Source organism: Netta rufina (assembly GCF_964035555.1).
Source record: "Netta rufina genome assembly, chromosome: 1".
Classification (NCBI taxonomy): Eukaryota; Metazoa; Chordata; class Aves; order Anseriformes; family Anatidae; genus Netta; species Netta rufina.
Window position 1 is genome coordinate 54,840,090 of NC_140123.1, and position 112,986 is coordinate 54,953,075.

At 41.3% G+C, this 112,986-nt stretch overlaps 1 protein-coding gene across 5 annotated transcripts; it reads left to right on the forward strand.

Annotated features, from left to right (window-relative positions):
* The first annotated feature begins 2,031 nt into the window (after positions 1-2,031).
* On the forward strand, positions 2,032-110,676 carry MBNL2 (muscleblind like splicing regulator 2). Of its 5 annotated transcripts, XM_084282596.1 has the most exons (9): positions 2,032-2,187; positions 39,749-40,561; positions 76,330-76,494; positions 79,536-79,736; positions 80,633-80,896; positions 87,110-87,163; positions 87,818-87,971; positions 92,647-92,741; positions 107,719-110,676. In XM_084282596.1, the coding sequence occupies exons 2-9, from the start codon at positions 40,388-40,390 to the stop codon at positions 107,731-107,733; spliced, it is 1,122 nt and encodes a 373-aa protein (XP_084138722.1). In that variant the 5' UTR covers positions 2,032-2,187; positions 39,749-40,387; the 3' UTR covers positions 107,734-110,676. The 5 variants fall into 5 exon arrangements, with proteins under 5 accessions (XP_084138722.1, XP_084138720.1, XP_084138724.1 ...); XM_084282594.1 differs by lacking the exon at positions 92,647-92,741; XM_084282598.1 differs by lacking the exon at positions 87,110-87,163.
* The last annotated feature ends 2,310 nt before the right edge of the window (positions 110,677-112,986 follow it).

A 112,986-nucleotide genomic window follows, 5' to 3' on the forward strand; every position in this document is an offset into this window, starting at 1 on the left:
AGAATGTACATTGTTAAACTATTGCTACTAAAAGATACTCTCAATTGGTGGAGGGATGATTCAAAATTAGCAAGATAAGGGCAAGCGCTAGGCAAGTGCTTAGAATGGCATGAAATTTATACAGGGAGTAGCTGGTTGAGAAAGGCTGCTATTGATGCTCACCCTGTGCAGAAAGAGTCAACGTGAAGTTGTCATCACCACAATGAAATGTCATTGAGGGATTATTAGCAAATACACTGTTCGTAACACACAGGTAATTGTTCTACTTTTTTCATTACTGATGAGGCTCAGATGATCCACAACGTCTATTGTGGGCATCATATCCAAGTGTCTTGAGGAGACCAAAAAGAATGATAAATATTTGCAAAACATGAACGTTTACTTCATCATACCTTTAGATGTATATGCAAAACAGTGTTGTAAACAGGATAATATCAGTTGTCCTCCACAAGAGGAAGACAAAATTTAATTGGGTTAATTTGCAGAAAGAGAGGCCTAGGCAAAAACAGTTAATGGGCACAACAGGTTGCCTGGAGATAATATGCTCTTCAGTTGAGGTTTTTAAAAGCATGGCAAAATAAAACATGTTAGACCTGACCTGAAATACGTCTAATACTGCTTCACTCTGAGTAGATGCTTAATAGAAGGCCTCTTGAGATCCTGCATTTTATGATGTCAGCTGTGTACTAAAATGTTATTGATGGAACATCCTGTTGAGGCTTTTTGCATATTTAACAATGTCTTTCCCGGTTCTCTCTTCTCTCATGTGAGGAAGATTAAGAAGAAGAAAAAAAAAAGTGCCATGAAAATGTTTTATAACCTTGGTTATTTTCCTCTGCAGAAGTGCCATTCACCAAGGCCAAAATTGTTCAAATGGAGGTAAAAAATGGGTAGAAGTTTTGCTGGTGCTGCTCCTGGGCACCTGAGGATGGCAATCCTCAGCGGTGGGATGAGCTGGAGCAGCAGCAGCAGATTTTTTTTAATTATTTTATTTTATTTTATTTTATTTTATTTTATTTTATTTTATTTTATTTTATTTTATTTTATTTTATTTTATTTTATTTTATTTTATTTTAATTGTTTTCCCCTTTTCAAAGCCATTCTCCCTCCTACCAACTAGGGCAGGGTGCATGTTGTACTGGGTTCTTCCCGGTGGCATCCCCAGCTCTGGCTGACCTTTGTATTTATTCTATGCATTGTATTTCCCTTTCAAAGCAGAGTGATATTAACATACTTTTCCTAATTGGTTTTACTCAAACACCTTTATTCACGGGGTCACCTTGAACAAACTGGTTAGAGCTGATCTCCAATTAGCCTTAAAATATTAATTCATCACTCTGCTCATTACTTTAAAAACAAAATACAATCTTTTTATTCCCTTTTCAGCCTCTGGAAAAAAAGGAGGTGGATGAATCTAAAGGTTTACTGACTTTCTTTCTCAAAATGTAACACATTGTGTATGAACAGAAGCCTGAAAGTTCAATAACCGATCCTTGCAAAAGAGCCCGGGGGTAGATTAAAGGAATTTAGTTGAAATGGAGTGCAGATGCTTTCTGATTTTTTTTTTTTTTCGTTGTGATGCTACAACAGTTTAAATTCATCTAGAGAGGGGTTTCTGGCGGTGTATGACTATCCCCTTCTTGTCTGATTTTCCTGAGAGCCTCCTCAGCGACTGTGTAGGAACAGATCATGGGTCTCATGTGAGGCTCCCATCTGGAGCAGGGGGCAGTTGAGACAGCAGGGTAGTGCGTGGATCCCTAAACACCATGCTGCCATGGGAGGCTGTGGGATCTCCTCCTTGGGGATCTGCAGACACCACCTAGAAACGGGCCTAGGCAGCCCTGCCGGAGCAGGGGTTGACCAGGCGGCCGCGGAGCCCACACAGCCCCGGTCACCCTGCCCCGGGCGGCCCGTCCGGAGCAACGGGTTGACCAGGCGGCCGGGGAGCCCGTTCCTTGCCCGTTCCTTCTCCGCACCGCCCCGCTCGGCCCGGGGGGGAAGCGCTGGGGCCGGGGGGCGGCGCGGGGCGGGCCGGGGCGGGCCGGGGCCGCCCCTCCGCCAGCAGCCGCCGCCGCCGCCGCGGCGGGAGAGGCGAGGAGAGGAGAGGAGAGGAGCGGAGCGGAGCCGCTGCAAGGAGGCGCCGCCGCCCGGCTGGGAGAAGCGGCCGCTCCCCGGCCCCGCTCCGAGGTAAGGCGGCCCCGCACCCCGCGGGTTTTCTCCCCCCACCCCGGAGCCTCCTGCACCGGGGACGTCGCCGGTGTCCCCGGGAGCGCTCGGCTCGGCCGCTGTCCGGCCTCTCTTTCTCCTTTTCCTTCTCCTCCTCTTCCTCTCCTTCCCCTCCCACGCCCGCAGTTTCCCCCCTGGCTCGTGTTCCTCGTGGGACCTGGCGCTCGGCAGCAAGTTTGGGGGACTTTGCAAAAGGGGGAGGGGGGCTCGGAGCCCCCTTCCCCGAGCGGCACCCACCGCACACACACGCTCCCTTCCCCTCCAGGGTGCTGGGGTACGCACCCCAAACCTCCCACGCACCCACTCGTGTCGGTGAAGGAGACAGGGCGAGAGGCCAGCGTGCACCCCAAGGAGCTTGGCACGCATGCTGGATGTCCTCCCCGCAGCCAGCGACATGCAGAAAGCTCGCACACGCAAGGAACGGGCACGTATAGGCACACACGGCACCTATACGCGCACACGTATGTTTTCCGAGCCGTGACAACGTCGCCTACGGGCTTCTGTTTCCAGACGCTTTCCTTTCTGTTTCCCTCAGGCTGATTTGCATTTCTGCTCAGAGGTGAGCCCGGCAGCAGAAATGCGGGCTTCAAACAGGAGCAAGGAGCAACTCGGTCGCCTTTAATGCCCCCACGGAGGACGGCCACGTGGGGTTTGCGCGCTGTGAAGCGAGTGTGTCGTGCCGGTGTACCTTGTTCAGGCTTGTAGGTTTTTAAAGCAGTGTGGACTTGCAGGCAGGAGCAGAAGTGCGATTAATTTTAAGCATGTGACTTGGCCCAGTGCTTATCATTTTAACGTGGCGTTCGTACCTTGGTAAATATGCATAGATTTAGCCATCTGTCCTGCCTTTTCCCTTCTTGTGTGCACATACCAGTGTGTGCGTGCACACAAGTGAAAAATGTGCCTGTAGTAGGCTTTAGGGCCAAATACATGCTTTGACTCTTCTGGGAAATACTCTAAAGTTACTGTGGAGGACTGATGGGAAGCTTCTTTGATACAGTCCTTCGACTGTGTGTTTGTTTTTATTTTAAAATTGCTTCAGCAATGCCAGTTTGTAACTTGCAATGCACTGGGTGTTAAGGCTGTTTGCATACACACACTACAGCTGGTACTGCTGCTGGAAAGCATGCCGTTCTTCCCACTGTGGACAAGGCCCTTTTGTGTAGTGTCAGCTTAGTAGGCTCTTATAGGGTATGTGAAGCCGGGGAAGAGCCCTGTAGCCTCTCCCTTCTGTGACAAGGAGGTTTGGGGGTGCCAACCATTGCTGCTCATCAGATGCTGGCTGGAGCCCCGAGTTGGGATGTGCCAGTCTTTGGGTCTTGCCAGTGTTGCTGGCCTATGCTATGGCTCATCTATGTGCAGGTGAAATTCGGAATGTTTCCCTGTGTCACCAGAGGAGTGGTCCCTCTGCAGATACATGGGTGGGCCACATGGTTTGTGTCACCCCAACATGCTTTCCCTCTGAAACTTATCTCCATTATCATTTATGGGCCTCTCTGAAGGAACGGCCTATTTTTAGACCTCGGTAGACCTGCCAAAATCTCAAATCTTTGGCATTGGTCTGTTTGGGATTGTGATGCTGAAATCTTCATTTGAGCATCATTTTCTTAAATTTGGCTTTTGCAGAATAACAGTTGTCGTAAGAAGATTAAAAATAAAGTCTACTTGCTGTTAACACTTGGTGGGTGAAATTTTCATCTTGTCTACTACATCTGGTCTGTAGCTTCTCTGCTAGTTGCATAGTCTCTAGAATTGTAGTGTGCAGTACCAAATAGGCTGCCTGTTCTTCTAGCCTAGGGATTCTCAAACCGTAGTACATGTACCGTAGCAAAAGTGGTATGTGAGGTGGACCAGTGATGTGTGACTGCTCTGGGTTTGGGAACCTTCCTGGTCTTGCTTTTTCTTAGCTTGAAAGCTCAATTACAAGGCAGTGGAAAAAATTCTGTTAACAATTTATGGCAGGAAGAAGGAAAAGCATACAAAATTGGTATTCCTTTTGCTGCGTGATGGTGTTGGATGTTTTTGCATCCTCTGGGTAGCTCTTGGAATCTCAGCAATGCTTTATGATTATTTTTACTCCTTACGCTGATGAGTAAAATTATAGAGCCTAATTTATTTAGGTTTGACATGTTCTTACTGAAACTGATGCTATGCTAGGTGAATGAACAGTCTGCTTGTTTATACTACCTTCTATTTTTTTTTCCATTTTTAATAGGCCCCCATAGGTCTTACTGTGGTATTAGTAGAAGGTTTCAGAATTTGATTTAACCTGCCAACAAAAACAGAAACAAAGATCCACGAACCGTATTAAACTTGTTATTGAATAAGGTATTTTAATACTGTCCGTTATCAGGGTAGAAACCTCACTTCAAATTGCTCCATCCAGTGCTACAATCACAGTTACTGCTCTCTTACATATTTTTGTTTTGTTTTGTTTTGGCCATTTATTCTTAGCTCTGTGGTGTTGGATTGAGTGCTCAAGACAGATGTGAACACGCTACCTTCATCTTTGAAGAGTTGTAAAGTAACCTAACTGGATTCCAGATCTCAGTGTATTTTTCCTCATGCCCCTCTATCATATTTCAAACTCTTTCTGTCTAGTCATGACTCCTTTCCAGATGTCTTTTACTTATCAGATCTTTGCTGGGTCACTTTTCCTCACATGAGTTACTATTCATTTTTACAGGCAGCCGATAAATTGAAATGACTGATGAAGTTTTCTTTCTTTTTTCTTTTTCTGTTCTTTTTCTCTATTACCTTTCATCAGTACTCTCCCACGTTCATTTGTAACTTTATGTAAGTAGAGGTAGCTAGAAAGTGTTCATTAAAATGTCACTGAAGTGAAAGTCAGGAAAAGTGTTGATCAAAATACTTTTCATTTTCTAGTCACTCATTTCTTGTGAATAATCCTTTAAAAACAAAAATAATCCCCCGTTTAGACTATTGATATTTCCCCTGTGCTTTTTGCACAGTCTTGATCATTATGGATGGATTATTTGTGATAACTGGGTTTGACACCTTCAAAGCTTCAGAGAAACGTGATACTGAAACACAACTAAATTTGGAATAGAAACGCAGTTGGGTATGGCTCAAACAAATACAGGTACGAGGGAAGAGCAGGCATCTTCAAAGAGCTGCAGGTAGTGGATAATGCAACAGTTTATCCCTGCCTTGCAGTTGCAGATCAACATTTTTAGCTCATGATTAGTGACTGAGGGAAATTATTGTCAGGGATTGTTTTTCTGTGGAACCTGAGGTAGCCCTTTTGCTGTCCAGGGCCTAGGCCACAGAGTGCTTGAAGACTACAAGGCTGTTTTTGGTGCAGTTTGGAAGGTGGGAGGATGTGGTGGTCTGCAGCTGTATTCCTGGAGAAAGACACAGCATGTTCTGGAGTAATAAAATTTCCTAGAGTGGAAGGCTTCATGGCCTGCTACAGTGTATTGCAGGCACAGGTCACTCTTTGCCTAGATAGAGCTGAGACAGCAATGCTGTCGTTGAGTAATGTTTCAGTATGAAAGTATAATGTCAGTGTAAAGTCCAGAAATACTTCTGACCTATGACCAGTTGGGATCATGTATCTTAAAGCAACAAAACCAGAGCCTGTAGGTGGCTGCAGCCTCTCAAGTGTTTTCCTTTGCTCGCTGGTGAATTCCAGGTTTAGATTTAACTTCAATTCAATTTAACTTCAACCGCTCCTCAGCAGCAGGTCGTTTTGACAGTGCCGCAGCTGTTTGTGCTGAAGGATAAATAGGTCTTGTTGTCTCCATATTGGAAGAATTAGAGACTGTTTCTGACCTGTTCACTTGCTGGTTTGATGCTGATGTTGGAAAGCAGCATGGAGAGAACTGAGCTTTGTAGGTCTCTACCAGGGAAGGCCGAAGGCTGGTGGAGCAGCTTCCCACTGCTACCGAATTATATTGCTGCTTGTTTTCAATTGCTCCTAGCTTACTTAGGAAGGACCCAAGCTTTATCATATTTTGTGGGCTCTCGTGAGGTGTTCCCCCCCCCATTCCCGGTGACAAGTATTTCATGCCTGATGGAATCCAAAGGAGGTCTGGGAGGCTGAGTATATACGAACCTGTATCTCCTGTGATAGGAACTCATTAGATGTGCAGGAAGGTCCGTGCCCTCTCTTTAGTTTGGTGTCCCTGGTCCATAGCCTTAGGCCCAATTAGGTGAGCTGATAGTTGGCTTTGGTACTGACCTTTCTCAGGAAAGGGAGATTTGGCACTAGCGAAGGAGAGTGGCAAGTTTTTTACATTTTCAAGGAGGAAGGCAACTTCTGAGTATTTTGTTAATGGTTTAAGTCTGGAAAGAGTGTGGGTTGAATTCACAGGTCTTGGAAGAAAACATGTTTTGAAGAAGAGGGATGTCAAAATGTACTCAGCTTGGTTTGTGAGTGAGCTGTTAGTGGGTATGGGTGAAGTGTGTTCTTGTTAGCTGAAAGGGATTTCAAAGCATGCACAAGGTTTTTATGAAGTAGGACGTTTCTCTGCAGTGCTCTAAGTTTATATGGACATTATAAGCTCTGAGCATCAATGGCCTTAGCATAAGCTTTGAGGAATTGGTTACTTGGCCATTGTTTGCTGTCCTAAAATCTGGAACTTCTGTCCTATGTGTGTAATTGATGAATAGCCTAAAAATATCAAGGCAATTTTTGATTTCTGTGTGTGTTACTGAAGCAGTGGTTATTGAGTTTTGACTGTATTTATGATCAGTGCTAGTGGCACCAGTTAGCAGGTCCCTGAGCTCTCAGGCCCTTGCCATGCTTGCCTCCTGTGAACTGTACAAGATTTTGGAGTTTCCCAGCCTTTGCTCTACTATGGCTTTCTGTAGCTCCTGATTAACTGGGAGTTCTCCCACTTGCTTGAACGAGGAGGTGCTTTTTCCAAAACGGCAATAATGTTGTGACATCCTTAATCTCTGACTTCTCTGTCGGGTCCGCAATACAGCCAGCTCTGCTGGTTGGACCAGAGGTGACCTGTGAAGGTGCCAAGGGAACTATGAGGAAACTGGCTTTTCATACAAAACATGAAAAGATGAATATTGGAGTCTTAACATGTTTAGCCTTGTCAATATACTTGCTGAAATTCCCTAGATTTATCATTCTGGTACATTTTGCTACCTTCTATTACAAGGTATTAGCGTTAGCCTTCCTAAATCTGTTCTATTCCTTTAAGTGAATAAATGTTAACTTTAGCTTTCCAGGTTAGCGAAATATAATAAAAATGCCTTACTAGAAACACCTTAGATTTCATATTTGCAGAACAGGTGAGTAAAGTTCTTCCTGCCATCTGCTTGTGCCTGAGTCTTTGACTTAGCATCATGAGGGAGGAAGAAAAAGACGTAGGATTTAGATCTCCTGTAGACAGCTTTGGGTGATGCAATTCCGATCAGGTATTTCACTCCCGAGAATCTGTATTGCCTGTTGGCAGTTAGAGATAGGTCTCATGTTACTCAATTCATTCACTTAATTTCATAATGCTTTATGCTCTTTGCTTCCTGTTTGTGGTGGACTGTATTTCTCGTGCTACTTACAGCTTTTAGAAGATATCTGATTTCTCTGGCTCTTTTCCAAATTTCTTGAACTGTCTATTCCAGTTTATACTTTGGTAGTCCATGGTAGTGGACTCTGTCATATGGATTGCTAGATGCCCCAGGAGAAGCATGGTTACCCTGGTATTCCTTCTGGAGGTACAAGCTGTTGAATCTTGGACATGGTTAGACCTGGCAATGCATCCTGTGCAAGCAGTGGTGAGCATGGACGTGAAAGGTGAGGGCTTAATATCTGTGGTGGTATGATTAGGACACAATTGAGCAGAGCCGAGGTATTGTGAGTGGCTTCAGTCCGACATTTTCTTGACATAACCTGTCCTTACTGCCATGAATTAGAGGAAGAAAAATCAATATGCTTTCTGAGCTGTAAAGCAACCTCTTGACTAATAGCGTGGCAATAACTGGAGGCCAGAGCTGGGTGGAGCTCAGTACTCCTCCCTTGTGAGGCAGCAGGGTGGTTTGGTAGTCTGAATTGTGGTGATGGCCTGAGGGCTGACAGGAGGATTAGCATGGCATTGTCCTCGCTTTCTAGAGAGCTTACCTCATGCTTCTTTAAAAATTTCAGAGATGATTGAAGCCCTTTTTCTTGCAGTGCTACCAGCAGTGCCAATCCTGCTAGGGCTGGTCCCTGCTGCTGCTGAGTCCCCAGTGGAGGAAGTCTGGAAACAAACTGGAAACGGGGATGATGTCAGTCTGTGGGATGCTGTGCACAAGGCTTTGGGGATTGAGACAAAGAGTTTTCTGAACTGGAGGAATGATTAAAACTGCTGTAGTTCTGCTTTGTTTACATCAGCAGAATTTTGTCAAGGGGTTATAATTATTTGTTGCTTTCCGCATAAAAGACTGAAAAAAGGAGTAGACTGAAAAAATGGGATATTCTAAAAGGATTTTTTTAGAGCTGTCAATACACTTCAGGTTGTGTTGCCTCAGAAAGAAATGTTTGGACATGGCCATTACTGGCAATGTCTGCATCAAATCTTGGTTTCTGAAGGATGAATAAAGAATTCATCTAGAAAGTAAGCACTAATAACTTCATTTCTTTGTTGTTCAGTTGTCTTTCAATAGCTGGAAGGGTTTCGATGAGGTAGTGTGGCTTCGTGATAGATATTTTGTAAAATCGAAGTGCACTCAATACTTAAAATATCTGAGAGGACAGAAATAGCAGGGCCCAAAATCCTGTGGACCTTTCTGTGCAGGATCCAGGGCTTTTAACCCATCCTTCTGCCAGCAGTTCAAAGAAGAATCAAAGAAGCAGACGCAAAAAACATTTGAGTGGTATTCCCTTGTATATGCTGCCAAGAGTAAAGGACCAGATGATCTTGAAGGTCTTTTCCAACCTTAATGATCCGATGACAGAGATAAAGCTAACATTTCTCTTGTTCACCCACTGGGAACTGAGCATACCTTCACTGCTTTTATCCGAGGTGCTACATCCAGCTCAGATGAAGAGCTGTTGCCGTGTCTAGATCCAGTATGAAGCTACCACTGTGAACAGGGGCCTGGGCTGAGGGAGTTGGGGGTTTTGAGTTGGATGACAAAGCTCAAGCACAACTCGGTAGCTGCTTACACCTACTCAAGGATATGATTATAAAGATATTAAAGCCAAACTCTCCTAAGCAGTGCCTGATGGCAGCGATGGGCAATGGCAACACGTTTTAGCTTTGGAGATTCAGGCTGGACATGGGGAGGGTAGTTCAGCACTGTGGCAGGTCTCCAGAGAGGCCAGTACCTGTCCCCAGAGCTTCTCAGGACTCATTGAGACAGTGCAACAGCTGAACTGGTCTGCTGTTGGTGATGGTTTTGTTTCCAGTTGGAGGCTGGAGTAGGGAACCTCTGTCAACAGGCTTCTTTTTGTCTCACCCAGCCCAGATAGGAGGGTAGAAATCCTTGTGTGGTTAATACTCCCCGAACAGTCAAACCCCAAGTCGTGGGCCTGCTAAAGCTGGCTTCACAGGATGAGGTGCCATCGTGATCACCGAGAAGGCAGGTGGACTGTGCTGAAACTGGCCTTAAGATCTTAAGTTCGTAAGACTGTATACCAACTGCAGCAAAGGATCTACATAATCTTCATCCTGCACTCTTCCTCTGCAGTCCCCTTTGCTTAGTACTCCCTCTAAGCCGAAGGTAGCAGACAGGATACCTTCTAATCTTATTTTGCTTCTACTAATATGCATTAGTGCTAATATTCAATCGTTATTCGAGTTGGTACTAGGGGGAATAGCCAAATGAATGGCTCTGTCAATTTTTTTATCTTATTTTATATGAGAGTGGAAGAAGAGAAGAGAGTCAGAGTCAAATGCTGAAGCAGTAAAGTGCACAGTGTTAGAAAGCTGGATGCTATCCACTTACAGAGTTTTCCCTACAAATAAACTCTCCTTTCTGTTTGTGGACCTCTAGTGAATGACACAGTGTGTGAATTTTGATTTTGAGGCATTCTTTCTGCAATTTACTTCATTTTTGAGGTGGTGGGATTAAATCTGCAAGTATGCTGCTGGAGCCATACTGTCATCAGAGATTAGGCTTTTGGATGCCATTTTATCCCACACCTAGTGCTTCTGCTAGAGGACCTTGTTTCTCGCCCTTCATTACTCCTTGTTTGCTTATTTTTCCTGAGTGAAAGCAATTCTTGTTTCTTCCTCTGTATACAGCTATTTATTTTCTTGGTTTCTGTTAGCCTAATGTGACATCAGAAAAAATGAAGGTCCATGATCATGTATATTTATATAGTGTTATGTGGCAGAATAACCGGGCAAAGAACCACATAGGATGTTTTAAAACATTACACAAATGAAAGCATTCTTGGTGCTTCACAGTAACCATACAGCAAGCTGAAACAAATCAACCTTTTTTTTGAGGTGAAAATTGAAATCTGGTGTAAAACCCATGACTGTTTGAACGCATGTAATTCTGATGTTTAAAGAAAAGCTTGCCTATGTGAACACAAACTCATAGCCTTCACAAAACAGAGCTGCCTGCTAACCAAAAGACTAGTTGCTTGCCAACAGTTCGCTTGGCATAGCTTTCTCCTACCTGTCATCCGTACTTCGCAGAAAGAAATAAAACCCTGTACTTACATACTCCAGGCCTATCCTCCTTGCCAAAGTAATGCTTTGTTAATTACATGGAGTCCTCTACTCTTACTTGTGCGGGTCATTAATTGCTGTAAACGGGTGAGGGATTCAATCCTGCTCTTACTGATTTTATAAAACAAAAATTATTCAATTGCTGCTCATTTTCTCTGAAGTCTCCCGGAGCTTATTTTCTCTGCTTACAGTGGAGATTGCTTGCTGATTTTGCTGCATGCCCCTGAGCATCTATCCTACGGGCTCATGCTGTTAAGTGGCAGCTTGTAGGGAAATGGCAGCTAGCGTCACCTGCTAAATAGCAATGGGATATTTTGCACCTACGTCTCAGCAGGGTGCAAAAACAATAGAATAATTTTAACCAATTAGAGTGAGTTGAATTATTTTTGTGCTAATTGAAGATGGGGATAATCAAAATGCAGCTTAGTTTCGGTGGCATCTTTTTCCCCTTGGGTTTATAATGGAGTAATAAAATAGAGCTCTTGGATTTAAGGGATAATTAAAGAGTCCTCATTACATCACCGGTCAGAAAATTTATCATTTGCAGCCATTGCTTGAATTATATGCAGGATCTGGGTTATGTTAGAGGCTGATAACTGAAGCTTCACAGAAGATTAAAAAATATTTGGTTTACCTGCAGAAAATGTAATCATAATAATATTTTTTTTCAGGCAATTATATGAAATATTATTTGTGTTAATTAGGAACTTTTCAGAGGACAAGTCTTGTTCCTGTTTTAACAGCCTGGTAGGTTGGCTGTTACAGGAAGCCAGCAAATTCTAGCTTCTCAGGGTAAGAGGCAGAAGTTTAGTATGTGTGTCCTCCACCTATGCTCCCTGAAGCACAAGGGGTTTTTCCTATGCCCATGTGACTTTGGGATGAGGTTAGCAGGTTCTCTGACAAGGTGATTTATCAACTGGTTTCCTCCTGTTGTAGGTTTGAACGGGAGCTACTCCAAATCTGAGGCCAGAACAATAGCTGTGGAGGAAATTAGTCATGGAAGGATCTGAGGAGGAAGAGGCATGTTTTTATCAGCAATGGAAGAACTTCCCAATACCCAGTGGTCCCAGTAAAGATAATTTAGGTAGTACTGAACAGCGGTTTACACCTTTGCATTGTTTCCAGCTGGATACTGAAGACTTACAGGAACAATGTTTTCTTTCTTCTTAACTAGATAATTTGCTAAAAGTGTTGGAAGGTTGTGTTCTGATGTGTATTGAGGATACTGCGTACATTTTTGGATGGGTTTAGATAGCTAAATATATGGCATCTAAAATGACACAGGACAATTTTATATCTGAGATACCTGCATAGGGCTGGCAGATACAACCCAGGCCACACCAATGGCTCGATCTTTCAGCAGTTGCCACTGGAGCCCAACGGGAACTCCCTAGGAAGTCTAAGAAGGCACTTGATATCAGAGTTTGGGTGACTACAATTTTGATGTTGCTGTTTTAATGCTTCTGTGATTTGGTGTTTTGGATAACTGCAAACAGCTTTTTTAGCTGTCATGAATGTTTCTGATGAAACTTTTGTGTAATTCTGCATTCTAAGAGCTAGTTAATGAAGGTCATTAGACAGTTTATTTTACCTGATTTATTATTTTGCCAGTGTGTATTTCCTAGCTTATACAGACAAAGCCAGCAAAAAATTGGCTGTTTTACCAATCTTCCCTCTCCTAAAATCCTCCCCTGAAAACCAAAGAGAAAATCAGAAAGAAGAACCTAGTCTGACTCCTCTTAGGTTAATTTGGTGTCAGTCCATTGTTCAGAGGAAGAAAGCATGAGGGTGTTCAAGGACTGATGTTCAGTCAGGGAAAAAAAAAAAAAACATGCTGGAACATATTCAGCATAGCTTAGAGAACAGGCTTATGTAGCTTATATAGCAACATAACTGGAACATGCTTATAGCAAGCTGAGGATTTACACCAAAGCTGTAACTGTGCATTGTGAAAATATACATGTACGTCGTCTTAAGCTATATGCTTATGTCTTTAGTTACTCTAACTTAAACTGAAAATGAAAAGTACTATCCAGCAATGTAACTAAAGAGACTAAATTTGTAAGTTCCTAATAAAGATTCTTCTATAGTAAGGTCTCATCTTTTATGTGTTTAACAACGGACTTAATAGAAGGGTGGCCATCTCAGGTAATCAATAGAAAGACATTTTTTAGGATATGGAAGAATCTCTTAGAATATCTACTTTGGGATAAGATGAATCACAGCCTACAAATGCCTATTTCTCTCTAGTGACTATAAGGAGAGAGGGGGAGTAGGGTGACTCATGGAGATGTGGTTGTTTATATTTGGCCACATATATTTCAAGCTAAGCACATAAGGCTACATCCAGAGGCAGCTCGGCTCTGCGGTGCACACAGGATACATGTCTCAAATGTTCAGCTATAAAACCTGGTTGGAGTGTGCTGCAGCTTCTTCTGGCTGGTGTGTTCGTTACCCGTCCCAACTGCAACCACCGTGAGAAGGAAGGGTGCATGCATACTCAGTTTGCTTCCTGATGGGGATGTGTTGTCATCCCAAAAAAGTCAGGATGCAGGCAGGGTGCGAGCCTGAACCCATGCATTTGGATCTCATGATTTAGACATGGCTTAAATTCCCTGTGCAACCAGCGGGTGGAGAGAGGAGATTTAGAAGGCCTCCAGAAGCCACCTCAGGTTTGGTAAGGTGAATCCTAACTTCTGGCTTTGAATAAGTGCTTGCTTCTGTCTTTTTGTTTCATATTTCTCTCAGCATAGATAGTGAAACTAGAACAGTCTGTTTTCTTGTCTGTGTATGATCAATTTCAAGGTTTTCTAGGTTAGGAGGAAGTTGGGATGTCTAGGTACTAGAAAGTTAAAGCATTTGAAATCCTGGACTTACAGTTCTTATAAGCATATTTAAAAAGAAACAAATCGGATCTAGCAGCATCCTTTCAGAACATCATGCCTAATTCTGGTCAGTAACTTGAATTTTGGCAGTGCTGGAGATCTTATTTTTGTAACTTAATACGATTTCTACCATCGCTTCAGCCCCATTATCTCAGAAATAGTGAGATATTTTGCAAAGACTGGCATCAGTAGCACTGTGCATGAATAGGTCTAGGTGTCTAGATTTAAACTCTTGGCAGCTGCCTTGAATGTTCTTTCTGCTGTCATTCAGACCATAGCTACTGAGGTTGAATTTTGCTGGTAGTAGCAGCTGTGGGAAGTTACTAGGGGAAGAGTCTATCACTGACACGAGGAATAGTTCTGAAGTTCTTTTCCCCATTGCTGAACTTACTGAAATGTCACTGTTGCCATAGGTCATTTATGCAGGGCTGAAAATCATCTTTCTGCTGCACTCAATATCAAGTAAGTTGCTTGGCACTTTAAATGCTAGTGATATCTATAGCCCATACTTGTGTAGCTCTGTTTAAATCAAGAAGTTTTGTTGTTTCCGGGATTAGATCTAATAGCTATCATTCAAGAGCAAAGAAGGCAAAAAGAAAAACATACGTTCTGCACATTCCAGTTTACTGCTACTTTATTACTTGCAAAATCATCCAATTTTCTCCAAAAGTTATATCTACAACCTTCAGAAAATTGTGTGCAAGAATCACCTTCAGCAGTGTTTTTACCTTGAATCATTAATTACAGGAAGCTCTCAAGCAGAGCAGATGGCATTTCTGTGTTCAGAATGTACCTTTATTTGTTTTTCTTCCCTCAGTTTGACATCTGAGTTTCTCTGTGTCTGTAAGATTTTGTCATACTGCAATTAAATATATAATAGAATGCATAAGTAGGCCTGAAAAATGAAATCCTGTCCTTTTTTTTTTTTTTTTTTTTTTTTTGTAACTAACGTAAAAGATGCATGATTGGATGGGCACATCTCAACTTCAGATCAGTCACTCTGGAACTCCTTGCTCAATGTACAGAACAGGTATTTTTAAATATATTTTTTTCCTTCAGTCTGTGAACTCATGCCTTACTTGCTGCATGCTACTCAAACACCTTTTTTTTTTTTTTTTTTTTTTCCCAGAAAGATTATGTATTTTCTCTTGAGCTTTTTGATGGGACTTAGCTGAGGGGCTGACACATCTGACCATTTATTTTCAGCACACCTTAGTGATTTGAGAGGATTCTGATAATTTGACAAGGGAGGAACTAAAATGTAATCATACATACAAGGCACTGGGTGAGAACGTAGCTGCTAATTTTGCTTACATAATTTAAGAGGATCATCATAGATTGGTTTGGGTTGGAAACGATCTTAAAGACCATCTAGTCCCAACCGCCCTACCATGGGCAGGGACGCCTCCTACCAGCCCAGGCTGCCCAAAGCCCCATCCAGCCTGGCCTTGAGCACCTCAAGGGCTGGGGCATCCACAGCTCCTCTGGGCAGCCTGTGCCAGGGCCTCACCACCCACACGGTGAAGAATTTCTTCTGAAATCTAATCTAAATCTACCTTCTTTCAGTTTAAAGCCGTTACCCCTTGACCCATCGCCAGACTTCCTGACAAAGAGTCCCTCCCCAGCTTTCCTGCAGGCCCCCTTTAGGTACCCAAGGCCACTATGAGGTCTCCCCAGAGCCCTCTCTTCTCCAGGCTGAACAACCCCAACTCCCTCAGCCTGTCTCTTGCTCAGAGCTGTTGCTCAGTGTGGGCCTGGTTTGTTCCTACAATGCACCTGGAAACTGTGGCACAGTCAACATGTGCGCTGTGGAGCAGTGCCACCGAAATAAAGCTGTGGAGGCAGTGGTGAATCCCAGTGCTTCTGGGCTTTGTGCTGGTAACTTGTCTGGATTTAGTTATTTCTTTTAAACTTTTTGAAGTAACTTGGAAGTTTCCTTCTCAGAAGCAAACTAACGAACCACTAAAGCTCTTGATGCGTGTTGCCATGTTGGTTCACTGAGAAAGGGGGACTGTGGCTGTGGGTCCTGCTGGACAGGAGAGGGCAGGGGACAGGGTGCTGGCACCAAGCTGAGGGACACGGCTGGCCTGCCTTTCCACAGCACAGGGCAAGCCCCTCTGTGGGCAAAATGGTGGTGTCTGCGCTGCACATCCTCATGCTTGGACCCTGTGTGGTGCTGTGGGGCCATCGGGCTTCATCAGTCTTTTGTCCTTCCCTTGGTAACATCTCTCAGCTCCTGGCCATGCTGGACCCAGTGGTTCCCCGTGCTGGCTGCTCTCTCCAGCTCCTCATCCAGCTGAAACACTCTCTGCTTCCTTGCTTTAACCTTTTGCTCAACCAGACCCAGGATTCCCAGATTCTGGCTCTTGCTTCTCTTCCTCCCCTTCCTCTAATTGCGACCTCTCCTCTCCTGCCCAGCTTCGTGCCATGTTTTGGTCCCCTTGACCTTTTCTCACACCCTGCTGTGGTGCTGTATGAAGAGTCTGTCTCCTGCACATCCGTGGGGCATCAGCCGAAGGGTCACGAAAGCAACAGGCGAGGTTGTCTTCCTGCTGTCACTTCCAATGTCTGGTCTTTGGCAGATGGGAGCAGCAGTTACAGGGGAAATCCTGCTAATCTCCTGTAACTTGAGCCCATTACATGCTCAGTCGCACTGTGGGGTTGGTGCCTTTCCAGCCACATTCGGAGGAGGTGGTGGATGCTTGCTGCAGAACATTTTCCGTGATTTACGTTGCAGGGCTCAAAAAGAAAAATAGGAAGGTGTATCAGCTGGATTCTGGTAGGTGCTAGAGCTTTGTCTGACACAAAGATGTTTTCATAAGCATAGCAAAAGGCATAGCCTTTAAAAATTAAAGTAAATAAATAATAAATAATAAACTGAGGGATCAGTGCTGTGCCAAATTTCAAGCCTGCCCTGTCAAGGGGGAGCGGGGGGAGCAGAGTTCCCCAGTTGAGTCGGTTGTGAGAACGGCAGAGTAACATGTTTTTGTCTAGCCTGTCTCAGAAATGGGCAAACTGCGTTTTGGCAGGCAAATAAATAAATCCTGCAGCAGATGTCCAGCATGGAAAATTTTAACACGGGCAGTTTGAGTTTGACAGAATCAGAGGAATGTGGAAAATACCAACGAGATGCGCCGGGCCACCTCGATAATAGATGGAGCAGGCCAGCCGTGTGACCCGTCTCTGGGGTTCTGAGACTCTTCAGTACCAGTTATTTAGTTTTTTGTTGTTGTTGATGTTAAAAGCAGAGAATGGAGGGGGTGATTGAGCAGAGAGGGAGGGCTGCCTTGTAGGAGCCAGCAGAAACTTGAACTTGAAGGAGGGGGAGCTGCGAAGGGATGGAGGAGAGGAGTGCGTCATGGTCAGATGGTGGGGACACCGGTGGCAGCGGGCCAGAGGGCTGGTGGTGCCAAGGAGGGGGGGGAGACCTTAATAAATCAGATGGGAGATGATGAAGCCCAAAGGAGAGTGTTTGCTTGCAGGATGGCAGGGTGATGGGTTTTGGAAAGCGTCATTTCTAATATGCAAAACAGGCGATAGGAAACAATGGGGCCTTGGGACGGAACTGCCGGTTGAATGAGGGCTTTGTTTTCCTCTTGTCTATTCACATTTTTAAAGTTTTAGTGGAATTTAAATAGATTTTACACATTTTTATGTAATGGATTGAATTGCATAAACTGCTGTCTAAAGTAGTATTGCACTGCAATCTTTATCCCCTTCTGGATAAAGATTGACTTTCTGGTTAAGCTCATTTTTGTATTTTTTCTTAATTGCAACTCTTGTTCAATAATCCTTTGCTGCCTTGCTCTCTTATTTAAAACTCCAGCAAAAATTGTGAGCAAATTGACCGACACCAGACCTTGTGTAACGAGTGTATCGATCTGCCCACGGTTTGGCTTGAAAATGGCAACTGGTTTCGTAGTCCTTACGCCTGAACCTCGATGCTAACGAAGATCAGTTGTGAGCATGTACCACAGTTTGGGGGCCGCTTACGTGTTTTTTTCTGCCAAGGGTATTAAAACGTCATCAGATGGATCATGTCTTTGTCGAGGAGCATCCCGTACCTGTGGTGCATGACAATTGGTCTCAAATGTTATGAAAGTGATGGTGTATGTGTGGCTGTTAAATGCAAACACTGCACAGTAGGGTTGTGCAGTATTAAAATGAGAACATCAAGGTCTGAATCGGAGTGCGTGTTGGCTGCACGTTAAAATAAGGGGCGGATTATTTGCCTTGAGATGCACGGCAAACCTTTACAAACAAAACAGCATTGCTGCAGTTCTACGATTTCACCAGTGCTGTTTGTGCACGCGTTTATGCCCAGCAAAAGCTCCTAAAACCCTTCTGCAAAAACATCGCCGAGCTGTCGCGGCGATGGAGGGGAAGGGAGTTGTTTGCGTTTGCCGCATGTGGGATTTCATGGAGGGGGATCGCTTTGCCTCCTCGCCAGCAAAACTCCTTTCCTGGGCGAGGGAAATTCCCGGTTCATCAGTATGGACGCATTGTTTTTACACGTTGGAAGCGCTGTGTTGCTGTGTCAATCACCCCAATACAGTCGGTGCGAGAGCGGCAGGGCTGACGATGCGGGGTGTGATTGGCTGCCATATGCTGGGAGGGCTCTGGGAGAAGGAAGGGCTGCAGTCCTTCAGCAACAGAGTTTAGGCTGTGTCTTTGCTTCATCATCTGAGGGAAAAATCCCCCGATAAGGGATAAGGCACAGGGCTTCCCGAGCACCAAAAAAAAAAAAAAAAAAAAAACAAGGAGGGGGACTGCTGATCATTTTGGGTGAAAATTATTCATCGCAATGATGGAACAGGAAAGGTGCGGCTGTTTGTTGATAGCAGAGGTTTCTGTTCCCGCTGGAAATGTGCCGAATAGACAGAGCTGAACAAGGTAGGAGGATCATTGTCTTTTATTGAATGTTTAAAGAGTTTGCTGCAGTGTGCTGCATACCGTATGTGTTGCCTGGGGGAGTCGGGGAAACAAGATTTCTCCGGTGATTACCTGCTGTCGGGGCGCAGTATGCGGATTTTATGCTAACTTGTTTTTCTAGGGGAGTTCAGTCACAACATAAGCAGCTCTTTTCAGAAATAGACCGTGAGTATATGCACATTAAAAATAACGCGAGCAAAAATAAAGAAATAGGTCAGTGTGTTTCAGAAGTACGGCATCCTAATTGGATTTTTAGCTGGGCTGCCGCCTGGCAGTGCTTCCTAGCTTTAATAAAGAGAATGAGTCAACCTGGAAATCTGTGAAGTTTCTAGCAGATATGTCTGAAGATTTACGTGAATTAGGATGGCTCTTATAAATAATTCCCTATCGGAGGCTTTAACTAAAGCCAGGACGGTCTGCCTGGGGCTTGAAGGAGCTGCACGGTGAGATTACAGTATTTTACTCCATTACAAAAGTCTAGGCATTTTAGACTGCGCAGTGATTCCTTGTGTTCCTGAAGGCAAGCTGTTAGAGTTTTTCGTATTGTAGTTCAGTCGAGCATTTCCCCTGCCATTTCCAGGTCTTTGTCTCGGCAACAAAACAGGACCTTTACGTGAAAACAAGGATAACAAGGTTAATAATACGTACTGCAATTATCTGATCCTTCTGCATTTTTAATGAGAGAACACACAGCTAGCAGAATAATTTAATGAGCAGGCTGGCTTTTGCAGCAATGATTTCACTGCTGAGACGCATCAACTTTCTTGCCGAGGAGGAGCCTCAGGAAGCAATGGAGAAGATTTATGTTAAGTGCTCTGGAGAGAAGGAAAAGGATTATTTAAACAGAAGACTGTAAAATTTTGGAGGGATAGAATTATTATTCATTATTATTACTTGTTAGGTGTTGGAAGCAAACTTTGCCACTGTATTGCTGGAAGGGTCTGAGGACATTGCCTCATCCTGTGACGTGCTAAAGCCTCTTCAACTTTCTCAGGCTGCCATATGCGCTGATGGTGCTCAGTACCAGTCAGGATCCCACCTAATTAGCTACCCAAATTACCATGCTGTCTTCAGCTGCATTGATAGTGATATCATCATAATACATAACAAAGTTTAAAAAATAAAATAAAAACTTCTTCATGAAGATTAACAGTTGGTGAAGCCATAATACCCTTGAACACTATGTATAAATATTTGTATTCAGATAAGATGTGGGTGGAAAAAAAATCAAGTGTGTGAGCTAAGGAGGACTGAAGATCAATGTCTCCAAGAAGGAATAAGGTAAACGAACCTTTTACTGACTAGAAGACTTTAAATGGTGTTAAAGAAAAAAGAAACCTTTCAATTTAAGCCAATTTAAAAGGGTTTCATTAAATAGGTCCTGCTAGACCAAGCGTCCCCCTTGTCCCACCCCATTCATCCCTCACCTTTTCAGGGAGAGGTACAGGACATGGGCTCAAAACTTCTGATGTCATCACCCAGCTCCTCACAGCTGACTTTTTTCTGCGGAGGTTGATTCAAATTCCTCGTTACCTGGCTACGTGCTCGCTGAAGACCTGGAGCTGGGATGTTGACACATCTTCAGTTTATGAATCAGTAATTTACAAACACCGAGCTCTTCGAAGTTATAGCAACCTCATGTGTCTTCTGAGGATTTCAAGCTGCTAACAAGAGAAACATATGTCAGGATGTAGAACATTATTATTAATGGAGTATGAGTATGTACATTTTGCTGTTGCTGTTCAAATGTAGTGTTTGTGTGCAAAGTATGCTAAGCATGTGCAGCAAAGATTGATAATTAGAAGTCAATCTTATTCATGTTATGAAGTGTGAGGTTTTTTTTTTTTACTTTTGCAAATAAAACTATTTTCATGCACAGCTTTTACACAGAAAAATTTTCAGCCTCGTTTTTCAAGACTGGCTTTTTCAGATGATTTAAGTGGCTGGTTGTTTTTTTTTATCTTTGAGATGGCACTATAGAGAATTATCATTCTTATGTCTAACTGCCCAAGTGAAAACTTGCATTCCTCACTCGATCATATAGCTTGTAACAGCAGACCAGGTGGAATACACAATCAGTCAACAAAGGGATTTAAAGAAAAATCTTGCCTGCTCAAGGTACGCTTTTTTATGGTGGGTTTTCATCTTGGAGGGCAGAGATAGTAACAAATACTCTGAATTATCTTTTTATGTAACTAGTTGGTAATAAAATTATTTTGGGCCAGATTCTGGTACCTCTTTTCATTTAATAATATCTTTCCTGCTCAATTTCTCTATGGACTCTATCACAGCTATTTGTACAGTAATATCTTACTGTGTTCAGTCTGTCTTTTTTTCAGGGAATAAATTACTCCGTATTGAATTAGTTTCTTCGTTTTCCTAAGGTAGTATTTACTAGTGAGTTACTAGTCCTGAAGTATAGTGTTGCGACTACAGATTGTTTATAAAGGAAGATCAAGTTCTTCATTTGTAAGCATGTATTTTACAAAACTCTAAAATAACCATATGCTAAAAATATATATATTTTTTCTTGAGTAAGAGAAGTAGCTACTAATATTATATAGGATTTCAGGCACTCAGGTCTGGTAAGTCATCTCAGCTGTGGATGAATGTTCTTCTCTGTTGCTCGCAAGTATGTCAGGAATAAGCTGCACTGTGTTTATTTGTAAAAAGCTCTGTAAAATGTTCACTTTTTATAGTATTGAGAGATGAGAAAAAGACTTAGTGTTCAAATGAAATTCCTCATTAGTAATTACACATATGGTTTGATTTCTTAAATCGTTAGTGAGACACATTGCTAAGGTTTAAATTTCAAATAACAGCTATTGATGATATCTTGCTCTCCAGAGTTACTGGAAATTTCTTTGACTTTAAGGAGTCTTTTTATCTTTCAGAGAAGAAATGCTTTTTTTTTAAGCTCAATGACTTTCTACTTTCTTTGTGAGTAAAAACACATAGCTCTTTACAAAAGAGAATATAATCTCTTGCAAGAATTTATTGGTATGTTTGCTTTTTAAAACCATTTTCCAGCCTTTGGTTGTGAAGCTAATTTGATATGTTGTGTTTAGCATAATGCGTTATGGTTAACTAGTGTGAACTAGTGCTATGTAACTTGTCTGTAAAGGCTGAAATTATAGCCTGAGGAAATTAAAACTCATTTTAAGAGGGTGTCAGTGGTGAAAACTAGTTCAAATCATGGTAGTATTATCTGTTTGACTAATTAAACTAATCTTCTTATAGAAGATTCTTATATTCTTATAGATTATGCAGTGACAGTTGTTGGTTATTGATGTGTGGAGCCCAAAGTCTCCTTTTAAAAACAAACTTTTCAGCTCTGTTTGGGGCAGAAGACGCTTGAGGAGAAAGAAATGACGCATCATCTTCCTAAAATTTGCCAATGTCTTAATCTCCCTGTGTATGTGTGTGTATCTATATCTATTATAAGGTATATAAAATTATTAGTTCAGTATTTTGGGCACACTAAAAAAGGAAAGTTTGGGACTGTGAAAATTTAAGAGTGTACCCACCAGGAGATTAAATGTGAAATTCATTGTAACCAGTGCAAAGAAATACAAAGTACGCAGAGAGCTTTTTGTGCTAGTGCTCGTTTCTAACACTGTTGAGAGATGCCAGTGTTCAGCTGGCTGCTGTTACGGAACACCTGTAGGATTCCTGGAGGTGTAAGTCTGGCAAAGGGTCTGGTGGGCTTGTGATATCGTCAACATGACAATTTAGAGCTCAGCTGTACTTCTGGTAAATGAAGGAGACACACACGCTTTTTTTCCTTTCCTCCTATTTTTATATGTAGATGTATGCAAACAAACGTGTAATACACATAAAATTATCATCTTCCATTGTTGTGATTTTTGAAACACAAAGAAATACATAATGAGACAGGAGGGTTTTACTGGTGTGGTTCTTGGATGAAGAAATCAATCAAGTAGGAACAGATGGCTTATATCAGAGTCTATTACTCTTTTATCTAGGTTAGATCAATAATTTTTAGACATTTCTGAGTGGATGATGCATGCCATTTGAAGAATGTCTGGGTAGTGCACATTTTTGAACTTGTAAGCAGAGACATGAGCGGTAGCAAGGTTCATATGGTGGTAAAATCTTTCCTCCTGCAGAGAGTACAGCACTTTGAACAATAGGGAGAATTAGAGAATACAGGTAAGGAAAAATACGGACATGTTTTCCCTCTAGAGTTTTATGTAAGGAAGCTTGGACTTTGAAGTGCCTATTATTTTTTTTCCTCTTTCTGAGGATTCTGAAGGCAAATTTTCAATGCTTTTTGGGTGTGATCACTTTTAAGAGATAGGCCTAGGAAATATTCTTTTCACCTCCATCTAAGATTCTCTCCTATCCAGGCTGAATTATTATTATTTTTTTTTCAGAAACTGAGGATTTTTATCCGTTTTCAATCTTCAGGTGTGTATACCAAAAGGCTTGAAATCTCACCCCCCCACACCCACTTCCTGAATCTGTAGTGATTTTTTATTTTACGGCAAGTATTTTATAAGCATTTATTTTTGGGTAGTGTCTGGAACTTAGTCTAAAACTAACCTTAAATTGGAAAGAGACAAGATAAGATTTCCACTTACTTTCAAGAGCTTGGAATATGATTTTCAATAAATGAATTGAAGTGTGTTGGTTTTCTGCTTTTAACGCATTCAGCTGGCAGCAATCAGTCGGAGACTCTGCTTGACGTTGAGGTGGGGGAAGTGACTGCCCTGTAGAATATCAAAGACTAGTTTTAGTCCATTTTTTGTTTCCTTATTCATTCTCCCTTTTTAGGTGTTTTTTTTTTTGGTGCCGTTATCATACATAAATATTTCACTCCTACAACTGTGCTGGTTTGTAAACAGACACCTATGGCTATCCTTCCTTTCCCACATCGGTAGCTGGCACATGTGTATGTGGGTGCCCAGTTAATGATTTAGGACTTCAGCAGAGCCTTGCGTTTTATTTATTTAAAAGGTTGCCATTACAATTATGGGATTTCCCTGGCAGCTGCATTCACTGGTAGCACATTTTCCCTGCCTCTTGTTGCTCTGCAAAGAGCAATATTGATTTTCCTACCTCACCTTCCTCCACCCACAGCCCAAAAGGAGGGTCCGGGGCCCCAAGGCAGGAGGTCCCCAAGCTGGTGAAGGTGGGCTGCTGGCCAGACACCATCGCAAAGCGGGGACGAAGAAATGCTCTCTGCGGCCCGAGGAGCGAGGCGGGGAGCTGCAAGGCGAACAGGAGCTCGGCGGTGACGGTGGTTTTGAGCAGACCTTTCTCTGTCGCGAGGTTTCTGTGCCAGAGGACACTTGTGTGTGGGCCGCTTGTGCTACCGCTTGCAGTGCTGCAGTCCTTATTGAGATGCTAAACATGCGCTGGCAGCACGGTGCGCCGCTGTCCTGGAGCGGTAGAACATGCATTTAAAAACTTTTTTTTTTTTTTTTTTTGCTTCACGGGCATTTTTTCAGGTCCCTTGTGTATTTCAGTTCCCCTCTGCTAATCCTGGGGCATGCTTCCAGTCTGGATTGCTTTATTTCTATAATTTTGAAGGATAAGGAAATGCCAAAAAAAAAAAAAAAAAATTTCTTTGCCACAGTGAGCAAGGCATGAAAGCCTTTGAAAGTAGCTACACTGAAGTGTTTAGAAAGGCAGCATTTTTTCTTTTTACCTTGTTGTGTTTTTTGTTTTTTTTTTTAAAGACCTCATTTAATGCTCAGGACTTTGTGCGGTGAGGCCACTTTCAAAGGTTTTGCAATCCACAGCCGCAGCTCTTTGAAGTGGAAACACCGGCAGGGGACACGCCAGCAGCTTAATCCTCAGTATAAAACGTCCGAAGTGGTAAAAAGCCCCAGCATCCATCTCATGGGGGGAAGCTTCGGAGTGATACCTGGAATTAAATCCATCTCACAGACCTGGACTTCACCCATGGAGCTGGAAGTGGTTGGACTCTTGTAGACCATGAGGCGTTTGAGGCATCCAGCCCCCATTCTCTCTCTCCCATTGTTTTTCCACTCTCTCTCTGTCCTCCCTTCTCTCCCCAGTCTCTTGAGGAGCAAGGCCCAACAGCTGAAGGGTGAAGGAGCGTGGCCTGAGAACAAATGCCCACTTCTGCCCGTTTTTTACCTTCCCAAGCTGCTAGATGCTTCCTATGCAGAGCAGAGCACGTGGCCCACGCTGCCATTCTCTGTGGAGATTTTTCTGCGAAGGATGGTCTGTAGCTTTGTGGTACCTCCAGGAGGTAAAGCCGTGCCTTTATGCTCCGAATCATTCTTTGGAGGTACCCACCTCTCCATTGGCACCGAGGGTGATTAAGGATATTGTGTTTTTCAGTGAGCGGTGCCGCGTTTATGTGCCTGAAGATAGGTGGCATGAGTCCACGGTCTCTGAAATCTGTGTTTGAAATAAGAGATGAGAGTGTTGACTTTCTCATGGGAGGGCTCAAGGATCAGCATGTCCCCACAGGTCTGTTGCCAGCCCTAGTTGCAGAACTAGGCTGCTTGTAAGGAGTTGCAGTCCCAAAGCAGAGAAGGCAAAGGGGTGAGCTGAGGACAGGAATGTGTACCTTGACAGGCATGTGACTTCAGCTTTTAGTCACCAAGGGTTAGAGACTTTCTGAGGAGAAGTTTCCATCTGAGCCATTGTATTTAGTAGCCTCTTCATAATGCTGACGGTGCTATTGCTCTTGTCCCTCTCTTTCCCATCTCAGTTGTGGGCTCCCTCATCTCAGAGGGGTGACAATATCTTTCCTCTGTAGTAGTGTCTTGTTTGAACTTGATGTTATATGTATGTTATTTATTACTTTTATTGTTGTTTTTCCCCTCATCCACATTATTTTGTCTGTTTTTATGTTAAATTCTTATGTCATTTTGTCATCCAGTGTACTCATTATCATGAGATCCTTTCGTAACTCCTCACAGTTAGCTCCAGGAATGATTTCACAGTATATAATGTTAACAGCAAACTCTCTTTCAACGTTTATGTATATATTGCACAGCAGAGGAGGACAACTGTTAGTAAACTCCTTCATTGCAAAAATCGTAGCAGATAAGTAAAAGTGTGCTATTTAGCCATGTGAACTTGCTGAGTTTGGAGGCCTTTCATAGAGTTTATTGACCCAGAACTTCTGCTGACTTCAGTCTTCATGCCGTCTGCAAGTACTTTGCATTTTTAGCTACCTCTTTTAATTAAATTTTGTTTGACATCCATAACATTCATCAAAACATAACATCATCATAACATAATGTCATGAGAATTAGGTCCCACAAAAATCATCAGGTTACAAAGATGACAGATTCATTCGCTTTCATTTTGCTTAATTCCGAGCTTTTTAGGATTTGTGTTTCTTTAAGTCTTACCCACAGCTGTCAGATTTGTACTTTTTATTAAAAACAGTTCTTGTAAACATGTTTGTAGGTGATAAGGCTTTATGAAACGCACTTGATGTTTTTAAGGCTTCCAGTAAAATGGGTGAGAGTTAGCTGTGCTGCAGTAGAATAGCACAGTAGATCCTTGAACTTGAGGATTCCTGTGAGGGGAATCAATATAAGTTATTTTCTTAAAGATAAATGAAATTAAAGCTGCCTAAGTAGCAATGGTCTGCTTTGGTGAAGATAGGTAGCTGTATCTCAGTCCTCTTGGCCTTCGGACACCAAAAAGCTAACATACTTTTCACTAGAGGGAAAGGTAAATCTGATGGTTTTCATCTTTAGAGTAATTCATCTGGAGGTAAAAATGATTGCCTGAAAGTTGAAACTTCAGAAAGAGCAGACAAGTTTCTGCTCTTCTGATTCAAAAATACTAAACATTTATATTTGTGTGCCTTTAATTGTCTTCAGTGCTTCACTTATGAAATTTAGATTGTTCAGATTTTTCATAGAGACCTTTCTCATCAAGTGAGTATGTAGCAATAATAAAGCCAGAGAAGGGAAGAAAGAAAAAAAAAGGCCTTAAAATTGTGGATTTCAATCTAACATTACAAAATTATAATTAAAAAAAAAAATAACTGAAGATATATATTAAGTGGGCTTTGTTTCTAAAAAAAAAAAAAAAAAAAAAAAAAATCCAACTACATGAAACTATAATATCATTATACCTTTAGTCTCTCCCTTTTCTGACTTCTCAGAGTACAATAGTGCTTATTTTTTTGGTAGTGGACGGGCAATTCTGTTCAGTTCCTGTGAAGTGGTTCCATGGTTACTGCTATTTCAGATGACGGACAGGGGGATAAACCTGGAGAAGGACATTTCAAATAGTTTTTCAGGATTTCTAAAGTCTATGTGTTGTAATAGAGTAGCTATCTCTGTAAAATCCAGATATTGGTAATGTATACTTTGCAGCACACAAAGTTGCACAGGATTACTTGAGGGCATACTTTTGACTGAGAGGGAGCTGGTTGACTTGTGTTGTTTTTTTTTTTTTTTCCCCAGTCTGGTTTGATTTTATGTCCTACTTGCTATGTCCTGGAAATGATGTATGAAATGAGAAGAACTCCTATCAAGTGTCACAGGCCTGTGTGTGTATACAGGCTGGAGGTTAGAAGAGATAAAATCTCTTATTTACAAGCTAAGAAAACATTGCATAAAAATAAAGCGCATTCAAGAGAGAAATCTGTTAAGTCATTTTTGCAAAGTTGTTTTCTGAGATAGAAATGTGTAAGCATAATCACAGCAGTCCATTTTTTATGTTTATAAATGGACAGCGTTTTACCTCTGAGTGATGTTTTTGGTGTTGTTTAATTGACCAAATCCTGAATATTTTTTGTGCTATTTGTTGACCTTGTCAAATAGAAAATATTCTTCAGGGAAAGAAATGCTAGGAAAAAAAAATGATACCTTTAAAAACAGTGCTGTCTATCGAAGTGAGATTTACACAAGTTTAAAGGAAAATTTTTGCATTACAGTTTTAATGCATAAATTATGCCAGGCAGTACAAAACATAGAGTGTAAAACAAAATGTTGATTTAAATAGCCATTTGTGACTAAGCTTGAAGTACAACAAATGAATTAAACCTTTGAAAAGGCCAAAACTGTTTAGACTTATTTTAAACAGTCCAAATCTTCTTCTGCAATTCGAGCAGAAAACATGCTCTTGCCAAAATCCAGTTGCTAGTACTTAGTGTCACAAGCACATCCATTCTTCGGAAATACTCAGGAACACCAAGCTGCGCTTAGCAGTCCCCAGCAGGAGAGAGAAATCTCTGCAGTTACAGGTAAGCAGAGATAGTAGGCAAAGGTCTGGAAAAGTGCTCCATCAAAACATTTCTGGGAAATGTATTCAGTGGAAATTTTCACTGAAAACATACTGCAGCTCCTTGTTTTGGTAGGATGAAAGAACTCTTATTCAACTTTCCTATCAAAACAGAATTTATGATGTGTTCCTGAGTAACTGTGTGCTTGTCCATGATAACATTTAAGTTACAATAAAGTGGTTCAGGCATATGAAAATAAAGTGCTCAGATGGAATTGTTTCAATATTGCTAAAAATACTTTTACTTTTCCCCCTGATATTTTTCCCTTTCAGTCTAAGGAAGCATTGAGATACTGAGATTTCCTTCAGGAAAGTTTTCAACAAATCCTAGTAAGAGTAGGAAGGACTTCTTCCTATTGCTCTATTTCCATATAAAAAAGCTGAGTTAAAATAGAGATGGATTTTCATTTCAATATTGATAAAAACTTGCAGTCTGATTTGAACCAGGATTTAGAAACTAAATAGCCTTGGACTGGCACTGTCTACCCAGTCAGTACTACTACCCGTATCCATGCCCATTTCAATTTGTAAGCCAGCAGAAATATAAAGAAAGACTGTACATTTGAAATTGTTTTTACAACGAGCTTTGTTTGCTTTTGGAAATCTGAATGTTGTTTATCATAGAACAGTGTGGGTTGGAAGGCACCTTAAAGCCCACCCAATTCCAACCCCCATACCATGAGCAGGGACACCTCCCCCCAGCCCAGGCTGCCCAAAGCCCCATCCAGCCTGGCCTTGAGCACCTCCAGGGATGGGGCATCCACAGCTTCTCTGGGCAGCCTGTGCCAGGGCCTCACCACCCTCACAGTGAGTGAAGGATTTCTTCTGAAATCTAATCTAAATCTGCACTCTTTCAGTTTAAAGCCATTCTCCCATGTCCCATCGCCACACTCCCTGACAAAGAGTTCCTTCATGTCTTTTCTGTAGGCCTCCTTTAGGCACTGGAAGGCCAATGTAAGATCATCCCAGAGCCTTCTCTTCTCCAGGCTGAACAACCTCAGCTCCCTCAGCTTGTCTTTATGGGAGAGGTGCTCCAGCCCTTTGACCATCCTTGTGGCCTTCCTCTGGAGTCGTTCTAATGTGTCCATGTCCTTCTTGTGCTGGGGGCCCCAGAGCTGGGTGCATCACTCGAGGCTGCAGTCTCACAAGAGCAGAGTAGAGGGGGAGAATCACCTCCCTCAACCTGCTGGCCACACTTCTGATGTTCCTCAGAAATCCAACCATATCCTGGGCTGCAAGTGCATGTTGCTGGCTTGTGTTGAGTTTCCCATCAACCAACACCCCCGAGTCCTTCTCAGGGCTGCTTTCAATCCATTCTCTGTCCACCTTGTATCTGTGCTTGGGATTGCCCCAAATCAGGTGCCAGACCTTGCAGTTGGCCTTGTTGAAATTCATGAGGTTCACAGAGGCCCACCTCTCGAGCCTGTCCAGGTATCTCTGGGTGGCATCCCTTCCCTCCAGCATGACATACCTCATGTCTTGGTGTCATTGGCAAGCATGCTGAGAGTGCACTTGATCCCACTGTCCATGTTACTGACATAGATCAGAGAGGTTGTTGTTGCCCAGAGTGGTCGTGGAAGCCCCATCTCTGAAGATGTTCAAGACCAGGTTGGATGAGACCCCGGGCAACCTGATCTAGTGGGTGATACCTCTGCCAATTTCACCACAGCTGACTGCCACAGCTTCTCGAGTATGATGGATAGTGGCATGGCAACTGAATCCACCAGTTCCCTCAGGACCCTCGGATGCATCTCAAGTCCCATGGACTTGTGCACCTTTAGGTTCCTTAGGCAGCCTCAAACCTGATCTTTTCACACAGTGTCCCCCTTACCTGTTGTAGACAGTTAAACTATGCACGTGGCAGAAAACTTGAGTGCAAATTTACCTGATGGCGTTGTTATTGGCCAGTGAACTTCCTCAGCTTCCTCCTGTGTATCCTTCTTGTCCATTGTTTTAAGTGCTTTATCTCCCATTACTTATATAAATATATATATCTATGTTTGTTTATTTATTTTTTTTCCTACAATGAAGCTGGGTTAAAAAGTAACTATCTTCAAATGCCAACAGGTGATGAGATTTTTGGACCAAGATCAAAATGACCCATTTTTATTGGGTCAGCACTTCCTAATCAGTGCTCAGACAAAAACAAAGGTCAGTACTGCGTATCAACCCCCAAATTCATCATCCAAGAGATCAGAGGAAAAAAAATGACAAATGTTTACTATGGGAGGTGGTACCTGCAGACAGTTGATGCACAGTTCTTCCAGTTGTAACTCCTTCCTTTTGGTTCAGGATTAAATAGAGGTTTTCAATGATTTCCTAGAAAACAGAAATTCACCAGAAACTTGCAAGTACTCTGAGAAAAGCTCTTTGTTTCTTTGCTAGCAGTTGCAAAACCAATTCTTGAGGAAGAGCATTCTCTCTTTAAATTCATGATGCACTGACAACAGAATAGTAATTCATAAATGCAAATTTATTTAAATATACATTTCTACTATGTATTGTCAAATACAACACAGGTAGCCTCTGATTATTTTTTAATGTGGACAAATAAATGACATGAATTTTGAAAAGAAAAAGTCTTTTACTGACATTTTCACATTGAGCATAATTAGATATTTCCTTTATTCATCTTAGAGGACCAAAGATAATCTTTATGCTAAAAACAAAAAAACAAACAAAAAAAAAAAAAAAAAGAAAAGAAAAGGAGGCTACTTTCAGAAGAGACTAATGACCTTATTTAATACTTTCTTACCCCGTACTTTGGGTCCACGTGAAAAAAAAATCTTTTTGACTAGGAGAGGTCTTTGAAAAATGGCTTTTAGTGAAAGGTTTCAGCTTAGATTATTCAAAACCTTTGCTGTCTGAATGTTGTCAAACATTCATTGTTTTAAGAAGATATAGTAGGATTGCTTTTGAAGGTACTTGATAACAGTCTGATACTCCACAGACATCAAGGTTAGGTCACTGTTCCATGTTTCTAGCTGCCATAAGATGTAAAGTATTTTGACATTCACATTTAATCCATCAATGCAGTTTGTCCCATGAAATATGTAAGAAGTAAAAATCTTGCATCTGTTCAGCCCTGTGATTTTTTTTTTATTATTTTTTTGGAAGTAAATAAAATTGGCTTTGTTTGTTACATGCATGCCACTAACGAAGAGAGAGAGGAATTGAATACTTGTGTTAAAATGGACGCTGACAAAGGATTGCCTGGGCAACCCTTTGAGAAGCAAAGACACTCTAGATGATACTTATTTTTCCTGCTGTAAGTACTTCCCTGTTGTGATGAGTTGCCTTCAAAATGTGTTTGAGATTGTTGTGAAATGTTTAGGGTTGGGCAGGGCACAATCAGCAAGTCAAACTTTGGGTGTTTTGGGCATGCTCTTGGGTTTTCCTTATTCTCTCCAATTCCCCATTGGATTGCTAACATAGCATTGCTTTTAGGCGTATTCTTAGGTTATGGAGCTTGGGATGCAGAAGAAGGGATCTTGGTGTTTCTTCCTGTGCTGATGGGTTTTAAAGCACTTTTCTCAAAGCTCCACTTTGGGTGGAAGGAAAAAGGATGTCTTCTCTTCTTGTTTAACACATTCAGGGGTAGTAAAAAAAGCCAGTAAAAAATACAGATTTAGTAAAATTTTTGTATGTTTTATTTTTTGTTTTTATTAGCCACCTTACTCCACAGCTACATTTGCTGTTTTCAGACATTCTGACGTGTTTTCTTCCATATCCAGTCTCCTGTCCAGAGGTGAAAGTCTTCTGTCAACAGTTGCAAACCAGTCAGATTCCCTCCCACTTTTCATGCACGTGATGAAAGACACTGCTAACAGAGCAGAATCCAAAAAGGGAGTGGGCAAATCCATGGAAGAAGAATTGAACAAGACCTATTAAATACAAAGGCATCAGCCTTAGGATGCTGGAGGTGGGAGTATATTCCTGGCAATTGCCACACTCTTGCCTGCCCTGTTTTCATAATCTTCAGTAGATGTCTGGTATTTGGCCATGGTTGGAGACAAGATATTGCGCTAGATGGATATTTCAACTGACCTGTAAAAGTCATCTTCATGTACTTCAGTGTTCTGTTCTCAGTTAAAATGGAAATTGAGAAAATGGCCCAGAGATGAAGGTATCTCAGGACAGCGGTGCTTCCCGGAGGTTGTGCAGGAATCTGTACATCACGATGGATTTACTGCTTAAGAGGCAGTCGTATTTAATAGCATTAGGTAGTGCTCTTGCTACATTCTCCTCCAGAGCTTTGTTTGGATGCGCCATACAGCTTTCCAGAGCAGGGTAATTTGTTGGAATATATTATTAATAATGCTATTGGCAGTTTTATATGTATTTTCAGCTTTCAAGTTCTAAATTTACATGGAGTTATTGGTTCGTTCAGAGCTGTCCCTGTCTCTCACTGGAAAGGGATACTGTTTGTCACATAAATAAATACCTTCCTAAGTTCTGTCTTCTGGACTTAGCGTGAAACTGGAGTACAGAAAATAGAGAACTCACAGAAGCCAGAGCTCTTTTAAGTTGTGCTCCTTTGTAACAGCATGTTTTTGGTCCTTTGGCAGGTGAGAACAGTCACTTGATCATGGATTCCCTCCATGCCAGTCCAGGACTATAAAAAAAAATCAGAGTATATGCACACACTCTTCTATAAATATTTTTACAGTCCTGAAAAACTATAATGCATGTCTGTAGCCATGTGTGTGCAGGACCTCCTAATGTACTGGGGTACCCTTCCCTGGGGAATCAGGTTTGATTAATAGCTGGTACATGGTGCACTCTGCCAAAAGCAAAACACTGGTGTTCACAAGAGGCCAAGTGATAACGTCATTGCTGCCAGGGATGATTAATTCTGCTCACAGAAGCACAGAAACAGAAATTGCTTTAGCCCTCTTGTCAAGGTGGGAGCAGGATTTTATGTATGAAATTCATACGGCTAGAGGATGAAAACTTTTTATTGGACTTGAAAACAAGAAATGTTTAAGTTACGGACTGTGAGAGAAGATGCAGACCAAGAACGGAGTTGAAGGTTCAGTGGAGCAGGATGAAAATAATTGTAAAAACCAAAAAAAAAAATGTTTGCGAGAAGAAGGGAAAACTGTTTTCTGCAATTGCATTTTAACTGAAGCATAATGAGCTTTAGTTTTATCAGCATGACTTCTAAGCACTTTGATGTTAGAAAATACTCTTGTGGGTTCCAGTCACCTACAGGCTTGAACTTCAGCAGAAATATTTCATGGTCCATTACCAAAGTAGTGCAGGGGACCGCTGAAAAGGTCCTGAGCTGTGGCTGTTGTTTCACAGCTGGCAGCACACTTTCCTCACCTGTTTCCCAGAGGACAAAGGACATTAGTGTTGTTTTATTGTAAAGCCAGCTTCAAAGCACACCGACAGGTTTTTATAAGAAGCTCGGCGCTCTACTGTAAATAGCGTGGAGCACACTGAAAACCTGAACCACAGCACAGTAGAAGGATCAACACGGCACATTAGTGATCTTGGCGAGGAGATTGTGGCTCATTTAGCAAAACTGATATTTAGAGGTCATGCTCAGTTCAAATAAAGCAGACTGGCATTTTCTAACCTGTCCCTGGACTTCTGTCAGCTTAAGTGAAAGGGTTATGATCGACTCTTGGCAGGCTTACCATTTGAATTACAGTTGGTGAGTGTTCATCTCTGGTTGTATAACAGACAAGGAGAGGTGTTGCAACAGTTATCTCCAAGTCAAGCAAATAATATAAATAATGGGTCTTTTGTAAGTCAGGGCACATTTGATTCAGTAAAGTTCAGGTCAAATTAATACAGGAACTGGCATTGGAATTTTAGTGGGTTTGGCCCCTGGCCACCTGCTCAAGGTACTGGGCTACCTCCCTGACAGGACAGTTGTGATTTCTTCCTCGTTTGAGCAATAATGGTTTGTTCAAGGAAAAATGAAAACTGCTCAATATCTTAAAAAAAAAAAAAAAAAAAAAAAGTGTGTGGGGGAACACTGCAAATGATTAAAGAAATGTTCAAAATAACATACGAAATTTGTTGAAGAAAATGTCTTAATCACTTTCTACTACATTTTAATGTTTTTTCTTAAAATGTTGTGGTGGCAGGAAGGTTTTCCATTCATGTTTTCCATCAAAGAACATATGATGTGTCATGGAAGTCTGTCTTTTTTTTTTTTTCTCTTGTTTCTTGAACATAGCGAATATTATTTTTGTGCCTTCACAGTAGTTCAGAAAAGAGCCAGTAGCCTGCTTCTGTTTCTAATACTTTAATTTTGCTGACCTGTGCTAAGACATTACTCTATGATACATTGTCCCGTCCTACTAGATACTCTAATATTAGGTTACCTATCAAAAATATGAATGAGGTGTTAGAAATTGGTTCGCAAGAAGAACACAAAACTGGCATTGTACTCACTGATGAATGATACCTCTGTGCTGAGTATCACTTTCTAGTCCTCTTTCCTAATCTGGTGGGCCGATGGAGTGAGAAAAGCTTATCTACCAAACAAAAATTTCTGGCGTGTTCTTTTCTTTCAGAATGTGATTTATTGAAATGTGCTTAACAGGCATGCCGACTGACATGTTGCTCGGCTGTAGGATAATTATCTTCCATGCACGGTAGCATCGTTTGAAATAAGATCTTCTGTTGGTTAATGGGGGATTTTGCATGGCGAGGCTTAAACCAGTGGGATGACTCGGTCGGCCTTGCTTTCCAGGGGCAGGGAAGCCCGTTCTGTCTGATCTGGTGTTACAAATAAATACAGGACCTTGCAAGTAAGAGCCAGACCTGCCAGAAAGGGCAGGTGGAATGTGGGGAAGGGAGCAGGGATGCAGCCCATGGTGCCAGGCCCATCAGGGCCCATCAGCACCGGCCCTGTCCCAGTTGTCCAACAGGTATGAGGTGTGGGCATGTTTCTATGGAGTTAGTCAGCATGGGTGATGCAAGGCTTCTGGCTGCTTTTTGCTGCTCTTTCAGCTCCATTCTTTGTCTAGGGAGGCAGATCGTAGCTGATCCAGCACGTAATGTGAAGTGGTATGAATGGACAGTTGGTGACTTATCAGAAAATCTGCTGGAACAAAGTCAACTTTTGAAAGGCTATTAACAAACTTGGACTTGCTGAGAGAGTATACCAGACCAGCACGCTGTTGTGTGGAGTTTTATGTCCAGTTTTAGCACAGCCTTGCTTTCTTGGGCCTCTCGGTAGAGAGCCTGAGGGAAAACAAGAGAAAACTGGTCGGGGTGGGTCAAGGAAACAGCAGGCAGGTGGCATTTAAATGATGCTGGAGTGGGCTCATGGGTTTGTGGCGGTCACTTGATATGCAGCTCCTACTCAGCTTGGAGGCCTTGAATGCTATTTAAAGCACAAATAATGGAAAAAATGACATTTAAAAGAATGTAACAGTGAGGAGTAGGTGAAAAGCTGAAGTGTAGTCCCACCATCTTTTGGACTGAAGTGCCTGCCAGTGTCCCCTGGCTGTGTCCTGAGTGCTTTGAAAATGGAGCCTACATTGCAGCTGCAAGCACGAGGTATGGCTTCATGGGGTTTGGATACCTTTTCCCAGCTTTAAGGGTAAGAGGTCATGTTTAGTGACTGTCAGACTTTGAATATCTGTATTTCCATTATGAATATACAACATATTCAACTCGATCTGGTTCTGCTTTATGCAGAAGATCCCTTACATGTTAGATTTACACATGGGATCTTTCCATATGTTTTGAGTCTTCGTGACTTATAGGCTTTTTGAGGGGGAAAGTGTGTGTGTGTGTGTGCATCCAGATTTCATTTTTTCTTCTCTTCAAATGGAATTTGAAGCTTTTCTGGTAGAAGAGCACTTTGACATTGGCAGGAGCAATTGACCATAGAAGCAGGTACTGCTGGCCAGCAGCACCAGTGGCTTCATGTAGCAGAGACCTCTTGGCTTGTGTTTGGATTTAATGAGAATGTCTTGGGATGTCAAGGTGTGGTTGTACTTTGTCCAGAGTTTGTACTTTTGCCAGAGGGTGAAACCTCTGGCTTGAAACTAGTAAGTCCAGACTGAAGGTGGAGGCTAAATTGAGGGCGTTATTTCTTATGGATTAGTTTATGTCCTGGACAAATACCTGGAACTGACTGAGCATCTTGGGAATCTGAGAGCAATACGTGGCTTAGATGTTGTTGCTAGTTTGCGAACTTGCATTGCGGAGCGTGAAGCTAGTGATGGTTGTGGTTAACGTCTAATTTTACGAGACAGCCTGTTCTCAGCTGCCTACAACTGACAATCACCTGCAGAGGTAACTTTTTGAAGATGAGGTCTTAGCTCGTTGCTACACGGTATCAGCTGAAGCATGAAAATATCATGTCCAGGAAGCCTTAGCTTCTCCGTTACACGATACTACATAATCCATCACTACATAATCTGTCAGATAAGTAAAACCAGAGCAGCCCATATTTTGTGTCTAGCAAGAGCTCCTATTTTCCAGCTGAGCAATCCACTGGTTTATAACAGGGCAGGGTTTTGTGCTCACTTGAAACTCCGAAAGCTGCTGGCTGCTTGGTGTGCAAGCTCAGATTTAAAACCTTCTTTGGGGGCTCCTAGAACCTGAGTGCTTTGCCATGTTGATACTTAGAGGGATTTCATTAGTATTATGTTATTATTTTACTGGGAAGGCTTCTTTGCCTACTTGGAAAAGCAGAAAGGATTTTGTGGTTTAAAACAGAAGTCTAAAAGACTCTTTCCTGCTATCTCAAAACATGAGATTGGCAGAAGCCTCCTACTCTTCTACGCCTTGATAGCTTCCTGCAAAAGGCATCTGAAAGGTGGTATCTAAAGCCAAGTAGCTCTTCCAAATAAATGTCCATGAATTTATTTAATTACTTAAGTAACTATTTAATAATTTATTATTATTTAATTATTTATTAAAAACAACAAAACAACTAGATGAAACCCCTGAGCAAACCAGAAAAGCAAACCTTTCTGCCGGGATAAGGGACCCAGTTGCTGCTGAGTCTGTAGGCTGGTGAGGTCCCGTTGCTTTTAGCAGGACAGCTGACTTTGCTGGTACTTTGGGATGCAAATCAAAGCTAGAAGGGGTGGAAAGAACAGCAGAGTTCATGCTTGCTGGGGGCCTCTGTGTTCTCCATATGGATGGGCTCTGCAACACACAAGGTCAGAGTGGGCTGTGATGTTAGTAATGGCTTGTGGCCTGAGAGGTATTTTATGGGGGCTTTTTTGCTATTATTATTTTATTGCAATTTCTTTCATAAATCTTATGTTTCTTTCCTTCATTTACAAATTACAAATTTCCCTCATTTGTTTACAAAAACCACTGGATTTTCCCCCATAACTGTATTCTCTTTTGCCTTCCATCTAAAATTCCTTCTCCCCCTTTCTCCCTCAATCTTTCATTCACACCCATCTCATTTTTTGGTCACTTCCCTTAAAGCTCCTCCTTCCTCTCTCTCCCTTTTCCATAACTAGCCATTTTCATTTCCTTCTTTCTAATCCCATATTTTCCTCCTTTTGAGCTCTTGCCTCACATCTGGAACTCCTGCATTCCTCGGTTCCTCCTATAGTTGTTTTTTTCTGTTTGTATATCCTCCCCTTCTCCTTGTATCGCTTTTCTCTTTCCAAGCAGCACTTCTTCGTTCATCTTCAGTGCTTCTTGAGAAGTCAGATAGTATCATTATTTTGATAAGGTGCGGGTTTATGAGAAAAACTCCCCTTTCTTTAGAAATTCTCCATTAGGATGTTGATATATTAAGAAGATGGGAAGTATGATGAGGTTGTACTTCACTCCTCTTCTCCTCTCTACTCCCCCACCCCATACGCTTTGTGGTGTTAATTCTTGCTGCAGTCTCATGAATCTTGTATGGGATTTTGTTGTGCACATTTTTTTAAAAACCATGGCTACGGCCATTTATATAATGTAGGCTGTTTGCACGGCTACCATGCGTAAAGTCTGTTTTTCTTCAGCCTTCACACCTACTACGTGAGAAATGACTTTGTCATTTTTAGTAGTATGCAGTGCAGCACAGTATTACTACTTGTGATTGTGAGCAGCGTGCAGTTTAACATTTACCCTTTTCCTAAAATTTCGGTCTGTCTCCTACATATATTACTGAAAACCATTACTGGCATTTCTAAATTAGAATGGGTGGCTCTAGAGAGAATATTTTCTCTTCTGCGTTTAGCCAGCTACATCATCAGCCCAACAAGCCATCAGCTCAACAGGTGTTTTTTTGCAAAGGCTCTCCTTTTCTTTCCCCCTCTCTTTCCTTTTAATCTTTTATAAGCATTTTCTCACCATTTTGTACATTTTCAGCTTAACCTCACTCTTCGTTGATGCTGTGGGACAACATCAATAGAATATTTGATTAAATGAATATTTAATTCGTATCCTACACGGTGCTACAGTTGTGTAACTTTTAAAATATACCACCTCTAAACGTACTAATTTAAAATGTACTAATTCTAAGGCTACCTAAGGATCATCCAGACACATCTTATTACATGTTTGATTTGAAACTGAATTTTCAGGCAATTAGCATTGCTTTACCTGTATTAATGACAGTAGTAGCATATTCTGTTGTAGGTATCAGTCACATAGTGAAATCCTTTTTGGTAGTGTTACTAAGTAATAGAAGAGCCTTTTGATATGAAGACTTGGAAGTCAGAACTGGGATCTGTTCCTGAAACCGTGTGTGAGTAATTCTTACTCACATTACTAGCAATCCCAACTCCAATTAAATAGGATGGATCCAAGCACAGAATGGTAATTATTCTGGCATGGGAAAGCTGTCAGTGTTTTTAGAGCTATTTTTATTGCTGCATTTTAAAACATCGCTTATTCCAGTCTTCCCTCTTTCTTTATTCTTCTTGCATAAAAATAATCCATCAACTGTTTCTGGCTGGTATCTGCAAAGGGAAGTTTGTGTGTTCCTTTGAAGCTGAACAGGAGGAAACATCATGACCATGGTTTCACCGTCTGTGTATAATATAGCCATTTATTAAAAATTGTTTAGAACACCTAACCCTTTGATTTTCAAATCTGTTTAGCTATAAAATGTCCTTGTTTTTTATAGTCGTAAAATAGTTTAAGTTCCATATTTAAAAGCCTTTTATTTTGATGCTGAACCGTGTATTTGTAAAGGTAAATGAAAGCCAATTTAATCAAAGAAAATTTCAGATAAAGGCTGCTTCATACTAGAAATAACTCATTAAAGGATGATGATTTAGAGTAGTGAGCCCTTTCATGAAGCCTTTGTGAAACAACCTTTAGCATAACAGGGAAACTCATGCTATTTGCTGAAAAAGTAAATTTTTGTTTTTTTTTCCTGTAATTTTGGGATGACGGTTCTTTGGGATTTCTTTTTTTGCAGAGAAACAGGGAGAGAGACGAGAAATCTGAACACAATATTACCATCTTCATTTCTAAGGAAGAACACATAAAAAGTAGCAGTTTCTAATATAATAATACAATCTGAAGGGCCAAATGATAAATTAATGGAAACTGGTTCTTGTATATTGTTTTGGAGACTAAGCACATTAGATTGAATTGTTTCACAACCAGCATGCCTAATTATTGTGTCTGCCACATTCATCTATTTAAATCATTCCCAACTTTTGGATTGCTGCCTAGAATATTACTGCAGTACGTGTTTCAACTGGCTATTCCCTTGTCATGCACTACTTCACGAAGGATGCTGATTTTTCTCTGGGAAAAGAAATAGAAGCGAGTATTGGCAGTGTATGTATAATGCCTGATCAGAAGTGATGATAGATCTCATAATGTTGATGTGAATGAGCTGAATGTGAACTGATATTGTATTTGTTTTGTCAGGTCAGTGATTTAAAAAGTGCCTTTGTGAAGTCACTTTTATGAGAGAGGACTGCTACGCCTGTGTTTTCAAAATACTGTCTTTGCCACCTAGACGTTGCCTTGACCTTACCCGTGGCAGAAGATACCTCAACTGTCTTGATTTGCCAATTAATTGATGGGAAACTGAACTCACCGTTAAAACAGGAAGAAGAATTATTATTAGTGGGACACGAACAAATGACTGCATTGCTTTTCTTGGGTAATCAATACCAGCAAGCGACCTGCAGTGAGCTAGTATTCCATCAAGGAGTGCCATTGCATTGAAGGACCTGTGCTTGAAACTGCTGCATCAGTGATACAATCAGCAGAGCCACACGTTTTACGGACAGAAATGCTACTGAGCATGGTCGTTTTCAGCCAAAAGTCTACAAGTGGGACTTAATGATTGATGAGTGACTGCTTGCTGATAAACTTTCTCTGTTTATTCCGTGTTGTGTGAGTTGGACATCATTAATCGTCCCCCACATTTATTTTTTTTTTTAACTTTCTTTTCAATTGGAATTATTTTTTTTCTCCCCCTCCTTTCATCGGTAGTTTTGGAAATTACTTTGGCATAATTCACTTGACAGCAGTTTACAAGTTCTAATTCAGCTTTTCATCATGGCTTTGAATGTTGCTCCTGTAAGAGATACAAAATGGCTAACGTTAGAAGTGTGCAGGCAGTTTCAGAGGGGAACTTGTTCACGCTCTGATGAAGAATGCAAATTTGCACATCCCCCTAAAAGTTGCCAGGTTGAAAATGGAAGAGTTATTGCCTGCTTTGATTCCTTAAAGGTAAGGAAGAAAATTGCATGTGTAGTGAAAATGCTAATATATTGTGTTGAAAGCAAAAAATGAAATTGAGTTACAGCTAATCGGAAAGTAATTTGTTCTTGGTAAGATGTGTATTAATACAAATGTTATTTGTCTTAACTTTTATTTATTGAAGCTTTGAAAAGTTTTCTTTCTAAGGATTTTTCTTTCCCAGTGTCAATACGTTGTTTACAAAAATGTCATACGACTGGGGGATACAGGATTGCTTACAGCTGGTATGACAACTGTAGTCACCCGAGTACATTTTATGAATTACCATTGTTCCACTGCAAATGAAGATACATGGTGGCAGAGTACTGGGCCATTATCAGTATGCTAATGAGACAAATGACATTAAAAAAAGGACATTTTCATGTAAATCAACAGAAGTAAGAAAAGCCTGTCCATCAGTTTAGACACAATAGATGGTTTACCCGTGGTGTTGTGGACTCTGAGATAAATGAATAGCATTTTTATATATATTGATAGTGCATATAGCCACATAAGTTCAGAACAAAGTAAGGGATTTCTCTCCCTTGGAGAAAAATTAGCAATTATGTTGATAGGCTGTCAACTTCTTCTGACTTGCTAATGACATCAAGCAAGCTTTAGAGAACTATTTTAAAAGTTTTGCAAAAATACTTTGTACTGTAGAAAGGACTTTTAAAAGCCCCATGGGATTTGGGGAGTACACAGTGTTTTCTGTGAAGAAATGTTTGTATTCTCATGTAAACAGAAGGAAAAATACTTTTTTTTACATGTAAATAATGCACAGGGAAAGTTTACCATTTGAGACTTTATTTTAAAAGTTTTACTAATTGCTTTGTCTTTTGGTCATGGGAGAATGTCTTGACCTGTTTTTCAAATTTGGCTCTGTAATTCAAAATTTAAACTACTCACCAAGAACTCTTACTATGGTTACATCAGTGTGAATGAGAAGAAAACTGTGCTGTTTAAAAACATTACTTTAGTTTCATTTTACATTCTTTTTCTGTGTGTGTGTGTGGAGTGCAAAACACTGTACTGAGCATCTGTTTTTTTCTGGTTTTTCTCATTTCTTCTCTTCTAAAGATTTAGAAGAAGGTAATTTTGTGGAAATATTTGTGAGGGGTTTACGTTCTGTATATCCTACAAGCCAGAACAGCACCTTTGGAGTCATCACAGTATGTCATCGAGTGCTATTAATGACCTTAATCCATGGATTACTGCACGATAAACTGTAACAGCTTCTTTGTAGATGTTCTAGTATATTGGTCGCTTGCCAATGGGATAATTTTTTTTTTTCTTAAGCAGGCAGGCTAGCATCTGCAGCAAATGGGCAATAAGTAGCTTTTACAGAAAATAAGCAAGTCAGTACAATGTTTTCAGATGCAATTTTTTACCCTTTGTAGAGACTCGAGAAATACTTTATGGGCTGCCAGAGAGATTTAATTTTAAACCAAGGCTTTGTTTGTAAGTTTATAGAACTGTTAGATTTTGAATTGGTCAGACTGTGGCTTAATCCTTCGTTTCTGACATCAAACCTCAATCACAGTACAAGAATTTGTGGTTCATCCCTATAGCCTTGGAAGCAAGGGATTAATGTAAGAAGAGAATCAGTCTTAGGCACTTCCGATTCCCCTACCAAAAGAGTTTTTAAACAACATAGAACTTGGCAGCGAGGCAAATCACTGCCAAAGCAAGTCTTAATTTCAAAGTCTAGAAGTACCACCACCCTAGTAGCCACGCAGACAAAACAGAGCTGGAGAAAATCCCAGCCAACCTAAAACCCAGTGCTTTGAGTCTATGTCCCCTCCTTGTAGGGAGGAAGAAAGGGAGCCCGTTTTATGAAGCTGCCCTGCTCACATCAGGTTTTGCTGCAAGAAGAAGTCCCGTTGTGCTGCGTTGCTTCCTCTCCAGCTGCCCTTGCTGGGCAGGAGGCTGGACACAGAGTGAAGGGCTCAGTCCGCCTTGGTGGTAGGGTTGGCCAAACAGCTGGTTTGCAGGGCAAGAGGCTGCTGCTGCATCTTCCTGGCCAAAGTGGAGGTGGCAAAGCGTGCCAGTGCTGCCTGACTCACCCCAGTACCCGTTGCCTCCCCTGACAGCACAGGATGTTTGTGGCTGAGGTGCCAGTTAGTCAAGCTGGAGGCTTTTGTGCCGGGATGATCACCACCCAAGAATCGAAACTTGTGTTGTAGTCAAAGCTAATAACACAGCGCAGAGAGATCCTGAGGGATCTCTGTGGGTAACTCACTGACAACCAGCATCATGGCTCAACGGGAGGAAGTCCAAAACAATTTTTAAAATGCAGTCAAAGTAAGCGAGGGTGCTTTGTTCTCGTGCAGTAGGTTGCCAGCTCTGATGGCTTGGTGCTCTCAAACCTGGTGTTGGTGGCCGAAGCCGAGCAGCCCTATCCTGCCCCGAGCAGCTGGCAGAAGGGAGCAGGTACCTGTGCCTCCTGTGCCGTGCTTCTCAGGTCCATTTAATGACATTGCAGGTAAAGATGAGATCAGACCAAGAAGCTGAATTGTGGCCTGAAGCCGCAGAGTAGGAGGCTCAGGTTTCCTTCCATTGACTGCTGCGGGCAAGATGGCAAGGTCTACTGAGCATCAGGCAGAGCTCTGCACCAGCATGTGCTGCCTGACCTCCTGTACGTGGAAAGCTTTCAGAAATTGTTCGAAGTGCAGGGCTCTGTCAGCTCGCATCCTCGCATCCATTATCTGTGTTATTCCGAAGGGTGTCTGGAAATTGGTGCATATACAGCAAGATTGGGGCCGGGTAGCTCGATTCATTTATGCTGCCGGTTGAGAGACTTGTGTCGTTAGTCACATAAATCTGTCTGATGTGTGGCTTTCTGCAGTGCTGGTGTTAATCATACAGTTTCAGAATAAGGCTTTGGAATTCAACAGGCGGGATAGCAGTTATGTAAATAAACAAACAGTCTGGAGTTATAGATAAAATCAGAATTTAATTAAAAGAAAACAAGAACTGTTTTCCTTGCTGAATGCTGAACCACACTTTAATGTGGACAATTATTTAGAGTTTATTTACATAATATTTAGAGCTTTGGAGATTTAGCACTTTTACTATCTTGGCTCAGTGTACCTGCTGTAAAAATGAATTAGTAAGTTGAGGGTCCTTGAATAAACATCTTATTACCCTGAGAAGGAGCAGATTTTTTTTAGTCTAATGTTGAGGTATGTATTACATTTATGTGGTGCCTAGTAGTTACTGCAGCTCCATCAGAAATCAGTCAAACACAAGATAGAGCACTCAGACTGGCTCCCCTTTAACCACATACCATAAGGGTCCCCATTTGGGGCAGGAACGTGCACCCTTCTGCTGTGTTCTTCCTTCCTGGGACAGAAGAGGAATTGTGGTGTCCTTATCTGCCAGAAGCACCTTTACTCTGACTTTGCCCTTAGCCTCATGGTCAGTCAAAGGTAGTAAAAGCTGGTGTTAAGAAAGGAAATAAGACGTTTGCTTTGATGCCACACCACATCCTCCTTTGTGCTACCACCACTGTCTTGTGGCTGTGCAGTACACCAGGCTGGGAAATTGATTGTGGTTAAAACTAAGTTGTTGGTGTTGTAGTTGCTGCTGACAGAGGGGAGAAGGGCTGTGTGGCAGCAGCAGCTACAGGAGACCAGCAGAGCACTGGGTTACTTCTGTCACTGATAGTGCTGTGGCCTTAGTCCCTGGCTTCAAGAGTGATGGGATTGCATCAGAATCGAAGCTTTCCTGTATTAAAGGAGTATATTTGTAGGTCTACTGGTTCCAAGTAAAAGGTCAACAAAATTTAATGAAGTGTTTGCTTTTAACTCAAAAGGGATTTTTGGCTCTGAATACCTGTCCTTGCAATACTTAACTTTAAACCCAGCAGAAGTTGCAACAACAGCCCCTCAAACCGATTACAGTTTTTGAGGATCCAAAATGCTCACTGTTGAAGACTGTCTAGGCTCTGAATATCCTTCATCTGTACGATGCTCCAGGCTAGACAGAAATAGCTAACAACTAATGAGTCTGGTTCAAATTCAGGCCAGAAACTTGCCAATGCCAGGTCCTGCCACATGGACCTCTGAGATAGGGGTCGGTGTTTGTTCTTCTGCTTGGTGAGAGACAGAGCCTGCCCTGGCTTAAAGAGGGCACTTTGGGGGGTTAGGAGTGTGCAGGGGATCATTCCTGGTAATCCTGTTGGTGCTGATACAGCAGCTGGCAGATAAGCACCCATTAACCCCTCACAGCGTTGCCTCCAGCACCTGGACTCCCACCAACAGGAACCCTGCACAGCTCTGCCAGCCGGTGTGACACCCAAAATTGAACCAGGCGAGTGGCTCCTGCTAACTTAATGTCAGGATGAAAGTGGCTCCTAGCTAATCCATTTGCCTGTGCCTGACACGGATTAAAGCATACTTACATGACGAAGCCCAGAGCATTGCCGGTGGACGGGAAAGCAGGGAGCTGGCGAGGAAGCACTGCTAGAGCCAGAGCCTCATCCGCTGCCTTAAACCTTCCTGAAGCCTTTCTGGGGCTGTTTGCTTCCCCTTACAAGTTCCCATTTGGATGCTGCAGTGGTTTTAGGTCTGCAAAGAGGCCTGTTTAAGGGGAAGTTTCAATTTCAGGAACTCCTCTGTTTATGTTTTCATACTTCTCTCTCAGTTCAAGTAGCATAATTCTTTAAAAGTGAAGAACCTGGATGTGTAACACTTCATATATCACACGCAGAGTCCTCCAAGTTCAACACTGTAAGCAAACCTGTTTTCAGGACTTTCTAGTTCTGCTAGTGGTAAAGAACAAAATCCTTTCAAAGGAATATTAATATATAATGTAATCTCTAGGGCCAAGAACATACAGAACTTTGCTGTATTTAAAAAACATATATATTAAAATGAATAATGATGTCTGTGAGGGGGAGAGGGGAGAAGCTTGGCAGATTAAAAAAATATGCTCGTGCATTTCAGCAAGAGCTGATTCTCACTTTCTCAGGGCTAGTCTAGCTTTTAAATTATGGTCTGATTTCTCTTGACTCAGATTTATACCCTTTCTGCTAGTCAGCTACTAGGAGGATGCATTGTCTAAGCTAGTATAGACAACAGAGGAGGTATCCTAAAGATACTGTCATTGCAAATTTCACGGTGGTGACAAGAGAATGAAAGCATCTCTATGGCTAAAGATGGATTTTTCTGTATTTTTCTAATCTATTTACTAGTGTATAAGTACATTGAACTGTTCTATTTATTGAGCCAGCAGACTAGTGTGAACTGTTCATTTGCATTTTCATGAAAGCCTTTTAAGAACATGCCTATCTGGTCTCATTTGGCACTACAGAATAAAAGGTAATTGAAAGCTGTACAGAGAGACCTGTTTACCAAGTTAAAAGGGTTCCAGGAAAAAAAAGAAATTTTAGGAACATACACTTTGTTGAAATATCTGGAACTGAAAAGAATCTGTTTAAGATGGACACCAGTTTTATTTAGAAAAAGGCGGGGAAAAAAGCCTTTGTAAACTGAGCAGGCTGAGTGATCTTAGGAGTTAGGATGCACTAGCCAGTCATTTGCATTTCTGCGGTTCTTTTGGGGATCTCTAAATGTTTCACAAATGTCAGGGAATCAGGATCATATCACACTGGGGGGTCAATGATACTTGCTCTCACTTTGCAGTTAAGGCAATCTGGACAGATTCTAGGTGTGCACCATAGGCAGAGGGGACTAGCTAGTTTTGTCTGTACCAGAAGACATTTATATGAGTGTTCATAGTGCTTTAGCTGGCTGAATTTCTGCCTATCACACAGTTATGTGGTGTGACACTCTTTGAAGACAAGGTGAGTTCAAGGGCTCTGCCTATAGCTGGTGGGAATAGGGGAAGAGTGACTGAAATGGGCAAACACATTTCTCCTGAGCGACAGCATTGCTGCATCGCTTGTTCCTTCTGGGACCATGACTTTTGCTTGCTTTGCTGCATAGTGACCTAATTCCAGTTGGATGGGGTAGATTTAGGATCTGGGGAAGTGGAATTTGCAGCCCAAAACCATTCAGGTGGAGGATTCCAAATCCAGGTATCTTCATCCTGCTGATGGATGCATTATCCATATAGAAGACAGCAATGAGTTCAGTCATGTCACTTCTTGTTCACAAATGTTTTCACTCCTAAAAGCCCAAAAAGTTACAGGTAGCTGGGAACACCTGGCAGAAGCTTTCCCATCTCAGAATTGCAGAGAAGTGTGGACATGAAGAGAAAATGTTGATCAAGGCCAGTTTTAGCATCCTGGGAATTAATTCTGTGGCTCCCTCTGTGGTTGGAATAGCTGTGACCACCCTGTGTCAGACCAAAGCCCCATTTAGCCCTGTGGCCCAGTAAGGGCCAGTAGTGCATATAGGAGGAGGTAGGCAAGCATATACAGGCTTTCTGCAGTGCTCTCCTAGTGCCCAGCAGTCTGCTGCTCAGGGACTTTGACAGCCAGACACGATGGGGCTGTACCTGATAACTTTCAGGGAACATCTTTTCCCTGAGTTTTCCCTCTCATTTTTGAACCATGTGCACCTTCAGCACCCACAACATGCTGCAGCAAGGGTTTCCACAACTTCCTCACGCAGTGTGGAAACCATCCTCTGCCATTTGTTTCAAACCTCCTGATTTCACTTGATAGCCCACAGTTCTTGTACTGGAACAGCAGACGAGAACCTGCTGAGAATTATCCTCAGGATTAATCTGATTTATTTTTTTCCCACTGACTTCCCTCTGGAAGGGGCATGTTTCTCCCCAGTGAGTTCAAAGGAATGAGAGAAGACACGTTGTTTTAAATCTGCTTCCTGGGACAGGTATGCTTCATGAAGGCCCTGCTTTTTTGGCAGAATGGGAATTTCATGGCTTGGAATAAAGTGCAGGGGATGAAATATTGTGTGAAATTATGTTGCCATTTTTCCTGATGCTGTGGGCATGGCTTCATCTTATACCCAACCCATGCAACTATGAGGTGCTGCACAGAGAGATGGCTACATCCAGTCCTGTATCCTGTCACACCTAGCTCCATTTTTTTAATCTCTGTTCAAGTAGTCATGCAGCCACACAACTTGTTTGAGCTGGTCCAAAGGAAAGGAGAAGAACTGCATTAAATGTAACGTGAAACTATGAATGTAGGCAGCAAAATCCAGTGTAATTGAGGTACAATGGAGATTAAGAAAGGAAAATCTCTTTCTGGAGGTGCCCTTTATCTGTGAGTTCAGGGACTTGCAGTTATTTCCTGCCTTTGTCAATCATCTGTTCTTGTTTGTTTTCTGCAAAACCCTCTGTATTCCCTTTTTCTCCTGCAGTCCTCCCAGCATACACAAGCTCCTTAAACACTTTCTTTTTTTTTTTTTCTCTTTGCCTCCCTCCCGTGTGTTCACCTAGCTGTGTTTGTGCTAGCTGTGCTGGCTTAACTAAAGGCACGGATAAAGCCCAGCAAGCTGCAGCACTCTGCAGACACAATTAAAGATCCATGAACTTGGCTGACCATGAATTGGTGAGGAGAGACTCAAAAACAAGCCTTCACCTGAAGTGATATGGTGTTTAGCATTTCTTTTTTTAAAAAAAACACCTTGGACAATCATTCTCTTTGGAAGGGGCCCTCTCCTTAGCTAGACTTTGCCTCTCTCTCCCAGGAGAGAGAGAATGGGGAAAGTTTCTCGTTAGCTTCAGAGCAAAGTCCAGAGGCGTAGCTTGGCCCCGCGGCCTGCAGAAGCCCTGGCCTTTTGTGCAGGCCTGGGCTGAGGGGCAGCAGTAGTACGACAGCTCAGAGCAGCAAGTCCTAGCCTGTCACCACTGCTTCTGCTGTGAAATGGCTGCCCCCAGACTGAGCTGTGGGAAACAGGGAGATGTTGAACCTGTACGCTGTGTAGAGTGTTTCTGTCCTGTAGAAAAATGGGGTGTCTCCCTCAGGCCTTTTGTTTGCTTGTTTGCTCTCCTAGTGGCAATACTGTGAGCGTGAAGCTATCCTGACCATCACTATTACCCTCTGTAGCCGTTAAAGCTGTCAAATTTTTAAGTTCAGGCACTTTGCTTCAACTTGAAATCAGTTCTGCTCTCAAAGGAGAGCCAAGTCGGGTATTGTATAACTGAGCTACCCAGACCCTCTTTCCCTCTGAAGGTGCAGGGCCTCCTCTTCCCCATCAAGCCATTAAGTGTAAGGTCCTGCTGTGATCAGAGCAGAAGCCTTTTGCATTTGGGAGACCTGTCACAACACTTCACGCCTCCTTTGGCCCGTTAGGGCTGCCCAATGTGAGTGAGTGGGTGTTTACCAGCAGCTTTTTGCTGCAGTCGGTGTGGTAGAACGTGCTGAGCAGGTCCTCTGGCCCCTGGCCTGTGGAGGAGAATGAGCAATAAGAGCAGCAATGGTTGAAGATGAAAACATTTAAAGAACAGTAGCTGAAAGATGTAATACAAATATATCTTCATGTTCTCTGGATCGTGTTGTCCTGAGGGACCTGTGTTACTCTTTTAGTAGTTCCTGGGCACTGACCACGCTGGGTGGAGTTAACTCCCGAAGCTTGCTGCTTCCAGAAGCCCCAGCAGAGACTCACAAAGACCACTCCCAGGTAGTTCTGCTTCACCCCTTTATCTCAGATACAGCTGCCACTCAGTTATCAGTCTCAGTCTGCATGAAGAAGAGCAGCTAGGCAGGCTGGTTAGAGCTGCAGGAAACATTGTGTGGAAGGGCACAGTATTGGCAGATATTCTTCAGATTCTCATGCTCTCGAGGGTCCTTCATATGCCCACCGATTCTCTGTGTAGTTTTTGTTGCTGCACCAACCCATGCTCCCCTAAGCTTTATAATAACCAGTCTGTGGGTGTAGTGAAGGCAAAATTCAATCAGAGTCTCTGACTCATCCCATCACTAGGATTTTGAACACAAGAGCAATTGCTTGCTGCCCACTCCTCCCCCACACTCCCTATTAACTCAGGTCACTGTTCCTACAGGCTTGCTCTCTCCAGGTCTTCCCACCTACTCCTTTATTTTTCTGGCAGGTGGTCCTGCTTTCTTTCCAGGCTCTTTTTTTATTCTCTTGGCCCTGTGTATGCAGCTTTCTCTCAGCTCAGGCATCAGCTGTTCTTCCCAAGCTGTTATACTTAGACTGCATCATGAATACAAAAGGCAGGGTTGTGTTCAGATGCAGGGACCTTCATGATGTAAAAGCCTAGCAGAGTCAAGACCCATGTTCCTATTAGTTGAAGTCATCCATGGGGCTGGAAAGACATTTTTAATAGCAAAAGCTCAGACAGGACTCGATTAGTTTATCTGCAAGTCCATTTGACAGCCGTCCTGCTCTCCCAACTCACATCTCACACAAAGACTGGTACCTTGTTTCTGAGGAGGTGGATTGCACTGGAAACCCACTGCAAGAAAAGGAAAGCTGTTATGGTTTTGGAGATGTTGAAACACAGCACTGAAAGCCTGGTGTGAGGTACCAGTCCCAAAACTAAAATTCAAGAGGAAATCATTTGTGTCTGTTGTCTTCCACACGGATATGTTGTTTCTGGTGGGTGGCAGCATACTGTGCCATGCAGGATTAGATTCCTGCAAGGTCTTCACCAAGACAAGGAAAAAATAAATAATGGAGAAAAGAAGCAGCCTTCTCATCTGCTTTGTCTGGGAGCCACAGGGCAAGGTGTTGTGAACAATGTCCCAAAAGTCAGATGGCCCCAGTGCTTGGAAAGACAAATCATTGAGCTGTGAATAGAAAAAAGGAGATGATCAGTGGGAAACAGCATCACGCATGACAGAGGTAGCTGCATCCGTGAAGCACTGATGGCTCAACATGCCAACAGGGCCATCCTGCTTCCTGTAGGCAGCTGTGAACCTGCAAGCTCACACATTGCAGCACACTGCTGCCCTGCGTGGTGCCATGCTGAGAACTGAAAGATGGCTGAGTGCAGTCACCACAGTGTAAACATACCCTTTCTCACGAGGAATTACAAGTTCTCAGCCCTTGCTTCCTCACAGATTCCCGTGGCTTAAATGAGAGGGAATCCATGCATACGCTGTCGTCGCAGCTGGCTGGATGGCTTGGGCTAACAACCCATCAGGTGTGCTGTGTCTACTTCACCTCCATGTGCCATAGACCAGACAGCTTTTGAACTTTGTAAAAAACAGATTTATTTACAGTTTTATTTGGTAAAAAAACAGATTTATTTATTTTGTTTGAAATTCAGCTGGGGCCTTGAGTAGAACTCTCTGCGGTGAAGATCCATCTCTGAATGGGTTCATGTACCATGTTTTATGTGTTGTCTTACTGAGTGTCTGGTGGCATCTGTGAAGATACCTAATGGACAGAAGAACAGTTCAGCTGTGACTGAGAAGCTAACTGAGCTGCTGCGATGTGCTCTGCTGGTTCACAGCAAGCCAAGAAAGAAAATCTAGCACATCAGGCACTAGAATAAGCCCCAGTGGCTGTTGTCAAACAGTTCTCCTAGCACCCACTCCCAGCCAAGTAAACAACTTCACAAAAGCTGACTTTCCTAGCTAGATGTGAAAGTCAAGAGAGATTAATGCCTTTTTTTTTTTTTTTTTTTAAGACAATTTTGTAGATTAGGTCATTATGTTAAAATTAACACATATTTGTTTGCAGTGGATAGGACCCGAGTCTTTGGGCTTGATTTAGTTGCCCAAACAGGGGTATCTCATGCCATTTACGATGCCCTAGAGTGTTCTTGGTGGCTTTCCAGTGACATGTCAGAGGAGTGTGTCATATCTGCTGGCACTGCGCACAAGTCCAGGATGTCCCAGGGTGCTCCAAATGGTCCTGCTGACTTCTCTATGGCAACTGACTGAAGCCCTTCTCAGGAGGCAGCATTAGCTGCTGTACTAACTGGGGACTGTGTTGCCAACTGCCTTGAGTAAAAAGGTGGACAATGTATTTGTTACAGCAATGACCTGGCTGAGAGGAAAATCAGTGTATAGGCTAAACCCAGAAGAAAACGTCTTTTGTAGCAGAAGAATGCTGGCGTGGAGAGCAAGCAGGGGAGGAACGTTTTCAGCATGTACTTTATAGTTTCCTATTAGTAATGCTATCAGCTAATGTAAAGTCATTAACTTGAAATAAATGTAACCCATGTAACTAGGCTCATTTGCTATCTATGACAAGAAGGAAAATCTTTCTAGGCACAGGGATTTTATGACAGTGAACTCAAGCTTATTTAAAAATAAAAAGATGGGTAATCTTTTGCAAATTTAAATTGACTTCTTCTTAATGAAGATCTTAAAACTAGAAATTAACCAGGACATGGTCTATGCATTTGAAAAACCAAGAAAGTTTTAAAAAAACAAGCCCCGCTCCCTGGAAGCATAATTTTCCATCACTTCATGTTTGTCATAGATGTGGCCATGTGTCAAGTACCATCAGATGTAGCAACACATAGCCGGCTTCTAATCCAAAACAAGAAGAACTGTTTACTTTCCAAAGACCATCTTAATGATGATTTTCCTAAGGTAGGGGTTTTACATAATGTCATGAAAATGCAGACTCTTCCCTACAGGCATCTTGCCCTACCTACCTCTGTGCTTCGTGGTGCTAGTCATACAATGTACGTCAGCGTTACTAAAAGTGAAGACATGGGATTTGCGTGTGCACAGATGGGGGTATGTGGATATGGGTATGGAGTTAGGGCATCTTTGCATTTGTAAATTACAGAGCTTGTGTAAAGGTGATTTTGTGCTGTGTGCTAAACATGTTTATGCTGTTGAAGTTCCTCCCTTCGACAGGCCTCAGTATAAATCAATATGAATATTAATTTGCTGCAAAACTCTCATTACTTCAGTGAGAGCAGCGTTGGCTGATTAGTATGCATGAACCAGTCTGTGTTAGAAGTGCGGGGAAAGTCTACGGTTCTCTTTCTTTAATTGAACCTTCTGGCTATAATTGTTTGTAGCCTGGATTCTTGAGGAAATGAGGCTTATGCAATCAGACTGCCTCTTTTTCCCTCCTCCCCCACTCACTTTTGAACCCAGTGGCCAAATTCAGCCAAGTTTGACAAAGAGATCGTAGTCTCAAGGATAATTAAGTTCCTACAAGTTCTGTGCAAATAGGGAGTCAAATAGAGGGGAGGGGGGACAAAGAAGGAGAGACCAGTAAACCATCCCAAACAAAATAAAAGGGGTTGGTGGGAGCTTCCCTAAAGTTCCCAAAGAATACAGGAGATCCTTGAAACTCAGTTAACTGCAACTGAGTCAGGTTTGGGGATTTACAATCAAAGGTGTAAAACTCCTGCTATCATTTGTCCCAGCACTCATAGAACTACCTGTTTAATGATGCTAGCAGCCTTTTTACTGAGAAGCAGCTGTTGTAGAGGACTGTTTGCAGTTGTTCCCTCTAAACTTTAGCCTCCGCATACTTTTAAAGTGTGGTTTTCATGGTATTTTCCTTTTTTGACCTTTTCAAATACCAGATTTATCTTATTGAGTCATTGGTACTTACCGTTGCTTCTTTTTCTTCTGCAAGAAGGAAATTTCCATTAGGAAGGCAGGCGTAGGTCTTATTTTAGATGGTTGTACAAGGCAACGAAAGGATCCCATATGGTAGGTGGGGAAGGTCAGCATTAACGCACCTCGCTGAAGCTGGCTATTGTGTAGGAAGCACGAATTTATAAAAGACAGCAAGAGAAAGCAAGAGAAGGTGTAGCTCTATAGATTTAGTGGTTAGAGCTCCTTTGGAAGGAGGGAGTGTTTGTGGTGACCATCTCTACTGCTAGGTTTCTTTGTGCAGTTTTACTTTAGGCAGACAATTGATTAAATAATAAAAATTAAAAAATATATATATAAGAAAGAAAGAAAGAAAGGGAGGAAGAAAGGAAGAAAAGTGTCCTGGGAGCACTGGGAGAAGGGGTGGCAATACTTTTATATAAGAACCATTTGCCATTTTGTCCTGAGCTCTTAGCATCTCACTTTGTTTTAAGAGCAGCAGTCCCAAAGGCTTTTCCTGTGTCCTAGTGCATGCGTAAGCTGGTCTTTGACATTACTCAGGACTGGCCTAAGAGATGTTTGTGTAACTTCTTTCTTCCCCCAAACCTGACATTTCTGCAGTGCAGCTAAAGTCCTTCCATGCATAGATGGTCTTTTAAACAAGCACTATTATAAAAAATACATGTAGCCAGCTTTCCCTAAAGCATCAACAATACTGCACGCAAGTTTTCCTCTATTGGATATTTCAGCACGCCAGCTGTTACAATGTATGTAATGTGTTTAATGAGCACAGGAATTTATTATTAGGTATTTGAATATGGCTGTTCTTTCTAGTTTGTTATTCGCCTTTAAATCCTAGATGTTGCGAGAAGATCTCCTGTGATCTCTGTCAATTGTATCATGGTGTGCATTGATTTGCTATAAAGCATCTGTTTACCTCGGCGGTGCACACAGAAATTGGAGGTGTAAAAATAGCCAGCCAGTTTCTTATGTGAAACGAGAAACGGTATTGCTGGCTAATTAGGTAGCAAGTGAAGGTCAGTAAATTCATAAAATATTCCTATACAGGGCCAACTTCTATTTAGTGTGTTTGCTTACTGATACAGGCTTGGAAATATCAAATGGAAAGGTGGTGCAAGAAGTTAATAAATATGTTGCTTCTTTAGAGGACGTAGAGAAATGATGGCAAATTGATATTTAGCTCAGTTCAACAGAAGTTAATTAACTGATATACCTAGCAGATTTTGTTGATCCCAGCATGCTTGTGGTTATAGACAGCTTTATGGCTTGAGATGAGATTTGAGGAGAGCAACCCAAAAGAGGAGAATGACATGTCCAAGGTGGCACATGTTCTGAGCAGCTGACCCTAGTGTGCTGCATCGCTGCGGACACCACGAGACCACAGAGAGGACAACACCTTGTGGAAAACACTACTGATTTTTCAGTGGCATTTGTAAAAATGTAAGAATTGTAAACATGTAGAAAGGGGAAAGCCGTGGGTAGAACTGTGTGCTGTTGTTGCACAAAGCATGGAAGAATCTTCCCCCAGACTGATTGTTTTCTGGAACAAGGGTAAAAACTAGTAGGCACAGAGAGTACAGGAATGCCAAAATTGTTAAGAGGATGTTCAGACGCTATCATGTGTTCTCTGGCTTGGGTGCTTAATTCGAAGTGACTGGGAGAACAGCATTATCATGCAGAATAAAAATTTGCCGTACAGCTGTAGACAAAGGAAAATAATAAAAGACTTTAAATGATTTGAAGGCAGGGCTGAAGCTTTCTGATATGGCACCTGTAGGATCACTATAAAAATGGATTAGTTTGATATGTTTTTGACTTTGCATTTTTATGCACATACTGAATGCATTTAAACCCTGGTTTAAATAGATATCCATAACTTATCAATATAAATGCAGTAACTTAAGTATTTTATTTAATTATAATTTCCTAAAGTGATGTGTTTTTTTCTGTGACCTTTACAAGGCAGCATTTGTCTGATGATGCATAGCAGACCTCTGTTAATATCTGTGTACAATTTACAATATTTGAAAACCTTTTCATAGTTACAGATCTACTACGGGTATTACCATCTTTTACACTGACCTTACAATTAGTGAGTGGTGAATCAGAATCTTTTCAAGATATCAATCTTTATATGTATATTTAGGCACACTAGTATGTATCAGATATTTGTGTCTGCCTATCCTGAGCTGAAATAATGACAGTCTTGGGGCTACAAGTCACAGTAACCACTTGCTTCATAGCAGATCTCTGCTGGATAACAAATAGATAACCTTGGATATTAGAAGATGTTTACTTAAATGGCGGCATAGGACTTGATGTGCTATTTAACACAAATTGTTTAACACATTTGTGCCATTGTTTTCCCCTTTGTGAAAGGGATGCAACTCTTGGTTTTATTTATTTATTTATTTATTACTTCTCTCTTTGTTTTTTAGGAGAAATGAATAAGCTGTTCAAGGTTAGAAGAGAGGGATAATAACAACTAACAGCTGGAAAAAAAAAACAAAACAAAACACAAATGTGTTCACACAAGAGGTGTTATAAATATTGAGTCATATTTATAAAAAAATATAAAGTGTCTTGGAAATACAGATCATATCTGTCATTCTCACTGGTCAAAAAAAATGTTTAAAAATAACTGTAGTGCAACTTACTGTTCCCATAGGAATCTGTGAATACACAGATCACCTATATACATATGTGTGTTTATATATATATATATATATACACACACACGCAGAATATTTAGCACTAGTGTTGGTGGATCCAGAATGCACTAGGCATCAAATAGCAATTTACCTGTGGGTTCCTGACACCCAAAAAATGGTTAGACTAGTTTGAAGTGGTAGAATTAAGAGGAATTAAGAGCTCTGTTGATTTCTTCTGCAGCTCAGAGAAGAGATTTATACCCAAAATTACGGAGGAGGGATCTTTGTTTACCTCCAGGAGCTTGGTGGTTGAAGTGTAAATTAAGATACCAACACCCGGGGGAAGATGCATCATTTATTTAGGTCCTCTAGATCTAGTACCTAAGGATAATTCTCTCCCTTTTGGCATGTTGGTTCTGGTGCTCAAATTTGGGCTCTCCAAAATGGAGGTAGATTGTGCAAGAGACATTGCCCAGAGCCTCCAGCCACACCGACAGCCATGTGCTATGTCCAAGGGCTTTGCAAGGAGTGGGCAAGACACTGCATGAGACTAATGCCTGCTCCCATAAGGAATGGGACTTTGTTTCCAGTTTTTTTAAAAGCACAGCACTCCATAGATTCTCAAAACCTCTAAAGCTCACAGCATTTTTGTTTTCACATTAGGGTATCTGCTGAAGCTTGATGTGATCTTCTCTTAACTTCGGAGTGGAGAAGTGTACTCCTTTGATGAGACTTTCTCTAGCTATAAAGCTGTCATTTGACAGGCATGAAGAATCATAGCATAGTAGAATATCCTGAGTTGGAAGGGATCTGCAAGGGATCTGAAGGCTCCACACAGGGCCACCCAAAAATCAAACTATATGTCTGAAAGCATTTTCCAAATGCTTCTTGAACTCTGACAGGCTTCTTGCCGTGACCACTGCCCTGGGGAGCCTGTCCCAGAGCCCGACCACCCTCTGGGTGCAGGCCCTTTCCCTAACTCCCAGCCTGACCCTCCCCTGTCCCAGCTCCATGCCGTTCCCTCGGGTCCTGTCGCTGTCCCCAGAGAGCAGAGCTCAGCGCCTGCCCCTCCGCTCCCCTCCTGAGGGAGCTGCAGGCCGCCATGAGGCCTCCCCTCAGCCTGCTCTGCTCTGGGCGGAACAAACCAAGGGACATCAGCTGCTCCTCATACATCTCGCCCTCCAGACCCTTCATTATTTTTGTAGTCCTCCTTTGGACACTCTCAAATTGTTTTATATCTGTATATTGTGGCACCCAAAACTGCACACAGAACTCGAGGTGAGGCTGCAGTGTTTTATGACCAGTGCTTTGAGACGGTCATATCCCTCCTCAGCCTTTGTTTTGCTAAGCCAAAAAAACACCATGCTCTATTTCTCTGCTTGTAAGACAGGCTTTTATTTCCTTGAATCACATTGGCAGCCCTTACCCATGCCTGCTCCAGACCAGATCCATCTTTCTTGAACTCTGGTGACCAGAAGCACGCACAGCATTGCAAGTAGGCATTCACCATGAGAAAAAAAAGCTTTTACCACAGAAGCTTGCTGCCTTTCCTAGGCTGTCCTTGTTTAATACTTCCTTGGGGCTGTGTTTGCCTTTTTCACAGTTTTGTCACACTGGTGTCTCCACCGTCAGCCAGTGGTTGATCAAAGCATCCGTGTTGTTCTCCTCAGGCACGGCCAGCTCCATCCCCAGGTAATAGCTGGACAACTGCCTATTTGTGTCTGAACTGATGGGCAGAGTTCATGCTGGTGGTTGGAAATAATTTGTTCTTTCATACTGTTTCTTATTATCCAGATTTCAAGGTCATCATCTTCTGCCATACCCTGATTCTTCTATCTTCCTATTGCCAGCAGAGTTTGAGTCATCAGCACATTTCGCTAGCTTATCTGGAGCTTCTGAAAAACACAGATCTGGTATCCCGGAGATATGAAGCTTAACAGTGTAATCAAAGTGGTTGGTTTCTGCATCTGTGACTTCATAGCCCCTCCAGCCTATGCCCTCACAGATGACTTCTCCTGGAACTGATACTGTGTCCTACTAAGCCTATAATAAACCTCTAATTGATTTCATGGGGCATTTCACTGTCCCCAGATTTTCTGCACCTTTCTAATTTTTGCCTGTTTCCAGTATGCTGATTTAATGGTTGTTCCACTGTCTGGGGAATTAAGTGGAACAGGCTTTCCCTCCATCTGATGCATCTACTTTTTGAAGCTTTTTTTTTTTTTTTTTTTTTTATCCATTGATTTAAATATTCTGGAAACTCTCAGCTGTGATATCGTGACATAAATACCTGGCTGTATGTTTCCATGAGGACCATTTTCCAAGAGAAAAGACTTTAACACTCATAGTCAAGGGTTCTTAAAAATTATCTGGTCAGCAACGTGCATCAGTATGTGCTTAGACTGTTTTTGTGCACAGCAAGGGAGATTTTGGCTTTGCCTTGCTCCTGTGGGCAATTTTTCTAAAAAAAAAAAAAAAAAAAAAAAAAGAGAAATCATAAGATTTATCTTCCCCTTAATTCTCTTTTAGGAATGTTTCATGCTTTTGCAAAGGGTATGTGTGTTGGACTCTTTGTTTTCTTTTGCTTTTTTTTCCCCCTTTCTGTCAAAATTCCATCTCTGTTTTCCATCAAGGATATGTGAAAAATATTTTCAATATATATCATTAAATGGTTTCCTTGTTCTTATACTACTCCCTAGGCATCTGCTGCTGACTGCTTTTGGAAACAGGATACTGGGCTGGATGGCCCTTGGTTTAACACAGTACAGCTGTTTTTATTTTCTTAAATGCTGAATCATATGTCAGAAAAAGTGATTTTTATTTATTTACTTCTATGCAGCTGCAGTGGCTCTCAAGAAGTGGAGTCTGCGGTTTGCTCTTGAGAATATAAAGACAAATTCAGAGGTGTACAACAGCTCATCTAAGTAATTGCAGAAGTGTTCCTAATTGTAACCTTCTGCAGAGTGCAGAGTCAGTCGTCATGTGTTGCAATGAAGTTTGCAACTTGCAGAAAGTCTGCATATTTGAGGAGAAGAATAGCCAGAGGACTCCAACAGCAGGCAAAGAAGGAAACTGTCCCAGCTTGCACTGTGGAGGGAAGAAAAGGGTGCCAGATGGGAAAAAAATCTGCCCAAGACTTGGTAGCTGTTGTTGCCACTGCTCTGGAAAGGAAATAGGGAAGAACTGGGGAGTTTTCCAAATTCCATAATATCGTATCAAAACTGTAGATGCTAAATTTAAGAGACTTACTACAACTTTGCATACATTATTTTTGAAATCTCTATATTTTATCAGTAATTCATTTTGATCCAAAGGAATATTTTATTCCTTTGAATACATAGCATAATAAAAAGTTAGGTTTTTGTTTTTAAATCAATCGCCTCACTGTGCTTGTTTCTTTAGTGCTTCATGTGCCACTGAAGTCAGTAACAGTGTTGTGGCATACTTCAGGGAGCCCAGACTTGGCTGGGAATCATAGAAATACTGTTATTAATGACAGTGGACTAATGATGATAGGCTTACAAGGTTCACCTCATACTGAGGTCTTCAAAGATTCCTGGGCATTAATTAATCCTACCTGCTTACATGGTCATATGTAAAGGTGAAAGCTTTCCTGTTTTCTTAGTTTTGGGATTTGAATTCACAGTATTTTCAACCAAATTCTGCATTTGGACATCAAAGGTAGACTCTTAATTTACTTTTACTGTGCTTTTGCCCACTTAGTAAATTGATCATCAGAACTGATTTTATAATTAAATGTGCTGTAATCTGATTTAATTATTTTCCCTGAGGTTACTGTTTCACTTTTTTTTTTTTTTTTTAATTTTGCCATTTGATGCATTCACCTTCTAACTGTACACTCTTTTTAAGTTTTTAAAGGGATCTATAAAGTTTGAGAACCTTGACCCGTATTTTTAAATTTTATATTGGCAGAGCATTTACATCTACTGGGCTCTGTTGACTTGTTGCTCAGGAGTTAGTTAAAGCTGGCTGAATATCTGTCCTAAATATGTCCTAGCAGTATTTAGGAATACTTGGAACACCAGTTTTCTCTTCTCCAGCAATGGTGAACTAGCCAACAAGCAATATATTTTTATCTGACTCCACTCTCCTTGAAGGACTTTGATCTTAAGGAATGCCAGCATGTTTGTTTTAGCTTTAAACAAAGAGAAATTTAAACTTCTGGAACACGCATTTATTTAGGGCAGCTAGAGAGATGTACAAATAGTAGTGTTAGCCCCTAAACTATTAGTGAACATGAGCAAAAATAATAATAAATAAATAAATAAATCAGATTCAGTTTATTTTGTATATATTACTTTTCCAAATGGAAGATGATCTTTATCTGATTGGGTTCTCTGCTGTCTTTTCTGTTGGGACCTCAACAATGGGCACTGGCCTTTAGGCAGCACCAGCAATCCCACATCTCATGGTACAGCTACTCACAGCCAACCCAGTCCGATTGGGAAAAGGGAATGGAAACTGGGGGCGCTGAATATTGCTATGGAGCGTGGTGTGGAAGCCATCAGCCCAGGCACTCACACAGCCTCTGTAGGCAGCTCCCTGCTTGGATCAACAAGCCATGGTTTCGGCTTGGGCCATTCCCAGACAGGCAAATGCTCATTTACCCTTACTCCCCTAGCAATGTTAAGGATTTTTAGACTGGTGGAGAGCAGTGACAACCATCACGTTTCCGTCATAGCGAGGCTGTAGTTGCCCTCTTAGCTGCAGTCAGAGAGATCAGAAGAACACTTCATTAGAAATCTAGGGTCTTGTAGTGTTTGTGTGAGTTTGTTTTTAATAGCAGTCATAAAAGGTAGATTTAGAGCATTAGAGCCATGTTTTTAGAGGCCTTCATAGTGTTATCAGCTCTTTGTGTGTCTACAAGTGGTACATGATAAATTGGCAGACAGCTGTTTGATGATATATAACATGTTGTCTGGTACTCAAGTAGCTTAACATTTCCCGACTGCAATCCAGCACAGTTTGTTTAGGATTCTGGTCTAATTTCACTCACTTGCTCACAGCAAGTTGAATATATTAAAATCTATCTGAAATTGTTCGGCTTTACTCTGAGACACCTTCAGTTTCTCATTAATTCTAATATTTCATGAGTAGTTAACGACTCTCAAAGGCTTTGTGTTTCTAAAGCGCCATATTTAATTACCTCATGATTGGTCTTTATGCTGAGGTTTTGTTTGGTAAATGCTGAGAAAAATCCTTTGTATAACGTGCCTGAGTTTTTGCATTGTTTCCCTGTAGTCTCCAAACTGGTCATTCCACTTGTTAAACTGGGTTGGCTTTTGCAATCTCTTTTGTTGTGGGATTTTTCTTTGCTTTCCCCCGTACATTCCAGAAATTGTTTGCTTGCAGGCAACTCTATTTATAAGTTTGTTTCATTTCTGTTTGATGCTTGAGAAGGTTTTTCATAGCTCTTACCTTTTCTTCGGTTTTGCTATGATATGCTAAGCAAATGTCCCTTAACTAGTTAAAACTGAACACTTATTTGTTAAATACAACCAGCCAAGGAAATCCTTCAGGCGTGCATCCCCATTTTTTGCTGTTTCTGGTTCATTGTTCTCAGGATTACAGCATGGGAAAACTAATAAAGTGTGGTCTACAGTATGGTGAGTGGCTGCGCATACGATGAACCTTCTGTTGAGGCCTCAATACCTTTAAAATTCACCACATTTCTTCTTCTCAAACCAGAGTTGACATTTATAGCTCATTTGGAATTCTCTATTCACTGAAACTTCGAGTCTGGGACTAACATTGCTGAGAACTCCGATAAATACTTACTGATGAAACACTGGAGTTTCAGTGTGGGATGGTAAAGTGAAATACATAAAAAGCCTCGTGACGTCTACTGGAGGAGACAATTTTCTTTAAAAATGTTAACAGCATTGGTGTATTCTTAGTGTCTATTTAAACTTCATTAAAAGACATTTTCCGCATTAGCAGTTTGCTACTTTCTGATGACATTATTTGCCAAGGAAGATGGAGATTATTTACTATATTCCACTTGACCTGCTGTAGGCAAGCAAGATATTTCTAATCAGTCTGAAATAAGGGGTCTAAAAATATACAAAAACAGATATAATTAAATAATTGTAAAGCTAATGATGGCATTCATGTTCAACTCATCCCCAAAGCAATCTCTGTTTCAAAGCCCATGTCTTTAAAGGTATGGAGGCACCCTTATAAAAATCTTACATTCTGTATGGAGTTGCTCTGCCTATACACAATCCACATACCGTGCAGTATGTGGCCTGCCTACAGATAAGGGAAGATGAGTGCAGTCCTTCCAACCACCCACACCTTTTCCCTGTGTGCTTGTTATCTGTCTGACTTTTGGTTGGGGACAGAGCTTTGCCTTTGGTTGCCTTCTGAGTCTTAGGTCTTCCAGAGGATTCCTAATGATTTTTAAGTTTCCATGTTTCATGTATGGATATCCTGCCACTTAGCCCTATAAATCAATTTATGTCCCATTACAACTGGCTTGAAGATGTGAAAATATATGTGAAAGTCAACTTTTCTTTTTGCTTTCATTTTTTTATTTATTTGCTAAGCAGTATAATGTAGGGATTGAATAGTCTGAAGAGTGACATTTTGTGGTCTGCCTTGTGAATGACTGGTAGGAGGTAAATGACTGCTTGTATCAGGAGCTATATCTTTTGGGCATAGTTTTCTTTTACATTTGCTAAAGAAAGCCTGACTATAGTCTTTGCCATCCTAACATGGCAAAAAAGTTCTCAGTGCTACATATGCCAACCATCACAGAGTCACTATTTTTTGAGAGAGTTGTCTCTATGCTGCTCTGGGAAACTACAATAAGATGTTGCTGGGTGGTACAGACTGGTTAAAACCTTTTATTTTTTTAATATGCTAGTGTTAAATTCATTGAGTTGTCCAAACTCCCTCACTCCTTCTTTCCATCCAGACATTGAATCCCCAGTGATTAAACAAAGGAGTTGGTTAAACCCTGTCTAGCTGCTGGTTAGTGATCTCATATTTTGGCTATTTCTCCTGATGAATGGTACTCATCCATCACAATTTTTCTTCACCGGAAAGCAGCAGGGTGGGAAAAAACACTGATTTGGCCATCTAAATACTTCTTTTCCAGACTGTTTGCAATTACAAAGGCTTTGTGAAAAATCTGAATCGTGATTGTTTCAATTATGATTAACATTTCATACCATACTACATTTTAACTGGGGTGCCCTTCAGATCTAATTTGAAGTGCTATAGCAATTTTAATCACTTTATGATGTGCGTATCAGACAAATAAAAATAGAAAACAGAAACAAGTACTTCATGGTTCCTGGCTTTGAAAGAACAACTCTTGTGAAAAGCATGAGATCACTATGTATTTTTTCCACCATAAAACTTTGTTTTGGTTTGTGGAGTTTTAGTTTAATGTGTTCTTCAGCCTTTCGACATTTATAAGGAGTATTTAAGCTGCAGTCCTTTCTGACCACAATGTAGCTGTGATGAATGATTCTTCAGCAAATGAGAAAAACATGGGTTGGCCATGCCATGAGGCCAGGTGGTGGGACGGACAACTTGTTAAGCTCTGTGTGCAGTTTTAGGTCCTTGACTGTTGTCTTCTCCTTGCTGATCCAGAGGGGAAAGTTCTTGGTACTTCTGATCTCTTCACTGCTGCCCAAGAGCAGAAGGGGGAGAAGGCCGGTCAATGACAGGCAGTGTGATCTTCACCTGGAGTTTCTCTTTTGGTCGTTATTACCACGTTGGCATAAAGAACAGTGACAGAAGCCTTGGCTGCCCCTCCTGTTTTGGACTGCATCCTGTCTCTTCCTCCTTGGCACCCAAAGGGGAACATTTTGACAAAAAGATGTTTGATGGGAGTCTTTGCCTTGAGACTGCTGCTCAGATACAGTGCAGACAGTGGAAACACTTTACTCACAAAGAAAAGTCATAAATTATGTGGTCCCCTGATTTCCTCTTTGGAAAACAGTATTTCAGATCCTACGGTAGTTTCTACCGAGAAGCAGATGAGAGTGGAGCAAAACTGTGAGGGCTTCCACGAAGAAGACACTGAAAGCTGTCAGTTTGCCACCTTCACACGGAGAACCTGCTTGTCTCCTATAGAAACGTTAAGGGGAAGGAAGAGCAAGTCACCGAGGTGGTTCATTTATCCATTTATCCATTCATCTATCCGTTTATCCATTTATCCTGGCAGATCTCCTAATACAGCCTGTCGATACTTGTTGAACTGCTTTTATGTGTTGAGAGTTAGGGTGTGAAGGTGCCATCTACAAAATGTTGAAGAAAACTCAGAAAAGTCCTTGTTTAAGTCAAATGGTCATGAAGTTCTTGCTGCATAGATCATTTGCTTTCACACTGGGAAGACTTTATACACCAGTACGCGATAAATTTAGATGGAACTTAAAATATATCAGAAAGTTTGCACTGGAATGGTGCTTACATGCTTAAAGGCATTATATTCTTCAAAACACTGGTTGGCAACTCATTATTCTGTCAATGCAATGCATTAGCTGAGATGTGTAATGGCTACTTGCATTAAAGCATTTCTAGACAAATGGTCCTTTTAAACTTTTTAAATGTTACCAAATGTTTTGTTTACAGTCACGTTTAAATAATTTTATTTCTCAGAAGTGCTTGGAGCGCGTGCAATCATTAGCCTTCAGTTGGGTGTGTTAATGAAGCACGTATGAGTGTTTTATTACCAACGCTGTGCCGTTGTCATCACCTGGATTTAATCTTACCCACCATTTTCCATATAATATCCTCCCGAGGATATAATATCCTCCTTTTCTGAGGATTGTAAGTCAGAATGCAATCACCTGGGCTGAAACATTAGCTGACTCAGTGTTTATTTACAGTTTTGGTGAAACACTTCAACCATTTTTGAGAAACAGCTGAGAGGTAAATACCTTGTTTTTCCTTTTTAAGTGTTTCTTAAAACTAGTTCAATAATAAAATTGATTTCCCATTGCTTACAGCTGAAACATGAGATCTCTCAGCAGAAGGGTTGTTCTGATACCAGTAATTTGCCTTATGCTATTTTTGTGAAATTTCACCCAAATCTGGTTATTTTGCAAGTGTGAAAACTCGCTTTTTATGTATGCCTAGCAGAGGCTTTGTACGGGTTGGTATCCAGATCAGACAGACTCTGAGCGTGCTTCAAACACAACTGTCTCTGTGTTTGCTCTGTCTCTTCTCGGTGTTCCCCGTGTTTGCCCTCCTTGTGTAGAGCAAAGGAAAAGCACGGACATAAAAAACACAAGCACATGAGACAGGAAAGAAGCGAGGCCAGTTCACTGCTCCTCTGGAGGATGGGGAGTGACACCCCAAAAGTGGGGTTGGACTCCAAAAATTGGAGTAAGACTCCAAAAAATCAAGAGCCGTAGGAGTCTGCTGAAGCCACCTGTACATGCCAAGTGGGTGCAACTGCAAAGTAAAGGGAGGACAGAGATCCGCAGCCAAAAACCGCAGACATTTCTCAGCGTTTTAACCATATTTGGTCTCAGTTTGTTCTGTGTAGAGTGGGAGTAATGCTGTCTAATCTCACAAGGAGACCAAGAAACCCATTAATAATTTTAACAGAGCCATTCATAAAGCGATCCTCTAGGGCCAGCCCTATGGGTAGGCCCAAAAGGAAGTGGATATATTGCATTCAGGACAAGGGAGAGATGAATGTGAATCATATATAAACATTATTTGACTCCCTATTCACTGTATGGGAAAGAAGGCTGTGTAAAAAAAATGTGATCATGTAATTGAGGTTGGTATTGCCACATCTGCTCGTGACACTGATGAAGTAACTCGCCGTCGACATCAGTGTACACTGGCAATGTAGTTGCAGTACAATAATTGGTACATAGTGTGTACGTTCCTCTAAGAGCCATGGATATATGCTTTGGAAAACCTACAGGCAATATTTTAATGTGAGATTAACCTAGAATTTTATTTAGTCGAATCTGTCTTAAGGAAAAGAGTAATTATCTGCTCCTTCAACAGAGCATTGAGGAGTTATAAGCACTCTCAAGACCACAATCACATATTCTGGTACTTAGATGAATATAGCATTCAAATAAGGTAATAAGACATCCTAATATGTCTTATCTTTTCTCATAACCATGATTTAGCTCCTAATTCTGTAAGCTACCATTTGAGATAAATGCAACTGCTTTCCACTTCTTGCTAGGCTTTGTTAGGTCTTCTGGAAGTTTCCTAATACAGAGTGGAGAGGACAAAGAGCCCTATAACAAAAATAAAAGATTTGTTGTTGTTTCAGTTACCGGGATGTCAGGGGTTCATTCTTGCCTCTTGCTTGAGTTTCTAGACCTCCTGCTACCCTCTCCCCCTGATATTTAAGCTGGTCTGGAGTGTTGATTCTCTCGGTAATTCACATTAATAACGCTCGCGCCCTGCTGCTTCAGGGGAAGGGATCTTATTACCCTTCCTGCTAGTAGTGCTGGTTTCTCCATTCCCTAAACAAGGAAATCTGAGGTGTGCCAAACTTCAAGAGAAGCTAGAAATTTATTGCTGATGTTAAGAAAGCCAGCTCCCAGAAGAAAAGGATTATAGACTGGGTATGGCAAAGGCTAGGAAAGCTGCCTGCTTACCTTCTGCTATTCAGGTCAGGCACACTTGGTGGAAGTTGTTCTCTACAAGCAGTCCTACAGAGTACAGTGGCTTTTAATCTCACCTTGATTATTTATTTGTGGCTTTTCATGTGGTGATGGGTAGTATGAAGGATTTTGTGTGTGATTCTTTTTTGGAAATGCAAGTATATTTCCCTTTCAATTTAGGAGTTTTTTTTTTCTTCTCTTTAATCTGTGCTTTTTAATACAAATACATGATGTTTCTAAAACACCAAGAAATTTCAGTGTGTTTTCAGCAGCTTTCCAATGCACTGGGAACTTGTGTCAGGTTCCAGCCTCGCTGGTGCATCCCAGGAGCGAAGCCTATGATTTATTAATAACACAGCTGTGGTTCCTGCACTGTCATTAAGGGCTGGTAAACACTCTGCCTTCTGCACAGGGACAAGATAGTGTACTTTTCACCTCTGCGATTATGTAATGTGTCCTAGGCTATCTGTATATTTAACTAGGCCGTAGGTTTTTCCTTTTGTTTGTAGAGCGATCAGCCAAGAAAGCATGAAATCCCCAAGGGAAGAGAAGCTTTGTGTGTTGTATCTTCACAGAAGCTTTGTGTGTTGTGGTCACCCACCTAGCAGCTCGCTTCATGGTCCCGTGGAGTCATTTGGTTTGAGAGCTGGGGTCTATGAAACCTTTGTGGCCGAGGTTGTTGCCTGCTCCATATACAATGGGCCCATCCTTCAGCAGACTCCCCTGGTACGTAGGAGCCAAATCACACTGATGTGCCTTTTCCAAACCTCTGTGATTCACTGCAACTGCCAAATGAAACATCGTCTCAAGGTTCCCTTGGACAGGTGACTCACTGTACGTGACTAAGGTGGTTGGTTTTACAGCGCTCTCCCCCCCATTTTGGTGTGGTCTGGTCACAGGTCGCTCCTCATTGCTGACGTACGTCTCCTGCTCCTTTCAAATGCCATATAGTTGCCTTTATGGCTTTTTCTGAGGCATGTTAAGATCCTTACTATGTTGTTGAGGCTTGCAGACATCCCGACGGCAAAGCCCTATTCTCGCTACTGACAGCTCGCTCTTTCTTTTCTAACCTGGTTATGGCAAAAGACATGTATAAATGTTGAAGACATTTTGTCTTTCTTCCACAGGCCACTGAGAGAAAAATAAGGTGTCTCAGGGCGATAGCTGTCAGTACTGCAGTTACCTTTGCCTGCATTTTCACTGCCAAATGGTGTTTCCACACTGAGGTAAAGCACAGCTTGGAGTTTAAACTCATTCCTGTTCATATGAGCAGGGTTGTTTTAAAGTAAGCATACGTCTGTTTGAAAGCTTTTATGCGGATTGTAAAGGAGGTGAGGAAGGAGGTCTGTCAGGGAGTGGCGCCATGCCGTGCTCATTTTCTTGCTTGGTCAGAACATGATATATGCTCGTCTTCTCTACGCCTCTATTGCCTTTTCTCTTGCCTGATGATCTGCAGTCAAACAACTTGTCTTTCTTTACTGGCTTTACTTCTGCAACAGCTATTTGTTTCTGCTCTGGAGATAGTGAGAAAAGTTGAAGAAAATCACCTCTTCCTGAGATTTTCAGCTATCTTCTTTTTCAGTTCAGTCAAGTTGAACTTAATAGTGGAGCACGTCGTTTGCCAGCAAAAAAATCCACGTCACCCTGAATTGCCATGCGGTCCCACCCAGGATTTATACAGTTCTTTTCTGTGTGAAAAACAGTCGATCTTTGTAATGAGTGGGTGCACTGGAACTGCCCAGTCATCAGTTATGTGCGTGTAATGCTCTCTGCTCAGCAGATACCGAGGCTCTCTAAAGGTTTAGGGCCTTCGAAAAGAGCCCCACACAAGGTGGCTTCGTATCCTGTGAAGAGCCTTACCACCGATATAATAAAAGCAATACATCAGGGGAATTTTAACTAAACAAAGTTACACTTCCATCTGCTTCTTTGATGTTGGTTCAGTAGTTTTCCCTGTACTGCACATTGGCTTGTCTTTATTCCGTGGACATTGCCTACGTGCATTAGAGTGAAGATGAATTTCAAGGCTTGTCCACAGTTGCCTGTGATATATTCATCAGTGCTGGTAGCCAAGCATGAAGCTGAGGTAAAAATAACTGGTTTAGATTTTGAGTGCCAATGAAGGGGGGAAATCAAGGAGGGCAAAAAAAAAAAAAAGTCTATGTAATTGGGGAAGAAATAATCTTTATTTCCTGATTATTCTCATTCATGTTTGAGCCAGTAAACACAGAAATAGAATGTTATCAATATAAACTGTTGTTTCTTTGTCTGAATTTTCTTTGTCTTATTTGTTAATCTCAAGGATGTTTGTCAAGCGACTTACAATTTCATACGCGTCTGAGCAATTTAATATTGAGTACAATTCCCTTGATATTGCAAGGCAAATTATTAAACCATTCTCTGTAGCCATCCTTCTCAACATGTGTTTGAAAGAGCATCTTGAGAGACTCAGAGCTCTTTGTGCATTGCAAATGTGCTCTCCAGTAGAACATTTTGTCTTTTTCCATTTAAATAAATATCTCCTATTAAGTCTTCAGTGTTAGGACTCTTACATCATTTAGACATTCCATCTTTTTATAAGACCTCAATTTTTCTTCAATTTTTTTATTTTTTTTTTTAATGTCAGTTACAGGCAGTTCTAGCTCTTTATGAATAAAACAATCATTTTTATTCTACCCGCTTTTAGTTTCATACAAATAATTGAAATAATTAGAAGAGTAGCTAATGGGTTTTCTTTGCTTGTTGGAAAATGAATCAAGCTAAAGTCACCTGAGATTTTTTTACATTCATTCCTTTTCTACTTTCAAGTCAGAAGCTGAATTTGCCTTCTATTTTTTCTTAAAGTGGATATGTGTAGGTGCATATAAATATGTATGCACACTCACTAACTTTGGTGGGTGGACTTGCAAGGTAGCTTTAGAAATAAGGAATTAATGTCTCTTCAAAATTTTGATTTTTTTTTGGGGGGGGGCAGATCAAACAGCTGTGATATTTTAGGTGTGATATATGAGATGCTTTTCTGGTGTTGTTTAGTTTTGTTTCTTTTGAAATAAATTTTATCCTTGTCCTAAGGTGTACTGGCAACAAGTAAATTTTCAGGTGTTTGAACTCCCCATCAAAAGCTTCATTTGACTGTTACTAGTACAGTTTGGCCTTTTTAATTTTTTTTCTTTCTCTCAGATAGTTCACTTATGTCTCATTTTCAAAATACAAGATTTTATGCCAATTTCGACCTTCTGTAGAAAATTAGATACAATTCTACTTAGGCTATAGGAATCATGTTTTCATAAGCATGCATATTTGCAAGTCAACATGCTTCCAATATGAAATGCAAAATTCAAAAATCATTTGAAGCTTTTTTATATACATTGATGAATAAATAAAATGCTAAGTTATATCTTTGAAAATCAATGACTAGTCACTCCCAAGGCTTAACTAAATCCCCTAAGTCCTTGCACATAGGCTTAACTCTGCAGGCATGTATAGTCCTATAGATTGCGTGAGGTGGTATGTATTCACAGCAGATAAAAAGGGAATTCTTTAACGAGGTGTCTGCTTTTTTTAATTTCTGTGAGAACTTGGGAAGCAGCTAGAGCTGCACAAGACAATTGAATCCCAACATTGTAATGCTGGATGGAAAATAGTTTTTAACTCAGCCCAAACTGAAGTCTAGGATTTTGACTTGATCTTGAGTGTTGAATGAGCTGTTGGTATTTGAGCTCTCATGTAGAAATCATATAAGGGGAAATAAGGAAATGCAAGTCCGAGAGAACAAGAGGAATCATCCTTCTCTGCATACCTCAATGAATATACAGTCCTCACTTTTGTTTTGCTTTGTTGTTGTTGTTGTGTTTTTTTTTTGTTTTTTTTTTTTTTTAATTTGTATTCCTTTTTGGTATTTCTGCATTTGAAAAATAGCATTCGAACTGAATGTTTTGGGATGGTAGAGATAGTGTCACTGTCTGTGGACAGGAGCATAAGCCCTGTATTTTGGTCATCTAAAAATACCCTGCCCTCATATTTACCGGGTCTGTTGTTTGGCCCTACAGAGCCCAAGATCATTGAAATGACAACTTCCTTATTTATGCAATGGTGAAACTGTTAAATTTATTCGGTGAGGACACTCTCATTTCCAACCAGAATTTGCCAAGGGGCTGCTGAAGAGGAATCCCAAATGAAAAGAAGAAGAGTTGTCACCAGAAACTCTTCCAGAGAAGTATTTATGACATAGGTACCTCCACAGCTGCTGACATTGCTGTCTCTGTGGCTATTCTTGCTGTGTGCTGCCACCGTCCCAGACAGGGGCCAGTGATAGGTCTTACTCAGCCAAGCTCTGAACAGCATGTAATATCTTCAGGTATCTAATATCAATATCAAGAGCAGGTGATGTCTTGTTGACTGGCATGCCCACAGTTGCAAATGCATAGAGTATATTAGAGTTTGATCTGGTCTTTACAAGCATGTGGAAAGTTTGCTGAAGCTGTATGATATGGAATTACAGATTTATTTATTTATTTCTGTTGGAGAGGTGATTGTAGCATCAGGAGGGTTTTTTTGGTTGGTTGATTTTGTTGATTTTGTGTGTGTGTGTGTTGTTTTTCTAACTCCAGGAAATGTTGGGATCGATAAGTGTCTAGCTGGAAACCAGAAATTTTTTTGACCTTTGTAAAACCAGTTGCTCAAATGTCTTCTAAAACTATTCGTCTTGAATGTCATAAACATTTTTTTTTTCTTAAAGTTGCATATTTAATCCTCAGAGATCACACAATTTCATCTGCATTTGTTAGTTTGAACTCATTTTCTTAAGGAAGCAGATTTGGCATAACTGCACTCTCTGTATTTTTGTCAGTGTCAGCTTTGCACCCCAATAACTTTTGAACACCCTGGCCAATTTCAGGCCACTTTACTAGAAACAGACGTCTCAAAGACGTATCACTTGATGTGAAAGAGTTCTCACAAAAAATCTGTGTCTGGGTGGAAGACAGAGATCCAAATTACTGCCCCGCTATGGAAAAGGCTACAGCATAAACTGAGCTGCTGCTCACGAGTGCGGCCTGCCAGCCACATGCACATTTTGGCTGGCTGTTTAGGACATGCGCAGTTGGAGCAAGTTATATTTATTGTGTGACCTGTGTGCAGGTCTGCAGCCAGGAGAGGTGGGAGGGTGCTGTGGGAAGGGAGGAAAAAGGGAGGGATGGACATGGGGTACAGAAGGAATCTGGGAGCTTAGGGAGAGCTGATGTGGGGGTAACTGGACATACCTTGGGGAGAGGGATGGGAACAAGGGATCTGCAAGAAAGCAGGCCTCCCCGTTTCTGCTCCTCATCAGGTAGTCTGTCTTCTAAACATATTGAATGTGTAATGATGCTCCTCCTGGTAGAGCAGCCCTCACGACCACCAAGGGGGTGTCCAGAAGGTGCAGCCCAGCTCCTTACAGCCATGCATGGTGGCAGGATGCAGGACACTCAACGTAAGCCAAAACACGTCAGGTTCAGGATGAAAGCAAGGAGAAACTTCCTCATCTTGAGGAAGTTGAGCGGGATGCTCAGAGGGGTTGTGTAGGCTCCATCCATGGAGATTTTCAAGACCTGACTGGTCTGACCTCAGGGCTGACCCTGCTCTGAGCAGCTTTGACTGGGGGCCTCTCAAAATTCATTCCAACCTGAATTAGCCCCTGCTTTAGAAAAACAAACAAACAAAAAAATGATGCAGAAAAGCACCTCACAGGAGTTCTGGACTGACTGTACAGATTGGGGCTGTTCCATTCACTACTGGGCTTTTATGCTAAGCATGCTAAAAATATGCATTGACCCCTGCCTTAAAAGCAGCCTTCAGTAGGTGAGCAAAATGCTTGTGGATGCATTAGTTGACTCTCAGCTTAAAAGATAAGCAACACATTATTTTGTTTATATATATATATAATAAAATTCAAGCATCTTATTTTTACGAGAGATAAAGGTAATTTTAGTAGGTAAAAACTAACTCATTATTATGCATAGGCAATTCCCAGCCCGGGCCTGGATGAATTATTATTATTGTTGTTACCATTAAAGCAATGGTAAAATACTGAAAAACGCTGTGGATTTATAAAATATTAAATAAAGAGATGTGGCTATACAGTCCGCAGTCAGGAAATGGCTTCTCAGTATTTTAATATGCACGGTTAAGGTGGTTTACTTCTGCACTCACTTCTTTTTGCTTATTTTGAAATTATAATTCCTGGCTTTTTAATATACTCCAGTCTCTGGGCTGTTTTGTGCCACTGGTTTTCGGCAAACTACCTATTGGTCTTTTTAGGGAAATCTATTGATTTCAGAAGAAGTCGGTGGTGTGCCACAGCTCATTAAGGGACGTGGGTTTGGCACCAAGCCAGGCAGGTAGCTGCTCTCCAGACCATTGACCCTATGGAAGCAGAGTCGCCCCTTGCTGCACCTGGGCCCTTTGAGCCCCGTTGTGTTCCCAGCTCCCCATGTGCATCCCTTCTGCCTCCCACTTCCTTACGGGAACAAACCTCTGGCACACCCCAGCCACAAGCCACAGCATGTCCTCGGTCTGCATAATTAGCAGTAGGAAAGTAGTGTTTCTGCTGAAACTTTCCATTACCTGCCTGAAGTGTCATGTACAGCTAGGCTAGCTGTAGAGAGCCAAGCAAGAAAAATGAGAGGTCAGAGGTAGGTGCCATGCTTCCCAGATGAGGGGAGGGAGTAACAGAGCACTGGGAACTTAATCTGAGATCCATTCATCGTTACTATCAATTACAGGTAGGGAGACAGCTCACTGCGAGTGAGCTTTTCAAGGGAATTTGTATGGGAACTGAGCAACTGCTTGTGATGTGCATGTTGATAACCTTCACTTCATGGGTGAAAGCAGTTTCTAGGGCACAAGTTTCAAACCAATCTGTCTGCACACCCTGTTTCAGAACTCTGACTCATATGTGGGAGTGGGTTAAAAGTTGTATGAAGCAATGATTTTCCCTGCTGCCTGCCTGCCTCATCCTTCAAAGGCAGTTAGTGCTGCTGTGCACCAGGCAGTCTGTGGAGCAGCTCCTGAGCTACTGCAATGGACCAAGCCTCACTCCAGAGGCTTGATATTCACACACCCTAAACTCAAACCACTTGGTTTTGCCTCTGTATTTGTTTTGAGGTGGCCTGCTACCGCAGTAGTTTTTCTACAAGAATCCAAAGTAGGCCTTTATTGTAGACCCAACAAGGTGAATACTCCCGCACTTCATGCACAGTGCTTTGTTCTGCTGTTGGGTTGGTGTGTTGCTATCATCTCAGTTGGACTTTGGTTTTGATATTTCAATAAACAAAAAATCCAGGGTCACATTTGACTGAGGTGATACCACAAGTTCGAATTTTCATTCTTGCATTGATCAGTTGTTGGGAATCAGCCCAGTTCTGCTCTGAAACTGTTTCCATCAGCAGTTCATAGGGGCACGGAGCATTTCTCGCCAAAGAAATGAAAAGTCGCTTCCAGGCATTTTCCCCCAACCACTGAAAGTCCAAAAAGTGAAACTGGGTCTCAGAATTTATTTTGTTTTGGTAGCTAGGACGGGATTCATCTGCTCACTATTTTCAGTGCTCATTCCATTGCCATTTATTTTGGGTCATTTCATTTTAACAAGGCTTGATCTGTTTACAGTGCGTCTATAGCAGCGTGATGGGGCTACACAAGTTCATTGCTAACCAAGAGCTCGAAAAAACTAGTCAATGAAGCACAAACATGAATAGCTTCAGAGAATGGAGTAAATTTTTATGTGCTTGGATTATTTTGGAAAAATTTCTGAAATAACCAGTCTTTTGTGCTCTGTGGGTTGCTTTGCAGAGCTTGAAGCGATGGTGTATGCTAGCCATGTGCTTTGGGAGGTGGCAGTGGAGTGCTCACTGTAGGCTTACTTCAAAGTTGAGGTACTTCAAATGCCATGACAGTTGAAAGTTACTCCCTAATTGAGGATCACTTTCATTTGCATTGGTAGATATTTCCATCAGATAGATTTACGTGATTTTATTTTGCTGTTTTCGTTTTCACATTTGCTGTATGAACCATTTACATACAAATTAGATTAAGGTTACATACAAATTAGATTAAGGTTAAATAGGTCTCAGTTAAAAATGTCTTAATCAGGAAATCCTCATCAGCCAACATAAAAGCACACGCTCGTTGCCGCGCTCACGGGTAAACATGTTCCCATTTAACATTGTAAAGGCGACGGCCTTATTACCCCATGAATGGCAGAGCCTGCCTCTTGCTTTGTCCAAGGCGAATCGTGACGACTTCTGGTTCTCCTTATGCCAGCTGACAAAGTGACTTTCCTTTTGGGTGCATAATTAAAACCCTCAGAATTAGTGACTCGTGGAAATAAGGAGGAAGAGCCGAAAATGGCTGCACCTATACCAGCATGTCTAAAGAGCACCAAGTAATGTTCCTGGGCACTGAGGCGTAGCTGTCTATAGACTGAAATTTTTAGCTTTCCTGAACTCCTTTTGGCCTCTGCCATTCAGTACAGTCACAGTATCCAGGGGCTGTTCTGGTGCTAGCAGCAGGTAAGGGCTGTTCTCCGTGGTTTAATGGTGTGGAAATAGCTGTCTGCATTCCCCTTGGCCTCGGTGCTGGAGAGCATTCCTAGACATGTTTAATGTTCTCCTGCACAGGTAGCTATTAAGTCCTTATCGCAGATTAGAGCTGGAACCAGGAGCATTTCAGTGTGTGAGTAAAAAGTGTGACATTAATACTGCCATTCTGGGACATCCAAAGCATACGGAGGGTTTTGGAGGAAAAAGTGTGTGTGCGTGTACACATACGCGGCATCCGAGTACGTGTGTGCTGTGTGATGTTCCCTCACAGGGTTCTTAATGTTCTCGAGGCTATAGGAGGGTATTCCTGTCTGGCAAAGCATTACAAAGTGCTCATACCAGAGAATGGAAAGTTTAAGAAGCACTTCTAAAAAAGGTCTCAATTTGGAAACTTGTTTCTGCAAGTTGAGTGTGTCACTTCGAGTTTGACTAATGCCCTAGGTCCTCCGGTCACAGCTCTCAAAACTTCGTGACAATTTATGAGCCATGTTGTCAAAGAGCCGATCTCACCAAGTCCAGCCCTACGGCTGCAGAGGCAGATACACGACCTGCTGGTGCACCCTACAGTTTCCTTTTCTGGGGGAAAATGCATCTACTTCTTACGCTGCTCTGCCAATCTTTTGGCCAACATGTAGTCAGTTGTTGTAGAGGTGTGCTCCATGCTCATCACCTCCAACACAAATCACCTCAAGGATGGCTGCCCACCATCAACTTTCCAAAATAATCCAGCTTCTGTTGTCTGTACTATCTCATAGCTATCTAAAACCCCTGTCTTCAGGCTGTCTCCTTTTGCTGTGCACCTTCAGATTTAGCCCCATGCACTTCTACTGAATTTAGACTCCAAAAATACTGACTCGACTTCTGTTATTTTATACCTGAATGGAAAGAGTTCAAAGTTTTACCCGATGCAATAAAAACAGGAGGCAAAGTTTTATGTGATGTAATAAAAACAGGAGGCCAGAAGGCAGTGGACTGTAATAAGGATGAACGTACAAGAGAACACAAGCAGAGAGTTGCCACACGGTTATTTTTTAATATAATGTACTTACAAGAAGTATTTCTCTTAAAGGAGGCTTACATTTATCATTCATAATGTAATGTAATTCATAAAAACATTTATGGTATGGTTACACTGGGTACCCAAGCCAAGATACCATGAGAGGCAATTCAGGCAGCCTGGATAATACTTAGCCTATTAATTGTACAGCAGTGATCTGTACTTAACAATGAAAGTGCCATCAACAATTTTCAAAGCCTTTCTCCTTGTCCGTGGCTAATACCCTTAACAATCAGTCAGAGGTAGTGGGCTGAGGCAGAGCTCAAGGCCATCAGCTCCTCCCAGCCTGCTACACGGTTCCCAGGAAACACCCTGCATTTCATTACTGCTCGCTTAGCTTGTGGTGTAATATTGTGCTGCGGGGCATTAAGCTATCATCAAAAGCAATAGACCAATTAGTGTGACTTCTTTTTCCAGGGTCGTTGTACGAGGGAGAACTGCAAGTACCTTCATCCACCAACACATTTAAAAACTCAACTGGAAATCAATGGCAGGAACAACTTAATCCAACAAAAAACTGCAGCAGCAATGCTTGCCCAGCAAATGCAGTTTATGTTTCCAGGAACACCACTACAGCCAGTGGTAAGTTTATTTCTCTGGTGGTGTTATCGGTAAGTAAGTTAAGGTAGAAGAATATATTGACCCACAAAAGCTCTCTAAAGTGGTACCAATAAAAATAATCACCATCTGTTGATTTAGGGAACTGCTGAGATGCTAGAAATATTTTCATTTATATTTGCATTTGAAGAGATGAAGGAGTGTTGCTGGAGATTTGATACCTTTTTTATCCTAGACTCACTTGCTTTTTTTCTACCTTTTTTTTTTTTTTTCCCCTTCATTCAGTTCCTGTTAGGTTTTGTCTAGATTTGCAAGGATTTTACCTATAATATCTCTGGAGGTGTAAAGTTGTATAACAATAATTTGTTAGTAAGTTATTTGAGTAGGATTGCAAAGTTCCCCTCTCAGAAGCCTGTGAATTTGAGTGGCTTCAAGCAGTATTTAATCCCAATACCTGGAAAAAAGGGTAATGTCATTCAGGGTAATGATTTCTCTCTCTCTTCTGATCTGAAGTGTCCCAGAATAAGAACTGATGATACGTCCACCTACAAACTCTGTGATTTATTTTAAGGTAATTCACAAGGTACCTGGAACACTTCAAATCCAGTAGGTGACATAAAAATAGTGTCCTGCAGCAACTTTGGGCTGCACACGAAAATGATCAGTTGCTGTGGACTGCCTTTGCAGTTCAGCTCTTCATTGCACCAGGCTTCCAGAGACACGTAATCTGAACAAGACTTTTCACATATGATATTTTCTCAATTCGAATGCCCACTGTAAGGCACTGGAGTGAGATTTCTTTCTCTAACTTGAGGCGTATACAGCATTGGCATCAAATTTTACGCTGGGCTTCCTAAATCCTTTGATAGTTTATCAAAAGAAATAGGCACTTCTAATTACCATTCACCTGGCTTGTTTCAGAAATCTGCATTCAGATTATATGGTTTGGTTTCTTTTAAGTGCCTTTGTCTTTCCATGAACTGTCAAAGGAGATAAGTATAAGCATCTCAGGTTAGGACATCTGTGTTTGGCTACATTAACTGCCCCCAGATGCCTGGTTTTACACTTGAAACATCTGCCGTGAGGTGGAAGGCATGAGCAAAAAATGGGTGTCAGAAGTCCCTGAGTTTCAGGCACATGTTTATCAGCTTTCAGTACGTATGGAAGGTGTATCTTGATACATTGTCACGACGTGTTTTGGTATTTCCTGATTTTCTACTGCTTAAGTTTTCACCAAAAAAAGTTTTCATGGAATAATAAAATGATTCCACTTCTTGGTATTATGAGTAAAAATTGGAAATGGCAAAATCACGCTTTTTACTACTCACTCATTTTATCATTTGAACTTTACAATTTCATTGAAGTAATGCCTTCTGTACTGATGGCTGTGATAAAAGTGGAGAGTTTTATTTCTCTGTCATGCATAAATTGCCTGATTAAGATGACTCAGCCTTGACCAAATGGATAAAATGTAGAAGAAAATTCCATAGAAGTCATTTGACATGTAGATTTATCCTTAAAATTGTATCTGATACAAAGATGGTATTTATATTTTACATAACACATACTGTCCCTAAAATAGTTGAACCATTGTTTCATATAAATCTTCATTATTATGCTCGAAATAATTTAGCTCACACTTGGCATATAAACCATGCTATTTGATATCGAGCAGTTTTGATCTCTGATAAAAACAGAGCATTATTCACTTCTAACGCTCTAGGGCAAATAGATGCCATTTCCATACAGTTGGCTATCTTGGCTAATGTGCTGCTCTCAGCAACTTCTTGGTACTAACTGAAATTCAGTTATAATTTAGTAAAAAAACAACAAACAAACAAACAAACAAAAACTAGAAGTAAACCTTCTAGCGTGTGTGCTTTCTCTTGCATATTTTCTGTATAATTTGTGTGTTGGCTTCCCTTCTGGAACCAAGGGTATGCAGGCCACCTTGATGAGAAAGACTTTCTTCTTTCATTAAGTGTTTTTAAGTCTTCCTAAGTCCATCTCTAGTGTTCAGCTATTCCATGGTTCATTTCTAGCTGCCAGTTTACTCAGGGATTTAATTTGTGACTAAGTTAATGTCAGATTTGTACTGTTTCTGCAGAGTTTTGCATTTATAATCATAATTATTTACCATTATAGCTTCACTCTCTGGAGTAAACATCTGCTCTGCAGAGCTAAATCACTTTCCAGTCATGACCGTGGTCTGACCATGGTGATGTTCTGCTTCTACCCCCCTTGGAGCTGGTGGTGACAAACCCACTATTCTGCCTTGGTAGAGCTGGGTTTTAGAGTTACACAAGTGCTCTTTCTTCTGGTCGTGACTTCACTGACTTGCTCTAAGGAGGCACGAAACAGATTTTTAGACCCTTACCTTTCCTTCCAATCAACCTTTTTTTTTTGTAAGATGAACTCAAGCTAAGTCTGAGTAATCGCTTTCTAAATATTGTGTCCAGCTGAGATTATAATATTTATTCTGCTTGCCACTGGTGACAGCTGAGCACACAAACATTTGCAAAGGTGAGACTTTTTGATGTATGAGCCATAGCAACTCCTACAATTGCAGGAGCTGGCTGAATACAGCATGCAAAGAGATGGAAGTTACATGCCAAAGAGTTCATTATTTATAGTCTTACTAGAAATATGGATTTAATATAGGTAATAATGCTTCACCTGTGAAATCTGGTACTTTGAAAGAATAGCCTGTTTTCCAAAGGAAAGCAGGTATTGAGAAAAAGCAATAAAGTTCTGTTATTTCAATTTTTTGATGTGTAAATAAGCCTGCAATATAAGCTGGACCTCCATAGAGATTCAGGTTCACAGTGGGACTTCCTTTGCAGTGGCAGCCTCTTTTCCAATAGCAGAGCTACAACGTGCAGTTCCTAGTATGCAGCTGGAATGTGTTACATGATTAAAAGAAGAGAATATGCTGTGTGTTTTGCCAGCTGCTTGAAATTCTTTGATTAAGAAAATGAATCGGCGCCAGGGAGAACATGCAAAAGACAACTAATAAGCTCTTGATTAAGGTTTTTTTCATCTTGGTCTGTGTTTTCATTTTGCAGCCCACATTTCCAGTGGGTCCCACAATAGGAACGAACACGGCTATTAGCTTTGCTCCTTACCTAACGCCAGTAACACCGGGAGTTGGCTTAGTCCCGACCGAGATCCTACCCACGCCGCCTGTCATTGTTCCTGGAAGTCCACCGGTTTCAGTCCCTGGTTCAACTGCTACTCAGAAACTCCTCAGGACTGATAAACTGGAGGTATTGTGGGCACCACCATGACTAGAAATGTGATTCTCTGTCAGGCTGTAGGGAAGCTCCTGGAGGAGAAAAAGCATTATTTTGGAAACTATGCTGAAATATAGTTGCTCAAAGTGTAGACATCATAACTAGACAGAATTCCTACACTTGCAGCCAGTGGTAATTAAATACATTTATAAGGTAGTGCATTTGCTCAAATTTAACACACAGAAATCAACATGAAGATTCATCTTTCTTAAACTTCATCTCTTCAAATAAACCTCAAGTTTGCATGCCCGTAAGGGTATGCTTTGGTGAAATACCTAGCAAGCACATTGTCACTGCAGTATTATTACATTATTATATTCTTATTATATTATATTATATTATATTATATTATATTATATTATATTATATTATATTTTTATTATTTTATTATATTCTCCTTATAAAAATCAGCTTGTCCATTCTGTTCATTTAATTATTTTTAAGGTGGATGTCCACTTTATTTGTAGACTCTCTACCTCATGTATCAGCAAGAGGAACTGCATCCATAGCAGTGGAGTTGCAAGAATATAAACTACAGTTAGAAAGGGACTGAACATTTTGCGAGTCTCAGCTAGTTTAGCAGGGGCAGTTTCTTCAGTAAGAATCCTTCCCAGCTGTTTTCTAAGCAGGAAAAGGAGAGACATTTGGGAATGTTTCTGTTCCATGTCCATTTAGCCACCATACCACAAAGCTACCTGAGGAGCCCAATGCGCAAGGGTAAAATAGACGCGTTTCCCTCTCCCAGAAGAACATAATGGGTTTATTAAATCGGATTCAGTGATCTCACCGGGGAAGGGGATGGTCCTTTCTGGGGGGACATGGGCTCTCCCTGCCGTTTCGGGTTGCAACCAGTGTTGTTTTGCACGTAGGTGTGCAGGGAGTTCCAGCGGGGCAACTGTGCGCGTGGAGAGACTGATTGCCGCTTTGCACATCCGGCAGACAGCACAATGATTGACACAAATGACAACACCGTAACCGTGTGTATGGATTACATAAAAGGTCGTTGCATGAGGGAGAAATGCAAGTATTTTCACCCTCCTGCACATTTGCAGGCCAAAATCAAAGCGGCGCAACACCAAGCCAACCAGGCTGCGGTGGCAGCCCAGGCAGCTGCGGCAGCTGCGACTGTGATGGTAAGTGCTGGCATATATGGCTGCTTTTCTTGACAGAAGCTCTTTGATGCCTATTTTGCTTCAATTTAATGCTGTTTGCTTATACTTTCTTTTTCCCTTTTGCTTTTTTTTTTTTTTTTTTGGTAAAAAGATAAGAATTGATAAAATTGCTAGTATTGCTTGATGGGAGGAAGCGCTCTTTTTCTTCATTCCCGTATTTGAATGCTGTATTTCTATTCAAGACAGTGAAGCAAATGACACTCTATACCACTTCTGTTCTCTGCCTTGATTATATGTTAAATTTGCCCCTCGTATTTCCAAACAGAAATAAAATCGTTCAATGTCCATTGGAAAACAGGCGTGGATATGCTGGTTTAGCTCTGAAAACTCTGAAATATATAGATGTGGAAATTTGGAAGAAAAGGAAGAAAAGCAAAGAGACGTTTTTTGCTTCGGAGATCGGTAGTAGAAGAGAGACCTGTATCAAGATGTCATTCAGTTAGATACCTGAGCCTAACCCAGACACCTTGGTCCCACCTCAGAGGCGGTGGAGAAAAACCTGCGTATTCATCCATGCTGTTCATTTGTTCATCACAGAAAGAAGAGGAAGAATTGTCCTCTGTAGATCTTTCCCCACTGCCTAAGAAGTGTTGACTATATCTTTTTGCACTTTGGTTAGGGGAGATGAGTCTCATGCCAAGAGACCTTTCTTGCCTCTCCCACTGACAAGGCAAGTTACTTGAATCTCTCCATGATGCCTTTCTATTTTCTATTAGAATAATGGTGTTAAAAAGCAGGTAACTAAAATGGAAATAGTTCAGAAATAGAAGAATAGTTCAGAAATAGTTCAGAAAAAGCAGAGTGAGTGTAGCCAAAAAAAAAAAAAAAAAGAGATTGAGGACTTTCTATTTTCAGAAATTTTAAGCTCTTACTGAAAGCTGTTCAGACAAGTCAGCCCGTCCTTTTACCAGTATTGGTTATCTCTTATGGTTGCTACCAGGAAAGTTGATAAATTTAAGTAAAGTGGTATTGATAAAGTTAAATAAATCGAGCATGCAGGATTTGTCTTGGGAGACAAAATTGCTGGCAGTAAATCAAAGAATCGTTGTCCTCATTGCTGGCACTGGAGGAATAATTAAGCAGATGTGGTTTGTGGACTTGTGGGCAGTGCATACAATAGTGACAGACAATACAGTTATTCTCTGGGTAAGGAGCCTACCAGAAACACAATACAGTACAGTATATAACTACCCCAGGCTATTGTATTTAGCAAATGAGCAAAGACCAGACTTTTTGAGGAACAAAGGATAAGTTATGCAAGAAAGTAAACCTACAAACAGAAGAAAAATTTTTAAGTTGTAAATTCTTTCTCATATAGTTTCCCAGTGACTGTTTTACACATGATGATTTTTAGTTAAACTTTCCTGTGCTTGCGGAAATTGAATACCATCTGGAAATTAAAGCAGAGGAGATTGTATTTTTATTCTAATTAGCTTCTATTGTGCAATATTTATTGACCATTTAGAGAATGTAGTATTTCTAGACAGAATACTAAAGAAGAAAGGAGAGAGATGAGGGGATTCATTTTTTTTGCGCTTCAGTAATCGTTGGATAGATATCCTGTGATTTTAAATAAGCCATAATTGGAGTTGCATTAGCCTCAAAGCAAGATGAAGCATCTTTGGAAAGACAGAACTGAAATGTTAGCATTCTAATGTCATGGAGGAAGAAGACTGGGACCTGTAATTCAGGGTAACTTTTTGCAGAAAAATATATACAAATATATACAGAATATTTTCATGGAATATTTAGACTATCAAACAGAAAAGATTCTTTTCAATCCAATTGTTTTTTTTTTTTTTATTTAATGTAGACTTGAAACAATCAGATAAAGTGAATGAAAAATCACCAGAACGACAACAAAAAGTGGTAGAAAAAATATGCTTCCAAGGCTACCCAAGAATGAACAAGAATAGTTAATTGGATCTAGAAAGAAAAAATAAGGCAGAAATATGAATGCCTAACTATAGGACTCACTTGGAGGTTGCTCCCAGGATGAACTGTGTCTAAGAGGTTTTCCTTCCTGGGGGAATTGTCTGCATTGCTCTGGTCCAGAGGGCATTCTTGTAGGTGAGCTTTGTGGATGGGGTTACAGCACTGGGGGCAGAACTTGTAAGAACATTGAAGGTCAATGAAGTTTGCAGTCTGGTACCAGAAAATACCCTGCCTGTACTTCTGTACACTAAAGTTAAGGAAATTTTGCTCAGATGTCTTAGGTGACCCTCATAATATGAACTAAAAAGAAAGGAGAAAGACACTGTGACAGAGGCTATAAACCACATGCAGCGTAAATCCGAAGCTCATTAGAAGATAGTCATCCATCATTGTACTCAGGGAGCTGCAGGTATTCATGTGGAGCATCAGAGAGCATGGAAAGTCACAGAATAATGTACAGCCTAAATTAAAATGTGAATTGATAGCTGGGGTTGGAAGGGACCTGTGGAGACTGTCTAGTCCACCCTCCCTGCTCTAATAGGATGAGCTAGAGCAGACTGCCCAGGATCATGCCTAGTTGGCTTTTGAATGTCTCCAAGGTTGGAGACTCTAAAACTTCTTCTAGCATGATTAAATCATGCTTACAGTAATTTGTTTAAGTTATATTTAAATAATTTAAATAATTAAATAATTTAAATATATTTAAATAAAATCTCCTGTGTTTCAGTTGGTTCTCATTGCCTCTTCTCTTGTCACTGGGCACCACTGAAAAGAGCCTGGCTCCATCTTTACTCCCCCATTTTATTATACACACTGTTGAAGTCGCCCTGCGTCTTTTCTTCTCCAGACTGAACAATCTAAGGTCTCTCAACCTTTCTTCATATGAGAGATGCTTCATTCCTTCCATCACCTTTGGGGCTCTCTATGGGACTATTTCTAGTATGTCCATTTCTTTCTTGCACTGGGAGCCCAGACCTAGACATAGCAAGACATATGCAGCCTCACCAGAGGTGGATATGGGGGAAGGATAACCTTCAACCTGGTCGTGATGCTCTTCCCAGTGCAGCCTAGAACACAGCAGCCCAGGACACTGTTGGCTGCCTTTGCTGTGAAGGCACAGGGTAGACTCATGTTCATCTTGGTGTCCACCAGGACCCCAGGGACCTTTTCTGCTAAGCTGCTTTCCAGCTGGGTGGTCTCCAGCACGTACTGCTTGCTGTGGCTGTGTGTCCCCAGGTGCCTGATGTGTTATCTCCCTTTATTGAACATGAGTTTCCTCCATGCCCATTTCTCCAACCTGTCTAGGTCCCTCTGAATGGCAACACAGCTGTCTGATATATAAATCACTCCTCCCAGTTTTATACCACTGTTGACTGGACTCAAGCTGGACTTTATGTTGCTGATCACAACTCTTTGATCCTGGCAGTTGAGACAATTTTCAATCCACCTCACCCTTTCCACATATTTAGCCTGTACTAAATGAGTTTGTGAAAGTGAAATGGGAGACAGTGTAGAAAACCTTCCTGAAGTCAAGAGGAACAACATTGATTGCTCTCCCCTCATCTACCAAGCCAGTCTCGTAGAAGGCTATCAGGTTGGTTAAGCACAATTTCCACTCCATAAATCTGTGCTGGCTAGTCCCCATCAATTTCTTGGCTCTCATGTGTCTGGAGATGGTTTTCGGGAGGATTTGCTTCATCACCTTCCCAGACATCGAGGTAAGGCTGACTGACCTGTCATTCCCTTCTTTCCCTTTTTGAAGATAGGGGTGTCATTTACTTTCTTTCAGTTTTCAGAATTTGCCTCAGTCATAACGACCTTGCAAAGATTGGTAAGAGTGGTCTCTCATTGTATGACATTGCCCAGCTCCTTCAGCACCCACTGATGTATCTTATGAGGTCCTGTAAACATCCTGTTTGTTTAAATGTTCCCTAACCTGATCCTCTTCCACCAAGGATGCTGAGGCCATGCCCCTATAGGTCATCTCTCCACTTCTTGTGTGCTTCTCTTCTTTAAGTTTAGTCAGGAGCTCCTTGCTCATCCATGCAGTCATGTGTATCTTGCTCATATTCCAGGATGCATTATAGCATACAGATGTGGCATATGGCAGAAAAATATTATGCCTCAGATTGTTTGACAATTTTTATTATTATCTTTATTTGCTTTCCATAGCATTTTCCTATCTAGTCTGTAACTGTTTATTTTTTGGTTGTTAGTTATGTAGGAGCTTAAATGTTGAGGAGTTTAGCTGATGGAACAGAAAGAATCAGAAGAAGCTTTTACCATCAGGACAAAATGAAACATAAAGGTAGGAGGGAGGAGTGGATAGGCAGTCTAAAGGCTTGAAAAGAGGGGAAGACCACATGGAATCAAGGTCGAAGATCTAGAAACAGATCAATTTAAAGCTTTTGGGTTGAACTTGGTATGGAAGATGAGATGAAAGCCAGTAAAAAGCTTCAAAGTAGGGAGATAAGGGGCAGAAGAGCATGGAGAAGAGGTGGAGAAAGGCAATCAGAAATACAGAGATAGTAAGAAAACAAGTGAGATAATACCTGGTTTTGGATAATAAAGGTAATTAACTGAAATGCTCTACTCTTAATGATGTTGGTTTGAATTTATGGGCTTCACCATCACATAATGCTAAATTCAGTTGTGATACTTCACCTCCATGTAGACTTCCATCAGGAGTGGATGCAGAGTGGGTCTGAGGCTGTGTTAGCTTAGCGGAGCGATGTCCCCCGTGGTAGGTACCACACATCAGCTGCACAGCACAGCACCATGCTGAGATGCAAGAAGGCTATCCACATCCTCACTTGGCATCAGGTGTTTCTTGTTATATCCAGGGCTTGACCCAGACAGATGAGCAGATCCTGTAGATTAGGTATATAAAATCCAGAAATGTGCTGCAGGAGAGTTGAGGAGGGAGCCAAGGAAAGCTTTGTGCAACGTAGCTGCAACAGAGCTGCGAATGAGGAAAGCAAGGGCTATCCTGCAAAATACCCTGTTGGCACTAGCTAATACCATGACCATAAGCTATTTGTAGGTGTTCTGTGCCTTGTCCTCTTTTTTTATACATTTGTTCCACATTTCCACATACTGATGTCAAGATGGACATAATTGGCATATCCTAAAAAAAGCTAAATATCAGCATGTGCCTGTAAAAAAAAGAAAAAATCTGATTTATAAGTAAATTGTCCTTTCTTTCTGAAGGTTTATAAACATTATTTGCACTACAAAACTCAGAAGTAATATTTTATATTAAAAAAATTCAAAGACTGTCATCGTATCAGCCATAAGTTTAATATTACAATGAAAATATACATAAATTTATATGTCTATGTACTATGCCTACATATTTTCTTTAATAAAATAATAATGTTGAACTAGTATTGTAAATCATACTTTAATGTTCACTTTTAAGCTGGGAGCAGTGTTTTCACTCCCTGCTCCCCAATCTGGTACTGAAGGTTGTAGTGAAATTTAGAAAATATGCTTTAAATTCTGAAAGGCTGTTTTTTTTCCTCTCAATGTAATGTGGTAAGTCACAAGGAAAAAAAATCTACAACAATGACCCACTTGTAGGGAAAAAAATAAGGAATTAATGATAAGTTAGTGTAAGACATATTGTGTAGTCTGTATTGGAAGAGGGGAACCTCTCGTTTTGAATCCCAAACTTATTGAATTTCGTGGTTTCATTACCTATGACCCTCACCTTGCAAACTCAAGCATCAGTAGCATTTGTAATGCATTACAACTTTCCCTAGTGCTTTGGATTTGAAAATCCAGCGTTCGAAATTGATTTTGTTGGCAAATTTGACTCAACTAACTTATCAGAAATTCTTGTAGGAGTATCCTTAAAACTCTCTGCATCTCTGTGAAGTGTTTATAAAATGCTTAATAGTGTCTGCAAGCTGCTGTTTTACTCAACTTTCCTGAATTTCAAACATCTATATTTTACTCTCTTATATGCTTTTAACTAAGGTATAGTAGATGCGTTTTTGCTTCAGTACTAATTCGAAAGTGTAATATTCATTTCTTTAGAAGACATTTTTGTTGTTGTGCATGCCTAGTGTTTTTTGTATGTTGTATATTGCATTCAGAATATTTTTTTCCTTCTCACCTATCCACAATGCAATGCCGTTCCCATGACGCACCTCTGCTTGCTGTTTACCTGTATGTTAATTCGCTTGACTCCCATTGGCCCACTGCCATCATGTGCTCGCTGCCTGTTATTAAAAGACTCAGTCGACTGCCAAAGCAATGAAGCGACCTCTCGAAGCAACTGTAGACCTGGTACTTTGACCTTTCACCTTTTGCTTTGCATGTAGCTTTTTTTTTATTTTATTTTTTTTTCGGAGAAGCAACTAATGAAATTTGTACTGCTTTCTTTTGAACATCAACCAGAAATGATTTCACATACTCTTAATTTACCGGCAACTCGGTACCGTATTTATCCATCTCATTCTCATACGTAATAAACGCAGACGATTTCGTTTGGTTCCTAACATGGTTTCATTTTTAAATACCTCCTCATAAAAAGTCGAATTGAGATAAAACTGCTTTTGTAATTGAAAACGCTTAACATAATCCATTAATCTATATAATAATAGGAAACAATACTTAAATTAAAAGAACATACTTGGCAATGAAACACAAGTGGTTTTTTCTCCCTATAATATTTGAAAGCCTATTTAAAGGAAATGCCATTTTCGTTGCTTTAAAGGCCTTTCTTTTCAGTAGTTGTGCTGCTACAGTTTTAGGTTAATAGTACCATGCTTTTGCTATCAATAACAAAATTTCACTCATTTTACATTGCTGTGCTTTGAGTTAATATGCATGGCAAGGCATCTTTAGCCGCTTTAAAAATAATAAGTTTTTGTACTTTTGTATATGTTGCAGACAATGCCTTGGAAATTACGCCGTTTTAACTAACTTTCTTATTTACAGGCCTTTCCTCCCGGTGTTCTTCACCCTTTACCAAAGAGACAAGCACTTGAAAAAAGCAATGGTGCCAGTGCCGTTTTCAATCCCAGTGTCTTGCACTACCAACAGGCTCTTGCCAATGCTCAGTTGCAGCAACATGCAGCGTTTATCCCGACAGGTATGTTGCACCCGCACTGACCCCAGGTTGTGTAGGGTAGCCTCTACCTCAGCCAGTTGCGCTTAAGGAAAGGTTTTATTATGCTCCCCATCCTGCTTGAGATGAGGCCTGCATAGTTATTTCCACGCTGGTTTAATTCCTTCTGCAAAGTGTGAGGGTTCAAGCTGAAATCCCGGCACGCCGTTAGGCTGCTTTCCATTTTCATAGCCTCCTTCATCATCGCCCACAGTTCGCCCTTTTTTCCTACATCGATTTGGCTGTATTTTGACTTCACCTGCTAGAGCTTTCCCAGGGAATGAGAGGGCAAAACACCGCTGGGAAAATGCTGGGAAAAGCATAGGGCTTTGAAGATGCTGCGGGTGTCCCTCCATGGCCCCTCCGTTGCTGCTCTGCAGCAGGTTGAGAACAGGTGCCCCAACACGAGCCTTCTGCTCATAGCCACACAGGAGCATCCTCAAAACAAATTGCTCCCCGCCTCGGCACTAAAGGGGCTTGGAGGCATCAGGTTTGTTCTCTTGGCTTTCCTTTTGTCACGCTACCAGTACTTTTCCTAGCATTTGCAGCTAATAGCTGAGGTTGTAGTTCTTCGTCCGGGTGAGCCAAAGGTGAGAGGACGCGCTTTGCATGTCAGTGCGCAGAAGCCTGTGAGGTCCAGAGGCTTGAGCTGCACCACGGTGCTGGTGCTGTGGCTCCTCCTCAACACCACAAAAGAAGGAATGCACTTGGTATTTGCATAAACAGTGACACCAGAATCCCCTAAATTATGTCAGTCGCCCCTACTCCAAACTTTCTGCAGTTGAACATCCTCTCTAAGGACCGATGTGATGTGGTCTGCGGTTGACAAATAGCATGTTCTGGTATCAGAACGTGATCATGGAGAGCAGTCAGAACCATTTATAACAACGTGTTTGCAAATGCACTTAACATTTCAGCAATATTATTTTAGTTTATAGGAATAACGCTGGTTTAAACAGGGAATGAAACACAACACGCAAGGATTGCCCAATCTATCAGCATCCCCGTATGTCTCTGAGGATGAAAACAAACACAGATGGCATTGACTTCATGAGATTTTGCTATAAGGCCTGAGTAACAACCTTGGAGCCTGCCCCTGTGTTGATAATAGCAAGTTATAGAATGCTGTATTTTTAGCACACTCGTGCACCAGAATATCTGTGGCAGAAAACATGCAGACTTTTATGGGAGTATTTTAAAAAAATGTTGAGACTGCCTATTTGGACATGAATGGAAGACTGCCCTGTGCTTAATGATGTAGAAATTTATTGTATATCATAACCCTAACAATTTGTACTGATATGCATTACTCCTGCTCTTAAGCGCTCCCTTTCAGGGCTTATCACTGTTGTAAGGAACTGCCATAGAACTTAAATTAACTATGCAAAATAAAGTAGTTAAAACTTTTTTTTTTCAGTGAAATAGCGTTTGGATATTTTCCATATTTTTTGAGTGCTCGTGCTTCTTTAAGTAGCTCATTCTTTGTGCCATTTATTGTCCATCCCTCTTTCTGGCTAATGGCTGTAATTACAGTAGTACCTTATAAATTTCTCATGGTAGAAAGGGTGGATCTTGGAACCAAACCTTAAGGGCCGGATTATTGACAAGCCCAAAACAAGAGCTCAAAAAGGAAGAGGGAGGGATAACAAAGCAGACGGAGCCCAGGCCCAGAGTGAAAAGCCTTTCTCAAGATGTTGAACCTCCTGCTCTTTGTGAACACCATCAGGGCATTAGAGAGAGGAGAGAGATGTGGGAGGAAGCTAGAAAGAGGGAACCCGCTCTATATGAGTGGGTGCAACGTGCTTTTTGTTAAAGACGCTTTATCCAATATTCCCATGTTTCCTGGGAAGTCCAAGAGAAGGTTGGATTTGGTGGGTGCGAGACCTGTCATGTCACCTGGCCCTAAGGAGCAATGCATGACGTTATCTGTTGGGTTTTAAATGATGATGTGATATTTTCTGAACTGGTATAATTTTCAAATGTGTTCCTTGTGTGTGTGTGTTCGTGTGTGTTAAAAAAAGTTAACTTTTAAGACAAGTTTTGCTGCTGGAATATATATAAAACGTAATTGTTTTATATAACCTCTCTGCTTTCTTAACCACTTGCTCCCCTAATAAAACGTGTGGGGCTTCACTTAGCATGGCTTACCTCCAAATTTTTGCATTTCCCATGTTTTACATCAGTTTGATTGCTTCATCGCCTCTCCTTCTTGTCTGGTGAATGATCTCAAAACCAACAGATCCTCTCTCTCCTCCCATCGCTGTTCGTTAGTGTTTTTATGGCCGCTAGACTAGGAACTGTGTGTGTTCTCTGGGGGTTGTTCTTCCGTAAGGTCATTCATAGTTACGCTGCTGCTGCTGTGATGGGCGGGGAAGAGGCTGCTGTAATAATTAAACAGGAACACAGGAAGCATATTTGATTTTATATCAAATATGTGTGTATGTGGCGGTAGTCTCCTTGCCTCCTCACCTTCACCAGCTTGCTGTATGCCCTGTACTGAAAACACGTTGTTGTTTTTTGTTTGTTTGTTTGATTGATTTTTTATTTTTCTTTTCGTTTGGTCTTTTTAGAAAGGCTAAAGGTGGACTCAGCACCAAAGCCTATGGAACCTTTTGCTGCAAGGGTACATACACACTTACACGTGCTTAGCTTGGGAACTGTCCCAGTAGTGTTTTCGCTGGTCAGAAACACCTCTCTGCTACAAGCCTTGCATTAAGAACACGTATATCAACATGAAACATAAATTAGACAAAGCTTCTGCAGAGTGATATTGGGTACTTCCATTTTAACTTCTTCCTCTGCTGCACAAGAAGTTGATGAATCTGTGCAGCATTAAGCTCACTGAATTATGCAGTGAGTTCTAAAATTGCCAAATAATGTGATATTTAATCATAGATGTTTCTGTAAACAAAAAACCTGTTGCTGCAGTAGTACTAAATGAAAGGGTAAAAGTACTGAAGGAAAGAGCTTATGAAGGATCTTGTGTGCACACAGAAACATGCCAAAAGTCATACAATATACCCAAGTAGGAATTTAATATGATGAACATAATCACATTTTTATGTTAAAGCAAAACTATGAATGACCTTAAACTTTCATTTAACTAACTTACTTATCTGTGGTTATGCTTGAATCTCACTTTGAATGTTAACTCTAAACAGCTAACCTGTTTCTTCCCTTTATCCACTTTTTTCACCTATCATTGCATGACACGCAGGGTCAGTTTTGTGCATGACACCCGCTACCAGTATTGGTAGGTTCCAAATTTCTTTATTGATCTCTTTTATAATGTATATGATGTATATTCACTTGTTTCAAAAATCCTAGGCGAGATTTAGCCAATGACTAGAATTAAAGGTTCACTTGTCCTTCTGGTTGACTTTGTGCAGTATTTAGATTTGTAGAAGAAGCTGCAGTTTAGATGTGATATCACCTGCTATAACAACTACACTGCAAAAGCAAAATATCATGAATTCCAGTCTGCTTTTCAGTTTTCAAAGTTTTATTTCTCTTTATATTTTATACTGTCTAGTACTATAAAATCATAAAATACTGGAAAAGCCAGCAAGTTTCATCAGTGTTTTAAAGTTTCATAGTGGTGTGCCTATTTCTCCTTTTTGCTGTGTGTTAGAAAGTTTTATCAGCGTTTCCCAGAAATGCATGCTTTGATCCACAAAGGGTCTGTTGAAACCCATGATCTGAATCTTACTCTTCCTTGAAATACGTTTGGAATGAACATTTGGGGCATGCAAAATTGAAGTCCAGTGCAACAGACTTCAAGATGGAAAAGTAATCTTCCTTCTATTCTGTAGCCCCATCCCAGAGATTTTTTTGTGGGACTACTCAGATAAGCAGTTAAAGCATTGAGCCTTTAAAACATGAAGTTAGTATTCTCTCATGAAGATGCTGATGAAAATTCGTTCTTAAAATGAGTAAAAGCAGCAACTTTCACAAAATTGACCTTGCTTTTTTAGATCAAAATAGTATTTAAATCAGGAAAATGATTATTATCCTTCTGATTTTTGCCTCAAAGCAGATGGCAATTTAGCTCTGGTAAAGTCTAGCAGTTTTGCAGTGCTAGTAGAAAAAAAAAATGCATAAATTGGATTATAAAGGAAGACAGCAAGTATCTGGCTTACTTAAAAATGAAGATGCATGAAAATAATTTGGTTTTAATTCTGTTTAAAAATTAAGATAAACAGTTACAATTTTACTTCCCAGTTCCAAACACTCTCGTTTTTTAGCAGACTTTTATTTTGGAGTGCTTTATGGCAACACTGGGGAGAAAAAAAATCATCCCTGTGACAGTTCTCAGGTACCAGGCTATTTTGGCAGAGGCCTTACTTGTTACATAAGTTATCCCATTCTTTGAGATAACATCTGCATTTTCAATGTTCCTTGCTCTTTTTTTTTTTTTTTTCTGGGAATCGCCGATTGTGTTGACAACCTTCCTTTAATTGTACTTGTAATAAGCTATTTTCCCTTTTTTTTATTTCTCCGCCACGCTTTCTCGCTTTGCACTGTGATTGCATGCCATCTGCCGGTTTAACCCATGACGATGGCTTGCCGCTCTTGATATTCACCATGCCAAAAATACCACTTCTCTTACCATAATGCTGCACCCTCCTGTTCATTGCTTCCATGGTTCCCCTCCTGAAAGTACCCATGATGCACAACGCTACGGCCGCCACTGTCTCTGCAGCAACAACTCCTGCAACAAGTGTTCCCTTCGCCGCAACAGCCACAGCAAATCAGGTTTGCTCCTTTTAAAGCTTTCTTTCACAAGATCCCGAACTCTAAATGAGTGCTGAGATTTTTATTTACTTTTATTTTTTTAACAAAAAAAATTCTCCCGGAGAATTTTTTTTTTCTCTGTGTTTACCCCATCAAATTTTTACTTTTATTTTTAAGTCGTTTATAGCAAGTGTTTGTGGGACAGGTTGCACTTATTTAGAGTTAACATTTGTTGCAAATAATGATGTAGCTGTGTTTTGTGTTGCGATGTTTGTACCTAATTATTGTGTAATTAACCCAGCTGAAGTTAGAATCACCATAGTACTGGACTGCTTACAATAGTCTGTTATTAACTCCTTAAGTTCAAATGAAGATCATCACAGATTCCAAATATTCAGGTGTGTTAATGTAACCTTCTCCATGCAGTGTGTGGAAGTCACTAATTCGTAAGCATGGAAGCTGTCTGAAATAACAAGCAGAACAAGGCAGCTAAAAAAAAAAATGAGAGAAACAAAACTGAATGTTTTCTGTAAATGCTAGTGATCAAAACAGTCCTCGAGGTATTTATGACTGTGTCTGCTTTATGTTCGAAAGAATATCTTTGACCTGGAAAGAGTATTTCCCTAAGGAAGGACATTATTTCAGCAATTCCCCAGGATTATTGGCGGAGACAGACTAGGCAAGATGATACTTTCTCCTTTTCTTCTGCGGTTTGTTATGTTAATGGCAGTTTTCATTCTGCTAGGGTCTCCCCCTCCTCCAGTAGGACCTGGTCCATAGGGAGGTGTATCTATTGCAGCTTTTTCCCTTCACTCCACTGAGGCTCAGCCCTGGCTTTTTCCTTGCTTTATGACCACACTTGGGCACTTCCATGAATGAGCTGGGATGCCCCTTTTTCCCTCAGGACTGGAGAGGTCAAGCTGCAAAGAGAGCAAGAAGCCAAAAGAAAGAAAAGGGCTGTGTCCCAAGCATGTCTCCCCTTGTTTGCTCCTGGCCAGACCAACATGCTGCTGCAGACCTAGCAGAAATGCACACCCAGTGAATGATTCCCTCCACCTGCCAAGGAATTACGAGGAAATTCATGAAAATGTTTTGCTTAATAATGTTATACTAGCAGGTTTATTTATTTTTTCTTTTTTTGAAGTCCCAAAATGGGTTAAATATCTTGCAGATATTTAAAACAGATTTTTGCTGTAAGAATTTATAATAAACTAGGAAAAATATACTACCTCTGAAATACACCCAACTTTCTGAAAGAAACACAAACTAGTCCATTTTCTCTTCATTTTTTTTGAAAGGCTTGTTTACCAAGACTGTGATGTTTGTGCTTCTAGCGTTTTCATCAAAAGAGGGTTGTCATTTTGTGCGCTCCTTTCTGAGGGCTGGCGTGTTTTAATGAAGAAAACACTCGAGGAGGATGAGGAGGAAGGTGTAGCGGGCACATGATGCATTTAACCATCCTTCCCTCCTGCTTTTCAGGGTGTGGTAACGTAGCAGGCGGTGTGGTAATGTAGCAGGCCGACACTCTGGCTTCGTAGGCCCAAGAGCCTGTGGGTGCATGGGATCACAGGTTCCTGGTTCACAATATCTGCTTGGTGGTACCCAGGACAGTGATGTGATCCCAAAGTGGCATTTGAGAATAGACAATGAGAAAATTGGGCTGTTTGGGGGGAGGGAGTCGCCATGCACTGCTGTGGAGATGTCCAGGAAGGGTGGTGGGAAGGCAGCCATGGACTCCTGCACCCTCTGAGCACCAGAGGTTCTGGCTGTGGCCGAGGTCGAACAAAGGTATAGGCACCTACAGCAAGAGCAGTAAGCAGTCAGAGGGCTTTTTACAGGGAATACTTTCACACAAGTAACTTATGCTGCTTGGGAGTCTGAGGTATGCCCCAATGCATTTTCTGACCTAGCAGGATAGCAGACAGAGCCCCTCCTTTCCCAATGCAGATTTTGTTTGCGTTGGTGGATTAGACCGTTTTAAGTACAACAGTAGTTGTAAAAGTGTCTGTATTTATTTAGTTGCATGCATGTCTCTCTCTCTCTCTCTGTATACATATAATTCCATGCTGAAATTAAAGGATGGTTTAACACAGGGATGGTTTTCCACTTGTTGGACTTCAGCCACTTGGAAGCTCAGCATCCAGTTCATCTGCTTTTCCAGAAGTCCTTGTTGGAGCAAGATAAGTTGCCCTGGAGGGTCCTGCCTCTTTCTGTTGGCTGTGGAAGGAGGTTAGATGAGCAACTGAAGCTCTGCACCACCAGAGTTAGAGGGGATGAGTCCCACCCCAGCAGGTTTTCTCATTGGCTTCTGCAGTGTGTGCCATCACTGTCTTCTTCTCACTCCTGCCTTTGTTGTAGCCACTGAAAACCTTTAAAAGCTACTTTAAAAAAATGTGAAAGCAGGGAAAGGAGGAGTAGTTACTTCTTTATAAGAGGCAAGGCTCCAACTTTGCTGTTTGTTTATACCTTCCTAAGGGTTGAAGACCACACTACACCAAGAGAGGCCATATAGTAACTCTTATGTTCCTAACCCTTGATGTTCTAGCCCAAGAAACATAGCAGCAGCAGGTAGTTAACTTGCGTTTACCTGTTAAGACTGAGCTCATGGTCATCATGTCCTTTGTCCTCTTGTGTGGGTTTAAATTCTGTTGTATATTTCAGAAAAGGACATCTTTATTCCCATCCAGATAAAATTTCCTTTTCTGGTCTGTGCCACACTGCAGCCTCTTTACTTCTCTGTGGGATACAGCTTCCTCCTCTCAGTGTATCTACTGCACTTTTTTAATCAACCTGCAGCCTTCACACTATTCCTTTTCTGCTCCCATGGCTTCTTCTCACAATGCCAGGCATGAAAGAAGAGTCACAGCAGTGGTTAATCATTTCACTCAATACCTTTCAGCTTAATATTCGAACCTGGAGAAACATTACTGTACTTCCTTGTGTTGAGTCTGATGATTCAGGTGTCCTAGAAGCACCAGTCAGAGGAAACATAAACATCCCAAAAGCCATGGAGTTGCTGAGGTGACAGCTGAAAAAAACTAACAACTCTGTAGGGTCCAGAAAATTATATAGCACATGCTTTCGGTTTGTACTTTGAAAGGAGATGAGCTGTGTCTTACGTCTTCTATAGATTGTTCTTCTCTGAAAATAACATTAATGACAGGGTGCAAAACGGGCCTGCGTTGACCCGTTCACAGTCATTCACTCTTGGCCAGCAGCTCTCTGTGTTTTGTGATCAGTATGAGTGTGGATGAGGCACAAGAGAAGACTGTGTAGGGTTAAAAGCTATATAATAATGCATACATGCAGGGAGACCCAGTTAGGAATATACAGAAAAAAATTGGAGTCTTTTGTGTTTCGTGATTACAGAAATTATGTTTTAAACCCCAAATAATTTTATTTTAGTGTACTTCAGAGGGGAAGAGAATCTCTTTGGCTCAGTTCTGATCAATAACTTACTCGGTTCATACAAGATTTGTCAGTGTCACCACTCACTGTATGGGGGCATCTTGTGAGGGGAACCCCACCACTTACTGTAGCTGCCAGGACTGATGAGAGGGGAGCAAGCGTAGACTTCTGCCCTGCTTGGGTTTTCCAGAGAAAGGCAGGTGGACTTTGAGAGCAATGTGAGGAGTCTGGAAGCATGAGCAGCAAGAGAGGAGAGCCCTCAGTAACTCACCCCTTCCCCTTTTCCTCTTCCCCTGTTCACAACTGCTCCAGCAATTCCCACCAGAATGGTGCTGGAGGCTGCAGCTGCTTCACCTTACTTCAGGCTTAAGGAATTTAGGTGTTTTGGGATGTTGACAGCATTGTCTTGCAGGATGGAACCAAAAAAGTTCCAAAAACTATGGAGTAACTGAACAAGATCAGGGAACATAAATGAAGGGTTTGGTACTAGCTCCCTCTAGTGCATGTCTGTGGTCAGAGAAATGTAAGCAACTTATTTAAAACACTAATACAGTAATTCTGTATAAATATACACTTCAGATATTTTAAACAAAACTTTTAATTATTACTCATGTAGATAGTGGGATCAGACAGTGGACCAGATAGTATCTGAGCAAGCAGATCAACTGTTCCCCACTTAGCTTCACTCACAGGTGCCCATGAGACTCCAAAAAAGACAATCTGTCCTGATATTACCTGAGAGAAATGTTATACTGAATCCCAATTTTGAATAATTCCAGCATATTTACAGCTGGTTTTGTTGTTGTTGTTCAGTTGTTTTGTTTTCTTTCAGTTTGGTTTGTTGTTTTCTGTTTGTTTTGCTTTAGTCTAAGTAGAAAGCCTTGCTACTGCTTCATTTACATTACAAACACACATTGCTGAGTCCTACAAGGATTAAAGGTTAGGATTGAGTCTGAAATAAGGGCACCTAAGAGTTGGTATCTGAATATACATGTCTACATGCAAGCTGGAAGTGCCTGTAGCAGGCAGCGAAGATTAACAGCCCGGTCTGGAGAACAGCCTGGCTCACCCTCCTGAAGGTGCACAGGCCTTGATTTGCTTGCCTAAACATGTGCCTACTGACATTTAAGATTGTCCTAGGATAACCTTGAATGTCTAGGTTATCCAAGACGGGCTTGGCAGATACTGTACAGGACCTACAGGCAAATCTGCCCACTTCTGAATATGCAGCTGGACCACAGGGAGGAGGCCTTAGCCCAAAGTAGTCAAAGCCTGGTGAGCAAATGCACTGAGCCTGTAGTAGATGATCACGTGAAGTGATCTCCAGGCTCCACTGACTGATGAGGTTGTACCACACCATTCACTGCGATGGGAGTTCAGACACCAGCATTACGTTTTCATCTGTGTCCTCCAGCTTACCGAGTGCTTATTTAGTTGTTGGTTACTACAGGACGATTACCAATTTCCAAATTGCTTTAAATAAGATAGTTTCACTCACATCACTTTGGTACAGAACAGAGAAAGCCTTTATTTTCTACAGCAATGAAAATGGGCCAAAGACTGACCATATAAAAAGAGAATTACAGAGAATACTGGGTAGAGATACTACTTAATCACAATTCTGCTGGTTACGTGACTTTTAGCCAAAGAAGATAAATTAAAAGGTATATCTAGTAGAAAAAAAAAAATACTTATAAGCCATGTCTGAAAAGAATTATAAGATCAACAGGCTGTCTCATGCTAAGGCTTGTGATTATCTAGCACAGCTGTTTTAAATTATGCATCAGTGTTCACACTAAATGAGGTGGCAATTATGCAAATATTAATTATGAAATCGTTCGGTAGCCTTCAGTTTCGTGAAAATCTGTAAAAATACAAAGAAGCGAAAATAAAAATGGTTATGTTACATTCAAGTACCACAAACAAGAGAACAATTAAAATGTTTGCTCAGATTCAAAACGTCATTAACGCTGTGCTAATGTGCCAAATATTTTGTGGGGATTTGAGGAGCCCTGAGCTCAGCTCTCTTGGGCATGAGGGGAGCAGGGAAGTACAGCATGAAAACACCTCTCTTGGCCAGGATCTGTGTGGGGCTGCCCGAAAAGGCAGATTGCCATTAGACCAAAATATCCTGTGGCACCTACTCAGCCCCATGCAAGCAAATTTCTTCGTCTGCATAGAGCAAAGCATGGAGTGACAGCTGCTCTTGCAAATAGAGCCCTGTGTCCCCAAAAAGGGTGTTTTCTCCAGGCTGTGCATTTCACCCCAAGAAGCCACCTGCTGGGGCAGATGGCTGTCGTCAGAGCTGCTGAGGAGTGAAAAGGCTTTTTCTGTCTTTTTCTGTCTCCTGCTCCCTTTGCTCCTTGTGGAAACCTGCTGAACATGTAAACAAGGAGAAGAGCAACAATATGGTGGGGAAGTCAGTTGGAAATATGGAAACGTCCTTGTTTGGATTTTTAAAAACAAACTTTAAGAAGGAAGATGGGAAGGGGAAACAGATTTTATTTGCATCTTTTAGTGCCAGGATATAACATTACAAATGAGAGTCACTATGAAGTAGTGGTATCTAGAATTTTTTTGGCTTTTTTTTTTGGCTGAAAGTTTTGGCCTAAAAATTCCAGAAAGTCCCAAGTTAAATGTTCCCATAAAAAATTCTGATCTAACAGCATAAAGGGTCGTTTGGGCATGGAAAAGTCAAAAAAAAAAAAAAAAAAAAAAAAAAAAAAACAAAGGCAGAAGAGCAGGTTCTTTTCTCAGCCACATTATCAGAAGGGATGCTTGCAGAGTGAGCCCTGGGCAGAACAGCACTGGGCTTCTGGTGAGCCTATGTGGAGGTGCCAGCAAGCTTTGGCATCTGGGATGCAGGATGGACATCTCACCTGGCTGCATGTGAAAGAGCACTGAGTGCCCACACCGGGCTGGCAAAACGAGCCCCCAGAAAGTGTGAAGGTGGTTCCCAAATGCTGCTCCAAGCACTCCAGCTTTGAAATTTAACTGGGCAACACTGAGCGTGTTGCACTCTGAGTATCTGCTGAAATCACACTCTTGAAAGCTGACCGATTAACTTGGCTGGGTTGGCTGTGTCCAGAGTGGCACAGGAACAAGTCCTGATCCCTAACACATTTGGGGGAAATGGTTAAAAATTTCCATTTCTTTCCTTTCTGATGTGTAGCAGCAACAGGTGCATTTACTGGTTTGCAGGAAGATTTGTTTTTTCCTAAACTGTCATTGAACATGAAGATATTGAAGAGTAATTTCTCCAGGGAAGGTATTGGAATAGGAATATCTTGTCACAGTATGAAAGGCAAATTGAAACTGCTGCTGCCCATTTCAAGCTAGACACTCAAAAATCACAAGCCTCAATTCGATCAAGTTATAATGTCTGAAGACACCAAGTTACATGTAAGTAGCTGTAACCTTCAGAATGAACAGTTTTCAGACTCAAGAAAGTGAGAGTTTTTAATCTTAAAACCCACAACAAATCTCAAGCAGTGTCAAGAAAAGACCCTTTGAATTGCCTTGAAACAACTGACATTATAAAATACATGGCAAAACTTTGTTTTCTTAAACTGTAAGTCAGCAAAGAAGCAAACGCAAAAATTTACCTTGGAAAATTTAAAGGAACTCTATTTTAAATCTCATGCAAAGTTTAACCAAGTCTTCATTTTATTTCTAATATTTCACTTTTTTTGTCTCTTCAGTTTGGATAGACTGCTGTTCTGTGTAGATAATGAAGACTTCTGGCAGTCTTACTTGCAGAGTTTTATATTACATGCTCATACACAAGAAACAAGTGGGAAGAAATGAAAAATCGATTTGCTTTTTTCAGTGATTCTGTCCCATCCCTGTAGAGACTGAAGCCTGGCTTCCCCTGGTAGCCTGCTAGATGGCAGTATCACATAACCTGAGCATTAAGCTAAAGGGAACATTTCTTTTATATAACAAAAATCTAGACATAGTTCCCTTTCCTGTTATAGACTGTTTTAACTTTCGTAGTATTGTCATTAATACAATGGAGTTATATTCGATACAACTTTCCTTTGTGCTCTTTCTTTCAATTATTCAACAAATGATACTTTGACAAGTTGAGTAAAAGTCTTTTGGGGCATCTATTTATTATTTAAACATAGGAAATTTTTTTTCTGAGGTCAAGTGATTTTGTAGGCATTTGGGGAAAAAATGAGTTAGTCTCATTGTTCTTAGTATGTATGCACAGCTCTTGTGAGTCTGTTTTTTTCCATCATAAAATTTTAACAAGACAGTGCAGTGCAGAGCTCCAGATGTACTACTTGCTTGGGATTCTGCTCTTTGAAGTAATTGTGTCTGTACATCTACAGCTGCTGCAGCTATTTGCCCTTGATATAAACTAATATCATATTTTTATCTTAGCGTGTGATTTGTTGGGTGAGCATTTTGCACACCAGAAATGTCATTCTTTTGGGTTTGAGTGTGCAGGAGGCTGCCCATGTAACTGCAGCGGAAACATTGCTTGAGTTTATTTATTTATTTACTTACTTAGGTACTTATTTATTGTACTTGCCATGTCTTTTGGCTTCAGGCAGAGGTCTGTTAACTTTGACAGCCTTCACTTTTGGCATAATATTATGTGCAGTGCCACACAAGAATATGCAGGTATGTTTGTGTAGAATCACAGAATGGTTTGTGTTGGAAGGAACCTCTAAAGATCATCTAGTTCCCACCTCCCTGCCATGGACAGGGAAATATGAGAGGATTCAGATAAGAAAAAAAAAAATAAGGAAGCACTTTAAATTCGCCTCAAAGATAACTATAGTGAGTTTTATAAAACCAACAAAAAGTTCAGTAACTGAAATAAATATATCCTATTATAAGTGTCATGGCTCATCAGGAAGCTTGATGAAGAAAATGTGAATTTGATGCCTTTCTGTGTTCAAGAGAAGTTCTGGATGTAGCAGTGGAGCATCTCTAGCTTTGAAGGGAATCTGAATTGAAGAAAACACAGGTTTGAAGGGTGCCCATATTCCTACAAGAGGAACATGCACATCCCATAGTGCAGATTTTGAATAGCTTTGTTTGGTCTTTCACTCTTTTGTGCTCTCAGTTCCTCTGTGCAAGCCCATTATGACAGTTTCTAAAGATCAAGAAGCTAAGGACAATGACCTAAAAATAGGAAGTGAAAAACACAGATGATTGCAGTAGCTCAGGTCTGCTGAAAGGTAGCATTGAGTGGCCATTCAAAACAGTCACTGTATGGGGGCTCCTAAAATATTACAGCAGTAATTTTCTCATTTTCTGAGTAGTCTGTCTGTTGCTTGCATGATTAGTTAAAATAGATTTTGGTGGAATGTGTTAGGAGTATTTTAGGATCAATTTCAAGTACTGCATTATTAATTATTTTAAAGAAGAATAAATAAAACCAGATTGCTTTCATTTTAAAAGCAACTAGTCCTATTTGACTGAAGTGAGTAAACACCTATTATGTTGTACTTAAATATTATAGAATATTATTTGAGTAAATACCTATCGAAGCTCATAAGCATGCTAAGAAGTTGGACTCTCTTTTGGGACTGTGTGAGTATTAAATGAGATGAATAATGTTGAACCCATGAGCCCTTTGGGATCCCATAGGTGCCTTGATCTTTTCTTTAGATCATCATGAAAAGCTAAGTTCAGACAAAGTCTTTGTCAGCTTCGTAACACCCTGATGACCAACAGCTTGTGCCTGTTGTATGCTAGCAGTTGTGTTCATCCCAGCATGGACATCTGACCCTCTGCTTTTTCCAAAGACTTATTAGCAACTATGAGCATAAGGGAGTTCAAGTTTTGCACCCAAAGTGCATAAATCATGCATAAAAGAGCAAAAACCTGTAATCTAGTTTTAATGATAAATTAATCTTTACTATTTATAAGAGGCAACTCCTGTTTTTCCTTATAAAAGGAACTAAATATGCTAAGTATGCAGATTTGAGAAGATCATAAGATGTTCTCCTTACTCCTTCTGCAGCCCTAAGAACAAAGCTTGTGTTTGTTGCCATATCTGACCCTTTGAATTCACACCAAAATAGCATTGCTGTAGGATCTTACCCAAAGAAACCGGACAAAACTGGCTTGCAGGGGTGTGTGGTCTGCGTGTTTCATTCTGGCTGTGACAACGTGCAGTTTTCCGTGCATTTGGCTGGTGAATATCCCATCAGGTAGAACGCGTAGACTTGGAAATGGACAGGTCAGTGAGGCAAGGCTGAGGTTAGACAGATGCATCAACACGTAGATAGATGTATTTGGTCAAGACAAGGAACAGAGGCTCTCGTGATAGTGACAAGAGCTTTAACAGCGAGTCGGGAAGAGACTTCCCACGGGGAATTACAGCCCATGGAGAGCATTGGTGGAAGTCCTGGAGGAGTCCTGGAGGGGGGCATTGAATGACTCCATTTGGTGCTCCCTGGAGGTGCTGCTGCTGCAGCCATGGAGAAATAAGAGGTAAAAAAAAAAAATCCATCTACAAGGCTACATAAAAATTATACGTGACCAAGCATATCTGATATGATGGGGATTGCTCTCAGTAAATGTCTGTATCTTTTCAGCCATTCAGGCTGAAAGTCATCCATTTACACTTTTGGTTGAGAAAAAAAGAGACATTCATTTGGAAGACAAAGAACAAGGCGCATACCACAAAAGAGCATCCTAAGAGAAAATGAAAAATAAAGAGATGGCGGCACCTCCCAAAGGCACGGAGAAATATAAATAGTCCTGGGTTTCATGTCAAAGGGAAGAAATACTAGGTGTTAGTTTTATTTTTAGAAAGTGAGAGAACTTATGAGACAGCCTGATATGAGCAGGCTGTCTGAAAATATCTGTCGTTTTTAATGTATACCCTACTTATATCTGACCATTCTGCTACTGGTGTGAAAAACATGAAAATAGAAAATGTCACTGTGGTGGGAGTCTTCTGCCCTGACGCAGGTGTCTACGAGTTAAATACCTCAGTGTGAACTGCTTGCCACAGACTCTTAACATTGGGTGGAGGACAAGAAGCATCATGAGTTTATAATTCGTCTCATGCTAAGATAAGTTGCCTGAGGTAGGCTAGCAAGATGTAAAACAGGGTGACCAGCTGAGGCTTGCTGTGTCTGAAATCCTCTGAGATGAGTCTTGTCTACAAAGAACTCCTCATGCTGCATTGCTTGAAAAACTAAAGGCAGAGTAGTCTAAAAATGTTACTACATTGCGAGTTCATTTTTAGAAGGATAAACACTTTGCAATGTGGAGGTCAAGTATGATCTTAAATCCCACCATAGAAAGTATTAATGCTTACAGAGCAAAGTGTAACTTGGAGAAATTGCTTCAAAACTTCTTAGAAATCTTGGAGACAGATGCAAAGTCTTGTTTTCCAGCTGATCCACTGTGACAGGTCTCTAAATTGAACAAGATTCTTGTGCTCTGAAATCGCACAGAAAGGTAAATTTTCTGTATTCATCATTTTATGAGAAATCCAGGGTTGGAAACAACATGCTGAGGAGTTTCATGAGTTGTATGCATGAAATCAGTAGTACCCAGTGGTAGTTCTAGAGAATTCAGGTGATTATGTGAGCCATGCCAAGTGAGACAGTGCACAAAATAAACTAGGGGTCAGAAAAGAGTTCACAAAGGTGGAATTGCCTCCTTAATTTAAAACAAATTCTCAGTTTTACCCTGTAAATTTTGAAACAATAACCCATCACAGCCTTCTTTGTGGGGTCCTGAGGGAACTGCCGGCTGACATGGAGCTGTAGGCCAGCAGTTTGGTGTGAAACAGAGACCAGTGGCAGTAACTTATCTCCTGGTTGCTATTCCCCTGGACCACACGGCAGGAATGTGTCACCCTTGGGAGTAACCAGGGTTGTCCTGGCTGAATTTGTGGATCCTCTGTATTGCGCAGTGGGCTCAATGAGCGCTGTGGCCATTCAGAGCTCCCAAAGGGCTGTCAACATTTAAAAAAGCCGTGCTCGGATAGAAAAGAGAGAAAGTCTTGACATTTCAGAGGTGAAAAAGGTGCTTTTTACAGCTGACAAATTTGGAAAAGCAAACTCTTCCTGGCAGTCAGAAAGCAGAAATTTAGCTTCACTCTATGTATATACTCATTTCAGTGATGTCTAGTAGCTAACAGTGGTGCTGTGTTAGTGATTTTATTCTACAGAGAGGCAATCTTTCTGGCACTTCAAGCAGGTACCAAGTGAGAAGGCAATGGAGAGAATACTCTATGTCTGCAATTGCCTCAGAAAAAAAAATGCCCTTTGCTATTATTAAATCTTCTGTGCATTACTATTCCAGATTGTAAGTGCCAGGCCATTCTGCTTCTGCTAGAAATAGTGTTCCTATTAGCTCTGTTACTGCGGTCACACAAAGTCTGTTTTCTGGCATGTCTGTACCCAACCCTGCAGACATTGATATGTCTTATCCATGAGAATTTGCTTTCCCATGCTTGGCTTGTCGACCTTTGTGCATGGAGCGTGGCACGCACACACACAAACACGCTCATTGTGTAGCCTTATTTTTCAGGGGTTTTGTTGTTGTTTACACTTACTATGGCCAGACGCACTGTATCACATTGCTGTGAAGTTTAATGAAAATAATAGTATCACAGCCAATGTAATGAGTCATGTGGATGTGCACATGAGACATAATCCTTCAAACAGAGAGCATGAAGGCTGCTGGACCTCTTTGCAAGTAATGAGGGAGTAGAGACTGTAATAAGTGTTTGCAGGGATGTCCTTTGGTTGGTGTGGTCTGTGCAATTCCTTCTTTTTCAGCGTGCAATTAGCATGGAGCAATTAGCAGTGATGCAGACTTAGATAGCTTACATGTTCCATCACAGTTTATTACTTCGTTTGTAGATTAAACGGGAGAGGTTCACAGTGTATTTTCCATGTAAAGTAGCTTAGCATTTTATGTTTCTCTGTCAGACACAGTGAAAAAAAAAAAAAAAAAAAAAAAGGAAGAATAAAAAAACAGTTGCAGAAGCTGCTACACGTGTATGTAGCTGTGGTGGAGTTGTGATATCTTTGGAGAAATAGGGTGTGAAGATATAATTAAAGACTATGGGATGCATTTTACACTTTGTGGCTGAGGTTAAAAAAGAAATGTAGCTCCTCTGTTCTGCCTCCCTGGGCTGGAGAAGCTTCTTCTGAAGGAGAGACTTGAGGTTTTTTCCTAGGAGGACTCCTACGTGCACTAGAAATAGCCAAGGTGCAACATGCCCTAGTTACATCCCCTGCGTGCGTGGCGGGGTGGCGAGGAAGATGTGGTGGGAACGGGCTGCAGAGGAGCGTGGTGGGGAGGGCTCCAGCTGCCGTCTGCTCCTCCTGCACCCACCACCACATAAGCAGGCCACAAAAGGAAAGTGCCCGCCTCATCTTTGCTGTTTCCTGAGTGTTGAGAGACGGGGAGAAATGGCAGGAGTAGGGAGGCGATGGTGGAAGCCCTCACCTGGTCTCTGCTGCTCGCCTGAGTGGTGCAGGGGAGGGGTCCCTGCTCTTTCATGCTGCTGAGAGCCCCCTGTGAATTGCACCCAGGTCAGTGTCAGGGACAGCCCAGCCCTTCTCCCAAGTTATAGCCTCTTCTGTCCCATATTTTGGATGGAGCTGGGAGCATCAGGCTTGTTTGACCTTTCAGGACATCTCGCTACAAACCGCAATGATCTCTCTCTATCCTTTCTCTGAGTATTTCTGAAACAAGGAGAAAAAAGTTATAGAAAAATGCAAGTCCTATCCCCTCAAAAATTGTCAGGAGAGGTAGGCAGCTGCATTATCTGAAATCTTTTTTTTTTTTTTTTAACTGAGTAGATTTCAGGTTATGTTCCATTAAAACTGACATTAGGATCCCTTAAACACATTTGTGTGATTATGGCTAACCCAGTATAGATAAAGCTGCTTTATTAATTACATTGACATGTTGGGCTGTAACATGCTAAAAATACCAGTGCTGATAATGTTGGTCACCTCTTATTTCCAGCACGGCTCTGTTCTTTGTACTCCCTGCCAAATCGCAGTGCTGTAGATGGACCAGGATTATCACAGGCAGGGCTTTATTATTTCAGCAAAGGTATTTCTTTGTTATTACAAAAGGAAACAGAAGATAGACGATAAGCCAACAAACCCACAATGAGTGGAAGTCATTAAAAATATATGTCCTTGTTGTATGAATGGTGTATTTAGATGTTCCGCCCCTTGGAGCCGGCAGGTGTTCATACAGGATCATTACAATGGGGCTTCGAGTGTCACCGGATTATCAGTGGCAATCAAAGATTACTTTTAGGCATGCCAGCAAGTCATATGGGGTCAGGGAGCTGAGTACAGAGAGCACATAGTGATGGAGGGGGCTACGGCTTTAGGTGCTGTACCTAAAGTGAAGCCCTCATTGCTGGTGCAGGGGTTGTGAGGTGCGTTCGAGGTGGTCTCAGGGGTGCCTACAGCAAGCGCCTTCCAGGCAGCGCTGAGCGTGTTTCTTTTCTGTATGTCAGAGGTAGTATGTTGCTGAAGTTATTTTCAAAACATCTCTTTTTTATTTTTTTCTTTCCCTTTTAAAATAAATATTGCATTGAGCAGCGGTCTGTCTGCATAATACACAAGTAGGTCAAAGTGCTGTCATGCCTGCCTTGCGTACTACCTACAAATACAGCTCAGAAATGTGTCAAGTGCCAAATTAAACAGGAAGAGCAAGCGATGCACTCCAATCCCTTGACTTGCGCTTAGGCCTGGAGTACAGATTAGCAACGGCACGGTAAAACATCACACCCCTTGTCTCTGACATCCCTTCCACTGATAGCCATTTATATGGCAGGTGATGGAAATCCAGGTCATTTCCCAAAACAGCCAGCTGGCTGAGTCAGCTGCCTTCACATTTTGGAAGAGTGCTGGGCACATCCTGCATTCAGCCACCGCAGCACTGGAAGCAAGAGAGCTTGCAGCTGCAAAATGGTTGCCTCACCCTTAGTTTCAGGCACGGTGGAGGCAAACCAGCGAGGTTAGTGACCAGCTGGGCATGCAGAGGTGCCATGACGACCATCCCCCTGGACCTCCTGCTGTGAGGAAGCATGAAGAAGCTCTCGGCTCACTGACCCGAAGATAACTTGTTAGGAAATTAGCAGTCGCTAAAAACACATTAAAAAGGCACTTTAGCTCGTAGAAAACATCCAGCCCAGTACACACATAAATATTTATATTATTTTATTTTTTTTTGGCTTGATAGCGGTGAGTGGCCCTGCCTCCACCTCTGCCCCTTGCTGTTCCTGACTGGGGATGGGGGCTGCCAAAGGGCAGCAGGCCCCGATGCCCTCCCCAGCCTCCTCACAAGGCACCAAGCCGGGGAGGCAGGGGCACCTCGCAGGGTGCCCTCCGGCTGGCATGGCCCCCCTCTGACATTTTGATACCTAAAACGTCCCCTTCATGTGTCCTCACACACTGGAGGATGTGACGAAGAGGTTTGTGACACGCACAGGCCTCCCGCCCAGCGGTAAGGATACGGGAGGCCGTCTCATACGAGGTGGATTTAGTCAGACTGGTGCCACCCGTGCCGGTGACCTGCTCTTTGAAGTGCCACCTGGAAGCACCATCACACTTTTCCTTTCTCTCCACAGATAATCCTGAAGTAATCAGCAGGAATGGGACGGAGTGTCAAGAAGCCTCCCTGCGGATGGCCAAGCACGGCTACTGTACATACTATCCTGTCTCCTCCTCTCTAGAATTGCCACAAACTGCATGCTAAGTAAAGAATTTGTTCTTACGGACAAATCACAAACTCTAAAAAGCTAGTGCTGCTATGTCATATATGAATATTAAATATGGTATGCTTACTATACTCCGACCTAAAATAGTTAACTACCTGATACCAGCTGTGATGTTTCAAGACATAAAGGGTAACATTTAGTTTTGAAGATTTTTAAAAACATAGTTTAATTCTTGCAAATATTGTCTTTTCTCCATAACTATACCTAATGGAAATGGTCCAATTAAGTTAGTCTTGGGAGATTCAGCGGTCATGAATCTTTCAAGCTCAGCAATAATTAATTTGTATTGGCTAAAAACTTATGCCAGTTGCAGGTTTAATTTTAACCCAAATTACGATTGGGGTTTTTCTTCTTGGTTAAAAAATCTTGGTTTTGCTCCCGCAGCAAGTTAACTCCAAGACAAAGGAAGTGAAACAAAGCCCGGTATCCTGCACATCACCCTGCCAGTCTAAAATTTTTAGCCAGAAATCCAAAGTAAAGCACAAATTCTTTAGATGCACATAGTTGGTGTTTGACTTGTATGGAGAAGTTGCATTTGAGTCATAGCAGAATAGCAGAAAAAAAAAAAAAGTTAAAAATTTTGCACAGTATGAACTTCATACCCCTTTCAATCCCCAAAAGAACAAAGTCTTGAAAATATTATTTTACGAGTATATTTATAATGTTTTTAAAAGAAACTTTGCAGAAGTGCCTAAATTTTGTCACATCAGACTTGATGAAAGTGAGCCTGATGCCAACAGTCAATCTTACCGGAAGCGAATAATCTCTCAAACTCATAGTCACATTACCAAAAAGATCCAAGCTCTTAAGAAGTAACTTCTATAAATGTAAAAAAATCAAACGAAAAGACCAAACTAACAAAGGAAAAGGAGAAGAAGAAGGATGTAGGTGAAGAGATTTGTATGATACTCTAATTTAATTAAAATTCAGTTTAGTCACTGAGACTTCATAAGTGACTTTAATCTAGGTTATTAACTGAACACTAAGAATGTAGAATGAGATTCAGTTTAATAAATCATTACTGTATTTGCATTTTTTTAAATTGGATTATAAGATTGTAACCAGATTAGAATGGAGAAAAAATAGTTCTTTTAATTGTTTTTCTTTAAAAACATATTTTATGTCACAAAAGTATGAAGATATCTTTAATACAATTATATACATATTATATATACATACATACATATATATGGATGAAGCAGATTTTAATGTTGTTTACTTTTTTAAATACTTTGTTGATTTACAAGGTAATTATATATGTATAATTAAAATTTCATTTGTTTGATTTGAGATTTGTTTCAAGCACTATTGTACCAAATATTTCATATTTCACATTTTATATGTTGCACATGTATCACAGAAATTACATAGTTTTTAAATTATTGTTTAAAAAACAAGACAGCTGTTATAAGTGGATATTATGTATAATTGTTTGCAGCATAAGTTTTCTATGTGGACATTATTAGTGATTGCAGTATTTTAACTTAACCTCTTCAGATTGATTGTAAACTATTTTAAACTTTGGCAGCACTGCCTGTTCTGAACAACTGAAGGCACTAACCATATAATTATTTGTCTTGGAAATTATTTTCCAGGCTAAATCTTGTTTGTCCAATGTCTAATTACTATCTATTTATATATAAAGCTGGAGATTTGATCATCCGACAGAAAAAAATAATCACAATTCGATTGTAAAATTAACATAGTGCTTGTAACGTTGCGTTAGTTTTAATTTGTGGAAAAATAATGTATCTTAACTTGTTATTTAGCAGTTAAGGTATCACCATTATATACTATTAAAACACTAATATTTGTAGACTTTCTCAGTCATTATAACTAGGTAGTTGACACTGCAACTTGCCTATATCTGTCAAAGTTGTTTTTATTTTTTTATAATAGTTAATTTAGGCATTTGGGTAGCTTATTGTACAATACTAAATGGTAAATTATCCATGTTGTTTAAATATTTTATGTAGATAACTCTTCAAGACATTGTTTTGTGTGAACTTTTTATGTTTCAAAATAACTGTTATTCTATGTTTTTTACAATTAATCCAATACTACTATTTTTTGCCCATGGATGACGAAGCTTCAGATACATCAGGTCTTTCATCCAGATAAACTGACAGACAAAAAGAGAAAATGTATTTTTAATAAGAGATCCACTTTCCGACTTTATGACTTTGTAATATTCCTAAAAACTGTACAAGTACAAACCTATGCTAACAGTAAGGAGGCAATTACAGAGATGTGCAAATACGTGTACAACAGATTCTGCATTTTATTTATTTATAAAGTAATTTTATAGACTATTTCAAAATTTGGGAAGATCTAAAACTATTTTTCTGTATAAATATTATTTGCCAAAACTTTGTTTATATTTTAAAAAAAGTCTAATGAAAATGGTTAAATTTTAAATGCTTTGTTTAATTAAAAAAAAAATAAAAAACCACACAAAAAACACACAAATAAACCCCCCCCAAAAGAACCATGAGATGGGCCAACACAGAGACAGTGAATACTGTAGCTGAGGCGTAGTTTCAAGTTACTTGAGATGCCTCAGTGTTTATTTTCTTCAAACGATACAGCACCTCACCAAAATACCTTTTTGTTTGCCTCTCTCATACAGTATAATTGACAACGCTTACAATGAATACTTCGGTAACCGTTCGAGAAACCCCTCCATTTGCTCTTTTCCAGCATATAACTACTAGTGGTCTGTTAAATAGCCATTCTATTTCTGTTGTGACGTTAAATTCATTCACCCAATGTACAACCACTGAAATAAAAAGAAGCATTTTAAAGTGAGAGACGAGTCGGGCCTTTCCTTTCATGGGACGTGACTCTGACAAGATGGGGCAACAAAAATGGCCAAAAGAAAGTGGAGGTAGTCTTTTAAAAGCTTGTAATTTATTATTATTTTATTTTATTTTATTTTTTTACTTAATTGAATGTTCAAGAAACTACCTGTTAAGTACAATTCCCTGGTTCATCACACACACAGACATTTGGTGAGGGAGCCTGTGCTCTTCTCCTGCTGCAGGCCGCGTACCCACTGACCAGTGGGTACCACCGACTGCAGTACCAATATCCATGCCCACTGCATGCACCCTGCTCAGAGCAGAGGTTTGGGCATGGATTTTAGCCCCAGACAGTCATTTCGAGCCCTTTTTGCCTACACAGGCCTGCCAGGGTGGCTCACAGATGGGTAACCACCAGGGAGGACTGTCAGCACATTATTCCCCGTCCTCTTGTCGTGCCCAGATCTCGGAGGGTTTCGTACTGACAGGTCATCCCTGTTAGGTACTCGTTATTCCTGGGAAAGCAGCACTGCAGAGGAATTACATGCCCAGGAGATCACACAGCAAGCTTAGAGGCAGAGAAGGGATAAAACCCGCTGGTTTGCAGCTCCATGGTTTCTTGACACGATCTCCTCTGATCCATTTTTCAAATGCTTGAAAGAAAAGAAATAGCGGTCCCCGCTCCCTTAGAAGCATGCCGAATCACGAAGGATTTGTGTCACAAGGTTGCATACATTGCATCAGCACGGGGCTGGCTTGAAAGGAGTCCAAGGTCGCAAGTGATGTGGAAAACCACCAGGTCAACCAGTCAATTTGGATGTATCACAAAGGTACTGAGCCAGAAGCCTGCTGAGAGCAAGCATGTGAGATGGAGAACAGACACGGTGATGCCTGGCAGAGCTAGAGGATTGGAGAGTTAGAGGGCATTGTGGAGCAGCAGCAGCAAACAATTCAAATTCACCTCCTAAAGGTTGAAGAGCGGAAACCCTGTCTGTTTACACTGTCTTGTGCTAAACCTCAACCTGCAGTGGCTTTCTGGACAGCCGTCAGCAGCCAGGGAGGGTCAGGACGTGCTGATTTTCTTGTCTAAAAATTGCTCTGTTTCTTGGCAACTTGGGCACTTGCAAAGCAATGGAGAAGCTCTTGTGGGAGGCACGAGCTTTGGGCCGCCCCACCAAACCAGTGGGTTTGTACTTCCCTGCGTGCAGTGTCCCTCCTTCAGATAATTTTTAGGGCCTCCAAAATGAACCAAGAGACTTTAGAGACCTTTGGTATTCTCCACAAGGCAGCTGGCCGCGGGTTGTGTCTCAGCAGCCTGGCATGCCCACACGCACAGACCAGGGCCACCGCTTTGGTGCCAAACGCTGCCTCCCCTGCAGAGAGCAGTCCCTTGCCCCGGGGACATCGCGCTGCTTAACATCAGCCTTCTCCAGAGCAGCCTGGCCAGGTCCACGCTCACTGCGTTTGGCTGTGCATCTCCTCCGGCCTCACACGGTGCTGCCATGGCCACAAGGCATAATTATTATTTTCAGTATGGTTTTGTTTGTTTTTCTGTTCAAAGGTCTAAAGCAATCTAAGCCTTTTTTTCTTCTTCTTCTTCTTTTCTTTCTTTTTCTTTTCTTTTCTTGGCCCACTGGAATTAATAGCATGAAACAAAAGGGTATGTGACATTTGAGGGGTCAGAGCCTGCTGGGATAGTTTTGCATGTTTGTATACAGTGGAGGAAGCCAAAACTGGTTCAGCCTTGTCCATGCTGCATTTTGGGAGTGTCTGTTGAGCAAGTTACCAAAGCAGCAGCTGGGGTTTGTTTCAGAAAGAGCTGTTTCGCTCCAGAAGAAAGCCCAGGAACAACACAACATTTTCTGTATTGTGGATGATGAAGGAAAAGGGACTTGTGGGCATGGTTGTTTGACAGCGTGAACGTAGTCCGTATTGAGTCTTCTGCTAGAGGCATTTATTGCATGAATTCGTGGGACCCAAAAATATGCCTTGAATTGCTGAAAACCTTCCTTGGCATCTGATCACATGCATACCATGCTCTTTATGCCTGCAATCATTTCTCTAGCCAAGCCCTTTTTCGAGTAACCTCCCTTTTTAATGTCATATAATTGACAGTTCTGAGGGCTTTTCAGATGGATCATGATGATTTTTATTGCTCTTGTGCGGGGCGGGGAAGGGGAGGGGGGGAATACCATCTCAGCTGCTGCATCAAAGCAGTTACTATTTCTGGAACGGAGTGTATTTGAGCAAATTGTGATAGGTACAGGCTACATAGTCAAATTATCTGTGAATGAATAAATTACAGAAATGCCTTCTA

Coding starts and splice junctions, on each gene's coding strand:
- MBNL2 (XM_084282594.1), top strand. CDS start 40,388: ATGGCTTTGAATGTTGCTCCTGTAAGAGATACAAAATGGCTAACGTTA. Junction 76,495..79,535: donor GAACACCACTACAGCCAGTG/GTAAGTTTATTT, acceptor TTCATTTTGCAG/CCCACATTTCCAGTGGGTCC. Junction 87,972..107,718: donor TGCAGCGTTTATCCCGACAG/GTATGTTGCACC, acceptor TTCTCTCCACAG/ATAATCCTGAAGTAATCAGC.